Raw genomic sequence first — 144,179 nt, forward strand, 5'->3', positions numbered from 1 at the left:
ATTGGGAGCTATAGTCAGTAACGAATGTCACACCTTTGAGTACCTTCTTGTCCTCTTGTTTTCTGTCAGCAAGAAGGCCTGACCTCTCCATATGTGTGACCTCTCTATATGCTTTCCTGACAACTTTCTTCAGATACCTAATTAACTTCACTACTGGGCATAATACAAGTGTGGTGTGCAGCGGCATTTAGCGGCCTTCTAATTATTAAAAAGCAATGCCAAAGCCATATATGTGGATCCCAGAGAAGTGTTTACAACCATTTGTGGAATAATTGCACAAGCTGTTTGTAAATAATTTCAATGAGAAACCTAAAGTTTTTGAAAAAGTTAATGATTTTGTTTTTATTTGATCGCATTTGGCGGTGAAATGGTGGCATGAAATATACCAAAATGGGCCTAGATCAATACTTTGGGTGGTCTACTAAAAAAAAATATATACATGTGAAGGGTTATTCAGGGATTCCAGACAGATATCATTGTTAAAATGTAACTATCGCTAATTTATCGCTTAAGTACTGGCAGAAAGTCTGCAAGTACTAAAATAAAAGGCATTTATATTTTTATATTTAGACTGCAGCGATGGCTCACCCCTTAGACCTCCCTGATCCCCCCATACAGCTCTCGAACCCTCCCCCTCTACCTATTTGCCGCCATTTTGGGTACTGACAGCTGTCTGCCAGTACCCAGTTTGCTCAAAAACAATGCTTTTTTTAATTAAAAAAAACAAACAAACAAAAAAACATTTTTCTGTAGTGTAGTTGCCACAAATGGTTGTAAATGCTTTTTTGGGATCCACTTTGTTCAGAAGTAGCAGGCATATATGGCTTTGGCATTGCTTTTTAATAATTTGAAGGCCGGTAAATGCCACTGCACACCACACTTGTATTATGCCCAGCAGTGTATTATGCAGACTCCCAAACTCTATATTGTACAGACTCCCAAAAAAACCTCTATATTGTGCAGACTCCCAAACTCTATATTGTGCAGACTCCTATACTTTATATTGTGCAGACTCTCATACTTTATATTATGCAGACTCCCTTACTCTATATTGTGCAGACTCCCAAACTCTATATTATGCAGACTCCTATACTTTATATTGTGCAGACTCCTATACTTTATATTGTGCAGACTCTCATACTTTATATTATGCAGACTCCCTTACTCTATATTGTGCAGACTCCCAAAGTTTATATTGTGCAGACTCTTTACTCTTGTCTTTTTTATTTATATGTGTATTCTTATTTTTTTTTCTCACATACTTTTTGTGATAACATTTTCAACTATTTCATAATCAGAGCACTGAGGAATTCTGAATTTGGGGGGCTGGAGGGTACAATAGTGAGGTGGTACAGTGAGGTACTATAGTGAGGTGGTACAGTGAGATACTATAGTTAATCCCTACTGTACTGGTGGAAGAGACTCAGTCAGTGCTAATGGGTTAGGGGGCACAATACTTGCCTTGCCCTGGGTGCCTACAACCCACGCTACACCACTGGTCTATATTAATATTGAAAATTGCAGAAGTGAAGTCGTTCACAAAACACATAAGGGTGAAGCTACAAGCAGCGGTGACGTCACTTATCACTTTATTTGAATATGTTTTACATTTGTTTTGTTATATTATTATTATAGCCCTAACACTTTACTTCAGGTTTCAAGTTGCGCTAACTTTTCTTACACGGTTATGTGTTTAACTCGAGCACAACATACAACTTTCAACTTCAGCGATATCCATTAAGGTATAGGGAGCGCTAAAGGGATGTCAGCCGAGCTAAACATTATCTGGCTATTCAGTTTTACCATGAACTTGTAATTCCAGATTGCTCACTAATCCTAGCGCAGACCAGAGATTGTGATAACCCACCCTGTGCTATAACTAGCTCTCCACTTGCAATTTAGGCCAACATATTTAATATACATATTTAACAAACCTTGCATTTTCCTTTTATTAGTTATTTAACTCTGACAATTGTAGTGTTTTCACTATTCCTAGAGAAGTTAGGTGCATTGTGTGGAATGAAGAACCTTGACGCTCCTACATTCTTCGCAGTGATTGGTTAGTATATGCAGAAGCTCATTTATATATCTCCATAATTGGATAACGCAAAGAGAGTAAGTTAGACAACTTGCAAGAGGCCTTTTCTAGTAGTTTTCCCCTGGGCCTGCAGAACAATGCATATTTTTCTAATAAAAGTATGAAATGTTTTTAAAACATTTGTTTTGTATGCAGATCTTTTGCTACGCAGTAATTTCTGATGCATAAATAAAAAGTCTTACTCTCACACTAAACACAAAGGATAATAATCAAACACCATTTCACAAGCAGAGGGAACAACAAGAGACTAGAGGCTCATAGGAGATCTTATTAAAATGTTTATTAAGGGGGGATGTTCTTAGTTAAAAAAACAAACACATAACAGTGAAAAGGTAAATTTAACAGGGGAGTTATTCAGAATCTTTATCATCTGATTGGTTCCCTTCACTGTCACATGATTCCTCAGGACTTGATCTCTTGGAACTAGATGATTGTTCCTCATCAGTAGAAGATCCCTCTTCCATGCTTGAGATCTCATCCTTCCCCTTGTTCTTCAGTTTATAGTACTGGCATCTGCAAAGAAAGGTTTCAAATGATGAGCATGTGATCACTGTTAGGCCATTACAAGAATGATTTACTAGCATAATGTGATTATTTTATGGCTATATAGATATACCTTTAAAGGGACATGATGCCCAATTTTTTTTCTTTTATGGTTTAGATAGAGCATGTGATTTTTAACCCAATGAGTTAACTAGCTCCCAGCAATGCATTGCTGCTTCTTCAACAAGCCATAACAAGAGAATGAAGCAAATTAGATAAAAGAAGTAAACTGGAAAGTTGTTTAAAATTGTGTGATCTGTCTGGTTCATGAAAGAAACATTTTGTGTTTCATGTCCCTTTAAATAACTAGTTTAGAATATTTAGGTTATCAAATAAAACTTACCCAAAGTAAATGCCAGCTAGAGATCCTCCGAACATCAGGACAAGAAGCAGCCCTCCTAAGCTCAGTAGCACGTAGAGTATCTTGCTTCTCTCCAGGTACAAGTAAGCTTGTATCAGGGACTTGACAACTGGATTTAAGTCTTTATCATGATGGTCACTTTCGCTTCCATCATTCAGTAAATCTCCTGCAGACAAAACAAACATTAAGGTTAGATTACAAGTGGAGCACAATTTTACGAGCGTTACATCCATTAGATGTAAGTTTTTTGCACTTGGCGGTTCGCGCTCAAAGTCATTTTTCATGTTTTCAACTACTTGACTGCAATGGGCTCCAATGCACACACATTTATATATATATATATGTGTCTATATGTGTGTACATATGTATTTATGTGTTTATATGTGTGTACATATGTATTTATGTGTTTATATGTTTATATATGTCTGTAAATACATATACACATAAATACATATGTACACACATATAGACATATATATATCCAGACACATTGCTTGTGCGCCACAGATAGCACGTCACTCAGGTTAGGTGACATAACCTGGAAATGCACAGTGTCATTGATCTATACACATTAGATATTTAGTATATTGGTATTAAGTAACTTTTTATTACCTGATGCCAGATGCATGCACACAAGGATAAGGACAAGGATCCTCATTGCCAGAACGATGAGAAAACTATCCAAACTCTAAATTAAAAGTCGCTTATAGTTATGGCTTAAACCACACGCAGCACAACCGCTTTCCACAGCCTCTTTCACCCAAATCATCTCAGAGTAGAAAGCAAGTTCGTATATAGTGTTACCGTCATAGTACAAACGCAATCACAATGGAATGTCATCATTATGATGTCATAATAAGGTGGTACAGCTGTGTAAAATCACAACTGAATGTGATCATTATGATGTCATAATAAGGTGGTACAGCTGTGTAAAATCAGCTGAGAGTGAGGGCTCATGTAGAATCTAATCGTGCCTGTAATATCACAATTTTCAAAACTTAATCGACATAAATGTGTTTTTCTAGGAACTAAATAAAACTTTATATATTGCCACTTTGGGAGACCCTTCCCAGTCTATAACCCACTAACCCTAACCCTTAAGGCACATTAAACAAAAATATATCTGTGATGCATAAGTAAAGAGAACAATTTTAACATATGGGGGCCCATTTATCAAGCTCCGTACGGAGCTTGTGGGCCCGTGTTTCTGGCGAGTCCTTAGACTCGCCAGAAACAGCAGTTATGAAGCAGCGGTCTAAAGACCGCTGCTCCATAACCCTGTCTGCCTGCTCTGATGAGGTGGACACTCTTTTCTACTCTCTCTCTCTCCTTTCTCTCTCATTTCTCTCTGTCTATCTATCCCTCACTCTTCTCTTCTCCTCTCTCTCCTCTCTCTCTCTCCTCTCTTTCCTCCCTCTCTCCTCTCTGTCCTCCCTCTCTCTTCTCCTCTCTCTTTTCCTCTCTCTCCCTCTCTCTTCTCCTCTCTCTTCTCCTCTCTCTCTCCCCTCTCTCTCCCCTTTATCTTCTCCTCTCTCTCTCTCTCTCTCTCTCTCTCTCTCTCTCTCTCCTCTCTATCCCTCTCTTTCTCTCTCTCTCTCTCTCACTCTCTCTCTCTCTCCTCTCCATCCCTCTCTTTCTCTCTCTCTCTCTCTTCTCTCTCTCCGCTCTCTGTCTCTCTCACTCCTCTCTCTCTATTCTCTCTCTCCGCTCTCTCTCTCTCTCCTCTCTCTCTCTCTCCGCTCTCTCTGTCTCTCTCCTCTCTCTCTCTCTCTCTCTCTGTCTCTCTCTCTCTCCGCTCTCTCTTCTCTCTCTCTCTTTCTCCTCTCTCTATCCCTCTCTCTTCTCTTTCCTCTCTCTATCCCTCTCTCTCTCCACTCTCTCTTTTCTCTCTGCTCTCTCTCTGTCTCTCTATCCCTCTCTTTCTCCTCTCTCTCTCTTCTCCTCTCTCTCTTCTCTCTCTCTCTCTCTCTCTCTCCTCTCTCTAACCATCTCTCTCTTCTCTCTCCTCTCTGTCTCTCTATCCCTCTCCTCTCTCGTCTCTGTCTCTCTATCCCTCTCTCTCTCTCCTCTCTCTCTGTCTCTCTCTCTCCTCTCCTCTCTCTATCCCTCTCTCCTCTCTTTCTCTCTCCTCTCTTTCTCTCTCCTCTCTCTCTCTCTCCGCTCTCTCTGTCTCTCTCTCTCTCTCTCTCTCTCTGTCTCTTTATCCCTCTCTCCTCTCTCTTCTCCTCTCTCTCTCTCTCTGCTCTCCTCTCTCTCCGCTCTCTATCCCTCTCTCCCTCTCTCTCTCTCCTCTCTCTCTCTCTCTTCTCCTCTCTCTGTCCTCTCTCTTTCTCTCTCTCTCTCTCTCTCTCACCCATCAGCTTATTATTTAATCTATGCACTGGTTCAGCAAAAAAATAAAACCTGGCCTGTTGGGGGTACTTGCAGCCCGCGGTATATGTCTTTCTTCAGCGTATCATATCTAGTGCCTCACCAGCCTCAGACCTCACCGCACATCACTGTGTGGGTGGTGGGTTTTACTGTTGGGGGGGTTGTTTGTATTTTTTTTACAGGTAAAAGAGCTGATTTCTTTGGGGCAATGCCCCACAAAAGGCCCTTTTAAGGGCTATTGATAGTTTAGTTTAGGCTAGGGTTTTTTATATTTGGGGGGGCTTTTTTTAATTTTGATAGGGCTATTAGATTAGGTATAATTATTTTAAATATCTTGTAATTTGTTTTTATTTTCTGTAATTTAGTGTTTGTTTTATTTTTGTGATTTAGCTAATTTAATTTAATTTATTTAATTGTATTTAATTTAGGGAATTTATTTAATTGTAGTGTAGTGTTAGGTGTTAGTGTAACTTAGGTTAGATTTTATTATACAGGTAACTTTGTATTTATTTTAGCTAGGTAGTTATTAAATAGTTAATAACTATTTAGTAACTATTCTACCTAGTTAAAATAAATACAAACTTGCCTGTAAAATAAAAATAAACCCTAAGCTAGATACAATGTAACTATTAGTTATATTATAGCTAACTTAGGGTTTATTTTATAGGTAAGTATTTAGTTTTAAATAGGAATTATTTAGTTAATGATAGTAATTTTATTTAGATTTATTTAAATTATATTTAAGTTAGGGGGTGTTAGGGTTAGGGTTAGACTTAGGTTTAAAGGGTTAATAAGTTTAGAATAGTGGCGGCGACGTTGGGGACGGCAGATTAGGGGTTAATAAATGTAGGTAGGTGGCGGCGATGTTGGGGGCAGCAGATTAGGGGTTAATAAATATAATGTAGGTTGCGGCGATGTTAGGGGCGGCAGATTAGGGCTTAATAAGTATAATGTTGGTGGCGGCGATGTTATGGGTGGGAGATTAGGGGATAATATTATTTAACTAGTGTTTGTGAGGCGGGAGTGCTTTTTAATAATTAGAAGGCTGCTAAATGCCACTGCACACCACACTTGTATTATGCCCAGCAGTGTATTATGCAGACTCCCAAACTCTATATTGCACAGACTCCCAAACTCTATATTGTGCATACTCCCAAACTCTATATTATGCAGACTCCTATACTTTATATTGTGCAGACTCTCATACTTTATATTGTGCAGACTCCCTTACTCTATATTGTGCAGACTCCCAAACCTTATATTGTGCAGACTCTTTACTCTTGTCTTTTTTATTTATATGTGTATTCTTATTTTTTTTTCTCACATACCTTTTGTGATAACATTTTCAACTATTTCATAATCAGAGCACTGAGGAATTCTGAATTTGGGGGGCTGGAGGGTACAATAGTGAGGTGGTACAGTTTGGTACAATACGAGGTGGTACAGTGAGGTTCTATAGTGAGGTGGTACAGTGAGATACTATAGTTAATCCCTACTGTACTAGTGGAAGAGACTCAGTCAGTGCTAATGGGTTAGGGGGCGCAATACTTGCCTTGCCCTGGGCGCTGACAACCCACGCTACACCACTGGTCTGTATTAATATTGAAAACTGCAGAAGTGAAGCTGTTCACAAAACGCATAAGGGTGAAGCTACAAGCAGCGGTGACGTCACTTAACACTTTATTATAATATGTTTTACATTTGTTTTGTTATATTATTATTCTAGCCCTAACACTTTACTTCAGGTTTCAAGATACTCTAACTTTTCTTACACGGTTATGTGTTTAACTCGAGCACAACATACAACTTTCAGCTTCAGCAATATCTATTAAGGTATAGGGAGCGCTAAAGGGATGTCAGCCGAGCTAAACATTTTCTGGCTATTCAGTTTTACCATGAACTTGTAATACCAGATTGCTCGCTAATCCTAGCGCAGACCAGAGATTGTGATAACCCACCCTGTGCTATAACTAGCTCTCCACTTGCAATTTAGGCCAACATATTTAATATACATATTTAACAAACCTTGCATTTTCCTTTTATTAGTTATTTAACTCTGACAATTGTAGTGTTTTCACTATTCCTAGAGAAGTTATGTGCATTGTGTAGAATGAAGAACCTTGACCCTCCTACATTCTTCGCAGTGATTGGTTAGTATATGCAGAAGCTCATTTATATATCTCCATAATTGGATAATGCAAAGAGAGTAAGTTAAACAACTTGCAAGAGGCCTTTTCTAGTAGTTTTCCCCTGGACCTGCAGAACAATGCATATTTTTCTAATAAAAGTATGAAATGTTTTTAAAACATTTGTTTTGTATGCAGATCTTTTGCTACGCAGTAATTTCTGATGCATAAATAAAAAGTCTAACTCTGACACTAAACACAAAGGATAATAATCAAACACGATTTCACAAGCAGAGGGAATAACAAGAGACTAGAAGCTCATATGAGATCTTATTAAAATGTTTATTAAGGGGGGATGTTCTTAGTTAAAAAAAACAAAACATAACAGTGAAAAGGTAAATTTAAGAGGGGAGCTATTCAGAATCTTCATCATCTGATTGGCTCCCTTCACTGTCACATGATTCCTCAGGACTTGATCTCTTGGAACTAGATGATTGTTCCTCATCAGTAGAAGATCCCTCTTCCATGCTTGAGATCTCATCCTTCCCCTTGTTCTTCAGTTTATAGTACTGGCATCTGCAAAGAAAGGTTTCAAATGATGAGCATGTGATCACTGTTAGACCATTACAAGAATGATTTACTAGCATCATGTGATTATTTTATGGCTATATAGATATACCTTTAAAGGGACATGATACCCAATTGTTTTCTTTTAGGGTTTAGATAGAGCATGTGATTTTAAACCCAATGAGTTAACTAGCTCCCAGCAATGCATTGCTGCTTCTTCAACAAACAATTACAAGAGAATGAAGCAAATTAGATAAAAGAAGTAAACTGGAAAGTTGTTTAAAATTGTGTGATCTGTCTGGTTCATGAAAGAAACATTTTGTATTTCATGTCCCTTTAAATAACTAGTTTAGAATATTTAGGTTATCAAATAAAACTTACCCAAAGTAAATGCCAGCTAGAGATCCTCCGAACATCAGGACAAGAAGCAGCCCTCCTAAGCTCAGTAGCACGTAGAGTATCTTGCTTCTCTCCAGGTACAAGTAAGCTTGTATCAGGGACTTGACAACTGGATTTAAGTCTTTATCATGATGGTCACTTTCGCTTCCATCATTCAGTAAATCTCCTGCAGACAAAACAAACATTAGGGTTAGATTACAAGTGGAGCACAATTTTACAAGCGTTACATCCATTAGATGTAAGTTTTTTGCACTTGGCGGTTCGCGCTCAAAGTCATTTTTCATGGTTTCAACTACTTGACTGCAATGGGCTCCAATGCACACACATTTATATATATATATATATATATATATATATATATATATATATATATATATATATATATATATATATATATATATATATATATATATATATCTATCTATCTATATGTGTGTACATATGTATTGTATTTATGTGTTTATATGTTTATATATGTCTGTGAATACATATACACATAAATACATATGTACACACATATAGACATATATATATCCAGACACATTGCTTGTGCGCCACAGATAGCACGTCACTCAGGTTAGGTGACATAACCTGGAAATGCACAGTGTCATTGATCTATACACATTAGATATTTAGTATATTGGTATTAAGTAACTTTTTATTACCTGATGCCAGATGCATGCACACAAGGATAAGGACAAGGATCCTCATTGCCAGAACGATGAGAAAACTATCCAAACTCTAAATTAAAAGTCGCTTATAGTTATGGCTTAAACCACACGCAGCACAACCGCTTTCCACAGCCTCTTTCACCCAAATCATCTCAGAGTAGAAAGCAAGTTTGTATATAGTGTTACCGTCATAGTACAAACGCAATCACAATGGAATGTCATCATTATGATGTCATAATAAGGTGGTACAGCTGTGTAAAATCACAACTGAATGTGATCATTATGATGTCATAATAAGGTGGTACAGCTGTGTAAAATCAGCTGAGAGTGAGGGCTCATGTAGGATCTGATCGTGCCTGTAATATCACAATTTTCAAAACTTAATCTACATAAATGTGTTTTTCTAGGAACTAAATAAAACTTTATATATTGCCACTTTGGGAGACCCTTCCCAGTCTATAACCCACTAACCCTAACCCTTAAGGCACATTAAACAAAAATATATCTGTGATGCATAAGTAAAGAGAACAATTTTAACATATGGGGGTCTATTTATCAAGCTCCGTACGGAGCTTGTGGGCCGTGTTTCTGGCGAGTCTTTAGACTCGCCAGAAACAGCAGTTATGAAGCAGCGGTCTAAAGACCGCTGCTCCATAACCCTGTCTGCCTGCTCTGATGAGGCGGACAGGAATCGCCGGAATTCAACCCGATCGAGTACGATCGGGTTGATTGAAACCCCCCTACTGGCGGGTGATTGGCCGCGAATCTGCAGGGGGCGGCGTTGCACCAGCAGCTTTTGTGAGCTGCTGGTGCAATGCTGAATACGGAGAGCGTATTGCTCTCCGTATTCAACGAGGTCTGGCGGACCTTATCCGCATTGTCGCCAGACCTTGATAAATAGAGGCCATGGTGACTATATTTTGTATTAAAAATGTAAACTGTTTGTGTAATTCTTTAAACTAGCAGGGAGTGGATATGTAAAAGTAAACATTATACTTAAGCATGAATTACTCTCTTGCGCATAAGAAAATCAATGACAGTTACTTTGGTGATTAGGGGTACCGGTTAACTTTCCGTTGTATTAATGTAATTAAATTAAAGGGACAGTCTATACCTTAGTCATTTTAAAGTCTTACCTTAGATTAAGCTGAAAATAGCCTCCTGTGCCTTTTCTATATCATGCAGCAGGAACAGTAAAAAATGTATTTTAAAATGAATATTGTTTCTAGCCACTTTGAAATGGCTGCCAAGCTCCGCCCTCGAATGACATCACGATCTGGGCTGCGTCTAGGCACTCTGCTGAAAGCATTGACAGTCTGTTGAATCCAATAAGTGAGTCTTTTGTTACTAGTGAGCCTATTATGCAGTCCAGGTCGTGATGCAGATGCTAATACAGAGGAGGTTGCTTAGCAGTCTTCATTTGAAGAGTATCTTGGAGCTGAACTAACATGCACCTATGCTGAATTATATTTTTTTCATATTTACACACATGTCCACCCAGGGTTTCTGCACAGTTAAATCAATCCAGCATACAAAAAAATAGATAGATTCGCCAGCAACTTTTATTGTATATGGTATAAAATAAGAATAAGAATCCACAACGAGGATCCTGCAACATGCAATAAGATGCATACAAACAAGTGGTGTAGCACAAGTTGCTTACGCGTTTCAGCCTAGGTGGCCGTAATCGTAGCACATAGTGCAATCTGCTACACCTGTTTAAAAATACCAACAGAAATTCCTATTGGTTACATTCATTACACAGCCAATTGTAAGAACCAGTAGCAGTTATTGTCGCAATTAACACTTCCCCTAGCAATGTCTAACACCAACATGGCACAGCACACGACCAATATTAGGATACAGTATTAGGATAGTTGTTAACACAAAGATGTTAAAAGCTAAACACCCAAATCAAATGTAGTTATAAAATGACTATTACTTTAAATATGTGTTAGCAGAATTACTAGGTAAGTAGCATTATATATCCTAGTAACACTACCTGTCTTTAACAAAATGAATCACCTGTTAGATGATAAATGATGTAACATGTCAGATCAATTACTGATCACATCCCCATATAAACTAAAACTACATATCTTGGACAACAGAGAAGAAAGATCTAGTCTACATAGAGACCCCCCAGCGTTATTGTTATAATATACACAGGGAGAGCCATATAGTTAAGGATCAACAATATCTTAGGACAGGATTATTTAAGTTGATCTACCTATAGAGTTGAAGGGACAGTCTACACCAGAATTTGTATTGTTTTAAAAGATAGATAATCCCTTTATTACCCATTTCCCAGTTTTGCATAAACAACACAGTTATAATAATATACTTTTAACCTCTGTGATTATCTTGTATCTAAGCCTCTGCAAACTGCCCTTTTTTCAGTTCTTTTGACAGACTTGCAGTCTAGCCTATCAGTGCCTGCTCCCAGATAACTTCTCGTGCATGAGCACAGTGTTATCTATATGAAATATGTGAACTAACACCCTCTAGTGGTGAAAAACTGTTAAAATGCAATCTGAAAGAGGTGGGCTTCAAGGTCTAAGAAATTAGCATATGAACCTCCTAGGTTAAGCTTTCAACTAAGAATACCAAGAGAACAAAGCAAAATTGGTGATAAAAGTAAATTGGAAAATTGTTTAAAATTACATGCTCTATCTGAATCATGAAAGTTTATTTTGGCCTAGACTGTCCCTTTAAGTAGTACTAGGGGAGATGATTCAATAGTAAGCAGTTTGAATATTGATCATTTGGTTGACCCTACAGAATTAAGAGAAACAAGTGAAGATTTTACTAACATCTAAGAAACTTTCCTAAAGTGAAATATAAAGGGCTTTTTCAAACTCCTCTAAGTTAACCAGATAATTGTCATAATCAATATCGGGTAATGGTCTGGTACTTAATAACACCCTAGGAGGTAGCTTACTTTTACTCCCAGATATTCATAATGTCATATCTAGAGTTCAGACCCTTGGGTGTCCTAGTACCCAAGGTAAAAATCCAGTAAGCTTCCCTCTTGGCTAGTAGGCAGTCAATATCTCCGCCCCTTTTGGGTCTACATATTTTTTCAATGGCACACCAAGTAAATGAATTAAGGTCACCCTTGTGATAAATACCAAAATGTTGGACCACTGGAGTTTTAGATCTAGTGGTTTTAAATTAAGAGAAATGTTCCCTAATTCTAGTATTTATATCTCTGGAAGTGAGTCCCACGTATTGGATTCTGCATTGGGTACACTCAATGAGGTTTATCACGTATTTTGATGTACAGTTCATGCATGAACCAATATTGCAGACCTTTTGTGTGGCACAACTTGAAAAAGTGGTTTTGATTTTCACATATTCACAAGGTTTACATTTGTGGTGACCACACTTGAACATGCCCAGATGTTTCAGCCAAGAACTGTTCAAATTTGTCTTGTTAGGAAGAAAAGTTGGTGATAGAATTGCTACCAGAGTTGGACTCTTTTTGTAAGAGCATCTTAAACCCTTTTTAACTGTTTCCACAAGTTTATCATCAGCATTAAAGGGACAGTCAACACCAGAATTATTGTTGTTTTAAAAGCTAGATAATCCCTTTATTACCCATTCCCCAGTTTTGCATAACCAACACAGTTATAATAATACACTTTTTACCTCTGTGATTAACTTGTATCTAATCATCTTCTGACAGCCCCCTGATCACATGACATTTTATTTATTATCTATTGACTTTCATTTTAGCCAATTAGTGCAGTGTCTGCCACAATTCACGGGCGTGCTCACAATGTTATCTATAGGGTTTACCTGAACTAGCTCTCCCCTACTGTGAAAAGCAAATACAAAAGCATGTGATTAGAGGCGGCCTTCAAGGGCTTAGAAATTATCATATGAGCCTTCCTAGGTCTAGCTTTCAACTAATAATACCAAAAGAACAAAGCAAAATTGGTGATAAAAGTAAATTGGAAAGTTGTTTAAAATTACATGCCCTATTTGAAACATGAAAGTTTTTTTGTACTTGACTGTCCCTTTAAGTATTGAGAAATGATTGCGTACTACACATTTGTGCATACTGTGCGCTATGTCCTGTAACAAATGTTACCCCATCATATTTCTTTTTATTCCCTGATTTGGGTTCCAGGAGACTCTCACTTGACCTGTGCAAAACAGCCTGTTTAGCTTTTTGTATTGCTGTATGAGGATATTTCCTCTCTTTGAGTCTATGTTCCAGATCCAAAGAGAGCCTCCTGAAATCATAGTGGTCCGAACAGTTTCTTTTCAGCCTGATAAATTCGCCCTTGGCTATAGCTTGTGGTACATGTCTGGGGTTACAACTCGTACCATGCAGAACTGAGTTCCCCGAGATTGGTTTCCTATTCACTGTTGTTTTTATGGACCCATTGTCCGTCCCCTCAAGAGTAAGATCAAGGTAATTGATACAATTGGAATGGTATTCAGACGTAAATCCTGAACCAATCTTGTTTTTGTTCAGGTAGGTTACAAATGAATCAATCTGGTCTTCAGGACCTGTCCATATGAACAACGGATCATCTATATATCGCTTGTACAGGCATATATAGTGTCTGTATGGTTACCATCTTCAAAGATGTGGCCACTGACAAGGCCCAATGAAGGCCAAAACGATTGACTGGGGTTGCTGTGTTCCTTGTTCAAAGAGGAATTGCCTGGTATTTCGGCGCTGGACTGACCGTAATAGGCGGGATCATACTGATATACTACAGGAAAGTTCTACTCTGTGAAAAGCATTACTGGGCTAAAAGAAGTTGCCATAGAACAGGCTAACAATGGTATTGAGCTGGTTGTTCGTTCCTGTGAGTGCACTTCTCTCTGTGTGTATTTAGTCTCCCTATGGGAAAAGGGGACAACCAGACGTGGACTCCTTGCTCAGTGTGCTTAGATGAATACTGCTACACCTCACTGATGAGGCCCAATGAAGGCCGAAACAATCGTCTGGGGTTACTGTGTTCCTTGTTCAGAGAGGAATTGCTTGGTATTTTGGCGTGGACTGACCGCAATAGGCAGGATCAGACTGATATACTACAGGAAAGTTCTACTCTGTGAAAAGCATTACTGGGCTAAAAGAAGTTGCACCCAGGTGGTAAATCGCCATAGAACAGGCTAACAATAGTATTGAGCCAGTTGTTCGTTCCTGTGAGTACACTTCTCTCTGTGTGTATTTATTCTCCCTATGGGAAAAAGGGGCAACCAGACATGGATTCCTTGCTCAGTGTGCTTAGAGGAATACTGCTACACCTCACTGACGAGGCCCAATAAAGGCCGAAACGATCGTCTGGGGTTGCTGTGTTCCTTGTTCAGAGAGGAAAGTTCTACTCTGTGAAAAGCATTACTGGGCTAAAAGAAGTTGCACCCAGGTGGTAAATCGCCATAGAACAGGCTAACAATGGCATTGAGCTGGTTGTTCGTTCCTGTGAGTGCACTTCTCTGTGTGTGTGTGTATGTGTATATATATATATATATATATATATATATATATATATATTTGTAGAAGATGTAGCAGCACTCCAGCTCTAAATAGCTTTGTTAAGCTCACCTTGCCCCGGGTGTACTTCAAAAGTACATACAAGCAATTATAAAGGAAGTCACTCACAGGGTCTTGAATAAAATACACCAAGTATTTATTTTGACGTTTCGGGTGTTACCCCTTTTTCAAAAACAGCTCAATAATCAACAGTATACTCACCCCCCTTAAATACCCCTGCACAGCAAACAATTAGTGCGGCATTCACCCCAGCACCCGGAAGTTAACCACCGTCATGTGACGCAATGTCACGCCCGTCGGCATAGCAACCGGACGCTCAGCTGTGAGTGCCGAGTGTCAGTTAAAAACATAAGTAAACAAAATGACAGGAGCAATGTATTACACGATCAGGATATGGCACAGTCAATAGATGCATACTCAGGAAAATGCAAGGAGCTGTAGTGAATAAGCAGATACTGTAAACATAAGAGGTCAAGATATCAAGATAATCCTAAAAGTGACCGTAACCGGCATGAAACCCAAAACATAACAAGGCAAATAGGGCAATACACATAGTCTACCGGGATATAAACATCCTAAGTGTTAGAACGTCCTATGTGATACATTATTATATTAGAAACTATACATGCGCAAAACAACCACGGTATAAGAGCATAGTTAAAGTCCAAAGGTATAAACCAGGACATAATCACTAACAACCTAGCACGCATTGTAATTACAGAGGGTTCTACCTAATAACTGGAGGTAAAGTGGCAATACATATAACATACAGAGATATACATATCATATGACATATCATATCTTAAGTGGATACCCTTTAACCAACTATCTGCACATGAGCAAGCATCCACAGGTCTAAGCGCATAGTTACAGACAATCAGTACATAGTAGAACAATGTCTCAATAGAACTGGGCAATAGCATGATGTACAGGGTCATCAGAGAGATATAATACCCTACAGACAGCAGTGCCAGTCGAGGTGGACATTCAGACCCTGAGGGGGTCATAGTCCCTAGGTTGAAAATCCATCTAGATTCTCTTTGCAAGAGAATTTTGGCCCTATCACCCCCCCCAGCTAGTGGGGGGATGTGATCAATAATAATGTACTTGAGGTCAGTGACTCTGTGCCCAGCCTCAGCGAAGTGCCGTGCCACCGGATGGTCCAACGTGCCTTTATCCAATGCTGAACGTATAGCAGACCGGTGGATGGTCATTCTGGTCCTCAGGTCGTCCACAGTTTTCCCTACATAAAACATTCAACACACAGTGTAGAAGGTAGACAATGTACTTCGTGGTACAGGTTACTCTATGCCTGATTTTAAATGTCTTAGTGGAGTATGGATGGCTGAAGAAACTGCCAGTTGTCAGTCCCCCACAGGTAGTGCATCCCAAACACAGAAAACATCCTGTTTTCGTTTTAAGTCAGGTATCACTGCTGTAACATCCCCTGGGGTCAGTTTTGATTAGATGATCTCTCAGGGAGGTCGCTCTTAGGTACCCAATTCTGGGTGGAGGCATCGATTTGAATGGTAGGTCGCTATCGGAAGTTAACAGACCCCAATTGTTCTTCAGGGTATCAGCAATACCCACTTTACTCTTGGTGTAAGTGGTGGTAAATGTGAGTTTATCCTCTAGTGTTCTATTCTTGGCGTCATATAGATCTTTTTGTGTTGTGCCTGCCACAGCTTCCTTGCTGGTCAACAGATTTTTCTGGTTATAGCCCCTCTGTCTGAATTTTGTCATCATATCCGTCAGTTGTAGTTCCCTAAGTCCCACTGTAGAGTTGTTCCTGGCCACCCTCGGATGTACCTTATTCAGTTCTCCAAAACCAATCTAGCAGTTGCTCCTCTGTACCTGTCCATAGGAGGAACAGGTCGTCAATATACTGCTTGAAGAGTTGTATCCTGTTGTCTTTAAACAGTTTGGTAACCTCATTCTCGAATTCTGCCATAAACAGGTTGGTGTATGATGGGGCCATATTCGACCCCATCGCCGTACCTGCAACCTGTAGGTAAAAGGATCTTTCAAAGCAGAAGTAATTGAGCTCCATGCATAGTCTCAGCATTTCTCATATGACATCCGCAGGTGGCCCTACCTATGGGTACTTGAGTAATTGTCGTCTTGTGGCCGCTTTTCCCTCCTGATGGGGAATGACTGTATAAAGACTGGTCACATCCAGTGTGACCAGCCACGCGTTCTCAGTTAGATCCAGTACAAGTTTTAGCATGGATGCTGAATCCAAGAGGAAAGAAGGTATATTGCGGACAATTGGTTGGAGTATGTAATCTATATACGTCGCTATTGGTTGTAGTAGGGAGCCAACAGCTGACACAATAGGTCTCCCAGGGGGGGCATCCAAGCTCTTATGCACCTTCGGCAGCATGTAGAGAACCGGTGTCCTAGGGAACTTCACAGTTATGTATTCACTGGTATTTGTATCAATGAAGTTGTTCTTAAATAACAATTGTATCATTTCATCCAACATTGTTTTAAATTGTTTGCTTGGATCTCCCCGCATTAGGCAATAGGTGTCCTTATCCTCTAATTGTCGCTTTACTGCTTTTTTGTAATCGGTGTAGTCCTGCAGGACCACTGCACCACCTTTGTCTGCCTCCCTTAAGACTATGGTGTTGTCCTCTTGTAATGTTTTCAGTGCTCCTCTTTCTTTGATGGTTAAGTTATGTCTGTACTGCTTGCGTTTAATACAGTTTTCTTCACATTCCTGCCATAAGAGTCTGGAGAATGTCCTAATGGAAGCATTTTGGGTCATAGGTGCTTTTTTCCCCTAAACCTTGTGCCCGTGTCATCACCACTAGTAGTTCCAAAATGTTCCTTAAGTCTCAAGGTTCTAGAGAATCTTTGTACATCTATGTAAAGGTCAAAGTTGTCAGGTTGAGAAGTTGGAACAAACGAGAGGCACTTGTTCAGGACACTCCTTTCTTCATCTGTGAGTATGTGGTTGCTAAGGTTAATAATCAGTTCCTCCTGGATCTGCCCCTCCTGGGTGGTCTTGGTGGGCGGCCTGTGCCCCCCCTTCGGGTATGCGTCCTCTGGCTCCTTCGTTTTTGAACGAGTCTGCATTCCCAGTTGATTATCTGTCTCCATTGTTAATGGTCTGGAGGTATTATCTGTGTCAGAGCTGTTGCCTGAGCTGTCCATGGTCCCAAGCGGTCTAGTACGACTGTACCTTTGCCTCCAAGGTCTGTTTAACCGATATTGTGTTCTCTCCTCTGGGCTTAGTTGCCAACGATAGACACTTTTGTTCTTGTAGTCTTGTGTTACATCTTCCAACTTGCGATTCTTAAACACTATCAATTTGTTCTCATACTTGTCCACTTCTTCTTTCATTTTTTTTCAGCCAATCCTGTTCTTTATCTGCCTCTATCCTTTGTAGATACTGATCCTCATAGACCTTGGTCTCTTTTCTGTTAACATCAAGCAGTCTTGTAACTTCTTCAATGACCAATAAGATTTGGTCCAGGGAACATTTATTCATAATATTGCACCATTTTAAGCAAAATGCTGGATTGTTGTGGCCTATGGTGGGAGTATTCCTGATCCTAAAGCCCCGTAGAATATTTTTTTCCTGTGATATTCTGACAGGTATGATGCATGCAATATAAGGTTCTTTTCTTTTTTCTTTAATTTGGCCAGTTTGGCATAAATCTGGGAGTCTTGTTCAATTTTTGCCCTTAATGGCAAGGAGGCATACCTTATTCTTGAGGCATCTTCCTCGGTAAAGAAAAATTCTTCTGCTACTTTAATTTCATCTGTAAAATCCTCTTCAAACTCAATCTGTTGCTCCATGTCCCAATTAACATACAATGTATGTTACTGAAATACTACTAGCTACCATTGTAGTTAGCAGAGGTATGCTTTAATGCAGATGCGGGTGCTCCTAAGTTGAATGGATATTTGTAGAAGATATAGCAGCACTCCAGCTCTAAATAGCTACAGTAAACCAACGGACAAGAACTCCGTCTTGCATGCCACCAGCTGTCACCCACCAAGCCTCAAGAAGGCACTCCCAATGTCCCAATTTAAGAGGGTGGCCAGGAACAACTCTACAGTGGGACTTAGGGAAGTACAACTGACGGATATGATAACAAAATTCAGACAGAGGGGCTATAACCAGCAAAATCTGTTGACCAGCAAGGAAGCTGTGGCGGGCACAACACAAAAAGATCTTCTATAACTGATATTGTGTTCTCTCCTCTGGGCTTAGTTGCCAACGATAGACACTTTTGTTCTTGTAGTCTTGTGTTACATCTTCCAACTTGCGATTCTTAAACACTATCAATTTGTTCTCATACTTGTCCACTTCTTCTTTCATTTTTTTCAGCCAATCCTGTTCTTTATCTGCCTCCATCCTTTGTAGATACTGATCCTCATAGACCTTGGTCTCTTTTCTGTTAACATCAAGCAGTCTTGTAACTTCTTCAATGACCAAAAAGATTTGGTCCAGGGAACATTTATTCATAATATTGCACCATTTTAAGCAAAATGCTGGATTGTTGTGGCCTATGGTGGGAGTATTCCTGATCCTAAAGCCCCGTAGAATATTTTTTTCCTGTGATATTCTGACAGGTATGATGCATGCAATATAAGGTCCTTTTCTTTTTTCTTTAATTTGGCCAGTTTGGCATAAATCTGGGAGTCTTGTTCAATTGTTGCCCTTAATGGCAAGGAGGCATACCTTATTCTTGAGGCATCTTCCTCGGTAAAGAAAAATTCTTCTGCTATTTTAATTTCATCTGTAAAATCCTCTTCAAACTCAATCTGTTACTCCATGTCCCAATTAACATACAATGTATGTTACTGAAATACTACTAGCTACCATTGTAGTTAGCAGAGGTATGCTTTAATGTAGATGCGGGTGCTCCTAAGTTGAATGGATATTTGTAGAAGATATAGCAGCACTCCAGCTCTAAATAGCTACAGTAAACCAACGGACAAGAACTCCGTCTTGCATGCCACCAGCTGTCACCCACCAAGCCTCAAGAAGGCACTCCCAATGTCCCAATTTAAGAGGGTGGCCAGGAACAACTCTACAGTGGGACTTAGGGAAGTACAACTGACGGATATGATAACAAAATTCAGACAGAGGGGCTATAACCAGAAAAATCTGTTGACCAGCAAGGAAGCTGTGGCGGGCACAACACAAAAAGATCTTCTATATGACGCCAAGAATAGAACACTAGAGGATAAACTCACATTTACCACCACTTACACCAAGAGTAAGGAGGGTATTGCTGATACCCTGAAGAACAATTGGGGTCTGTTAACTTCCGATAGCGACCTACCATTCAAATCGATGCCTCCACCCAGAATTGGGTACCTAAGAGGGACCTCCCTGAGAGATCATCTAATCAAAACTGACCCCAGGGGATGTTACAGCAGTGATACCTGGCTTAAAATGAAAACAGGATGTTTTCGGTGTTTGGGATGCACTACCTGTGGGGGACTGACAACTGGCCATTTCTTCAGCCATCCATACTCCACTAAGAAATTTAAAATCAGGCATAGAGTAACCTGTACCACAAAGTACATTGTCTACCTTCTACACTGTGTGTGTGGAATGTTTTATGTAGGGAAAACTGTGGATGACCTGAGGACCAGAATGGCTAACCACCGGTCTGCTATACGTTCAGCATTGGATAAAGGCACATCGGACCAGCCAGTGGCACGGCACTTCGCTGAGGCTGGGCACAGAGTCACTGACCTCAAGTACATTATTATTGATCACATTCCCCCACTAGCTAGGGGGGGGTGATAGGGCCACAATTCTCTTGCAAAGAGAATCTAGATGGATTTTCAACCTAGGGACTATGACCCCTCGGGGTCTGAATGTCCACCTCGACTGGCAATGCTGTCTGTAGGGTATTATCTCTCTCTGATGACCCTGTACATCATGCTATTGCCTAGTTCTATTGAGACATTGTTCTACTATGTACTGATTGTCTGTAACTATGCGCTTAGACCTGTGGATGCTTGCTCATGTGCGGATAGTTGGTTAAAGGGTATCCACTTAAGATGGTCATATGATATGTATATCTCTGTATGTTATATGTATTGCCACATTACCTCCAGTTATTAGGTGGCACCCTCTGTAATTACAATGTGTGCTAGGTTGTTAGTGATTATGTCCTGGTTTATACCTTTGGACTTTAACTATGCTCTTATACCGTGGTTGTTTTGCGCATGTATAGTTTCTAATATAATAATGTATCACATAGGACGTTATAACACTTAGGATGTTTATATCCCAGTAGACTATGTGTATTGCCCTATTTGACTTTAACCACTGTTAAGCTTTTTGTATCTTAATGCTTAGGCTGGCCAGATTGTTATGTTTTGGGTTTCATGCCGGTTCCGGTCACTTTTAGGATTATCTTGATATCTTGACCTCTTATGTTTACAGTATCTGCTTTTTCACTACAGCATCTTGCATTTTCCTGAGTATGCATCTATTGACTGTGCCATATCCTGATAGTGTAATACATTGCTCCTGTCATTTTGTTTACTTATGTTTTTAACTGACACTCGGCACTCACAGCTGAGCGTCCGGTTGATATTCTGACGATATATATATACACAGTATATTCAATAGAAGAAAGTAATTTGGAAATTATGTTTCTCTAATATTCTAGTATTATTAGTTTCACATCTTTCCCAAATTATTTTATTTTAAGTGTAAAATACGTTTTAAGTTTAAATATTTTTTACTCAAGTGTCAGTTTCATAACATACATATAGTACAACAATACCTCAAAATTACAAACATTTATACATCTAAACAGAGACCATTTCGTGAACCAAACATCAGTAACGTCCATGAGTCTTTGAATATTTTGAGATTTACAGTCCAGTTTTATACAAAGTCCTGCAATATGATAAGCTCACAGTTTTCCTCCCCTCCTTGGCAAGAAAGCCACAGATAGGGGAAATAGCGTATTAAAGCTTCGGAATAAAGTTTACTACGGTCTCCACTATAAGAGGTAAAAGAACAAATAGAAGACAATATTGCATAATATAAATACTTGAGACACCTGAGACAATTTTACAGTATTAACATAGTTAATCAAACAAAGAATAACTGGGAAAACCAGGATTGTAGGTTAGACTTTTTTTAAATTTATATAAATGAAATATTCTGGGTTTAAACTCAATGCTACACCTCTTTAAAGATTAGACTACCAAGATTACATGTGCAGAGACCACCTCCAGTTATGTCATTCCCCCTCCTGTATCCGTGCTGCTTAATGTTTGAACCCAGGACCATCTCTGAGCACCCAGTAATACTAAATCTTATCAACATTGTCTTTATTATCTAAGAAAAATGCGGCTGAGGTATACATGGTGTGGATGGTAATAATTTTGTTCCTGACTTCTGACCAGGTCAGCAGACCCGTTTTCCAATGCTTTGCTATACAAGTCCTAGTGACTGTGCAGATAATTTTAATGAGTGTGTTAATAGGTCTACTGAACTGTTTCAAAGGTTTGTGTAAAAGGGCATGTTTTATTGTGAGATGTAGCTCGTCTTCTAGTAAGTAACTAATTAGTGAGGACAAAGTCTTCCAAATATTTTGCACTTTATCGCAATCCCACCACATTTGTCGGTATATGCCTAGGTCTTCACACTCTCTATAACAGCTTCTGGTGTTGGATTGGGACATGTGAGAAGTGTGCAGAGGGGTTAAGTACCACCTAAAAATTGTTTTTTTTTTCAGATTTCTCCTTTAAATCTACACTTAACAAGCCCTTGTCTGCTGAGCTAAAAATCTTTTCCCAGATTTCTATGTCTAAAGTGACCCCCAAGTCTTTTTCCCAATTCAGCATTGTTGGGGTTTTTACACTGTTTGTTGCGTTCTGTATATTGATAAATAATCTTGAGATTGCTTGTTTCAGTCTTGAGGGGAAGGTGGTCAACAACGTGACATTTGTGGATATGTGGGTCATGGTGTTCTTAATGAATCTGTGAATGGAGGAAGTGAGTTGAAGGTACTACTACCAATGAAGTTTTATAGGGGTTAGTTTGGTCTGTAGATTTGAGAACATAAGTATCTTGCCATTTTCCAAAATATCCGCCACTCTGTAAAGACCCTTATTCTCCCATTTACTGATAATGTGTCGATGGTCCCCATCTAATAAGTATTTTAATGGCTTTAGTGTTGAGTGAGCCGGGAGGAGTCCAAGACCACCGACCAGTTTATTCCATATATGCATAGTAGTATCGGACGCCAGGGATTTGTATGTATTAGGTAGCTTGGGTAAAGCTTTTTCGTCCCATAACACTATCTCTGGGGCTTCCCACCCTCCCATCTCTGCCTCTAGAGTGATCCAAATTGCTTCCTTTTTTGTTCTGTTGATCAGGATGTCCTGGGCTAGTCTGGTTGCATGGTAATAGTCTATGAGATTAGGGGCCCTTAGACCACCCAGTTCCCAGTGTCTGGTGAGTATTTTGCTTGAGATTCTTGCCTGTTGTTTCCCCCTGATAAATGCGTCAATTTCAGCTTGCAGAGTTTTTAGTTCTGGTACAATAATTTTAATGGGAAGGGTTCTAAAGAGATATAGTAATCTGGGTAGAAGGGTCATCTTGACTGCAGCCAGGCGACCCAGCCACGGAAAATTATATTTCTTCCACTTATTTAGGTCTTTTCTTATTTCTTTATAGAGTGCATGATAGTTGAATTTATAGAGTTGCTGGAATTCAGGGGTTAAGTGCACGCCTAAATATTTGATGGATTTTTCACCCATCTCAAGTTAAAGTTTATTTGCAGCAATTTTTGAGTGTGAGGGGGAATTGCAATTGGCAGGGCTTCACATTTATCGGAGTTAATTTTGTAACCCGATACATTCGTTTAATAATTTATATAGGTTGGACAAAGTAATGAGTGGTTTGGTGATAGTAAGTAAGATGTCGTCCACGAATAATGTTCATTTGTATTCCGACCTTCCTATCGTGACCCCTGAAATATCAGGGTTGTTCCTAATGCTAGCTGCTAGGGGTTCTATACAGAGTGCAAAAAGTAGGGGAGACAGAGGACACCCCTGTCTCATTCCATTGAGTATGGGGAAGGGCTTGGACTTATAACCCGCCGAAGAGACTTGTGCCAATGGAATCAGTATATGGCTTTAAGGGTCTTAACAAAGGAGCCTTCAAATCCTAAATGGTTCAAGGTTGCCAACATAAAGCGCCAATCTAATCTGTCGAACGCCTTCTCTGCGTCCAACGAGAGGAGCAGAGAAGGCGTGTTTGAGTCTGAAAAATAGTGAATAATGTTGACCATTCTACAAACATTATCAGAGGCTTCCCTATCTTTGATGAACCCCACCTGGTTTTGATGGACCAGGGTAGGTAGAATATGTTTCAGATGGTTAGCCAATAATTTTGTAAGTATTTTTAAGTCTTAGTTAATGAGTTAGTTTGGGCGATAGTTAGCGGGTATTTTATGATTTTCCCCAGGTTTTGGAATGACTACAATTTTAGCTAATAAGAGCTCCTGAGGGATGGAGTGCCCTTCTAAGACATAGTTGCAAAATTTTGTTATATGGTAAAATACATTTTAAATGTAAAATGTTGACCCCCCCTTAAGAAAAAATAGATCTCTATAAACAAGATTGAGCTAATGTTCCTTGCTGATTACTCAGGGGATTCTTTGTGGGATATTAGCAAATGCTTAATGTGCTTATTGCTGATAATGCTGTTAACCAGCACTGCACCATCACTTGTCCTTTGCAATGATGCCAGGCAGGAGGAAAAGACAAGGTTGTGCTAATTTTCATGTGGTCACTGGGTGTTTGGAGACACAGCCACATTAGACCTAAACCAACAGTGAGGGTATTAATTAAGGGGCTATTCTAGATGCAAATAGGATTGTCTGTGCTGACTGCTCCAGTGACAGGGAGAGACTGTAGAGAGAGGGAGGGGACCGAGAGAAGAGATAGAAGGATGGCCCTGCCACCTCTAGCTGTCAATGCAGTCTCTCTCTATCTGCTGCTCACAAATGGTGCTCTGCTGACCAGACACACAGAGGAGACACACTGAGCAAGCACAGCCCGGGAGTGCACGGCACGGGGGTCACAGAGTACTGGTAGCTGCGTAGCATGGTGACGGCAAATGCCTGTGAAGCCAAATGTCACGATCGTCCTGATCGGATGCATATGCAGAGGTTTTAAGGGGGGCAATGTCATCGGTGGGGAGAAACAAGGGGGAGGCAAAATGAAATACCAACCTACCTGACTGTGCTGCAGATGGCGATTGGAGTGTCAATGACTCCTTCAAACAGAGGGAATAAATATATACAATTAGGCTCACAAGTTCAGCAGCAACTGTCTGACTCTGACTGGCACCGGTTCCTCTCCTTCACTCAGCAGCACTGACAGATGACAGTGACAGGACGATCACTCACTAGCTACTACCTACTAAAGTCACTACTACTAACTCTGAGCTGACACAGTAACACACATGGGACTCACTCGGCAGGCACTTGAAGTTGTAGCTGCTCCCTCCTGCTTCTACTGTGTTCCAGCCAATGACGCTGGCACGCCTCCCCGGCAGCACTGATGCTGATTGGCTTGGATTAGAGCTCCATCATAGAGGCAGTTTTGAGAACTGCCTCTATTGGAGCGTGGTGTGGGCCCGGTAAAACACCACTGGGTGGCGCTAGCTCATAGTGAGATAAGAAACAGTATCAGCATCCATGTTGCACAATCAATGGAGGGCAGCGGAACGACTCACTGCCTCTTAATTGAGCAACATGGATGATGAAGGATCGTATCGCATCTGGTGGCGGTGGCGGCAGCAGGGGGGGTTGTACCTAGGAGGGGCGTGGTAAAAAAAAATTTAAACAAAAAACACAACTATTTTTTTTGTCTGCCTCCCCTGCCTCCCTGCGGCATCAAGTTCAGGAGGTTTGCTGTTGGGTTTGCCATCACATAAACAGTGCATTCGTTGGCTGGGAAGGCGTGGAATGATGTGGTCGGACTTGCCGACTCAAGTGGCAGAGGCCAGAAGGAGGTGGGGCATTCCGCATGTGATGGTTTTACATCTAGGAGAAAAGGATGTCGGGACTATGCCCATGGGTGATTTAGCTAGTATCATGTTAGCGAAAATCAGATGGTTGGCAGCGCAGTTTTCCGTGGTTAAGCTTATATGGTCACATATTATTTCCAGAAACATGTGGGGACGCATGAGTTCCCGCAAGGCAGGATTCAGGGTGAAGAGGAAGCTCAATAGGGACGTAGGTAGGGCAGTGTTAGCTGCAGGAGGAGAGGTTATCACCCATGAGAACATCAGGATCGATTGCCCTGGACTTTTCCGCAAGGACGAGGTCCACCTGTCAGATAGGGGTACTGATTTGTTTTTACAGAATATTCATTGTTAACTGGCTTCCCTTTGTGTTTAATGGCAGCAAGAGTCCCTTGTCCTCTTTGGGTGGCGGCAGCGGGGTGCAACAAATCTGCAGTAGGCTCAGCCTGGCGGGGTGAAAGAGGAGGGGGACATGTGAGCACATTCAACGTCAGCCGCAAGAGCTGACACTCGGTGGCTCCCTGCATGATCCCTCCTAAAAAGCCCTCCAGGCTGACAGAATGGGGGCTTCCCCATTCCTTTAGGGCGGTCGCACCCTTTCTTAGGAGTTGTAGGACAGGGAAGATCTTGCCGGCCAACGTTAAGTGATTAAATTATTTAAATTAAGATTAAGTTATTGTTTTAAATAAATACAACCCTTGTCCCCGGATGGGGAAGGGGTTTTTCACCCATAACTGGTCTCTGAGTGTTTATTTGGGTTTATTATGTTGTTAAGGGTATTGTCATCACCTAGTGGGTAAGGTATAGACAGTTTTACCCATAGGAAAGTGGTGAGCTGACTAAGCATGCAGCAACTTAAGGGTTAACTTTTGTCTGAGCTGCTAAGTGTTTTTTGTCTAAGTGTATTAGCTGATCTTGCAGCTAGAGGGGGGTGTTGCAGAGCCTATATTAGTGTATGCAGGCAGGAAGTAGGGTCACTAACCTGTTCTTGTCTTCCCTCCCTTCCCTCCCAAGTTACAGGTGTTCGGTTTCCAGTTATGGTTGGAGTGGATGGAGTGTTCCAGTCAACAGCAGACTGCAGAGATGCCGGCAATAGTCTCACTTTGGCTGGAGGCTGAATATTCATTCGGACCTTTCTTGTAAGACCAAAGTGCTGTAATTATGATCTTAGGGACCCTCCTTCAGAACACATTCACACACACTCACACACACATTCATACACACACACATATTCATACACATTCACACACACTCACACATACATACATTCATACACACACACACACATATTCATACACATTCACACACACTCACACACACATTCATACACACACACATATTCATACACATTCACACACACTCACACATACATTCATACACACACACATATTCATACACATTCACACACACTCACACACACATTCATACACACACACACATATTCATACACATTCACACACACTCACACATATATTCATACACACACACACACATATTCATACACATTCACACACACTCACACATACATTCATACACACACACACATTCATACAGACACACACATTCATACACATTCACACACACTCACACATACATTCATACACACACACACACATATATATTCATACACATTCACACACACTCACACATACATTCATACAGACACACACATTCATACAGACACACACATTCATACACACTCACACATACATTCATACACACACACACACATTCATACAGACACACACATTCATACACATTCACACACACTCACACACACATTCATACACACACATATTCATACACATTCACACACACATTCATACACACACACATATTCATACACCTTCACACACACTCACACATACATACATTCATACAGACACACACATTCACACATACTCACACACACATTCATACAGACACACACATTCATACACATTCACACACACTCACACATACATTCATACAGACACACACATTCATACAGGCACACACATTCATACACATTCACACACACACACACTCACACATACATTCATACACACACACACATTCATACAGACACACACATTCATACACATTCACACACACTCACACACACATTCATACACACACACATATTCATACACATTCATACACACACACACATATTCATACACCTTCACACACACTCACACATACATTCATACAGACACACACATTCATACACATTCACACACACTCACACATACATTCATACACACACACACATTCATACAAATTCACACACACTCACACATACATTCATACACACACACACATTCATACACATTCACACACACTCACACATACATTCATACAGCCACACACATTCATACACATTCTCACACACACATTCACATTCTAGGCCCATTTTGGTATATTTCATGCCACCATTTCACCGCCAAATGCAATCAAATAAAAAAAAAATACTTTTTACAAACTTTGGGTTTCTCACAGAAATGATTTACATACTGCTTGTGCAATCATGGCACAAATGTTTGTAAATGTTTCTCTGGGATCCCCTTTGTTCAGAAATAGCATATGGCTTTGACGTTGCTTTTTGGCAATTAGAAGGCCGCTAATTGCCGCTGCGCACCATACTTCTATTATTCCCGGCAGTGAAAGGATTAATTAGGTAGTTTAAAAGGTTAATTTTAGCATTAGTGTAGGGATTAGCCTCCCACTTGACACTTCCCACCCCCTGATCCCTACCTGATCCCTCCCAAATAGCTCTCTTCCCTCCCCCACAGGTCACCCCATCTTAGGTACTGGCAGACAGTCTGCAAGTATACAAATATGAGACGCTTTTTTTTTTTTTAATACAATATATTTTTTTATATTTTTATATTTTCTGTAGTGTAGGATCCCCCCTTACTCCCCAACCTCCCTGATCCCCCCAAACAGCTCTCTAAACATCTCCCCTCTACCTATAAGACGCCATCTTAGGTACTGGCAGCTGTCTTACAGTACCTATAAACTGCTTTTTTTAATACAATATATTTTTTATATTTTTATATTTTCTGCAGTGTAGGATCCCCCCTTACTCCCCAATCTCCCTGATCCCGCCATTCAGCAGAGTGCCTAGATGCAGCCTAGATCGTGATGTAAGGGTATTGTCATCACTTAGTGGGTAAGGTATAGAAAGTTTTACCCATAGGAAAGTGGTGAGCTGACTAAGCACGCAGCAACTTAAGGGTTAACTTTTGTCTGAACTGCTAAATGTTTTTTGTCTAAGTGTATTAGCTGATCTTGCAGCTAGAGGGGGGTGTTGCAGAGCCTATATTAGTGTATGCAGGCAGGAAGTAGGGTCACTAACCTGTTCTTGTCTTCCCTCCCTTCCCTCCCAAGTTACAGGTGTTCGGTTTCCAGTTATGGATGGAGTGGATGGAGTGTTCCAGTCAACAGCAGACTGCAGAGATGCCGGCAATAGTCTCACTTTGGCTGGAGGCTGAATATTCATTCGGACCTTTGTAAGACTAAAGTGCTGTAATTATGATCTTAGGGACCCTCCTTCAGAACACATTCACACACACTCACACACACACATTCATACACATTCACACACACTCACACACACATTCATACACACACACACACATATTCATACAGATTCACACACACTCACACATACATTCATACACACACACATATTCATACACATTCACACACACTCACACATACATTCATACACATTCACACACACTCACAAATACATTCATACACACACACATATTCATACACATTCACACACACATTCATACACACACACATATTCATACACATTCACTCATACACACACACATATTCATACACATTCACACACACATTCATACACACACACATATTCATATTCATACACACTCACACATACATTCATACACACACACACATATTCATACACATTCCCACACTTTCACACACACATTCATACACAAACACATATTCATACACATTCACACACACTCACACATTCATTCATACACACACACACACACACATTCACACAGACACACACATTCATACACATTCACACACTCACACATACATTCATACACACACACATATTCATACACATTCACACACACTCACACATACATTTATACACACACATTCATACAGACAAACATATTCATACACATTCACACACACTCACACACACATTCATACACACACACATATTCATACACATTCACACACACATTCATACACACACACAGATTCATACACCTTCACACACACTCACACATACATTCATACAGACACACACATTCATACACATTCACACACACTCACACATACATTCATACACACACACATTCATACACATTCACACACACTCACACACACATTCATACACACACACATATTTATACACATTCACACACACATTCATACACACACACATATTCATACACCTTCCCACACACTCACACATACATTTATACAGACACACACATTCATACACATTCACACACACTCACACATACATTCATACACACACACACATTCATACAGACACACACATTCATACACATTCACACACACTCACACATACATTCACATTCTAGGTCCATTTTGGTATATTTCATGCCACCATTTCACCGCCAAATGCAATCAAATAAAAAAGAAATTACTTTTTTTACAAACTTTGGGTTTCTCACAGAAATGATTTATATACTTCTAGTGCAATCATGGCACAAATGTTTGTAAATGTTTCTCTGGGATCCCCTTTGTTCAGAAATAGCATATGGCTTTGCCGTTGCTTTTTGGCAATTAGAAGGCCGCTAATTGCAGCTGTGCACCATACTTCTATTATTCCCGGCAGTGAAAAGGTTAATTAGGTAGTTTAAAAGGTTAATTTTAGCATTAGTGTAGGGATTAGCCTCCCACTTGACACTTCCCACCCCCTGATCCCTACCTGATCCCTCCCAAATAGCTCTCTTCCCTCCCCCACAGGTCACCCCCATCTTAGGTACTGGCAGACAGTCTGCAAGTATACAAATATGAGACGCTTTTTTTTTTTAATACAATATATTTTTTATATTTTCTGTAGTGTAGGATCCCCCCAACCTCCCTGATCCCCCCAAACAGCTCTCTAAACATCCCCCCTCTACCTATAAGACGCCATCTTAGGTACTGGCAGCTGTCTTACAATACCTATAAACTGCTTTTTTTAATACAATATATTTTTTATATTTTTATATTTTCTGCAGTGTAGGATCCCCCCTTACTCCCCAATATCCCTGATCCAGCCATTCAGCAGAGTGCCTAGATGCAGCCTAGATCGTGATGTAATAAGTGGGCGGAGAGTGGCAGCCATTTCAAAGTGGCCAGAAAAAATAGTCAATTTAACTCTTTCACTACCAGGACTTTCAGGCAAAAACCCACAATACCAGAGAATATTTAGCTCTTTTGCTATCACTCCATTTAAACAGAAATAGAGCCTTGGTTTTTTTTTATTTACCTGTCAAAACTATATATATTTTTTAAATAGACAACCAAGGTATTGATCTAGGCCAATTTTAGTATATTCATGCCACCATTTCACCGCCAAATTCAATCAAATAAAAAAAAAAAATGTTTTACTTTTTTCACAAACTTTGGGTTTCCCACAGAAATTATTTACATACTGCTTGTGCAATCATGGCACAAATGTTTGTAAATGTTTCTTTGGGATCCCCTTTGTTCAGAAATAAAATTAGTAATTAGAAGGCCGCTAATTGCAGCTGCGCACCACACTTCTATTATTCCCGGCAGTGAAAGGGTTAATTAGGTAGTTTAAAAGGTTAATTTTAGCTTTAGTGTAGGGATTAGCCTCCCACTTGACACTTCCCACCCCCTGACCCCTCCCATACAGCTCTCTTTCCTCTCCCACTGGTCACCCCCATCTTAGGTACTGGCAGGCAGTCTTCCAGTATAAAAATATGAGGCTTTTTTTTTTAATACAATATTTTTTTTATATTTTCTGCAGTGTAGGATCCCCCTTACTCCCCAAATTACCTGCCCCCTCTACCTATTAGCCGCCATCTTAGGTGCTGGCAGCTGTCTGCCAGTACCTATAATCTGCTTTTTTTTAATACAATATATATTTTTTATATTTGTATATTTTCTGCAGTGTAGGATCCCCCTTACTCCCCAACCTCCCTGATCCCCCCCCAAACAGCTCTCTAAACCTCCCCCCTCTACCTGTTAATAGGGTTGCCAGGTGTCCTCCACAAAAATACTGAACACCCATGAAAAAACTGTGTGGGGGAGTAAGATTAGTGTGCAGTGAAATTTACTGAAAAAGATATATATATTTTTTATATTTTTATATTTTCTGCAGTGTAGGATCCCCCTTACTCCCCAAATTACCTGCCCCCTCTACCTATTAGCCGCCATCTTAGGTGCTGGCAGCTGTCTGCCAGTACCTATAATCTGCTTTTTTTTAATACAATATATATTTTTTATATTTGTATATTTTCTGCAGTGTAGGATCCCCCTTACTCCCCAACCTCCCTGATCCCCCCCCCAAACAGCTCTCTAAACCTCCCCCCTCTACCTGTTAATAGGGTTGCCAGGTGTCCTCCACAAAAATACTGAACACCCATGAAAAAACTGTGTGGGGGAGTAAGATTAGTGTGCAGTGAAATTTACTGAAAAAGATATATATATTTTTTATATTTTTATATTTTCTGCAGTGTACGATCCCCCTTACTCCCCAACCTCCCTGATCCCCCCCAAACAGCTCTCTAAACCTACCCCCCCTCTACCTGTTAATAGGGTTGCCAGGTGTCTCCACAAAAATACCGAACACCCATGAAAAAACTGTGGGGGGGAGTAAGATTAGTGTGCGGTGAAATTTACTGAAAAAGATATATATATATATATATATATATATATATATATATATATATATATATATATATATATATATATATATATATATATATACAGGTGGCCCTTGGTTTACAATGGTTCAATTTGCACCGTTTCAGAATAACAACCTTTTTTTCCAGTCATGTGACTGCTATTGAAAAGCATTGAGAAGCAGTGCATTGATTAAAATAGCCAGTAGGTGGAACTGTACAGCTTGTGTTGCAGCAATGATATGCAAGCAAAGCAAGCTGAAATTAATCAGTTTAACCAGACCTGAGCTATCGAGCAGCTTGCAAAGGAACAAGATATTCCTGTCTATAAATCAGTCCAGATTGGAATGCATAGAAAGAACTGTTTGCAGAAAAATGCAAGTAAAGCCTGTGTTGTGTTTTTATTTTATTCGGTTTATAAAGCTGTTTGCAAATGTTTTTGTTAATTTAACTTAGTTTAATTATATTTTCTGTGTTGTGTGATTATTTTATTATGTTTATAATGCTGTTTAGCATTTAAAGTCTTCATTTCAAAGCTTTAAAAATAATGTATTAGGTGTTACGTATGCAATTTTGAGAGGGGCCTGGAACCTAACTCCCTCACTTACATTATTAACTGGGTTTCAATTTACAACGGTTTCGATTTACAACCATTCCTTCTGGAACCTAACCCCGGCGCAAACTGAGGGCTACCTGTATATACATACACATACAATACACATACAATATATACACACACACACAGTATATACACAGTATATATTTCTAATTATTTATGCACATGTAGCTATATATATATATATATATATATATATATATAATTGTCTGGGTGATGGTGGTGGTGATGTATGTTACATTATTAATGTAACAGCTGTCTCACTGTCTGAGTCTCTCTCAGTCCCTCCCTGGCTGCTGCTTTAATGGATTTATAGATTATTTATGATTATGAACTTGAATGAGAGAGTGACACACACTGTTAAATAACAGTCAGCTACACACAAAGAAAGTATATTCCCAATTTCCCTTGGCTGGGCAGTGGGCACGCACTATTTCATTTCTAGCTGGCTCCCAGGCTCAGTCAGAGAAAGCCTCAGTACTCAGTCACTCTGACTCTGCTGCAGGCAATACACTAACACAGACTGAGAGCGGGTCTACCCTAACGTGATGTCAGGCTCACGTGAACCGCGTGATCACGTGACGACGTTGGTCCGGCCCACAGCAAGTGCAAGACTGCAGTTACACTTACAGGCAGAGGGTCCGACTGCAACTCCGGCTCCCCACACTGTCAGGATCAGAAAGATGATGATCCGATCAGCTGAGCAGAGCCTGAGTTGATTGACAGTGACACACGGGCTAACCTATGGGGCTGGGCTTGTTGGGTAAAGCAGCTAGCAGGTCATAGAAAAAAAATGTAAAGAAAACTACCAAAGGCTATGTCCGTTTTTTTTAAAATAAAATTACCGGGCAGTAGCCTGAAATACCGGACAGTCCGGTCTAATAACGGACACCTGGCAACCCTACCTGTTAACCGCCATCTTAGGTACTGGTCGCTGTCTGCCAGTACCTAAAAACTGCTTCTTATTAAAAATATTCTGTAGCGTAGTGTCCCCCGCTTCCTCCCTTCATTGATCTTTAGTAAGGGACCCCCCACACAATGCCCAATGGAAAGTGAACATGAACCTCTAATCACCAAAGTAACTGTCAGAGAATTTCTTATGAGCAAGAGAGTAATTCATACTAAAGTATATTGTTCACTTTTACATATCCACCCCCTGCTAGTTTAAAGAATTACACAAACAGTTTACATCTTTTAATACAAAATATAGTTACAATATGTTAAAATTGTTCTCTTTACATATGGATCACAGGGATCACAGATATAATTTTGTTTAATGTGTCTTTAAGAGTTAGGGTTAGTGGGTTATAGACTGGGAAGGGTCTCCCAAAGTGTCAATATATAAAGTTTTATTTAGTTTCTAGAAAAACACATTTATGTAGATTACGTTTTGAAAATTGTGATATTACAGGCACGATCAGATCCTACATGAGCCCTCACTCTCAGCTGATTTTACACAGCTGTACCACCTTATTATGACATCATAATGACGACATTCAGTTGTGATTTTACACAGCTGTACCACCTTATTATGACATCATAATGATGACATGCCATTGTGATTGCATTTGTTCTATGACGGTAACACTATATACCAACTCGCTTTCTACTCTGAAATGATTTGGGTGAAAGAGGCTGTGGAAAGCGGTTGTGCTGCGTGTGATTTAAGCCATAACTATAAGCGACTTTTAATTTAGAGTTTGGATAGTTTTCTCATCGTTCTGGCAATGAGGATCCTTGTCCTTATCCTTGTGTGCATGCATCTGGCATCAGGTAATAAAACGTTTCTTAATACCAATATACTAAATATATAATGGGAGACTTGTTGAGTGTTAGTTTTTTGTTTTTTTAAATCACAGCGCCATTAATCCCTTATGACCAAGGACAGAATTATTCCGTCATGGAACAATTGAGCAAAACTGAAGCTGTGTTCTTAAGGGGTTAAAGACTATGGGGGAATGCGATTATGGGTTTGCAATCTTGCGAAGTCTATCTTTTATCGCAAGTATGTGTGCAAACTTTTTACTTTTAACTCGTAATGTGAGCACAAACCGCCAAGCACAAAAAACTTACATCTAGCGGATGTAACGCTCGAAAATATGTGCTCCACTTGTAATCTAACCCTAATGTTTGTTTTATCTGCAGGAGATTTACTGAATGATGGAAGCGAAAGTGACCATCATGATAAAGACTTAAATCCAGTTGTCAAGTCCCTGATACAAGCTTACTTGTACCTGGAGAGAAGCAAGATACTCTACGTGCTACTGAGCTTAGGAGGGCTGCTTCTCTTCCTGATGTTCGGAGGATCTCTAGCTGGCATTTACTTTGGGTAAGTTTTATTTGATAACCTAAATATTCTAAACTAGTTATTTAAAGGGACATGAAACACAAAATGTTTCTTTCATGAACCAGACAGATCATACAATTTTAAACAACTTTCCAGTTTACTTCTTTTATCTAATTTGTTTCATTCTCTTGTTATGGTTTGTTGAAGAAGCAGCAATGCATTGCTAAGAGCTAATTAACACATTGGGTTTAAAATCACATGCTCTATCTAAACCGTAAAAGAAAACAATTGGGTATCATGTCCCTTTAAAGGTATATCTATATAGCCATAAAATAATCACATGATGCTGGTAAATCATTCTAGTAATGGCCTAACAGTGATCACATGCTCATCATTTGAAACCTTTCTTTGCAGATGCCAGTACTATAAACTGAAGAACAAGGGGAAGGATGAGATCTCAAGAATGGAAGAGGGATCTTCTACTGATGAGGAACAATCATCTAGTTCCAAGAGATCAAGTCCTGAGGAATCATGTGACAGTGAAGGGAGCCAATCAGATGATGAAGATTCTGAATAACTCTCCTGTTAAATTTACCTTTTCACTGTTATGTGTTTGTTTTTTTAACTAAGAACATCCCCCCTTAATAAACATTTTAATAAGATCTCCTATGAGCCTCTAGTCTCGTGTTGTTCCCTCTGCTTGTGAAATGGTGTTTGATTATTATCCTTTGTGTTTAGTGTCAGAGTTAGACTTTTTTATTTTATGCATCAGAAATTACTGTGTAGCAAAAGATCTGCATACAAAACAAATGTATTAAAACGTTTCATACTTTTATTAGAAAAATATGCATTGTTCTGCAGGTCCAGGTGAAAACTACTACAAAAGGCCTCTATCGTACTCTTTTTTGGGCCGATTTAGTAATGTCTGGCGGACATCGGCATTTAACATTGCACAAGCAGTTCTGGTGAACTGCTTGTGCAATGCCGCACCCTGCAAATTCGCAGCCAATTGGCCGCTAGCAGCAGGGGTGTCAATAAACCTGATCGTACATGATTGGGCGGATTAATGTCCGCAGCCTCAGAGGCAGCGGGCAAATTGAGGATCAGCGGTCTTAAGACTGCTGGTCCTTAACTTCTGTTTCCGGCAAGCCTGGAGGTTCGTGCGGAAACGGGTATTTGGCCCCATTCGGGCATGATAAATTGGCCCCTTTGAGTTATCCAATTATAGAGATATATAAATAAGCTTCTACATATACTAACCAAGCACTGTGTAGAATGTAGGAGGGTCAAGGTTCTTCATTCTACACAATGCACATAACTTCTCTAGGGGTAGTGGAAACATTACAATTTTCAGAGTTAAATAATTAATAAAAAGGAAAATGCAAGGTTTGTTAAATATGTATATTAAATATTTTGGCATAAATTGCAAGTGGAGAGTTATTTATAGCACAGGGTGGGCTATCACAATCTCTGGTCTGTGCTAGGATTAGCGAGCAATCTGGTATTACAAGTTCATGGTAAAACTGAATAGCCAGATAATGTTTAGCTTGTCTGACATCCCTTTAGAGCTCCCTATACCTTAATGGATATTGCTGTAGTTGAAAGTTGTATGTTGTGCTCGGGTAAAATACATAATAGTGTAAGAAAAGTTAGCGCAACTTGAAACCTGAAGCAAAGTGTTAGGGCTATAATAATAATATAACAAAACAAATGTTAAACATATTAAAATAAAGTGTTACACTCTGAGAGGGTCTGCTGCACTGATTATCTGTTAAAGTAAGATTGTCTGTTTAAGTAAAGCATTTAGCTAAACACAGGAACTTTTAAATTGTTTGCTGTGTAAGGGGTGCATTTAAAAAAATAACTGTTTTTATTTGTTTCTAACCTTTGTTTTGTTTCCCTTGTGTGTGTAATTAGGAAAGGGGTTATTTTAACATGTGTGGGCCTATCTAGACTATACATTTAAAGCAGTAACTCTTGGAGCCTGCTGTGAGAGGGCCTGCTGCATTGATTATCTGTTAAAGTAAGATTTTCTGTTTAAGTAAAGCAGTTAGCTAAACAATGAAGTTGTGTATGTGAGAATCTCATTCAGTGTACAGCTTGTCATATGTTTGCATCACTGGAGCAGCCACTTCAGGGATTATATGTCTGTGGCAAATGTGAGCATATTGTCTCTTTAGAAACTTGTATTGGAGTTCTGGAGGAACGAATTGCAACACTACATGAAATTCAGACACTTGAAAGGGAAATGGATAGGACTGAGCTGGTTGTTTATGGTTCTAGCAGTGGGAATGGGGAGGATTCAGATGAGGAGACTCCAGAATCTAGATGGGTCACAGTTAGAGGGCGAAGTAAAGGTAAGCGGAAGAGACAGGCCAGTTCTGAGCTGGTACACCCCAACATATTTGTCAGATTAAGAGAAGATGTTGGGGATATCAGTTCAGGGGTGTCAGTGTCAGAGAGGGCTGTTTTGCCTAGTATATTGAACAGTCCTTTACTCATGGAAGAGGAGCTTACTATGGTGGGCAGTCCTTCAGACATGGTAGAGGGGCATACAAGTCAGGGCCTGAGGCAGATGTTGGTGGTAGGAGACTTTATTATTAGGAAGGTTAATAGGGTAATTTGTCATCCAGACCCTTTAAATAGAACAGTTTACTGTCTTCCAGGGGCTCATGGGAACCACAAATAGGTTGGAGTAGAACCCTAGACCCTGTTCCTGCACTGGAACTGGAACTATCACTTCCAGGGAGGAAAGATGTTGTATACATTTCAAGAATGCCTCTCTCTTTATCTGGTCTGCAGATAATCTTGAGAGAATGAATCTGCCTCTGGGAGGAAAGTCTTGAATTCCAACTTGTAACCCTGGCGTATTGTGGAGCGTATCAATAGATTGTTAGAGGCATGTGGGTCTGATCCTGCAGTCATGGTACGTATTGGTACTAATGAAGGAATCAGCAGGAGATGGAGAGTCCTAAAAAATGACTTCAGGGAGTTAGGTAGCAAGTTTAAAGCAAGGACCTCCAAAATAATATTTTCAGAGATATTACTAGTGCAGTGTGCTAACTCAGTAAGGCAGAAGGAGCTACGGTCTGTTAATTCATGGTTAAAAACATGGTGTAAAAATGAGGGGTTTGACTTTTTAGAGCACTGGGCGGACTTTTCACTTGGGTACAATTTGTACAGTAAAGATGGATTGCACCTGAATGACATGGGTGCAGGTGTGTTGGGGAAAGGATGGTAGCACGTTTAGAGAATCTTTTAAACTAGGCAAAGTTGAGAGGGTCAGTTAGAACACAATAGAACAGAGAGATCAGTCTGTTAATATGTCACTCCTATAATATCTCAAGGAATGGATGACTTAAGAGATGTCTCATATAACGAGCAAGCCTGTACCCCACATAGGATTTGACTACCATTTAAAGTTATAGCATCTTTCGCTGAGAATTACAGGGGGTACCTGGCCGCAGTACGATTATTAACTCTATTGAACTTCCTTGCCATTTTGTGGTCCCCTTCAATGCATTCAGCCTAATTTGGTTTATTTAATTACCCCATTTGTGGTTTTGGTCATTGAATAATCAATTCTGAGGATATCCAAATTTATTTTCAAGAGGTAGAATCCTCTGGTACTTTACCCTGATTGGTGATTCACTCATTTTATCACACTGCAGTTTTAATTCATATTATGTTTTATTTTTACCTTATTAAAAGTTAAGTTTTATCCCTTCACCCCTTCTATTGGACGATCCCCGTTTGGGTCCTCCTTGAACCTTAAAGGGACACTATACCCAAACATTTTCTTTCATGATTAAGGTAGAGAATATAATTTTAAACAACATTCCAATTTACTTCTATTACCTAATAGCGATGCACACGGTGAACTAATCAGAGGAAGCATCTATGTGCAGCTACCAATCAGCAGCTACTAAGCATATCTAGATATGCTTTTCAGCAAAGAATATCAAGAGAATGAAGCAAAATAGATAATAGAAGTAAATTAGAAAGTTGTTTATAATTGTATGCTCTGTCTAAATCATGAAAGAAAAAAATTGGGTTTCATGTTCCTTTAAGGCTCCTATTCCTTAGTGGTGTTGAGTGCTATTTATGTGCATACTTTTCAAATGCCAACATTTGAATCCTCCGCCAGAAGAAAGGTTACAGTCTTTCACACGAGAACCCCCAATATTTTCCTATAGAAAAGGGAGGAGTCTTAAAGATTATTCCAGTTTAATTTTGGTGGACACATTTACCCATAGTGGTAGTGGTTAGAAATATAAAATCAAACATGCCCTTAATCGTGAAACAAAGTATGTGGTATACTTGATTAAATGCCCTTGTGGGCGGTCCTATGTTGGCAAGACGGAATGTGCCTTTAAGGAAAAGATGGCTGTCCATAGATCCTCAATCAGACAGGCCATAGACTCAGGCAAATCAGATCAACCTATAGCCTTACAATTTTTACAATTTAAAAACCAATTATCCACATTAAGATGCTGCTCAATAGATCACATTCCCTTTAAAAAGAGGGGGTGATCGCAAAAAAATGCTCTTACAAAAATAAACAGTTTGCTATAGTATGATGTATATGATACAAATATGTTTAGTTGTTTGAGAAGTGTGGGTAACACAGTATATTATTTATTTTGTTCTTTTATTATTTCATGTTTTTTAACTTCTTTGTTGCATCTTATTTTTCTGGTTAAATTTAATAGCAAGATCACCCAATATGAAAGCAAAGAATGCACTTATGAGGGTGGCCAATAGATGGCAGTGGTGTAATATGTACTTGCTTATGATCAGGGCTGGGATGCATCAAGGTTATATATATATATATATATATATATATATATATATATATATATATATATATATATATATATATATATATATATATATATATATATATATATATATACAGGCAGTCCTCGGGTTACAGACATCCGACTTAAGTACAACTCGTACTTACATACAGAGAAAATAGAGCTTTTTCGACAATCCTTCTTTCCAGGATAATCCAAAATACTGAAAATCCAATTGTCACAAGGACAGAAAGTGATGTGAAATTTTCTGAACAGGTGCACAGATAGCAAAACAAACTTTATCCTATGCTATCCAAAAAAAAAAAAAAAAATGTTTGGCTAGAGTTTCACCTAAAAAAAGTGCCTGTTCCAACTTACATACAAATTCAACTTAAGAACAAACCTAAAGTCCCTATCTTGTACGTAACCCGGGGACTGCCTGTATATATATATATATATATATATATATATATATATATATATATATATATATATACAGTATATATATATATATATATATATATATATATATATATATATATATATATATATATATATATATATATCCAAAAGGAAAAAAGTAGATGGCTCCAGCACTGTTTTATAAAAGTGAAATAACATTTATTAAGGTGACATAAAAAACAGACAGCTGTCTGTTCATTATGTCACCTTAATAAAGGTTATTTCACTTTTATAAAACAGTGCTGGAGCCATCTACTTTTTTCCTTTTGGATTTATACATTGGAGGTGAGCAGGACCCTCTGGCTACCGTGCACTCTGCTACCTATTCATGAACTGTTGACTGGTGCTGGACCTATTGCCTTTCTTATATATATATATATATATATATATATATATATATCGAGAAATAGATACGGGAGAGAAGCAAATGCTTTAAAATTTATATATAAGCTAGTGAACAAGGGTAACCTCCAATCGGTCCTTGTTGGTATTATAAGTACATATGGTGCAGGCCCTTAAATAGTATTATAATGTGTAATATAACAGAAGAACTCATCCTGGAAAATAGCCAGGTTGAAAAAAGACAGGGAAACAGCACTCTTTTGAAAAAACAATATTTTTACTAGCACGATTTATATACATAAGTGGTAAAGGGGATGGCAATCGGGAGTCCTGCCTCCACCCTTGAACCGCAAGGATAGGCAAAGTACACTGTGTGTAAGGTACAAAATAGTTTGCAACAACAATATTTATCAAAAAAAACAAATATTTATAATGGGACCTTCCGAGTCCAATATACAAAACCTGACCGGTCAGGGGATGTGCGGAACAAGTTGCGCAATATGTAAATGCAGCACAATACAAAGCTGACTTAAGTAAAGCCTGTCACACTTCCTACACCCAGCTGCACACAGCACCTCTGTGAAGAGGTAATTGCTGGGCAGGTAAAACGTAGTAAGGGATCTAAGAAAGTGATGACAGCTTTATAACAAGCGGGATAAGCTAGTCAGATATACCTTGCAAACTGTACATAGAAGAATTTATATTCAGAGGGGAAGTGTATTCCTGGGATCAACTACACCCTGCTGCAGCCGACGCCTCACTCAGGAGGTATAGCGGTCGGGCAGGTAGAAAAATGGGATCTAAGTGATCTTAATGGAAACACGCCCTCAGGATATGTACATAAGTAGATAGACCAGACATTTAAATCTTCATGTATGGATGACATGTATTGCAGACAAGGTATAAGTAAGTACATTCAAGAAAACAGCGTTATTGCATGCCATGCAGAAAAGCAATTAGGTGTGTTAGTATTCAGCATATGTCTGTCCATTTTAAGTTCCTAGAAAAAGCTGTGCCCCCTCTCGACAGAGTGGCGTTTGCCAGGTGCGAAATTCATGCACATAAGCCAAAGCTGATTCATGCAGTTAGCGGCAAGGAATGTAATGGAACCATACGACCTGATAGCTGAAATGACAAGTCGGCCGTGCCGAGTAGCTGTGAGTCCATGACATGTATGCCAAAATATGCCGAGTTTTGATTCTGACTTTGCTTTAAGAGTGCCTGGTAGTAAACCGCAGGGCTTGTTTGCAGATTCTTTGCTTAATGATCTTCACACGCACATCACGTGATCCGGTCGGCTGGACCTATGCCGACGCGCGTTTCACCCGTGCGTCCAAGTTGCTTAACGGGCTTCGTCAGGGCGTGACGCCACTCTGTCGAGAGGGGGCACAGCTTTTTCTAGGAACTTAAAATGGACAGACATATGCTGAATACTAACACACCTAATTGCTTTTCTGCATGGCATGCAATAACGCTGTTTTCTTGAATGTACTTACTTATACCTTGTCTGCAATACATGTCATCCATACATGAAGATTTAAATGTCTGGTCTATCTACTTATGTACATATCCTGAGGGCGTGTTTCCATTAAGATCACTTAGATCCCATTTTTCTACCTGCCCGACCGCTATACCTCCTGAGTGAGGCGTCGGCTGCAGCAGGGTGTAGTTGATCCCAGGAATACACTTCCCCTCTGAATATAAATTCTTCTATGTACAGTTTGCAAGGTATATCTGACTAGCTTATCCCGCTTGTTATAAAGCTGTCATCACTTTCTTAGATCCCTTACTACGTTTTACCTGCCCAGCAATTACCTCTTCACAGAGGTGCTGTGTGCAGCTGGGTGTAGGAAGTGTGACAGGCTTTACTTAAGTCAGCTTTGTATTGTGCTGCATTTACATATTGCGCAACTTGTTCCGCACATCCCCTGACCGGTCAGGTTTTGTATATTGGACTCGGAAGGTCCCATTATAAATATTTGTTTTTTTTGATAAATATTGTTGTTGCAAACTATTTTGTACCTTACACACAGTGTACTTTGCCTATCCTTGCGGTTCAAGGGTGGAGGCAGGACTCCCGATTGCCATCCCCTTTACCACTTATGTATATAAATCGTGCTAGTAAAAATATTGTTTTTTCAAAAGAGTGCTGTTTCCCTGTCTTTTTTCAACCTGGCTATTTTCCAGGATGAGTTCTTCTGTTATATTACACATTATAATATATATATATATATAGACCTGTGATGAAGAAGTACCTTTTAAACTTTGAAACGTGTAAGGGTATTGATCAATAGGTGGTTTTTAGTATCCTTGTTACTACCTTTTTATCTGCTTTTATTTTACATTTGTCGCTGAGCTGATTTTCATTGTACTGGATTGTATTGATATTTATGGCTACTGGTCCACATATTGCCGAGGCTTGGTTAAAGCTGGAATTACAGGCAACACGTCTGTATTTTCATTGTTCTATGCTGTAAATCTTGCCTCATATCAGATTGAGGTCGCACTGCGTAAGTAGCTAGAAACTATTAAACTATATATAATAAACGCCAAGTTTTTTTTACAGTATCACGCTATGTGAATAATTTTTACCTTCTTCATATATGTCTTGCTTTCGTATAACGGGTACATTGTATTAATTGCAGCAGCACAAAGTTGTCTTTTTTATATTGTATTTAAGAATAATTTCTTCCTATTAGATCCTAGGATTAAACCTTTTGAAATTTAGAAATACAGGACTGATAGCGCTTGTGTTATCCTTTTTATATGTCTATATATGTGTACATATATATTTATGTGTTTATATGTGTATATTTGTCTGTAAATACATATATACACATATAAATACATATATACACATATACACATATAATACATATACACACATATAAATACATATATACACATATAAATACATATATACACATATAATACATATATACACATATAAATACATATATACACATATAAATACATATATACACATATAATACATATATACACATATAATACATATATACACATATAAATACATATATACACATATAAATACATATATACACATATAAATACATATGCACACATATAAATACATATATACACATATAAATACATATATACACATATAAATACATATATACACATATAATACATATACACACATATAAATACATATATACACATATAAATACATATATACACATATAATACATATATACACATATAAATACATATATACACATATAAATACATATATACACATATAATACATATATACACATATAATACATATATACACATATAAATACATATATACACATATAAATACATATATACACATATAAATACATATGCACACATATAAATACATATATACACATATAAATACATATATACACATATAAATACATATATACACATATAATACATATATACACATATAATACATATATACACATATAAATACATATATACACATATAAATACATATATACACATATAATACATATATACACATATAAATACATATATACACATATAATACATATATACACATATAAATACATATATACACATATAATACATATATACACATATAATACATATATACACATATAATACATATATACACATATAAATACATATATACACATATAAATACATATATACACATATAATACATATATACACATATAATACATATATACACATATAAATACATATATACACATATAATACATATATACACATATAATACATATATACACATATAAATACATATATACACATATAAATACATATATACACATATAAATACATATGCACACATATAAATACATATATACACATATAAATACATATATACATATAAATAAATATATACACATATAAATACATATATACACATATAAATACATATATACACATATAAATATACACATATAAATACATATATACACATATAAATACATATATACACATATAAATACATATAAATACATATATGCACATATAAATACATATGCACACACATACAAATATAAATATACATCTTTAGACTTGTATATGTACCTCAATGTTAAAGCCCTTTGCCTGCCTTTTTTCCCCTAACACCTAAGAGCTCATATCTTTGAGGCTTATAACATTTTTGCTCAATATTTTCTTTATATTACAAAACCCCGCAATAAACCCCTTATCGCTCACGTGCAAACGTTTGCGCCCCACTCATGGGGTCTATTTATCAAGCTCTGAATGGAGCTTGATGCCCTGTGTTTCCGGCGAGCCTTCAGGCTCGGCAGAAACACACGTTATGAAGCAGCGGTCTAAAGATCGCTGCTCCATAACCTGTCCGTCTGCTCTGAGGCGGCGGACAGACATCGCCAAAAATCAACCCGATCCAATACGATCGGGTTGATTGACACCCCCCCCTGCTGGCGGCTGATTGGCCGCAAATCTGCAGGGGGCGGCGTTGCGTTGCATATGCTGGCGGCATTTATCAATGTGCGGCGGACATGGTTCACTATAGCGGATCATGTCCGCCTGCACAATGATAAATGGACCCCATAGTCTCATGATTCAGATGGAACATAAAATTCTAAACAACTTAAAAAATGTACTTCTATTATCAAATTGTCTTCATTTTCTTGTTATCCTTTGTTGAAAAGTAGTAATGTCAGCTCAGGAGTGTGCATGTGTCTGTAGCACTATTTGGCAGCAGTTTGGCAACAAGGTTATACATTAGCAAGAGCACTAGATGGCAGCACTATTTCCTGTCATGTAGTGCTCTAGACACGTGCATGCTACCTACGTAGGTATCTCTTCAACAAAGAGTAACATGAGAACGAAGCAAATTTGATAATAGAATTAAATGGGATCTTTTTTTTCAAGCATGAATTTCAACCACCCCATAATGTATTATATAAAATATTAGGTGATATCACATCAGAGTCAGTTGTATCTGCCCTGTCTTTTAAGCTTTTTTTTACCTTTTACCTTTTTTAAATTCAGCATCTCTTTTGACGAACCCAAAGAACCCAAAGAAGACGAGAAATTTTATCTATTGGCTGCGAGACAATGATTCTAGTTATCTGGTTAAATGTTCAGTATGCAGGTGAAAAAGTCCTGTATGGTATCTGGGTATCTCTGTTATGTATTTGAAGCACATGTCCCTCTGCACCTTAAAGGGACATGAAACCCAACATTTTTTTTTTTATGATTTAGATACAATTTTGAAAAATTTTCCAATTTACTTCTATTATTTAATTTGCTTCCTTCTCTTGTTATCCTTTGCTGAAAGGTTTATCCAGGCAAGCTCAGCAGCAGCAAAGAACCTAGGTGCTAGCTGCAGATATATACCGATTGTCATTGGCTCGCCCATGTGTTCAGTTAGAAATCCGTAGTGCATTGCTGCTCCTTCAACAAATGATATCAAGAGAATGAAACAAATTAGATAATAGAAGTAAATTAGAAAGTTGTTTAAAATTGTATTCTCTATGTGAGTCATGAAAGAAAATGTTGGGGTTTTATGTCCCTTTAAAGGGACACTCAAGTCAAAATAAACTTTTATGATTCAGATAGAGCAGCAGTTTTAAGACACTTTCCAATTTACTTCCATTATCTAATTTTGAACAGTCTTTTTATATTCACACTTTCTGGGGAACAAGATCCTACTGAGCGTGTGCACAAGCTCACAGGGTATACATATAATAGTCTGTGATTGGCTGATGTCTGTCACATGGTACTGGGGGCTGGAAAATGGGAGAAAAAATAAATTTGTCAGAAAAAAAATCTGTTTTATGGAAAGTGGTGATATAAACTGCGTTGAGTTACTTACCAAAGCTATGATCTGACTCTAGAAGATAGTTTAGATCCCTCCATAAAGTAACTAGGTGTTAATTGAGTCTTATATCAGATTAAACTTGAATTGAATCTTGACTTTAGTTAAGAATCAAAGACTACAACTTACTATAAATATAGTTTTTCAGATAAAAACAGGACTGAACTGACACTAACTAGAAAGAACTGGTTCTAGTAGCTATAAATAGGCCCTGTAATACATTACTCATATAAAGCAGTATTTTGCAAGGAGTTTCCTTGCTAGCAGAGTTAGATAGAAATAATTGTGTTAGTTCTACACTAACAGCTCAAGGTTTTCACGGTGGGCTTTAATTGACATAAAGATAATCCTCCGTCTGCTGGGACTGAGAATCTCTGGTGGTCTTTAACACTTTCTTATCACTGATTCTGATTAGGTACTTCCTCACTTGATTTTCATCACTCCTTCACTTTTTCCCCCACCCCTTCCCCCTTAATCCCCCCCCCCTTTTTTTTTCTCTCAATCACAAATTAAACACTTAGATAAACTCATTCACGTTTTTTCCTTTTTTTGCGTCGCACCCTTTTTTTTCTTCTCTTTTTTCTTATGCTAAGTCACTTATGGATACATTTTTAAATTCATCGAATCACCTTAAAACCACTTCACCAACCATGGCTTCCAGACCCAGGGACAAGAGGAATAAAGCAGCAGCCGAAACTACGGCTGAATTACATTCTGAACCTGGCTCTGCTGCAAGGTCCAAGGATGCCACCAATTCACAGACATTAGTGAATGACATTATAGAAACTTTGAACCTGAAATTTGACTCTCTTAGATTAGAGATAAAACAAGATTTACAGACACTTTCTATGGAGGTTAAGCAGTTTTCGACTAGGATTCAAGAGGTTGAACAAAGAGTGTCTGACCTTGAGGACATCTCAGTTACACAGGACACCAAGTTACAGGCACACTCTCTCACTGTGAGAGAATTACAGAATAAGACCGAGGACCTAGAAAATCGATCTAGAAGAAATAATGTCAGAATAATCGGGGTCCCTGAAACTCTGCAGCACACAGATCTACTGAAATTTGCAGCTGAAACTCTCCCTCAACTTTTAAACATCCCCCAAGAATATTTACCCTTAGCTGTAGAGAGGGCGCCTAGGCTGGGGAGATCCCCCATATCAGCTGGGGATAAAGTAAGATCTAGACCCATAATAGTGAGATATTTGAATTATCAGGACAAGGTCAGGGTCATTCAATCATCTCGCAAAAAGGTACCCATCTCACTAGACGGAACCAGGATTTTGCCTATGAAACTTCTATGAAAAGAAGGGAGCTTTTCCCAATTTGTGGCAGGCTGATTAAAGAAGGTTTTTTTCCACGGTTATCTACCCAGCTAGGCTTAAGGTAGAAGCACAGGGTCATATATATTTCTTCGATACAGCCTCTGAGGCAGAAAAGTTTTATTCTGAAAAATGTGCTAAGTAACCTGAATTAAGCTGCTAAATCTTCTGATAATATGCTTCTATTCTGGATGATGTTGCCTCTAGTGTACGGAAGTTCTATGCATTTGTTGTTTTTTTTTTATGTTGTTTTTCTCTGCAGGCCATATTGCTGATAAGAGACCATGGGACAGGGACAGATCATGGGTGTCCCCCCCCCCTTTTTTTTCTCTCTTCCCCCTTTTTTTTCCCTCTTTTTTATTTTTTACTCCTTTTTTAACAGGGTAAATGACGGCTAAAATAAAAAAATTGATTTTATCTTCCTGGAACGTTGGAGGTATCTCAACCCCAATAAAGCGCAAAATGATAATTTCTCAACTGAGGAAACTTAACTCAGATATTGCATTTATCCAGGAGACACATTTGAATGCAGAAGAATCTCTAAAGTTGAGATCCTCCTGGGTCAAGGAAGTGTTTTTTTACATCAAGTATAGGTAGGAAAAGAGGGGTAGCCATTTTACTAGGAAAGAATATTTCGTATGAAGTTCTATTAGAATATTCTGACCCAGAAAGCAGAATTCTGATCTTAAAAATTAGATTGGCTAACTATGTTTATACGCTTTGTAACCTTTACGCTCCTAATAAATTTGAGATAAGTTTTTGGGAATTTCTTCAATCTAAAATTCTACAACTAGGTGAAGGAAACATAATTGTAGCAGGGGACTTTAATATGGTCCCACAGACTCCTCTCGATAGGCTCAGACAGGTACCTCGCACTGGTATGGCCAAGAGAGATAAATTGGAAGGTGAAATGTTCAAAACTTTGTTTAGGAACCTGGCTCTTAAAGATATCTGGAGGATTCAGAATCCATCCCAAAGAGAGTTTACATGTAAGGCCAAAAGTGTAAAATCTTTATCCAGAATTGACTTTTTCCTAGTTAGCGAGAACGTGTTAAAGATGGGTGCCATAACTAAAATAACACAAGTCACCATCTCAGACCATGCCCCAATTATACTAGATATTCCAATAAATGTTAAAGTATATACCTCACACCGATTTTTTTTCCCTAAAATTTTAGCGAAAAATTTTAAATTTAAGAATTGGCTAACTGCTAGAATGACTCAATTTTTCTCTTTAAATATTGGCACAGTTAATGATCCAAGTACATTGTGGGAAGCAGGTAAGGCGGTAATAAGAGGAGACATTATAGCATATATGGCTGACTTTAAGCAGAAGGCTACCCGGAGAGAGAATGAAACACTGAGATCTCTCACTAATACTTACAACAAATATCTAGCCCAACCAACATCTGTAAACTGGAGGAGATATGTCTCTGCTAAAAGAGAGAGAGATACCTTTCTAATGCATACCTCAGTACAAGCCGATTTTAAAACCAGAGCCAAATTTTACAGACACAGGGACACTCCTCGCAAATCTAGTTAAGAATGTACAAGGAAGTTCTTCTATTGACTCGCTCTTGGAACAAGGTAGCTTACTCCAAAATCCAAGAGATATTCTTGATGCTTTTTCTGTTTATTATAGGTATCTTTATTCCTTTAAGAATTCAGATGTAGAAGCATCAGAACTTTTTTGGAGAGGCCTTGATCATCCACTCCTGAATGAAGAAGCAGTAATTAAAATTAATGCCCCCATTTCTGACCAGGAGGTCACTTATGCAATTAAAGAGCTGCGCCTGGACAAAGCCCCTGGCCCGGACTCTCTTCCCAATGAGTTTTATAAGATCCTAGCTCCGGTTATTACTCCTCATTTAAAAAATATGTTTAATTATTTTTACATAAAAAGCATACCTATTCCTTCGACTTTTGCTGCTTCTACCACATCATTAATCTTAAAGCCGGCGAAGGATCCTCAGAAAAAAGAGTCTTATCGTCCCATCGCATTACTTAACTCCGACTATAAATACTATCGTCAATTTTAGCTAAAATTCTTCAAAGGGAGATAGGGGATCTCATCAATAAAGACCAGGTGGGCTTTTTGTCTAGACGTAACTTAGCAGCTAAAGTCAGAGAACTTTTTTTAGTTCTCGACTACTTTTATAACTATTGTGAAGGTTCCTCTCAAGATCAGGTAGATATAGCAATTGTTGCGCTAGACGCAGAAAAAGAGTTTGATTCAATATTTCATCAGCATATTCTGAACTCTTTAACTCATTTTGGGTTTAAGGATAATTTCATCTCCTTCATTAATAACCTCTGTAGAAATTATTCAACCAAATTGACCATTAATAAACTTGAATCTAACCTAATCAACCTTCAGAGAGGTACAAGACAAGGATGCCCATTGTCACCTCTTCTATTTGACATAGCAATGGAGCCTCTAGCTCTTAATATTAGGCAGGTACTACAGGGAATAAAAATCGGCACTTTGGAACAAAAAATTGCTCTATACGCAGATGACGTATTAATCTATATGTCTAATACGTCAATTAATATCCCAAGACTACTCTCGATCACTGATTCTTTTGGAACCTTTACAGGTTATAAGATCAATATCGATAAGTCAGAGTTAATGTGGATAAGAAAAAATTAGGCTTCTCTTTCTGTGACACCTTTCAAGGAAGTTTTGACTCATTTCAGGTACTTAGGAATCAACATTTCAATTAACCCACAAGAATAGTATAGTCTCAACATCTCTCCTATTTTAGCTAGAATAAAAGAGTATATGAGTAGCTGGCAAAACCTTCCACTTTCTCTTTCAGGACGCATTGCTTTATTTAAAATGGTTCTTCTACCAAAAATGTTATATCCTCTACAAAATATTCCGGTTATTTTGAAAGTTAAAGATTGGAAAAGTTTAAATAGGGCCCTTCGATATTTTATTTGGAAATGCAAAAGACCTCGAATTTCCTTAAATAAACTCTTTCTCCCCAAAAGATACGGGGGAATGGCTCTTCCTGACCTTAGCAAATATAGTTTAGTTTTCCTCTCACGGATTGCGATGGACTGGATTGTGAGTAGAGACTATTTTACTAATAATTAATTGGAAAGAAATATTATATTCCCTTATAACCCTATAGCCTTGGTTCATTGTCCGGTTCATCTAATTCCGAAGAAAGTGAAGTGTCTCAACTCAATATACATGATAATACAGGCGTGGAAAAAGCTTGGGCATAAGCTAGGTATTGATCTCACTATTCCAAAATTCCAAGGGTTATGTGGTAATCCAGAATTTCAAAGAGGCACCCAATCTAAAATATTTCAGGCCTGGCATGAGAAGGGTTTAACTTTCATGACTCAATTTATAGATCAAGACACTTTATCGGTTAAAACTTTTGATAGGTTGAAACAAGAATTCGATCTAAGTAATAAAGATTTTTTTGCTTACCTCCAGGCCAGACACTACCTTTTCTCACTTGCTGAGAAATACGGATGGTCTTGGTCCTGGGGGCAGCTGGACAATTGGCCCTCTCTTGTTAAAAATGGCTTATCCTCTATCTCAATTTGGTATGACTTGGTGACTAGTCAGGATGGAGATTCCAATCTTCAACAGATATCACAAAAGTGGAATCTCTTATCACCAGAATTAGACATTGAGGTAGCTCAGGTGGAAAAATCTATAACCATAATAGCACAGACTACACTATCTGCAAGCTGGAGAGAATCACATATTAAATTAATTTATAGAACTTATTATACCCCGTTAAAGGGGTTTAAATGGCATAACCATAAATTTAATATATGCCCTAAATGTGCATACCCAGCAGCTGATATAGTACACAAGATCTGGACATGCCCTCGGATAAGACAATTGTGGCAGAAAATAGAATTTTGGTTAACCAAAGTACTGAAGTTACCCGCTATTTCTCTCTCTTTAGCAGAGGTTGTCTTCCTCATAGAACCCCCTATAATATCTGAACATAAGAAAACTAGGAACATGGCAATTCTGGCAGTGAGAAATTTGATTTTTGGAAAGTGGAGAGACCCCTCGATCCCTAGTATCCAAGAAATTAAAAACTATATGAAAAAACAGTGTATTATTGAACAGATGGATACAACCTTAACTTCTGAAAGCGAGGTGAATCTTTTTTTTAAAAAATGGTCTGCATTTATTAAAATCTTTTCCCCAGAGGAAATAGATCAACTAATCTACCCTTTCAGACACTCAGAAATAGTTCTACTAGATCATTGGTAGTAATCAATTTTTTCCTGTTTCCCGCCCCTCTCCCTCTTTTTCCTTTTTTTTTTTTCTTCCCTCTTTTCCTCTTTTTTCTTCTTCTCTTCCCTCCCACCTCTCTCCCTGTCTCATGGCCGTTATAGTTATGCTGTTTGGCAGTAATCAGCCTAGAGGAATAATTTGTATAAGAATCCAAGCATATAATAGAAAATAGGAGACTTAATTTTTTTTTTTTTTTCTGTTTTCTTTTGAATATGACAAGTTGTTCATTGTTTGCTTGAAGGTCTTCTCTTCTCCCTTGTTTCTCCAGACTTTGAGGGTTATAAACCTGATTTCATATAGTTTAAAAGGAGTTAAACAAAAACAGTTTTTGTGCGTTAAGAAGCGATTTAATATAAGGAGAATGATGCATTTTAAGTTATCTTATTCTATTGTTACTTGATGTTAAAAGGAAAAAAAAAGTGTAAAAACCCAACACTGTTATCTGCAAGGGGCAGAGAAAAAAGAAGGATATATATTTATTCTGTTATTCCTTTGTTTCCTTTTGCAGCCCTGCATGGTGTGCAAATGTATATTGTTTATATTGTTGGATTTAAAATAAAGATTTTTTTAAAAAAATTGTATTCTCTATGTGAGTCATGAAAGAAAATTTTGGGGTTTTATGTCCCTTTAAAGGGACACTCAAGTCAAAATAAACTTTTATGATTCAGATAGAGCAGCAGTTTTAAGACACTTTCCAATTTACTTCCATTATCTAATTTTGAACAGTCTTTTTATATTCACACTTTCTGGGGAACAAGATCCTACTGAGCATGTGCACAAGCTCACAGGGTATACGTATACTAGTCTGTGATTGGCTTATGTCTGTCACATGGTACAGGGGGCTGGAAAATGGGAGAAAAAATAAATTTGTCAGAAAAAAAATCTACTGCTTATATGAAATTCAGAGTAGGTGTTAAATTGCCTCTTTATTATGCACATTTTAATTATGTAATTCTACTGCATTGACTGGTCCTTTAAGAGATATTAAGCACACAAAAATGTTACAGATAATGATGTATTCAAAACAAATGTTAGCTTGAAAATAATACACAGGTTTTTAAAAAATTATATTGAAGAAATATGTGTAATGTTTAAAGGGATAGTAAAGTCCAAACTAAACTTTCATGATTCAGATAGGGCATGTAATTTTAAAGAACTTTCTAATTTACTTTAATCATCAGATTTGCTTTGTTATCTTGGTATTCTTTGTTGAAAGCTAAATCTAGGTAGGCTCATATGCTAATTTTTAATCCCTTGAAAGCCACCTCTTATCTGAATTGATTTGATAGTTTTTCACAGCTAGAGGGCTGTTTTCCACAAATCTTTATTACTTCAGTACAAGTTGCTGATTGGCTGTAACCTGCACCTTTAAGAGTAGAGTAGTGTCAAATTTCTACAGTGTTATCAGCGGTTTGTTTATATATGTTTGTGTCAGTACCTTTTAGAATCAATGAGAGTTATTTCATATATCTGGAAGTTCTTTTCTCATTCTGTTCCTTATTTGTTTGTAGTTAGTGTAACCGGTGGAATTTTGCAAATCTCCATGCTCAGCATAGAACATGAGCACTGTCCTGACTTCAGCGACGAAGATTTGTCTATCACCATCCAGCTACCTCCATTGCAATCTTAAAATTACCTTGATACCCAGAACATGGGAGAAAAAAACAGCTCTAGTTACTCGTCTGTCTGTAGCAAAGGAAGACCTACCTCATCCCCCACTAGTTCTTACTTAAACCTAACCTCAAAACAAACTGAAAGATGCAGAAGCGGAAAAATCAAGCTCCGCATAGCGATGACAATCACAGACATCCCTTATAAAGAATCAAATTTGTAAATAAATCATCTATACATGTATTTATACACTGCATGTTAGGATGTGTTGCTTAAAATGTTGTGCTCTATCTGAGTCATGAAAGACAAAATATGGGTTTCATGTCCCTTTAAGGGACAGTATATTGAGATGATTGCATCTTAGAACTAAATGTCATAATTGTGACTACACAGGGAACATAACACAGTTAACACCTTGAAAATAAAGCATTGTCCTGAAGTTTTCCAATAGATTTACATATCAGCATTATACACGAAAACGGTCTATTCAAACTGCAAAGAGAACGCCAACAGCTGAATGTTGCAGATCCTGCGGTTGCATCATACAAAGGGAAACTGTGGTAAGAAACCTTAATGGCCCCTAAAGGACATCACCCACTACGAGGTAAACGCATCATAAATAGTTGTTTTTGAACCAGGGGAATTAGAGGCCCCACATATCCCTAACTTAGAACACTGTCATTACACTACAAGATTGCAATATACACGCTGCTTATACGCTGCTTACAATTTAGAGGATACTTTCTATGGAGATTGTTTTTTTACTTTTCTGGACTGAGTCAATCTTTTAAAAATATTTAGTATTTTTTAGTATTTTTATACCACCGGTGGTTTACATTTTTTTTTATATATGACTTTTTTCTTTGGATGAATGGATTAGTGTGATTGGATTTGCTACTCTACACAGCATAGAGGAATTAGTTGCTACGACTGTACTACACAGCATAGAGGAATTAGTTGCTACGACTGTACTATACAGCATAGAGGAATTAGTTGCTACGACTGTACTATACAGCATAGAGTAATTAGTTGCTACGACTGTACTACACAGCATAGAGGAATTAGTTGCTACGACTGTACTACACAGCATAGAGGAATTAGTTGCTACGACTGTACTATACAGCATAGAGGAATTAGTTGCTACGACTGTACTACACAGCATAGAGGAATTAGTTGCTACGACTGTACTACACAGCATAGAGGAATTAGTTGCTACGACTGTACTACACAGCATAGAGGAATTAGTTGCTACAACTGTACTATACAGCATAGAGGAATTAGTTGCTACGACTGTACTATACAGCATAGAGTAATTAGTTGCTACGACTGTACTACACAGCATAGAGGAATTAGTTGCTACGACTGTACTACACAGCATAGAGGAATTAGTTGCTACGACTGTACTACACAGCATAGAGGAATTAGTTGCTACGACTGTACTACACAGCATAGAGGAATTAGTTGCTACGACTGTACTATACAGCATAGAGGAATTAGTTGCTACGACTGTACTACACAGCATAGAGGAATTAGTTGCTACGACTGTACTACACAGCATAGAGGAATTAGTTGCTACGACTGTACTACACAGCATAGAGGAATTAGTTGCTACGACTGTACTATACAGCATAGAGGAATTAGTTGCTACGACTGTACTATACAGCATAGAGGAATTAGTTGCTACGACTATACTATACAGAATAGAGGAATTAGTTGCTACAACTGTACTATACAGCATAGAGGAATAATTACTATATTATCCTTAATAAATTAATCATTTTGACCTTCCATTCTGGTTGATGTTGTTGCTTTTTAGCGCACTTTTTATATATTATATATATATTTTTCCTTTGGAGAGTTGTAGAGGCTTTCCTTTTTAAAGTTGCTCACACATCAGGGGGTTGACAGGTTATATATTGTGTTTTTCTTTATAAAGTCACCAAAAAGCAATGTGAAAGACTGGTGGAGAGCATGCCAAAACATATGAAAGCTATGATTGAAAATCAGGATTATTCAACCCATGGGCGTCCGCAGACATTTTTCTAGAGGGGGGCAAAAATAATAAACTGCCCTAAGCATAATAATATTTGTGGCAACACGTGAAGCAGAGTTGCTTGTTGTACACATGAACTGTACATAATTTTAAACATGGTAGCTCATTGGTGTCAAAAGAGTTATATACTGTACGTGAGTGCTTATACTTATATTTAAGACAGGGCTTGAGAAATTCAATTTGAAAACTAGGGCTGCAATATGATGAGAAAACATTTTATTTACATATTTATATGAAAAAGATAGAAAGTCTATCACTCTGCAAGCAAAACAGGTAGATTAAAAGAAAAATGGAAGAGTTAGTTACAGAGTTTGGCCAAATGGTGAAAGGCCCAGGGCCCAGTCAAGGTCACTTCCTCCCTGGGTTTCTAGCCTACAACCTCATAATACATGCTTGTAATCAGACATACTAAGATATATACAGTAGATATATATATTCAATTAAATAATTTGCTTACCAAAATAGTAGCAATGATTTGCCAGCTTTATGTGCAAGTAATAGTTTAGATCACTTACATGCTATTCCATCCCTTTTTATGTCCCTGTAGCCCCATTTGTGCAAAATATACATCCAAATGAGACATCAGCTCAGGAGTATGCTCTAATGAGAGATCAGAGGCTAGATACATGGCCGCACAGCCTAAATTAGATATCTGAACAGATGTATGGTCTAAGCAGCACCCTTTATTGCTGCTATATGCCCAGATAAAAGCTAATATTAATTGTGTGACTTTTGCAGGCTGCCACTTTATACCAACTCTGTGCCCAATGAGATCTGAGATCAGATACATAGGGGCAGATGCTGCTTATTCCACGCGAGCCTTCCTGCTCACCGGAAACAGGAGTTAAGAAGCAGTGGTCTTAAGACCGCTGCTCCTTATCTCGTCCGCCACCTCTGAGTTGGCGGACTGCAATCATCCGGATCAGATACGATCGGGATGATTGACACCCCCTGCTAGTGGGCAATTGGCCGCGAATGTGCAGGGGGCGGCATGGCACAAGTATTTCACCAGAAATGCTTGTGCAATGATAAGTGCCATTAGCGTATGCTGTCGGCATTTAGCAATGTCGGGCAGACATGATTCGCTACAGTGAATCATGTCCACCCGACATTTGATAAATCGGCCCCATTGTCTCTGTGGACCCATCATGCCATCTATATACCAAAATTTTAGTTTAGATCAGAGGTATAACCCCTGAATATTTTTCATACACAATATATGCCCACATTACATTTTAGATCATGTACACCGCCCCTGTAGCCCCCCAGCATCCTCTGACTCTACTCTGTCAGGCCCAAGAGTCTTAGGCACACAGGTAGATGTACTGGCTTCTTTTAAAAAATTCCAATCTAAACACTGCAACCCATTTCTGCAATATATACTTCTTACAACACCCACAATGCACATGTTTGCTCACACAGACACAGGAACAAATATAAACTCTTTCTCTCACACACAAACACACACTTTTTCTGACACACACACAAACAAACTCACACTCTTTCTGACACACGCAAACAAACTCACATTCTTTCTGACACACACATACACACTCTTTTCTGACACACAAATGAACAAACTCACACTCTTTCTGACACACACATGCAAACAAACTCACATTCTTTCTGACACACACACGCAAACTCACACTCTTTCTGACACACACACAAACTCACAATATTGCTCACACACATATACACACTCAGTAACAAACAAACACTCTTGCTCACACACATGAAAAACACACACACTCTTGCTCATAATCACACACACAGGAACAAACACACACTCTTGCTCACACACATGAAAAGACATGCACTTTTGCTCACACTCACACACATAGGAACAAACACACACTCTTGTTCATACACAAACAGGAACAAACACACACACTTGCTCACTCTCACACACACACACATACACATACAGAAACAAACACACACACTTGCTTACAGTGACATACATATAAAACCCACTTTAACATAAATATAGAAACATTGATACTTACATGCCAATTGCTGACATTCTACCTCCTACAGCACAACTCCAGGGGCTGGACTTCATTCTGAGCATTAGCTGACTCCCACAACCGTTCTGCACCTCCATTCCCTCAGCAGCATTTAGAAGCAAAAGCCACTCCCATTTTTGTGAGTCACTGCACAGGAACGTCAGAATAAGGGAACAAGCAAAAATGACAGTAAAGCAGCTGTGCCACAATTGGTACAGCTGCAATGTGAGGTAAAAAAAATATATAAACAGTTTGGCAGTCACTGGGACCTCTGTAACTTCACCACCACTGGCCGTAATAATATCATCTACAGTGACATGGAGCAAATGCTGTGTGCTTGCAAATTTCAGGGGGGGCAAGTGTCCCCTCCTGGCCCCCGCCTCCGGACACCCATGATTCCACCAAATATTGATTACTGAACCCTTGCTAAGTTAAAACATTAGTATCATGTTGTTTAAAAACTAATATTAACTTGTTTTCTTTCCATTATTCGAGCACTGAAAACACTGCATCTTTTTTGCTATGTTGACCAGCCGTCATTTACTGCAAATAAATGATCTAAATAACAATATTTTTATTTGGAATTTGGGAGAAATGTTGTCGGTAGTTTATAGAATAAAACAAAAATGTTCATTTTAGTCAAACATATACCTATAAATATTAAAACCAGAGACTTCCAGTGGGTGGGCAACAAGAGAGCAGCGCATCTGTTTAGCTCCATGCTGCCTCCCTATTTAGAAATAATCAAAACCTTACTTTTATGGCTAAGATAATGCCCAAGTGAAGTTGTCCTTGAGAAGGAAAGTATCCAGACAAAGAGAACGCTGGAGAACTTCATCTCTCCCCCACCAAAGTACCACACGCACATAAAAGTGCAGCAGAAACGTCCTCCTCAAATCGAATCCACTGCTTCTTTGATCAACTCTAGAGGGAAAGGAAGAAGTGGATCTTCTCCCCTTACCATACACAAGGGAGCTGCCGGTCTTAAGTCTTCCTGCCTTCCAACAGATGCCACAGTGACCTACCTTCAACACCACTATAGAAAAATGGACAAGATAAAGGTTGTCCTCAGGCCGCTTGTGTTGAGTGACTGCAGCGGTCTCTCTCAGCACCGGAGTCCTGCACTGCATTTTGGAGGCTTAGTGATCTCATCAACAGAGGAGACAACCTAAGGAGCCAGCTCTACAAAAACGTATGGAGCATCTGTGCCATCTTGCAGAGCCAGCTCTACAAAAACGTATGGAGCACCTGTGCCATCTTGCAGAGGTTTGGCAGGATCTGAAGCTGTGACAGATTCCATCCACTGGCATTGATCAGAAGCTTATTGACAAGTTGCAGTGATCCTATTCTAGCTACATATATTACCTTTCTCAAGATGGCAATGATGGATATTTGAATTTATAAGGTGACAAATGCTGTGTTATTCTCACCACAAACAAATCTCAGCTAGATTTACAGAAATGGAAGAAATGTTCTCTGACTTGGAGGAAGCTTCCACTGCACACTCCAATAAATTAAAAGGTCTCATTACACAAAGCCAGATTCTACATCAGCAAGGATTTGGAGAATAGGTTGAGGTGCAATAACATTCATATTCCCAGAATCCCGGAGTCCCAGAAACCATTAAATCTACAGAAATTTAGAATTTGTTGAAATCATTCTCCCTAATTTATCAAATCTATTGCCCATTCCGTTCAATCGTAGTGTGAAGCGTGTCCATAGGATAGGCCCTGAGAGGCGTAAGGTAAAGATTCGGCACATCCCAGACAAATAATGGTTAAAGTGATTCTAAACTTTAACAAATTAAAACCCAGTATCAAATAATAGTATTAAAAACAGGGGCACTTTAATTCATTTAAGTTTACAAAGATGCTTATTTTTTAAAATACTTACCTTTGCGTTTTGGCAAACATAACACCGATTTTCGCCCGCATCTGCTGCTTATGTTAGCATAATGACGACGAATCCGGCTTCCTCCAATCGTTGCGTTACCCTACGAGCTGGACGCCAAAGGGGGCACACAACGTTTGGAGAAAGCCAGAGCACACAATGTTTGGAGGAAGCCAGATTTGTCATCGATCTGCTAAAGAAAGCAGCAGATTCAGGCGGAGGATCAGCGTTATGTTTACCATAATGCAAAGGTAAGTATTTTAAAAATAAGCATCTTTGTAAACTTAAAAGAATTGTTTTTAAGATTATTATTTGATACTGATCTTTAATTCTTTAAATTTTACAATCACTTTAAATTTTTACATTTCCAAATAAATGTCACTGTGCTATGTGCATCTCCTGCTTGAAGGCTCCAAATTGCTTATCTTCCAAGATTACTCGGCTGAACATACAAAAAACATAAGAAATGTGCCCCCTTGTGCTCAGCCTCAAATAAGGAGGGCAAAAAAGTTTTTCTACTCTACCCAGCCAAACCAAAGGAGGCGAAACGTTATCTAGAATCTAACTCAGGCAAGACCCACAACACATCATCTCGCTCCCCCCAGATCTGAACCAGGTTGAGACTCTGGGGCATATTTATCAAGTTCTGTACGGAGCTTGATGCGCTGTGTTTCTGGCGAGCCCCTCTGTAACTAAAAATGATAATAACAATTAATATACACATAATGGTGTAACACTGTTAACGTTTTAAGATATCAATTTACAAGGTTTTTGTTGCCCCAAACGTGCTCTTTTCTATTCCATAGATGGCAATTGCACATTTATTTGTGTTCTGTTATTATACCTGAAGTTTTTACTTGTTATAGCTGGATTTTTTTTTCATGTTTAGATTTAATCTTACTGAAAGTTAGATGTGATTACTTAAAGGGACATGAAACCCAAAATGCTTCTTTCATGTTTCAGATAGAGAATACAATTTTAAACAACATTCTAATTTACTTCTATTATCTAATTTGCTTCATTCTTTAGATATCCTTTGTTGAAGAAATAGCAATGCAAATGGGTGAGCCAGTCACACGAGGCATCTATGTGCAGCCACCAATCAGCAGTTACTGAGCCTTTCTAGATATGCTTTTCAACCAAGGATATCAAAAGTATGAAGCAAATTAGATAACAGAAGTAAATTGGAAAGTTGTTTATAATTTTTTTCTCTATTTAAATCATGAAAGAAAAAATTTGGGTTTCATGTCCATTTAACAGGTTTTTTGCTCTTGTCTCTTTACTGGAATCTTGGCCCTGTTTATTGCATATAACTATGAGTTTTAAATCATGCAAGTGGATTAAACACATAGTTAAAGTCATCTCCAGAGCAGCAGTGCACTACTGGGAGCTATCTGAACACATCTGGTGAGCCAATGACAAAAGACACAATATGTGTAGCCACCAATCAACAGCTAGCTCCAAGTAGTGCACTACTGCTGCTGAGGGTGTGTACTATTCTTTTCAACAAAGGTACCCAAGAGAACAAATAATATTTGATAATAATAGTGAATTTAAAAATGGCATCCTCTGTCTGAATCATGAAAGTATTATTATTATTATTTATTATTATTCTTTATTTATAAAGCGCCAACAATATCCACAGCGTTGTCCATGGGTACAAAAGATAAAAGTACAATGATGATACAATATGTTTAAGACACAGGACAAAATGTATCAAACAAATACAGGACAAATTGAGGGCCCTATTCCCATGGGAATTTACAATCTAGAAGTACATTTTTTCCTATCCCTTTAAGCAATCAGAATGGCTAAATTATACTACTAGTATTTCACATGCTTGTTTTGAGGTGGATTGGAGTGGGCGGGGCTATGCAATCCATAAATGGGCGTGGTTATGCTCAAAAAGTGTCCCTGGAATTTCTTTTTAAATGTTGGCAACTATGCAACTACCATTGCTGCACTTGAACCTATATAGGCATGCTTTTCAAAAAAGGATATCAAGAGAAAAAAATTATTTAGATAATGGAAGTAAATTAGAAAGCCTCTTTAAAACTGCATGTTTTATCTGAATCATGAAAGTTTGTTTTTATTAACTTTTATTTTGATTTGATTAACACTATAAACAAAATATAACTTATTTTTACTCGTATGACCCGCAAAGCTTGAATTATTATTATTATCGGTTATTTGCATAGCGCCAACAGATTCCGTAGCGCTTGAATTACAGTTTGTGAAACCTTTCATCTAACTAAGGTATGAACTAATACAAAAATACTGCACAAATTGTCCGAATACATGCAAGGAAGACATAGTGAATTTGCGTAGCTGCTGATATAGAACACTTTTTAAAAGGATAGTAAACACCAAAAATGTTATTGTTTAAAAATACAGATAATCCCTTTATTTACCATTCCCCAGTTTTGCATAACCAACACTGTTATATTAATACACTTTTTACCTCTGTAATTCCCTTGTATCTAAGCCTCTGCTGACTGCCTCCTTATCTCAGATCTTTTGATAGACTTTTCAGGCAGTTAGTGCTGACTCTTAAAGGGACATTCCAGTCAAAATTTAAATGCATATAGGTGAATTACATCTTTGAATAGAAACATATTTGCAATACACATGTATATTACAAAAATGCTTCTATACAAAACTGAAATGCATTCATGTGGGTTCCAATTTTGGCTGGAATGTCTCTGTAAATAACTCCACGTGCGTGAGCACAATGTTAATTTTTATATGAAACACATAAACTAATGCCATCTAGCTTTGAAAAACTGTCAAATGCATTCAGGTAAGAGGCGGCCTTCAAGGTCTTAGAAATTAGCATACAAGCCTACCTAGGTTTAGCTTTTAACTAAGAATACCAAGAGAACAAAGCAAATTTGGTGATAAAAGTAAATTAGAAAGTTGTTTAAAATGAAATGCCCTATCTAAATCAAGAAAGTTTAATTTAGACTTTACTATCCCTTTAAGATCAATACATTTTATACTTTCATGGTCACATCAGTTAGTGGCTAACTGGTTCCTCTCCTCGTAAAGACAGAAGTATTATAAACCCATTGTTTTGGAATTTAAGAATAAACTCACTATGAACTTTTTTTTTTGAGGCCCTCCCACTACATTCCCAAAGTCATTCATAAAATCTTATTTTCTTGGAATTTTGTTTGCTAGAAGCAGGTTGTTGTCTTTTGATTATTGAGAACATAATAGCTGTGTTATACATTTTACTAAATTGTGAAACCAGCAGTGTCCATCACAGGGAAAAAAAGTTTGTTTTCAATTATACTAAAATATTTTAGTAGAAATATTTGTACAAACCTGGAATGTCACTTGGCTTTAGTGTTTGAAGTAGTGTAGATTTTCATTACCTGGTTTTGAGGACATAGTTTAGCTGTGAATCATTGCCTATGTCCATGTTGATATGGGTGCTACTTCACATGTAGGTTAAAGTTGCTTCATGGTGTCTGTGCCCTGGCACAGATGACGAGGATAAGGATTTAACCCCTTGGTTGCATCATACTGAGTTATAAAACACAAAAGCATGTCTAGGAAACTCGCCAACTACTTCAGCATGTGAAAATTTGGATGGAGTAACTGCAAATTCTCCCAAAGTATCCAAATAAACAAATTCCAACAGCACTATGCATGTTTGTTTGTCTTTATTGGAACATAGCGATTGTGATGAGAGTGGGAAGGGACGTCACCGGATGGGGGCATGGTTTGGGGCCGTTATTGTCTATGGTGCAGTTACCAAGTTAGATGTGTTGTACAAGCTGTATACTTCTATGCTTTGCAATAAAATAGCATTGTACCTTCTATGCTGTGTCCTGCATCTCATGACATGGTGTCAGAAGTTCTTGCCTGCGCTTCTGTTTCCTGATTAATGACGATGTCGAAGTTTACCCCACCTGAGCCTTTTGATTTCTCTCAGCCTGCAGCTTGGCCCACATGGCGTCACCGGTTTCAACGCTTCAGGGTTGCTTCCAATAACAAGGAGAGTGGTGAAGTACAAGTTAATTCTCTTTTATACTCTATGGGGAAAGATGTGGAGCCAGTGTTCAATGCCTTTACTTTTCAAGAAGGGGAAGAATTTGACTTTGAAATAGTTATGAACAAACTCAGTGCTCACTTTGTGCCCAAAAGAAATGTGATTCATGAGAGGGCTTGTTTTCACAAATGTGCTCAGCGTGTGGGAGAATCTGTGGAGTCATTTGTGCGCAGCCTGTATGAACTAGCTGAATTCTGTGAGTTTAGTGTTGCTAAAGAGGAGCAAATCAGAGACAGAATAGTCATAGGAATTGCAGATGCTGAAGTCTCACTGAAGCTACAGTTGGAGGCTGAATTAACATTGGATGGGGCTATTAGGATGGCCCGCCACAGTGAACTGGTGAAAAAGCAAAGTGCTGATCTGAGGTCCGAGAGTATTGTGGATGAAGTGCAGCAGTTCAGGAGAGCTGCTAGTGAAAGGCACAGTGTGAGCGGTAGACCAAGGGCAACAGATAGGCCCAGAAGTGGATGGGCGCAGCATGCTCGCTGCACGCGGTGTAACCGCACCCATGATCAGAGTGTCATATGCCCTGCTAAAGACAAAAGATGTAGAAAATGTAACCGAATGGGCCATTTTTAAGTGGAGTGTAAAACTGAATACATTAAGGAGATGCAGGTGGATAGTGACCAGGAGGGTCAAGAAGTGTCCTTTGTAGGGTCTGTTGTTGAACGGTCTGGTTCAGATGAAGATTGGTGGGTTACTCTTACATCAATGGGAGCCAAAGTTGCCTTTAAGATTGACACAGGAGCAGGCATTACTGTTATGTCCCTTGCAGCATTCATAAAACTGCCTCGACGGCCTCAGCTGGCGAAAGTTACAACAAAAGTTCATAGTCCTGGTGGCCGCATCGATTGTGCAGGGAAATTTTTTGCCAGCTGCGAGTACAAGCAAAGGAAATTCACCATGTGGGTACATGTGATTAGAGGTCAGTGTGTTAACAACTTATTAAGCAGAAAAGCAGCCTGTGGTTTGGGCCTGGTCGCCAGAGTGAATGAGATTTCAGAAGACATGTTTTGTGAATTGGGCCTACTGAATTGCAACCCAGTCCGAATATCACTTAAAGGTGACGCAGTCCCATACAGCATTACCACTCCTCGTAGAATTCTGTTCCCGCTCATGCCTCAAGTGGAAAAGGAACTTCTGCGTATGAAGAATATGGGAGTTATTGAAGAGGTTGTTGAAGCAACTGACTGGTGTGCCCCCATTATGCCTGTTGCAAAGAAAAATGGGAAGGTACGCATCTGCGTAGACTTGAAAAGGCTGAATGAGGCGGTAAAGAGAGAGAGAGATATGTGCTGCCGACACTTGAAGACATAGCTCCGAAATTGGCTGGGGAGAAGTTCTTCTCTACACTGGATGCTTCCAGCGGCTTCTGGCAGATACCTCTAGATCCAAAGTGCCGCAAACTGACTACCTTCATTACACCGGTAGGTCGGTTTTGCTTCTGCAAACTCCCCTTCGGGATATCCTCTGCTCCTGAAATCTTTCAAAGAGAGATGAGTTCTCTCCTAAGGGACCACAAGGGCACAGCAGTCGCCATGGACGTCATTTTGGTGTATGGGTCTACATTGGAAGAACATGATCGGCGATTGAGCTGTGTGCTGCGGACCATTAGAGAGTCCGGGCTGAAATTAAATAAGGAGAAATGCCATTTTAGGAAGGCTGAGTTATGTTACTTTGGACATATTATCAATAGGGATGGCATCAAGCCGTACCCTGATAAAATCCTTGCTATTGAATGAAAAGTCCTTCTGATGTACATTAGCTGAGACAAATATTGGGCCTTGTGAATTATGTGGGCAGGTTCCTTCCAGATTTATCCACAATACTACACCCTTTCACAGAGTTGTTAAAGAATGATGTTGCCTGGGGACCTTCACAGGAAGAATCTTTTGTGCAGGTCAAGTTCCTGCTGGGGTCTGCCTCAGTGTTGGGGACCCTTCTAAAAAGACTGTGGATAGTGCTGATGCGAGCAGTTATGGGTTAGGCCGCCCTCCTGCAGTTAAATGAGAACAAACTACAGCCCATCGCCTACTGTTCCCGTACACTGATGGCTGCTGAGTCGAAATACGCCCAAATTGAGAAAGAGTGCCTGGCTGCAGTTTGGGCCTGTGAGCCCTTCCAGCGTTACCTAGTGGGTTTAGAGAAATTTAGTCTGGAGACTGACCATAAACCGCTAGTCCCTCTAATCAACTCCTATGATATTGACAAAACACCCCTAAGATGCCAGAGACTTCTGATGAGGCTGCTCAGGTTCAACGTTCAGGCAGTGCATGTGCCGGGGAAACAACTGGTAGTGGCAAATACACTTTCCAGGCTCCCGCTGGATGCTGCTGAAGAAACTTCAAATCCATTTTGTCAGGGAAGCTAGAGCAAATAAGAAAGGAGGCATATTTAGATACTGACTTCCAAGAAGTTATTAAGTACATAAAAGAAGCTTGGCCCAAGAGCCGGGCAGCCTGGATGTCTTTAAGTTCTTACCAGTCAGAAAGGTTGCAGCTCACGGAGCTGGATGGGTTGGTGCTGTTCCAGGACCGCATTGTTATTCCTGTTAGCATGCGGCAGGAGATGTTAAGCAGGATTCATGATGGCCACTTGGGCATTACAAAGTGCAGAGAAAGGGCAGCTACGGCAGTATGGTGGCCTGGGATCAATTCTGACATTGCAAGCCATGTGTCTAAATGTGCCTTTTGCCGGGAACGCCGGCCTACTCAGAGAATGGAGCCCTTGATTTTTACTCCGCTGCCTGCAGGCCCGTGGCAGAAAATAGCTGCTGATTTGTGCGAACTGCACAGTAAAAAGTACCTAGTTGTGATTGACTACTAGTCCAGGTATTTGGAGATTGTACCCTTGAATGAGATCACAAGTCAAGCCGTTATCAGTCGTCTCAAGAGCTTGTTCGCCCGATGGGGCATACCAATGGAGTTAGTGAGTGATAACGGAATGCAGTTTGCTTCCACGGAGTTCAGTTCTTTCAGCAGGGAATACAATTTCGGACATTCTACGTCGAGTCCACATTACCCGCAGTCCAATGGAATGGCTGAAAGGGCAGTTCAAACAACAAAGTTCATTTTGAAGCAATCTGAGCCATACCTAGCCCTCTTGGCCTATAGGGCGACTCCCATTCAAGCCACGGGTTTTAGCCTGGCACAGCTGATGCTAGGACATCAGATTTGCACCACTTTACCCTCTGTGGGTGTCTTCCAGCCAACTAGCTCTGTTCCTCGGGAGGCGGTCCTCAGGAGGGATGAAGAGGCTAAAAAGGGCTATCGATTCTTCTACGACAGGAAACACTCTGTGAGGCCCCTGCAGGAGCTGAATGTGGGGCAAAGTGTCAGAGTTAAACTGGATGATAAGAAGAAATGGAAGACGCCTGATACGGTAATTGGATGCTCTCCAGAACCAAGGTCTTATGTAGTGCTTACTGATGGAGGGACAGTCACATGTTGAAATCGAAACATCTTCCGCCAGTACCTGAGAGTTTGGGACTGGATGCCTCAGTACCACTGCTGGTGTTATCCCCTGTTTTAAGAGGGGTGCCTTCACTTCAGCAAGATCACAGCGGGGATACTTCTTTGCTTCCAGCAGACTCTCAATCACCTTCTTCTGTATCAGAGGACAGTTCATGTAAAATGACATCAAGTGGAAGGGTGGTGAAACTTCCAGCCCGATATCGGGATTAGCACAAGTTAGAGCAGTGACCGGAAAGTATGGGCAGAATAATCCCATGGTCACTGTGGACTAGGGTAGTCTACCTTGATGTTCAAGTCAGGATTGTTTTTCATGTTGTTTATATATATTCTCTTTAATTTGTTATTTGTTGTATACTAAACAAAACTATTTATGTATGTTTCTTGTATACCTTGTTATTTGATGTATTCAAAAAGGAAAAAAAAAATGTATGCTTTGTCCTTTGAAAAGGGGAAAGATGTGATGAGAGTGGGAAGTGACGTCACCGGATGGGGCCATTATTGTCTATGGCACAGTTACCAAGTTAGATGTGTTGTACAAGCTGTATACTTCTATGCTCTGCAATAAAATAGCATTGTACCTTCTATGCTGTGTCCTGCATCTCATGACAGCGATCAAAGCCAACATGGATACCTTTTGGGCCACCAGCCCTTAATCATGCATATATGCTCTATCTGATCATGAAAAAAATAAGAAAAAAATGGGTTTCATATCCCTTTAATAAAAATAGATTTCAAAACGCTGGCTACATGAGGTGAGGCTTTAGGGAAGGGACAAAAGTGCATGATCCATCCACGTGGGCTCTGACCCCCTCCTCTTTACACTTTGCATGGAGACACACCAATGCAGTAATCCAGACACTAACTAGGAACTCATCTGAGCGGCTGAATTCCAAAGGATACATTCCGGACATTGGGGAGTACCCTTTGTGGTGATGTACCTGTTTACTTTTAGTATCTGGTACATAGATTCATTTTATATTTTTAACTTGGTATTTAATAAATGACTGCGTTGAGTCTAGGGTGCGCTGTTTCTGCTCCTTTTTACTTGTAAATACATGTATAGATTATCTATTTACAAATTTGATAGTGAGTCTTTATAAGGGATGACTGTGATTGACATCACTATGTGGAGCTTGATTTTTCTGTTTCCCTTCTTTGCGTGTTTCAGTTTGTTTTGAGGTTAGTTTTAAGTAAGAACAAGTGGGAGATGAGGTAGGTCTTCCTTTGCTACTGACAGACGAGTAACCAGAGCTGTTTTCTTCTCCCATGTTCTGGGTATCAGGATTTCAATAATGGGGCCATAAAAAGGGGAAACCACAGTATTGTCTTTGTGGTCACTAAGGCACAATCCCATTTGATATCTAAGTCACAAAGATGCAATACTGTTTATTAGCCTGGTCACGAAGGCACAATCCAGTTTGAAAGCCTGGTCACAAAGGCGTAATCCCATTTGAAAGCCTGGTCACAAAAGCGCAATCCCCTTTGAATGCACGGTCACAAAGGCGCAATCCCATTTGAAAGCCTGGTCAAAAAAGAAGCAATCCCGTATGAAAGCCTGGTCACAAGGGCGCAATCCTGTTTGAATGCTTGGACACAAAGGCACAATCCTGTTTGAAAGCCCAGTCACAAAGGTGCAATCCCGTTTAAAAGCCTGATCACAAAGGCGCAATCCCGTTTAAATGGTCGATGACAAAGTCACTATCCCTTTTGAAAGCCCGGTCAAAAAAGAAGCAATCCCGTATGAAAGCCTGGTCACAAGGGTGCAATCCTGTTTGAATGCTTGGACACAAAGGCACAATCCTGTTTAAAAAAGCCCAGTCACAAAGGTGCAATCCCGTTTAAAAGTCTGATCACAAAAAGGGCGCAATCCCGTTTAAATGGTCGATGACAAAGTCAACATCCCTTTTGAAAGCCCAGTCATAAAGCCGCAATCCCATTTTGAAAGCCCGGTCACAAAGGTACAGAACCTTTGAAAGCCAAGTCACAAAGGCGCAATCCTGTTTGAAAGCAGAAGTATGTAAACTTCTTTTGTAAAATGACTACTACACACATGTTGTGCAGCACTTCCTTCACTATGTATGAGCCAATATAATACTATAATACATACCTTTTTTGTCACAAAGGCGCAATCCCGTTTGAAAGCCTGATCACAAAGGCACAGTCCCCTTTTAAAACCCAGTCACGAAGGCGCAATTCTGTTTGAATGGTTGAATGGTTGGTGACAAAGTTGCAATCCCATTTAAAAGCCTGGTCACAAAGCCCAGCCACAAAGTATATGTATGTATATCAATGTTAAAGCCCTTTGCCTGCCTTTTTTTTTCTATGTGTATTCTAATATGCGCAAAGTTCCAAGATGAAAATATGAATATTACATAAATATACTTTTTCATGTTTTCATCTACTTAAATGCAAAGGGGCTCCAATGCACTTATATATATATATATATTTATATATATATATATATATAATCCAATTAGCACGTGTTCCAGCACTCCAGCTTCAACTAATAATGAAGCACCTGGGTGCAATCCTCAATGGATTTTAGATAAGAGCTAGGAAAGGGAGGGCACTCTCAGGATTTATATACATCAAAGTTAGTTTATTGTTTATAACAACAACGTTAGAAAGTCATAAGGAAGCCTTCATCAAGCCTTTCCTAGCTCATATATATATATATATATATATATATATATATATATATATATATATATATGTCTATATGTGTATACATATGTATTTATGTGTTTATATGTGTATATGTCTGTAAATACATATACAGTATACACATACAAATACATAAGTACACATATATAGACATATAAATATAGATACATATATATATTTACATTCTGTAAACATGTATATGTAGGCATCCCTATGCTAAAGCCCTTTGCCTGACTGATTTTTTTTCTAACACCTGAGAACTCATATCTTTGAGCACTTATAACTTTCTTGTGCAATTTTGTTTTTAATAATTTGTATTAAATGGTGTTGTTCTGTGTGTCACTGTACTTTGTAATGTATTTTTGATGTGTTCTGTGACACCTTTTAGTTTTGTGAAACAGTTAACCAGGGCCCTGAGGATGCGGTAATGATTCTAGTGCAATTCAAAATGCGTGCAAACGATCACAAAAACCTGATATTGCTTGCATGCAAACGTTTGCCTTTGACTTGTAACCGTTACCTGGCCCTATATTTGCATAATCAAGAAAGGCATAATAAAAAGTTATTGGAATTGCAGTGGATTTTTTTTCTCCTAACCTCATGTATCATGTGACAGTGATCAGCCAGTCACAGATTCATATACATATACACTGTGAACTCTTGCACATGCTCAGTAGTAGCTGGTGTCTCAGAAATTGCGCATATATAGAGATTATGCACAATTTGATTTGAACTTTACAAGTAAATTAAAATGTTTTGACTTTAGTGTATTATAATAACAATAGTAATTATAGTATCTGCATAGCAGAAAGTGATTTGATTTACTTCTCTACAAACCTCATCTTCTTTGGGCAGTAACCTAGTGAGCAGCAGAGAACTAGCTGCTATCTGAGCCGGTTAATACATAGGGGCCGAATTATCAAGCTCTGAATGGAGCTTGATGCCCCTGTTTCGCGCGAGCCTTCAGGCTCGCCGGAAACAGTAATTATGAAGCAACTGGTCTGCCTGCGCTGAGGCTGCGGACATCAATCCGCCTGATCCTATACGATTGGGGTGATTGACACCCCCTGCAGGGGGCGGCATTGGACAAGCAATTCACAAGAACTGCTTGTGTAATGATAAATGCAGAGAGCGTATCATGTCCGTTCGCACTTTGATAAATTGACCCCATAGAGTTAGACAGGTCTATACGCAGCAGCGACAGCTCTGAGATGTAACTGCACAGACTCAAGGGTTCCGCTCTCTAGAGGAGGGGTCATCAACTTTGGGCCGCAAGATGTTTTGGAACTACATTTCACATGATGCTGAGACACTCTTTAGGCTGGGGGCCAAAGGTTGATGACCCCTGCTCTAGAGGGAAGATGTGAGACAGTTGATCCTTGTAATCATATGCATGTTATAATACAAGACAGGAGCACATGTGAATTTCTATGTTACTTGTTTAGAGGGCATGATGTATTAAAGGGACATTAAAATCATCTTGTAACATCTAAGACAGCATTTTAAAATGTTACCTTTGCTGGTGTTAAACATATAGGAAGATAGGGGCAGTAATTACAAATTGTTCAGCTCTAATGCATTAGTGCACCTCATTTCTGCATTGGGGTCTCTTTAAAGGGACGGTAAAGATAAAAAAAAGTTACATAATTCTGCACATTGTGCAGCATTATGCAACATTATCTTAGCGACAGTTTAAAAAAAAAACAAAAAAAACTATTTGAGAGTTTTTAGCCCCCAAAGTTATACTTACCTTGTTTCCTATTTAGGCTCTTTTGATCAGATCTTGTTTTCAAAAGCAATTCATGAACATGCTGTCTAATCACCAGAGCGAGAGCGCACTACATTTAGTTTAATAGCGCAATAAGAAAATCTGATCAGAAGAACCCGGAGAGTAAAGAAGGTATGTATAACTTTGGGGGCTAAAACTCTCAAATCTTTCGTTTCTTCAAGCTGTTGCTAAGATAATGTAACATTATTTTTTACATTTACTGTCCCTTTATAGAAATCTGTTTGAATTTAAGGATTGTGGGGTACAACTTTTACAAACAAGTTAACATAAAAAAAAATAATCAGATAAGTAGACAATATATAAAACTAAATAACTTTCGCCTAGATTACGAGTTGTGCGTTAGGGTAAAAAAGCAGCGTTAAGAGGTCCTAACGCTGCTTTTTTAATACCGCTGGTATTACGAGTCTTGAAGGTTTAGGGTCACCGCACACTTCTTTGGCCTTACCGCAAAACGACTTATGTAAACTTTGTAAAGTCTTTTTTCTATGGGACTTCCATAGCGCCGGTATTACGAGTCTGTCTTGGGAGGCCAAAAAGTGAGCGGTACACCCTACCCTGTCAAGAGTCCTAAGGCATTTAAAAGTCAGTAGTTTTTTGGTACAACGCATAACATAAAACTCATTACTAAAGTGCTAAAAACTACACTAACACCCATAAACTACCTATTAACCCCTAAACCGAGGCCCTCCCGCATCGCAAACACTATAATAAAAATTTTAACCCCTAATCTGCTGCTCCGGACACCGCCGCCACCTACATTATATGTATTAACCCCTAATCTGCTGCCCCCAACATTGCTGACATCTACATATTATTTATTAACCCCTAATCTGCTGCCCCAATGTCGCCGCAAACTACCTACATTTATTAACCCCTAATCTGCCGCCCCCAACAAATTACAGATATTTAAACTAATTACACCTAATCTAATAGCCCTATTAAAATAAATAACAAAAACCCTAGCCTAAACTAAACTACCAATAGCCCTTAAAAGGGCCTTTTGCGGGGCATTGCCCCAAAGTAATCAGCTCTTTTACCTGTAAAAAAAATACAAACAACCCCCCCAACAGTAAAACCCACCACCCACACTACCAACACCCCAAATAAAATACTATCTAAAAAAAACTAAGCTCCCCATTGCCCTGAAAAGGGCATTTGGATGGGCATTGCCTTTAAAAGGGCAGTTTGCTCTTTTGCAGGCACAAAGTCCCTAACCTAAAAATAAAACCCACCCAATACACCCTTAAAAAAACTAACACTAACCCCCTGAAGATCGACTTACCGGGAGAAGTCTTCATCCAAGCCGGGCCGAAAGTCCTCAACGAAGCCAGGAGAAGTCTTCATTCAAGCCGGCGAAGTGGTCCTCCAGACAGGCAGAAGTCTTCATCCAGATGGCATCTTCTATCTTCATCCATCCGGCGCGGAGTGGGCCATCTTCAAGACATCCGACGCGGAGCATCCTCTTCATCCGACGACTAAAGCTGAATGAAGGTACCTTTAAGTGACGTCATCCAAGATGGCGTCCCTTAGATTCCTATTGGCTGATAGAATTCTATCAGCCAATCGGAATTAAGGTCGAAAAAATCCTATTGGCTGATTGCATTGCATTGAAGTTCAATCCTATTGGCTGATCCAATCAGCCAATAGAAATGAACTCGCATTCTATTGCATCAGCCAATAGGATTTTTTCTACCTTAATTCCGATTGGCTGATAGAGTTCTGTTAGCCAATCGGAATCTAAGGGACGCCATCTTGGATGACGTCACTTAAAGGTACCTTCATTCAGCTTTAGTTATCGGGTGAAGAGGATGCTCTGCGTCGGATGTCTTAAAGATGGACCCGCTCCGCGCCGGATGGATGAAGATAGAAGATGCCGTCTGGATGAAGACTTCTGCCCGTCTGGAGGATCACTTCGCCTGGCTTGGATGAAGACTTCTCCCTGCTTCGTTGAGGACTTCGGCCTGGCTTGGATGAAGACTTCTCCTGGTAAGTCAATCTTCAGGGGGTTAGTGTTAGGTTTTTTTAAGGGTGTATTGGGTGGGTTTTATTTTTAGGTTAGGGACTTTGGGCCTGCAAAAGAGCTAACTGCCCTTTTAAGGGCAATGCCCATTCAAATGCCCTTTTCAGGGCAATGGGGAGCTTAGGTTTTTTTAGATAGTATTTTATTTGGGTGTTGGTTGTGTGGGTGGTGGGTTTTACTGTTGGGGGGGTTGGGGGCCCTTTGAAGGGCTATTGGTAGTTTAGTTTAGGCTAGGTTTTTTTTTTTTTTGGGGGGGGAAGGGGCTTTTTTATTTTAATAGGGCTATTAGATTAGGTGTAATTAGTTTAAATATCTGTAATTTATTTATTATTTTCTGTAATTTAGTGGGGGGGGGGTTGTACTTTAGATAATTTAATTTAGGTAATTGTATTTAATTTAGTTAAATTATTTAATTATAGTGTAGTGTTAGGTGTTATTGTAACTTAGGTTAGGTTTTATTTTACAGGTAAATTTGTATTTATTTTAGCTAGGTAGTTATTAAATAGTTAATAACTATTTAATAACTATTCTACCTAGTTAAACTTGCCTGTAAAATAAAAATAAACCCTAAGCTAGCTACAATATATTTATTAGTTATATTGTAGCTAGCTTAGGGTTTATTTTATAGGTAAGTATTTAGTTTTAAATAAGAATAATTTAGTTAATGATAGTAATTTTATTTAGATTTATTGTAATTATATTTAAGTTAGGGGGTGTTAGGGTTAGGGTTAGACTTAGGTTTAGGGGTTAATAACTTTAATATAGTGGTGGCGACGTTGGGGGCGGCAGATTAGGGGTTAATAAGTGTAGGTAGGTTGCAGCGACATTGGGGGCGGCAGATTAGGGGTTAATAAATAGTATGTAGGTGTCGCCGATGTTGGGGGCAGCAGATTAGGGGTTCATAAGTATAATGTAGGTGGCGGCGGTGTCCGAAGCGGCAGATTAGGGGTTAATAATTATAATGTAGGTGTCGGCGATGTCGGGGATGGCATATTAGGGGTTAATAAGTGTAAGATTAGGGGTGTTTAGACTCAGGGTTCATGTTAGGGTGTTAGGTGTAGACATAACTTTTATTTCCCCATAGGAATCAATGGGGCTGCGTTAAGGAGTTTTACGCTGCTTTTTTGCAGGTGTTAGACTTTTTTTTAAGCCGGCTCTCCCCGTTGACTCCTATGGGGAAATCGTGCACGAGCAAGTATGACCAGCTCACCACTGACTTAAGCAGCGCTGGTTTTGTAGTGCGGTAATGAGCAAAATTTTGCTCAACGCTTACTTCTTGTCTTTTAACGACGGGTTTCTGAAAACTCGTAATACCAGCGCTGTATGTAAGTGAGCAGTAAGGGAAAACTGCTCGTTAGCACCACATAGCCTCTAACGCAAAACTCATAATCTAGGCCTTTGTGTCTCTAAGAAAACAGATTAAAGTGAATGTAAAGTTTAACGAATAAGTGCCCGGTTTTTGAAAATACTCTTAAAAACAGAGTCATTTTCATTCATTAAACTTTACATTGAGGCGTTTTTTTTAAACCCTTACCTTTTTCTTTATGGAAACCAGACCGGCGATCCTCCGCCCGCAGCTCCTGCTGTAGTTAGCACAGCGATGACGAATCCGACATTCTCCAATGGTTGTGTGGCCTCATGAGCTGGACACCTTGGGGGAACGCAACAAATGGAGGAAGCCGTATTCGTTATTGCTGTGCTATCTACAGCAGGAGATGCGGGCGGAGGATCGCCGGTCTGTTTTCCATAAAGAAAAAGGTAAGTATTTTTAAAAAAACGCTTTAATGTAATGTTTAATGAATGAAAATGCCCCAGTTTTTAATAGTATTTTTAAAAACCGGGCACTTATTCATTAAACTTTACATTCACTTTAAGTGTAACTGAAGTCAGACAACTTCAATAAAGCCCATCAACAGCTAAGGCCAAAACAAACACAAAACGCGAGAAGCTAGAGAGGAAAAAACAACATGGGAGGTTAGCGCAGATGATGCATTCCTTAGAGCTGGCCTTCACCTCTAATTCTAGATAGATAAAGAGAAAGAAAAACTATAGTGCAAAGAGCACAGTTTAACGATGTCAAGCAGAACAGTCCTGCTAATCCCTCATTGTACAGAGAGGGGCTGTGCAGGGTGAGCCTGAAGGAAGGAAGCTTAGATTGGACTTTGCTTGAGAAGCTTAGTCTGTGAGTGGGGAGGGAGGGTGGGGCAGAGAACAGATGTAAAATCAAGCAAACAGTGTTTAGGAGATATAAACTTTAACCTCTTAAGTGCAGAGAATAACGCAGTCATCATCCGTAGAATGCCTAGAGTGCGGATATCATCCTTCTGGGATTTGTCATCCTCTAGCTGGTTACAAAGTGGCTGAATGTTTTTGGCATCACCATGGGAATCCATTGACGCCAGTGATGTTTGCTGACGTCACCAAGCCCGGGGAACCCATAATCGCATGGCTACTGCAAGCTAGAGAAGGGTAACTATATATAAAAACCTCAAACTCAGCTCACTTATAGCATAGGAACCCCAAAGACTTGATATGAATATGAAAGGTAGTCACATGCTTTTTTAAAATGATGTATGTTTTGGGGGATGCTGATGAAAGTTACTAATAATACCTAAATGCACTTATTTAAAGCAAAACATATAAGGTCAGATTACAAGTGGAGCGGTACTTAATGTTCCGGCTCAAGCGCTAACTCCACTAGAAGTAAGCATTTTGGGCATGTTGAGTAGTGCTTGTATTGCAAGTTGAAAGTAAACAGTTTGCGCATAAAACGCCGACCTTACAATATTGTGCACGCAATAACGTAATCCCCCATAGAAATCAATGGAGCAAAAAAGTGTGAAGGGGAAATCTACTCACGTGCAAACCAATTTTTTTCTTTCATTATTTAGTTAAAGCACAAGATTTTAAGCAACTTTCCAATTTATTTCTAGGATCAAATTTGCCTCCTGAAGGTGCAGCAATGCACCACAGGGATCAAGCTAAACACATATTATATACATATATTAAAGGGACATGAAACACATATTATATACATATATTAAAGGGACATGAAACCCAAAAATGTTCTTTCATGATTCAGACAGAGCATACAATTTTAAACAACTTTCCAATTTACTTCTATTATTTAATTTGCTTTCTCCTCTTGTTATCCTTTGCTGAAAGGTTTATCTAGGTAAACTCAGGAGCAGCAAAGAACCTAGGTTCTAGCTGCTGATTGGTGGCTGCAGATATATAACGATTGTTATTGGCTCACCCATGTGTTTAGTTAGAAACCAGTAGTGCATTGCTGCTCCTTCAACAAATGATACCAAGAGAATGAAACAAATTAGATAATAGAACTAAATTAGAAAGTTGTTATTCTCTATCTGAATCATGAAAGAATTTTTTTTGGTTTCATGTCCCTTTAACACATAAATATATATGTATATAAGCATTAGACATGTGCGTTTCGTTTTGTTCCGAATCGAGAATTCGGACAAATTTGTCAAATTCGGAGCTTCGGATCGATTTGAATTTCGATTTGAATTTCCAAATTACCCTAGCAATGAAACTAAACTAATCCGAATGCATTTGTAACGAATAAATCCGAATTAGTTCGGATTTATTCGTTACATTCGAATGGCCATGGACTAATCACAATTACACTAGTATTGTACAGTATATTAGGTTATATTACTCTGCTAGCTCTGTGCAGGGCACATTATGTAGCTGGCACCTGTGAGGTCGGTACTTAGGTGGGATGTGCTGTGTATTACACTAGTATTATGTACTGTATATTAGGTCATATACCTCTGCTAGCTTTGTGCATATTGTGTAGCTGGTACCTGTGAGGTTGGTACTTATGTTGATTCAGATGGGTTACACCTAATATACAGTACAAAATAACAGTACATAATACTAGTCTAATACACAGCACATCCCATCTAACACATACCGAACGTCCAAATTTACTAATCGAATCCGAACCGAATACATGCGAATTTATTCGAATCCGAATGAATCCGAAACTAATATATTCTAATGTATCCAAATTTGAATCGATCCGAAAAAACAAAATTCAAAACAATCCGAATCTGTCCGAAACAAATTTTTCCACCGCGCACAAGTCTAATAAGTATTTATATTTACAGGGAGCACACAAGTCCCATAGACCTCAATGTAAAGGCACTTTTCAGTGCCGTTTTATTTTTCAAACACCCCACCACTTTTAACCCTAGAAACTGCTTCATGCAGTATTTTTTTAAGAAAAAAAAGCTATTCTTTTTCCCCATAAAAAAATAAAGACTCTTCCTTTTGGAGGCATTTGGGACACTTTTAGAAAATTAACCAGAGATCTGATCTCTGGTTAATTTTCTGAGTACTAATTGCTACTGCAAGTTTGCGGTAGCAATAACCAGCCACTTATAATGGCTGGTTATTTATCGCGCGCCCGTAAACGGGCAAACTTGCAGGCGTGCAATATATTAGTGCTCCACTTGTAATATAGCCCATATTTGTTAATTAAAGGGACATGAAAGTCATAATTATATGTACCTCTATTATAAAATGTTATCTCCTTTATTGAAACTTAGCTACTTTCCATGACAGCATACCTGGTGGGCTCAAGATCACAAAGGGGTCTAGAGCACTACCGAGGAGATCAGCAATGTTTGTGACCATGGCCCATAGTTATCAAGGTCTGGCGGACCTGATACGACACTGGGGATTAGGTCCTCCAGACCTCGCTGAATACGGCGAGCAAGACGCTCGCCGTATTCAGCATTGCACCAGCAGCTCACAAGAGCTGCTGGTGAAACGCCGCCCCCTGCAGACTCGCGGCCGCCAGCGGGGGGGGGTGTCAATCAACCCGATCGTACTTGATCGGGTTGATTTCCAGTGATGTCTGTCCGCCTGCTCAGAGCAGGCGGACAGGTTATGAAGCAGCGGTCTTTGATACATATGCCCCAATGTCTTGCTATGCTGTCACGTAAATAAGACAGAACGTAGAATTTAAAAATAAAAAATATTTCTATCGGAATCATGACAGTTTCATTCGCCCCCTTTTATAAAATAATAATCATCATCAATGTCAAACACATTCACTTGCAAATACAAAAAAAAATCAGAAAGATCCTTAAAGGGACAGTCTAGTCAAAATTAAACTTTCATGATTTAGATAGGGCATGCAATTTTAAACAACTTTCCAATTCACTTTTATCATTAAATTTGCTTTGTTCTCTTGGTATTCTTATTTGAAAGCTAAACCTAGGTAGGTTCATATGCTAATTTCTAAGCCCTTGAAGGTCACCGCTTATCTCAAAGCATTTCACATTTTTTTCACAGCTTGAGGGTGTTAGTTAATGTGTGCCATATAGATAACATTGTGCTCAAGCCCATGGAGTTACTTATGAGAGGGCACTGATTGGCTAAAATGCAAGTCTGTCAAAAATCTGAAATAAGGAGCAGTCTGCAGATGCTTAGATACAAGAAAATCACAGAGGTAAAAAAAGTGTATTAATATAATCGTGATAGATATGTAAAACTGGGGAACGGGTAATAAAGGGATTATCTATCTTTTTAAACAATAACAATTCTGATATAGACTTTCCCTTTAATTAAAGACAGTGATTACCTGTGTAATCCAGCTTCCTCTTGCTGCATAATCACGTAGCATTCTGAGGCTCTCTAAGGATATGCCAGGATCAAATAACTATATATAAAAGATTTAAAAAAAAAAATCAATGAGATGCTTGCAAAACTGCAGTGCCTTAAAAGCATGGCTTGACAAAATCCAGGAGCCAGGGCTTTTATTTTTTAGTTTATTCAACAAATATCTACAAAAACCCTGGCTTCGCTTTTTCTATAGAAAATTGTGTCTGCCTACTCCATACATTTCTCATGCCATGTCTTTTTTTTTTTTTTTTTATCAAATTAAAGCTTAAGAGAATTTACAAGATTCTTCAAAGTTAAAAATAGAAATAAAATATTGAAATAAAAATAATAGTAGTTATTTTTTAGATATGCATCCTTTTAAATACTTGCCATTATAGCTGAGAGTTTAAAGAGCCCCTTCACTGCAATTTCCTAATAACTTTTATACCAACTCCAAAATATTAAGGGCTAGATTATAAGTGTATCGCTATTTTAACGTGTGCCCGTAAAAAGGGCAAATTTGCCCATTTATGGCCGCACGTTAAATAACCAGCCATTACTCGCAGTTTCACTTTGCGCTTGGCGCAAATTCAATTAACCAGAGGTCAGACCTCTGGTTGATTAAAAAAAAGTGCCCTAATTGCCTCCCAAATAAAGAGTACAGTAGATCAATATAAAATAAAAATATTATTAGCATCTTTATTTTTAAAATAAAAAAACTGCACAATGCAGTTATAAAGGGTTAAAGTGAGGCAATGTGGGGTGTTTGGAAAAAAAACTGCACTGAAAGTGCATTTACATTGCAGTCTATGGGTGACTGTGTGTTCCCAGTAAATATATATGTATATGCTTATATAAATCAATTGAAAGAAATGTATCACAGTGTTGCACAGTCACTTAGAAACCCAGACATAGGGGCCGAATTATCAAGCTCCCTTGTTTCCGGTGAGCGTTTGGGCTCGCCGGAAACAGAAGTTATGAAGCAGCGATCTACAGGCCGCTGCTCCATAACTTGTCCGCCTGCTCTGAGGTGGCGGACAGAAATCAACCCGATCGAATACGATTGGGTTGATTGACACCCCATGCTAGCCGAGCATCTGCAGGGGGCGGCATTGCACCAGCAGTTCAAAAGAACTGCTGGTGCAATGATAAATGCTGACAGCGTATAAATGCTACATCGCATCATGTCCGCTCGTACTTAAAGTGCCAGTAAACCTACAAAATACCTACAAAATAATGTTTTATAATTTGTAAACCTACAAATACCTACAAAATAATGTTATATAATTCTGCACATAGTGCAGAATTATATAACATTATATTAGTGCTAGTTTTTTATTACATAATATATCCAGTGATTTTTTATAAAAAGAAGAGGGTTTTCCAGACCCGCCCTCTGTGCTCTTCTTAGCGGGTCTGGTTTTCCCTCAGAGCGCATCGGGCTAGCGGTCTAGTCACAGCCCGGCCCGACCGCGCCATTACATTCAATGCAGCTCGCTCCTGCTCTGTCTGACATCACCGGAATATATTATGTAATAAAAAACTAGCACTATAGAAGAGAGAACAATCTGTAGATACAGAAAGGGGGATGGAGCGCAGCCAGGGGGGAAACACCAATCTAAGTGCAGATTTTTTAAAAACACTTAGCACTTTATTCACATAAACAACACATCAAAATGCGCACTTACAGACTGAACCCTCAAACATATGAGGTATGTGATTACAGATTCATATAGATGTCCACCATAGAAACAATACTCCACATCCACAAGTGTAGTATAACTTCAAAGACCTCTTGTCAAACAATGTGTTAAACAGCCTGCTGTGTAGTGACAATAACCGGGGTTCTTTTCTTTATGCTATATATTAGTTGAGAAAGTCTATGGCATAAAATACCCACAGTCACACAGTAAGCGTTCACCGGGCTGTGTAAAGTTCAGGGGACACAATAAGTAGTGTATAAAACACACAGGAGGAGGTAAGAAATACCGTGGCAGCGTGTATCCTATATAAGCCGGCTTGGATCCGCTGCTGCTCACAGCTTACCAGATTCCTCCGTGTTTACGATGGGCGTGGCCTTACGCGTTTCGCTGGGCTCCTCCCAGCTTCGTCAGAGGCAAAATGTGCAGAATTATATAACATTATTTTTTAGGTTTACTGGCCCTTTAAATAAATATGCCCCGAGGGTGGAGCCTGGAGGAGCTGAGGAATGGCTGCTTAGGTGCAGAGCTCCGTGTGGATTAGCAGCGTCTTAAGCAATTGCCAGGGGTTAAAGAGTGGAGAGATGACAATCAAGGAGCCATAAGTTAATGGGAGCATCTAACTCGCCATACGAGTGTAAGCATAGCCCAGTCTGTTACAACTAAAGACCCACACACCGCAGATAGACTGGGAGACGGACCAGCCGCCATTTGCGCTACCCACGTGGAGCTGATAGCGCAACATTTGCAACAGCCTGTACACTCTGGGAGTGGGGTCCGGAGTAAGTCGGAAGCCAGAGCAGAGAAAGCAATAACATACAGGACAACTCTGTGAGCTCCGGAGCACAACGGGAGGTGAGAGAGGCATTTAAAGGGGGCTAGTGTGTGACATCAGCAGCTCCTAAGCTACGGAGCAAGAAAGGTGTCCTAAGCTACGGAGCAAGAAAGGTAGTAATGAATGTATATCAGCTGACCAGAAGGTTATGAAACCACTGTTGGGGGTCAAGCAGAAACTCTGCAGTAGGGAAGGATAAAAACTTACAGGGGCACAGACTCAATGAGGAGTCATATTGTAGTAAAACACAATGGGAAATAAACAAAGAACCTAAAGGAGCAACTTATGGTGGTGGGCCCACAGGCATATCACAAATGCAGCACACAAGGAGAGAGTATCTATGTAACTAGCTGCAGGAAGAGGGAGGCAAGAAGAAACTTGCACTGCAACAGGGAATAAAATAGATATAGAAGCTGCAGATGCTTTACGAATCGAGGTGGCAGTGTAAAGTTAATAAAGCAGACCCACAGGGGCCCCTGGAATCTTATGTTTTTCAAGTAGTACCCTCAGAAATCTACATTCAGCATAAGCTTTGAACTGCTCTATCGCTATTTAACCTATATCATTGATTTGAGGCTCCCTTTTATATATGTTTCTTAGACTTGGCAGGAGGTGCTGACATATTTATATACACACTCAATTAAAGTACAAACTGTGGAGTACAGTTCAACTGAGAGCTAAGGTTCGCCTACTCTGTTATATATACACCTACCCTGAACCCATTATAATTATAATTATCAGTAGCCAAATAAAATGGCCGCCAGGAAAAATACCAAACTAACCTCCACAACTAAGCAAAATACACCTAGCCTCTTCTTTAAATCTATGAAGGGAGACAAACTCCCTGAAACACAGCCGCATCACTCAGAGGAGGAGATGGATGAGACTACTAAAGATAAAATGGTGGACACTAGGCCTTTAACCAGGGCGGATCTAGATCTTCTGGTCTCTAAGCAGGATATAGCGGTAAATTTGGAAAAACTCCTAGAAAAAATGGAGAGCATGCAAAACTCTGTGACTAACAGTATAGCAGAATTAAAACAGGAAGTTGTTGATCTGGGATCCAGAGTAAATTCCCTAGAAGAAAATGGAGATTCTATGGTAGAAGATTTGAATGCAGTAACAGAAAAGGTCACCTCCCAGCAAAAGGAACTGGAAGATGTATACGACAAGTTAGAGGACTTAGAAAACCGCAGTCGCAGATCCAACCTGCGCTTAAAAGGAATACCAGAATCAATAGGTCCTAAGGAATTAAATACATATTTATCTAGTCTCTTTCACGGTATCACTGGGTCAGGGGGAGAAGACAAATTCCAGATGGAGAGGGCTCATAGAGCACTTCGACCTAAACCCAAGGGGGAAGATCCTCCTAGAGACGTTATTGTACAGATGCTTTACTTCCAAGAAAAGGAAGAGATACTTGCAGCAGCGAGGAAAAATCCTACATTTAAACATCAAGGGAACATCATTCAGTTTTTTCAAGATCTCTGTTTGCGGACCTTGCAAAGAAGAAGCTCACTACGACCTCTCACTTTCCAACTACGGAAAAATCAAGTCCCCTACAGGTGGGGCTTCCCCTTTGCCCTTCACATAACGTGGGAAACAGAGCATTCTCTATCAGGGAGCCCCAGGAGATCCCGGAAGCCTGCCGCAGAATGAGGATGGATCCTCCGGCCCTTGTGCATCAGGAGACCACTTCAGATCAAAATCAGCAGGGAGGACAACCACGTCAGAAACAATGGTCCAAAATTCCAGAGAAGAAACGTAAAACCTGATTCTATATGACATCACAGGGACCTACTACAGATAAAAGAGTCAAGTTTTTTCCCGGGTGTAACCTATATGGAGCTGGGGGACTTTGTGCTGAATCTGGGAGCCCAGAGGGCCGCTAAGCGAAAGACAGATAAGTAAAAGGATGTTGTTTTGACTTTACAGTTTACATTGTTCTGTTTTTTTCATAACCATTTTCTCACAGGTGGGGGGGTATGAGCCTCATGGTGGACTGGACATCATGAGCTTGGAAGCAGCATTTGTGAAGAGGGACTTTTTTCTCTTTTTTAGCCCCCACAGGATGCATCCAAAGACTTTTCAAAGCAAAAGAAGTTTATGTTTGAGATGTTTTGCATTTTATATTGTTCTGTTTTTTTACATAACCACTGTGTCACAGGTTGAGGGGGTTAAGCCTCATGGTGGACTAGGCATCATGAGTCAGGAAGCAGCATTTGTGAAGAGGGACTTTTTTCTCTTTTATAGCCCCCACAGGATGCATCCAAAGACTTATCAAAGCAAAAGAAGTTTGTGTTTGAGAGGTCCACAGAAGTTGCAGGTTATGATTATAGAGATGGGCCAAAAGAGGCCTTTAATACTGATGATAGTGTTAATTTTCCCATTTCTTTTTTGTTTTCTCTCTTGTTCTTGTTCTTCTTCTTTTTTTCTGGATATAGCTTTGATGATTGTGTGTTTCTCTATTCTCTTATTCAATAGATTTCTACATACAACAGGTATTGCTATAATTCTCTATTCACGTAGCTAATCGCACTTAGGCATAGCAGAGTGCGGAATCCGATGGAGAGTAATTATGTTTTTTTTTGTGTGTTTATAGTTCATTGTTTTGAATGTTTTGTATTTTTTTTTCTTTCATACCAGGTGTTTCCCCCCGAGCACGTAGATAGGATAATGGGGTGGAGACAAGGGGTCTGGGTGACGCAGACAGCGAAGGCTTTGAAGGTAGGAGAAGGTGGTCAGGGTACTCGAGAGATTACTAAGGGGCGATACAAAGGAGAGTGGGGGGATGGGCTAGGGATCCATACTGATGCCACATAATTTAAGACTTATATCCCACAATGTAAGGGGTTTGAATTCAGACATTAAAAGACGAACTGCAATGACGCACTACCTGACGGAAAAAGCAAATATCATATACCTCCAAGAGACACATTTCGTTTCCCAGACAATCCCAAAATTTTGGTCACATCAGTTCCCTCACCACTTTCACTCTACAACAGACTCAAAAAAAAGGGGGGTCTCAATTTTATTACATAAATCTTTAGATTTTGTCCTCGATAGTGAGATTAGGGATAAAGAGGGCAGGTTTGTGATAGTGAGAGGCACAATTCAGAATACTAGAGTCACCTTCTGTAATGTGTATGCGCCAAATGAAACACAGAACGCTTTTTTCAGTAAAATCTCACAACATCTGACCCAATGGTCACATGATAGAATTATTCTAGCGGGGGATTTTAATGTTGCTATGACTCCTTTCTCCAGGGGAGGCCCAGGCGGACTAACAAGTAAACAACATCGTCACAACACCATTGTTAAGTCGATTAGGGAGTCATTGGGAGCACATAGTCTGGTAGATTCCTGGGAGGCGGTAGGCAACTCTAAACATGATTACACTTATTACTCCCCGGCACATAATACATACTCCACACTAGACTATCTTTTTGTCAGTCAGATTTTAGTCCCTAATTTAGTTTCATCAGGCACACATACATGTGCCTGGTCAGATCATTCAATGGTAAACTTAGCACTGTCAGGTATTCTGAATTATTCACGACCCAGGTCTTGGACATTTAATCCAACACTACTTAAGAGGCCAGAAACACATGAGAGGATAACAGTGGCATTAAGGGAATACTGGCAATTAAACGTAGGGTCCACAGACAGTCCACTAATGACGTGGGCAGCACATAAAGCGGTCTTGAGGGGCCTATTTATTAAAGAGAAGGCGGTAGTGGTGAGACAGTCAAAGCAGGTAGCAAAAACACTTCAGAAAGAGATAGAAACCCTGGAGAAGGAACACAGACGCACCCTCTCCTCGGGAGTTTATAAGTCCCTTCAGTCCAAAAGACAGGAGTTGGCCAAAATACTAAATGAGTCCTCTATTCGAGCGGCTTTAAGGTTGAGAGCACATTACTACGTGTACGCCAACAAGTCAGATAAATATCTGGCATATAAATTAAGGGAGAGAACAAGGTCCTTTGCAATTCCCTCTATTCACACTCAGAATGGGATCCCCACTTCCAATCCTCAGGAAATAACTGAAACCTTTGCTAGGTATTATGAGAATCTATACGATGGGAAAAAAGTGTCACCGGGGGATCTCGGTCGGCAAACAAATGACTTTTTTAGACAGGCTAATTTGCCGGTTATTCAAGAAGCAGATATAGCAAAACTTAATGAAGACATCTCAGCTATGGAAATTTTGACTGTAATTAAAGATCTTAAGGCGGGTAAAGCGCCAGGCCCAGATGGCCTTACGGGGGAATATTATAAGGCATTCAAGAAAGAATTATTACCCCATCTTCTAACCCTATGTAACGGGATACTCGTGGGAGAGGAAATACCCAAAGAAATGTTACTGGCCAAAATCATAGGCCTAGATTTGGAGTTTGGCGGTAGCCGTCAAAACCAGCGTTAGAGGCTCCTAACGCTGGTTTTGGCCGCCCGCTGGTATTTGGAGTCAGTGATTAAAGGGTCTAACGCTCACTTTTCAGCCGCGACTTTTCCATACCGCAGATCCCCCTACGCCATTTGCGTAGCCTATATTTTCAATGGGATCTTTCTAACGCCGGTATTTAGAGTCGTTTCTGCAGTGAGCGTTAGAGCTCTAACGACAAAACTTCAGCCGCCTGAAAATAGCAGGAGTTAAGAGCTTTCTGGCTAACGCCGGTTTATAAAGCTCTTAACTACTGTACTCTAAAGTACACTAACACCCATAAACTACCTATGTACCCCTAAACCGAGCTCCCCCCACATCGCCGCCACTCGATTAAAATTTTTAACCCCTAATCTGCCGACCGCCACCTACATTATACTTATGTACCCCTAATCTGCTGCCCCTAACCCCGCCGACCCCTGTATTACATTTATTAACCCCTAATCTGCCCCCCACAACATCGCCGCCAGCTACTTAAAATAATTAACCCCTAATCTTCCGACCGCAAAGCGCCGCCACCTACGTTATCCCTATGTACCCCTAATCTGCTGCCCCTAACACCGCCGACCCCTATATTATATTTATTAACCCCTAATCTGCCCCCCTCAACGTCGCCGACACCTGCCTACACTTATTAACCCCTAATCTGCCGAGCGGACCGTACCGCTACTATAATAAAGTTATGAACCCCTAACCCGCCTCACTAACCCTATAATAAATAGTATTAACCCCTAATCTGCCCTCCCTAACATCGCCGACACCTACCTTCAATTATTAACCCCTAATCTTCCGATCGGAGCTCACCGCTATTCTAATAAATGGATTAACCCCTAAAGCTAAGTCTAACCCTAACACTAACACCCCCCTAACTTAAATATAATTTTTATCTAACGAAATAAATTAACTCTTATTAAATAAATGATTCCTATTTAAAGCTAAATACTTACCTGTAAAATAAACCCTAATATAGCTACAATATAAATTATAATTATATTATAGCTATTTTAGGATTAATATTTATTTTACAGGCAACTTGGTAATTATTTTAACTAGGTACAATAGCTATTAAATAGTTAAGAACTATTTAATAGTTACCTAGTTAAAATAATTACAAATTTACCTGTAAAAAAAATCCTAACCTAAGATATAATTAAACCTAACACTACCCTATCAATAAAATAATTAAATAAACTACCTACAATTACCTACAATTAACCTAACACTACACTATCAATAAATTAATTAAACACAATTCCTACAAATAAATACAATTAAATAAACTAGCTAAAGTACAAAAAATAAAAAAGAACTAAGTTACAGAAAATAAAAAAGTATTTACAAACATAAGAAAAATATTACAACAATTTTAAACTAATTACACCTACTCTAAGCCCCCTAATAAAATAACAAAGCCCCCCAAAATAAAAAATTCCCTACCCTATTCTAAATTAAAAAAGTTACAAGCTCTTTTACCTTACCAGCCCTGAACAGGGCCCTTTGCGGGGCATGCCCCAAGAAGTTCAGCTCTTTTGCCTGTAAAAAAAAACATACAATACCCCCCCCCAACATTACAACCCACCACCCACATACCCCTAATCTAACCCAAACCCCCCTTAAATAAACCTAACACTAAGCCCCTGAAGATCTTCCTACCTTGTCTTCACCTCACCGGGTATCACCGATCGGTCCTGGCTCCGATATCTTCATCCAACCCAAGCGGGGGCTAGACATCCACTGAAGAAGTCCAGAAGAGGGTCCAAAGTCTTCCTCCTATCCGGCAAGAAGAGGACATCCGGACCGGCAAACATCTTCTCCAAGCGGCATCTTCGATCTTCTTCCATCCGGAGCGAAGCGGCAGGATCCTGAAGACCTCCAGCGCGGAACATCCATCCGGCCCGACGACTGATCGACGAATGACTGTTCCTTTAAGAGACGTCATCCAAGATGGCGTCCCTCGAATTCCGATTGGCTGATAGGATTCTATCAGCCAATCAGAATTAAGGTATGAATTTTCTGATTGGCTGATGGAATCAGCCAATCAGAATCTAGTTCAATCCGATTGGCTGATCCAATCAGCCAATCAGATTGAGCTCGCATTCTATTGGCTGTTCCGATCAGCCAATAGAATGCGAGCTCAATCTGATTGGCTGATTGGATCAGCCAATCGGATTGAACTAGATTCTGATTGGCTGATTCCATCAGCCAATCAGAAAATTCATACCTTAATTCCGATTGGCTGATAGAATCCTATCAGCCAATCGGAATTCGAGGGACGCCATCTTGGATGACGTCTCTTAAAGGAACAGTCATTCGTCGATCAGTCGTCGGGCCGGATGGATGTTCCGCGCTGGAGGTCTTCAGGATCCTGCCGCTTCGCTCCGGATGGAAGAAGATCGAAGATGCCGCTTGGAGAAGATGTTTGCCGGTCCGGATGTCCTCTTCTTGCCGGATAGGAGGAAGACTTTGGACCCTCTTCTGGACTTCTTCAGTGGATGTCTAGCCCCCGCTTGGGTTGGATGAAGATATCGGAGCCAGGACCGATCGGTGATACCCGGTGAGGTGAAGACAAGGTAGGAAGATCTTCAGGGGCTTAGTGTTAGGTTTATTTAAGGGGGGTTTGGGTTAGATTAGGGGTATGTGGGTGGTGGGTTGTAATGTTGGGGGGGGGGGTATTGTATGTTTTTTTTTACAGGCAAAAGAGCTGAACTTCTTGGGGCATGCCCCGCAAAGGGCCCTGTTCAGGGCTGGTAAGGTAAAAGAGCTTGTAACTTTTTAAATTTAGAATAGGGTAGGGAATTTTTTATTTTGGGGGACTTTGTTATTTTATTAGGGGGCTTAGAGTAGGTGTAATTAGTTTAAAATTGTTGTAATATTTTTCTTATGTTTGTAAATACTTTTTTATTTTCTGTAACTTAGTTCTTTTTTATTTTTTGTACTTTAGCTAGTTTATTTAATTGTATTTATTTGTAGGAATTGTGTTTAATTAATTTATTGATAGTGTAGTGTTAGGTTAATTGTAGGTAATTGTAGGTAGTTTATTTAATTATTTTATTGATAGGGTAGTGTTAGGTTTAATTATATCTTAGGTTAGGATTTTTTTTACAGGTAAATTTGTAATTATTTTAACTAGGTAACTATTAAATAGTTCTTAACTATTTAATAGCTATTGTACCTAGTTAAAATAATTACCAAGTTGCCTGTAAAATAAATATTAATCCTAAAATAGCTATAATATAATTATAATTTATATTGTAGCTATATTAGGGTTTATTTTACAGGTAAGTATTTAGCTTTAAATAGGAATCATTTATTTAATAAGAGTTAATTTATTTCGTTAGATAAAAATTATATTTAAGTTAGGGGGGTGTTAGTGTTAGGGTTAGACTTAGCTTTAGGGGTTAATCCATTTATTAGAATAGCGGTGAGCTCCGATCGGAAGATTAGGGGTTAATAATTGAAGGTAGGTGTCGGCGATGTTAGGGAGGGCAGATTAGGGGTTAATACTATTTATTATAGGGTTAGTGAAGCGGATTAGGGGTTAATAACTTTATTATAGTAGCGCTCAGGTCCGCTCGGCAGATTAGGGGTTAATAAGTGTAGGTAGGTGTCGGCGACGTTGTGGGGGGCAGATTAGGGGTTAATAAATATAACATAGGGGTCGGCGATGTTAGGGCAGCAGATTAGGGGTACATAGGGATAACGTAGGTTGCGGCGGTTTACGGAGCGGCAGATTAGGGGTTAAAAGTGTAATGCAGGGGTCAGCGATAGCGGTGGCGGCAGATTAGGGGTTAATAAGTGTAAGGTTAGGGGTGTTTAGACTCGGGGTACATGTTAGAGTGTTAGGTGCAGACGTAGGAAGTGTTTCCCCATAGGAAACAATGGGGCTGCGTTAGGAGCTGAACGCTGCTTTTTTGCAGGTGTTAGGTTTTTTTTCAGCTCAAACAGCCCCATTGTTTCCTATGGGAGAATCGTGCACGAGCACGTTTTTGAGGCCGGCCGCGTCCGTAAGCAACTCTGGTATCGAGAGTTGCATTTGCGGTAAAAATGCTCTACGCTCCTTTTTTGGAGCCTAACGCAGCATTTGTTTGAACTCTCGATACCAGAGTTAAATTTATGGTGCGGCCAGAAAAAAGCCCGCGGAGCGTTAACAGCCCTTTTACCGCCGAACTCCAAATCTAGGCCATAGTAATCCCCAAAGCAGGGAAAAATCCGAAATATTGCCAGAACTATAGGCCAATTTCCCTGATTAACACAGACCTTAAAATTTTCACAAAGATCATGGCGAACAGACTTAAAATGTTCTTACCTTCTTTGATACATAAAGACCAAGTGGGTTTTATTAGGGAAAGGGAGGCCCCGGATAATGTTAGGAGGATTGTGACACTGGTAGACTTTTTATCTCAGACTAAAACGCCGTCCCTTCTTCTTTCACTCGACGCGGAAAAGGCGTTTGATAGGGTGGATTGGAATTTTATGTTCAGAGTTTTAGATAAAATGGGTTTTAAAGGCGCTTTTATAAGAGCACTTACAAGAATATATTCAAGACCTACGGCAGTTGTGGGGGCGGCTGGGTACATTTCTAGGTCCATAGATATTTTAAACGGGACTCGCCAGGGGTGTCCTCTATCACCGCTTTTATTTGCCATCAGCATTGAGCCACTTGCAGCGTACATTAGACACTCGACAGATGTGAGGGGAGTGGAGATAGCAAATGAAGAATATAAATTGACTTTATTCGCTGATGATGTCTTGCTGACTTTGACCAGGCCTTTAATCTCCTTGCCTAGTTTATACAGTATCCTGGGAAGGTTCTCAGAAATATCGGGTTATAAGATTAACCTGGATAAGTGCAAGGCTTTTCCGATAGGTCTCCCACCTCATACAAAAAAAATTGTAGAACTAAATTTCAATCTGATATGGGCAAAAAATCATATCACATATTTAGGGGTTAGGATCAACTGCTCTTTCTCAGACTTATATACCTTAAATTATGTACCTATTTTTAAAACCATCAGGAAGGATCTAAACAATTGGAAGAAAGGCAGATTCTCGTGGTTTGGTAGATTGTCGGCTATCAAAATGAATGTACTTCCCAGGGTGCTGTATCTTTTCAGAGCTTTGCCGATTGGGATTTCCCTGGCAGATCTAAATGCCCTACAGTCCGATCTAATTCGCTTCCTGAGGGGAGGAGGGGGGCTAGGATAGCCTCACAGTTATTGAAGCAACATAGGCAGATGGGGGGAGTGGGGGTTCCGAACCTGCTAGATTACTATCAGGCCTCTAGATTAGCACAAACTACCATTTTAGAGAAAAATGTTAAGGAGGTCATTTGGCCAAAAATTGAAGCAGATCTGGCAGGTTGTGAGACTCCGTCTGATATTTTGTGGGAGCCAGCGCTGAAAACAAAGACAAAAGCTTTTAGTTCATCAGTGACAATGGAGACATTACATATCTGGCATAAGGTCACCAAACAAAGGGGACCGATAGCTCCTAAGTCCTTGTCTCTCCCGTTGAAATTTTTGCTGCCCTCGGAACTTAGAAAGGTGGTAGGGAAATGGGAAAACAAGGGGTTATATAGGGTGGCGGACTTTCTTGACAAAAATATAGTCCTAACTTTTAATCAGATTAGAGACAAGATCCAGCCACACACTTTACAGTGGTACCTCTACCTACAGATATCTACAGTGATATCTAAATATACTTTTAAAAGAACAACTCAACCTTTATCCACCTTAGAGCGCATATGCAAAACACAATCAAGAGGGAAACAAGTGATCTCTCAGCTGTACCTAATGCTACAAGGTAAGAAAACTAATCTCAAATCTCCCCTTATGGAGAGATGGGAGAAAGATACAGGTGAGACAAGGGAAAAAGAAGCTTGGGAGATAATATTATTTGAATCTAGTAAGGGAATGATCAGTGCAGACATGAGGGAAAACTGTATGAAGGTGGCCTTTAGGTGGTACCTTACACCGGAGCGGACTACACACATTCCTTCCCAGAACACGGCAGCGTGTTATAGAGGCTGCGGGTTGAGGGGGTCATATAGACATATGTGGTGGGATTGCCCAAAAATTCGTCCATTATGGACTAGACTCTCGAAACTACTTCATGACACCCTGGAGGAAGACATTGAACTGACTATAACCCAGGGACTCCTGAATGAAAGGGTGCGACCGCTGAACGCGGCGATCAACACTTTCATTAAAACTCTGTGTACTTGTTTACGCATTTGTATAGCTAGACACTGGAAGGTGGGGGCACCGAGTTGGACAGAGGTATTGGAGAAAATAAAAGATACATATACTATGACAGAATTGGTAGCATGGTCGCAGGGGAAAGTGGATCATTTTCAGAAGGTGTGGTTCTACTGGACGATGAATAGCAACTCAATCTCTATCACCGCCCCAGAGGGTAGTGAGGGAGGTGGAACTGAACAATAGGACAGAGACAGTTATTAGGGCACAGGCACCTTGACACTGGTCACCAACACACCTAGATAGGAACGATATATCTAGAGGTATTATGATGGTCGACAGTTTATTCTTCGGGAAGAGACAGCAAGCTGGGGGAAACACCTGGTAGGGGGGGAAGGGGGGGAGATTAAATGGGTTTTTTTTTGGTTTTTTTTGTTCTGTTACGGTTGTAAGAAGACCATGTGCTGTATAATCTAGCAACTGTTAAAACCACCACCAAGGTTAACCGGAATTCTCATGGACAAGGTAACATATATAGCGAATTCTGGTGGTTAATTTCAAAAATTGTCTTCTGTAACTGCATATGTGACATGTGAAAGTTCTTTATTCTGTTTTCACTTGTTTTATTTATATTGTATTTGAGTTGTAAGAAATTCAATAAAAAGTATTTCAACTAAATAAATATGCCCCATAGTCTGTAATCCTTCCTCTAAAGTCCCTTAATGAGCATCACGGACAAAAACAATTGTATTGAAAGTATTGCAAATCCCAGCAAGTGTAGAAATTGCTAAACAACAGAGAGTTTCTCCCACTGACTGAACCCACGCTACCCAGCTCACTTGGCTGTGCGTATATCAAACGCACACCTTCTCCGGCGGGAGTGGAAACCTTAGATCAGCCTGTACCAAAAACAGCCTATGGCTGTGCCCAATCATCGCTCTTCTAGTGCCTTCTCGGTAGCTGTCCTTTAGGGGGTCTTTCCTGCTTCAGCAAGCAAACAACGCTGCTGCTAGTAGAGGCATTCAATTCTTTTAGGGGGGTGTCCAAACACCTGATCGGTCTGGGGCAATCTCTGTAGTCCTGCTCCGGAGCTAATCTTTAAATGTATAGAGAGAAGGAATAGCGAGCTCCCTTTGCCTCAAGACCCTGGTCCAAATGTAAGCAATTCAAGGAAAAAGTTCATCCCAAGTCAAAGTTAAAAAAAAACAGGGATCACTGATAGTAAAGTGGAATCAGGAGAAGAGACAGGGGCATCAGGCGGTGAGGATACACCAAAGGTACCTAAGGGTATACTTAAAAGTACCAAAAATACTGACAAACAGGTCTAAACAGACATTAGATACAAAAGATCAGGTAGTAAGACCTAAAGATAATACGACACATAAGACCTCTAACACCGCAGGGTCTAAATATGTAAGTAGCACCCCATGAGAATCAGGGACAGCTATGGGTTCAGGTGAAGATCGCCAGGTTTTTGAGCAGGTTTTTTACAAGCTCCGAGAGAAAGAAGGCATAGGGCAGGTGAGACAAGACAGATACCCCCTGAGGGGGAACAAAACCACAAAGTATCAATAAATAATGAGATCAATTTTGTCTGCAACACAATTTAAAGTTCTGAGTTATGGTTTAAATTTTACCCCACCTGTAATTTCAATCTCTTTCAAACTATGTTAGATATCAACAGACTGATAAGAAACATCACTTTGAAAAAACACTTTAGTGGTAATGCAGAACTTAGGGACACAGAACAGATACCCTTTGAGATAGGAAGAGAGAAAGCTGTGTCCACAGTTAAAGGGACACTGAACCCAATTTTTTTATTTTGTGATTCAGATAGAGCATGCAATTTTAAGCAACTTTCTAATTTACTCCTATTATCATTTTTTTTCATTCTCTTGCTATCTTTTATTGAAAAAGAAGGCATCTAAGCTAAGGAGCCAGTCAAATTTTGGTTCAGACCCTGCTCAGCACTTGTTGATTGGTGGGTGAGTTTATCCACCAATCAGCAAGAACAACCCAGATTGTTCACCAAAAAATGGGCCAGCATCTAAACTTACATTATTGCTTTTTAAATAAAGGTTCCAAGAGAATGAAGAAAATGTGATAATAGGAGTAAATTAGAAAGTTGCTTAAAATGTCATGCTCTATCTGAATCACGAAAGAAAGAATTTGGGTTCAGTGTCCCTTTAATTCTGTACCTCTAGATTTTAAAGAAGCATGTGATGTTGCTACATTAGATTTACTGATGAGACAAGGGAATACTGATGAGGGGTCTGAAAAAGTAAAGAGTTTCAGTGGGTACAAAAGAGCCTCAGAATATTACCCCATACAGAGTCGGGGGTCTATCATAGAGACTTTATATAAGAGAGTGGAGGGATATCTAACAAAACTCACCACTAACGGTGGAGTAGGAAACAGTGCCAAACGAAGCAGGCAGAATCTGTCTAGGAAAGAGAAAAAAGCATTATTAGAACTACAGGACAACACGGATATAGTCATTCGCTCAGCGGATAAGGGAGGCTCAGTGGTTATTATAGACAAAGTAGATTATGTAGGAGAAGCACTTTGGCAGTTACAGGATGAGAATAACTATAAGTGCTTGGAAAGAGATCCAACCACTTTATTCCAGAAGGAGATGGTTTGGAAGATGGACATTTTGATCGAGCCACATATGAATTTTTGTTCATAGAACATCCAGGGGTGCCCATCTTACAAACATGCACAAAACACTAACAGATATACAAGGCAGACCCATAGTTAGTGGGATAGGCTCTCTGTTTGAGCACCTGTCACAGTGGCTTGATGCCATACTGCATCCCTTTGTTGTTTCCCTACAGAGTTATCTAAAAGATACGAAGGATGTTATCAATATAATGGAGTCCGTTTCATAGGATTTGAACGAACATGTGTGGTTGACAGTGGACGTAGTGGCGCTTTACTCGTCAATCCCACATGAAGAAGGCCTAAAAGCTTTGACCTTTTTTCTGCATAATTTTTCCAATTTTTCAACAGATTTTGAGAAGTATGTACTGAGAGTCACTAGGTTCATCCTCACACACAACTATTTCAGGTTCAAAGGCAGGTTCTATCTCCAGAGATGTGGGACAGCTATGGAGGCAAACTTTGCCCCCTCCTATGCCAACCTGTTTATGGGCTGGTGGGAGCTGTCCCACATCTATGGAGATAGAAATGCCCATAAAGGGAATATTGTCCTTTAAAGGGGATATATAGATGACCGTCTTATAATCTGGCAAGGAAATACCGAGCAATACAGTGGGTTTACGGTTTACCTTTGAGAAACAGGACAGATCTATAAACTACTTAGATCTTACACTCACAGTCTTGGATAATGGACAGGTAATCAGTGATATATATAGAAAACCTATCACTAAAAACACATTTCTTCATGCCAAGAGCTGCCACCCCAAGCATGTACCATTTGCGATTGCAAAGAGACAACTCATTAGAGTAAAAATAAATTGTACAGAGGAGACTACTTACATGAAACAAAGTAGCGATATGAGAAATAGATTGCAACAGAGAGGGTATTCGAAGCATGAGTTGGATAGGGCACAATCAAAAGTAGACAAATTGGATAGATGCATGTTACTTAAAGACTCCAAACATGATAGGAATAGCGAGAATAGAAAAACCCAATATCAAGTCACTTTTGTCACAGAATAAAGTGAAGAATACAATGACATTTGTAGAGATGTGAAGAAACATTTCCGAATGTTATCAGCAGATGACAAACTCATTGATTGTGTAGAGAGGGGTTTACGTTGTTTATATAGGAAGAGCAGAACGCTAGGGAACTTACTGTCTCCTTCAGAATTGCCCACTGAAACACCTACAACACAAGGTTCTTGGCTCAGACATAGGGGGACGTACAAATGTGGGAGAACAAGGTGCAGACCTTGTGAGTTCCGTTTATTCTCTGAAAATTTTCATTCAGAAGTCACGGAAGAAACATTTAAAGTTACATCTTGCCTCAATTGTACATCCTCCTATGTCATATACCTTATAACATTCATCCAATGTCAACTGCAATATGTAGGTCTTACGACCAATGATGTAAATACCAGGATCAGAAACCATCTGTCCACAATCAAGATAGGCGAGGCTACTACCCCCCCTGGCCAAACATTTCAAAAACACACATAATAAGAGCAATGCTACCTTGAGGTGGAAAGCCATTGAATGGATTAAAAATCCAACAAGGGGTGGAGACAGAGACCAGATACTAGGCAAAAGAGAAATGTTTGGGGTTTATAGACTCCCAGACACAGGTGCCGAGGGGGCTCAACTCAGAGTATGATTTGATTAATTACTGGAAATAACTACCACAGAAGCAGACTGCTTCTGAAGTTTGGATCATGCTCTGTGTTGGGCCAGGGCACCTATTGTCATCTTACGTCATCTTATTTCATTTATATATTTTTTGACAAAAGATGACTATCACCTTTGATTACAACTTTTTGACCTGACAATTTGAATTATCTATGCTTTCAACAAAACCATTTTTTGTACTTGCTATAGAAAGGGGTAATTGGATATACTATACGTGTTATACACTTCAATGCACAATACGCACTAATGTATCAATGTATGAAAAAGTATGTAAATATGTATGTGTGTGCATTTGGAGAGGAGTATGTATTTACTACTGTATATCATGACTTTATGCCTGCAATAGGAAGATGGTTAAGCCTATTTCTATAAGTATATTTACAATACCCCTACACCCCATATTTATTTATTTGACATACAAGATAAATTGTCATTTTTGAGTACTATTATTGCCTAGATTATGAAATATGACCTTACAGCAAGGTCTAATTCTGTAGTTTTTGTAGGAAGGGGTAATTAGATAACGATGTGTGCTATATATATTTCGCTGCACAAGATGCACTAATGTATTGATGTATAAATATATGTGCAGATATGTATGTGTGTGCATGTGGAGGTATTTAATATTGTATATTGTGACCCCATACCACTCTAATGATGACGGTTATGTCCATTTCCCTCTGTCTATTTACAATACCCCCGTTTATACCATCCCTATATCTCACCTAGTGAATTACAATTAAGTCATAGGAGTCAGGGAATGAGTAAGGTTACAACGTATAGATGTCTTAAGACTTTGGAGAAATATATATTGTCTATTTTGTTACAAAACATTAGACATGCAATAATGATGTATAGTAATACATGTGCCTATAGTCCCACTGCGGTGACAGAGATAGCAGCTATGATACTCCCCAAAAGACTACTATACTATGAATCAGTTGTTAAATCCACTTCCAAGTTACCTATTCAATAAAAATAATATTTTAATTATGTCACACCCATAGCCCCTTTTCCTATGATGTCATTATATGTACCCCTAAGAGAAGGACAGATCAATATACAAATATATTTAACATATAAAATGTAAGATACTCTCCTTCATTTTGAATAAGATGTATAACTTTATGAGAGGGTCTATTGGAATTTTGGTAATTGGGTTTACATATGTCAAGTTGTTTCACAGGCAGAGACAGAGTATTAAAGGGACACTGAACCCAATTTTTTTCTATTGTGATTCAGATAGAGCATGCAATTTTAAGCAACTTTCTAATTTACTCCTATTATCAAATTCTTCTCATTCTCTTGGTATCTTTATTTGAAATGCAAGAATGTAAGATTAGATGCCGACCCATTTTTGGTGAACACTACTGTGTTGTTCTTGCTGATTGGTGGGTAAATTCACCTACCAATAAACAAGTGCTTCCCATGGTCTGAACCAAAAAAATAGCTTAGATGCCTTCTTTTTCAAATAAAGAAAGCAAGAGAACGAAGAAAAATTGATAATAGGAGTAAATTAGAAAGTTGTTTAAAATTGCATGCTCTATATGAATCACAAAAGAAAAAATTTAGGTTCAGTGTCCCTTTAAAACCCCTTAATGACCGGACCATTTTTCAGTTTTCTTACCCTTAATGACAATGGCTATTTTTACATTTCTGCAGTGTTTGTGTTTAGCTGTAATTTTCCTCTTACTCATTTACTGTACCCACACATATTATATACCGTTTTTCTCGCCATTAAATGGACTTTCTAAAGATACCATTTTTTTCATCACATCTTATAATTTACTAAAAAAAAAATAATAAAATATGAGGAAAAAATGGAAAAAAACACACTTTTTCTAACTTTGACCTCCAAAATATGTTACACATCTTCAACCACCAAAAAACACCCATGCTAAATAGTTTCTAAATTTTGTCCTGAGTTTAGAAATACCCAATGGTTACATGTTGTTTGCTTTTTTTGCAAGTTATAGGGCAATAAGTACAAGTAGAACTTTGCTATTTCTAAACCACTTTTTTTCAAAATTAGCGCTAGTTACATTGGAACACTGATATCTGTCCGGAATCCCTGAATATCCCTTGACATGTATATATTTTTTTTTAGAAGACAACCCAAAGTATTGATTTATGCCCATTTTGGTATATTTCATGCCACCATTTCACTGCCAAATGCGAGCAAATAAAAAAAATTGTTCACTTTTTCACAAATTTTGTCACAAACTTTAGGTTTCTCACTGAAATTATTTACAAACAGTTTGTGCAATTATGGCACAAATGGTTGTAAATGCTTCTCTGGGATCCCCTTTGTTCAGAAATAGCAGACATATATGGCTTTGGCGTTGCTTTTTGGTAATTAGAAGGCCGCTAAATGCAGCTGCGCACCACACGTGTATTATGCCCAGCAGTGAAGGGGTTAATTAGGGATCTTGTAGGGACCTTGAAGGGTTAATTTTAGCTTTAGTGTAGTGTAGTAGACAACCCAAAGTATTGATCTAGGCCCATTTTGGTATATTTCATGCCACCATTTCACAGCCAAATGCGAGCAAATAAAAAAAAAAGTGACATTTTTCACAATTTTAGGTTTCTCACTTAAATTATTTACAAACAGCTTGTGCAATTATGGCACAAATGGTTGTAAATGCTTCTCTGGGATCTCCTTTGTTCATAAATAGCAGACATATATGGCTTTGGCGTTGCTTTTTGGCAATTAGGAGGCCGCTAAATGCTGCTGCGCACCACACTTGTATTAAGCCCAGCAGTGAAGGGGTTAATTAGGTAGCTTGTAGAGAGCTTGCAGGGTTAATTTTAGCTTTAGTGTAGAGATCAACCTCCCACCTGACACATCCCACCCCCTGATCCCTCCCAGACAGCTCTCTTCCCTCCCCCACCCCACAATTGTCCCCGCCATCTTAAGTACTGGCAGAAAGTCTGCCACTACTAAAATAAAAGGTGTTTTTTTTTTGTTTTTGTTTTTTTTAAATTATTCAGCTGTGATGGACCCCTGCCTTAACCCCCAACCTCCCTGATCCCCCCCAAACACCTCTCTAACCCTCCCCACCTACCTAATTGCCACCATCTTGGGTACTGGCAGCTGTCTGCCAGTACCCAGTTTTCCCCCCCAAAAAAAGTGTTTTGTTTTGTGACATGTTTTATTTTTTCTGTAGTGTAGCTGCCCCAACCCCCCCCCCCCCCCAGATCCAGATCCTGATCAAAATTCTGCCCCCCTCCCTCTTACCTAAATTCATTGGTGGCAGTGCCAATGATTGCTGCGCGCGCGCGCACGCGCACACACACGCGCGCGCGCGCGTGCACGCAGCCCCCGCACGCTCCCGGCATCCGGCGTGCACAATACACTTGAAGGAACCGGATGCCGGGTAGCGATGGGCCGCCCACCCTCCTCCCTGTAAGCTCCCACCCACCAACGAACGGCCGCATCGCTACCGGTGCAGAGAGGGCCACAGAGTGGCTCTCTCTGCATCGGATGCTTTCTAAAGGGTATTGCAGGATGCCTCAATATCGAGGCATCACTGCAATACCCTGAGAGCTGCTGGAAGCGATTGCGATCGCTTCCAGCACTCTCTTAGACAAGTGACGTACCAGGTACGTCCATTGTCACTAACTGCAAGTTTTTGCAGGACGTACCTGGTACGTCACTTGTCATTAAGGGGTTAAGGGTTAAAAAGATACACAGTAATTGAACTCAGGCATTGGTTTCCTTTACAACTAATGAAAGTTAAAGGACCAGTCAACACAGTAGATTTGCATAATCAACAAATGCAAGATAACAAGACAATGTAATAGCACTTAGTCTGAGCTTCAAATGAGTAGTAGATTTTTTTTCTGACAATTTTAAAAGTTATGTCTTTTTCCACTCCCCTGTACCATGTGACAGCCATCAGCCAATCACAAATGCATACACGTACCATGTGACAGCCATCAGCCAATCACAAATGCATACACGTACCATGTGACAGCCACCAGCCATTCAAAAATGCATACACACTTATCTTTGCACATGCTCAGTAGGAGCTGGTGACTCAAAAAGATTAAATATAAAAAGACTGTGCACATTTAGTTAATGGAAGTAAATTGGAAAGTTGTTTAAAATGGCATGCTCTATCTGAATAATGAAAGGTTAATTTTGATTGAGTGTCCCTTTAAGGTGTGCTTTTAAATAAGTGTCACAGATGTATTGTATCAGCTATGATTACGGCAGTTTGCCGAAACATGTCAGCCTAATGCATCTGTGCTTTTATGTGTAATTTGGACCCCCATGGGTTACTTTTATGATCCTACCTGGATTAAAATAAAACATTTGATTTTTTAACTTTGCCTTGGGATGAACTTTTTCCTTGAATTGCTTATATACATTTATATTTATGTGTTAATATGTATATTCACATATAAAGATATAAATATATATGTATATATTCATATACATATATATTTCTTTTTTGCTGCGCAACGCTGCACGAATTGCCTGCTGTGCTAGGTGTTTTGCGGTGTCTTGGAGCATGAAAATGAGGCTCCCATTGGAGTCTATGGAAGTGCGCTCTTGTGAGCGCAAGGCTTCCAGGCAATGCGAACTTGTAATAACAGCACACATTTACGTGCGCTGGTATTACTCAGTGGAGCTCAAATATTGCGCTAGCGAAAGCGCAACTTTGCGCTCCACTTAACCTAATCTAGGCCTAAATGTATTGGAAACTTCTCCTTTAGATTTATTCCTGCAATAAAAATATCTGATTTTGTTTATTTAAACCACACAGCATAAGGAACATTTCAGTGCCTAAGTACTGTCCTTTGTTTATAGAGAGAGAGATTCCTTCAGGCTCAGTTTATTTGAATCGGCACTGCTTATTGTTTCAAGAACATGCTGATTGAATCAGTTTATTTGAATCAGCATTTTCTTAAAGACAATAAGCAGTGGTTTCAATAAAAGAACAGCTATATCAAATACATAAATAAGTCTAAACAATCAATTTCCAATACATTTAGGGGCAGATTACAAGTAGAGAGCTAAATATCGATTTCATGGAAGCGATAGTTGCGCTCAACTGTGTAATACCAGCGCACGCTAATGTGCGCAAGTATTACAAATTCACGAGAGAGCACTTCCATAGGCTCCTATGAGAGCCCCGTTCCGATACACAACCAGCACTGTTATATTAATACACTTTAAACCTTGATTAACTTGTATATAAGCCTCTGCAGACTGCTCCCTTATCTCAATTCTTTTCACTGACTTGCATTTCAGCCAATTAGTGCTGACTCCACGGGAGTGAGCACAATGTTATTAATATGACACACATGAATTAGCACTGTCTTACTGTGAAAACTGTAAAGAAGCACTGAGATAAGAGGAGGCCTTCAACGGCTTATAAATTAGCATATGAGCCTACCTAAGTTTAGCTTTCAACAAAGAATACCAAGAGAACAAAGCAAATTGGATGATAAAAGTAAATTGGAAATTTGTTTAAAATTGCATGCCCTATCTGATTCATGAAAGTTAAAATTTTGACTTGACTGTCCCTTTAAAATGTCTCTATTTTATTAAAGTATTTTAAAATAAATTCCCTTTTTTTATTTAACCTTCTTTGAAGGGTCAAAAGTTGCACTCCTAGAACATCCCATTCTGCTCCTTGTGAGGATACAACCAGTGATTGGAGCATACATATCTATGCCTTCTCATTTGCTAACCAGCTGTATCCTTATCTGGAGTGACAAAGAAGCAACATATTATTATTATTATTGTTATCATTTATTTGTATAACGACGCCAAATTCTGTAGCGCTGGGTACAATGAGAGGGGTATACAATGACAAGGATTTGTGATAAAATACAAAACATAACAAAACTAAACAAATCTAGCACAGGAGGAAGAGGACCTGGGGTGAGGTGTTGAGAATACAGTCTCCAACCGTCAGAAAATGTCAGGTGTTGGATGTCTCTAAGAGGGGGGAAATAAGAAGCAGCTCAGTTTTGGGCAGATTGAGTTGGAGGTAGTTTGAAGACATCCAAGAGGAAATTGCAGAGAGGCAGTTGGAAATCTGGTTGAGTAAAGAGGGACAGATATCAGGAGAGGAAAGATAGATTTGGGTATCAAATCTAGTACAGGAGGAAGAGGGCCCTGCTCAGTAGAGCTCACAGTCTACGGGTTTAGAGCGCAGAGACCTAAGGTTGGGGTAGCTTGTCACATCGGTTGTAGTTGCAGCAGTGAGTCAGGCAGTTTATGTATTAGTTTGGTTAGGATGAGAGATGGAGGAGAGAGGGTAAGCCTCTCTGAATAGGTGGGTTTTCAAGGTGCGTCTGAAGCTATACAAGGTTGGAGATAGTCTTATGGAGCGGGGTAGAGAGTTCCAGAGGACAGGAGCAGCACATGCAAAGTCTTGGAGGCGGGAGTGGGACGTAGATATAACAGGAGTGGAGAGACGTAGGCCAGAGGTTGATCAAGGAGGACGGGATGGGGAATATTTCACGATGATAGATGAAATATAGTTGGGAGTTAGACTGTTGAGTGCTTTGTAAGTTAGGGTTAATACTTTAAATTGTATTCTGGAGTGTATGGGGAGCCAGTGTAGAGACTGGCAGAGCGGAACAGCTGATGTAGATCGGCGACTTAGGTGGATGAGTCTAGCAGAAGCATTCATAATAGATTGGAGGGAGGAGAGGCAGTGTTTTGGAAGACAATTTAGGAGTAGATTGCAATAATCAATGCATGACAAAATGACGGAATGAATAAGTATTTTTGTAGTGTTTTGAGTAAGGAAGGGACGAATTCTGGAAATGTAGCGTAGGTGTGAATGGCAGGATTTGTTAAGTGTTTGTATATGTGGGTTGAATGTGAGCTCTGAGTCTAGTGTGACCCCAAGACAGCGGACCTGGGGTGAGGTGTTGAGAATACAGTCTCCAACCGTCAGAAAATGTCAGGTGTTGGATGTCTCGAAGAAGGGGGAAATAAGAAGCAGCTCAGTTTTGGACAGATTGAGTTGGAGGTAGTGTGAAGACATCCAAGAGGAAATTGCAGAGAGGCAGTTGGAAATCTGGTTGAGTAAAGAGGGACAGATATCAGGAGAGGAAAGACAGATTTGGGTATCATCAGCATATAAGTGGTACTGGAATCCAAAGGAGGCTATACGTTTTCCAAGGGAGGATGTATAGAGAGAGAAAAGCAAGGGGCCCAAGACAGAACCTTGCAGTACTCCAACTGAGAGAGGCATAGGATCGCAAGATATGTTGTTAAAAGAAATTGAAAATGGGCAGTTTGAGAGATATGAGGCAAACCAGGAGAGGGCTGTGTCTTGGATGCCAAATGAATCTAGTTTTTTTGGGAGGAGAGGATGGTCGACTGTGTCAAAAGCAGCGGACAGGACAGGTCATTTGTTACTTTAGCAAGAGCAGTTTCTGATGAGTGTTTAGGGCGGAAACCAGATTGTAGTGAATCAAGTAAGGAGTTAGTTGTGAGAAATTGAGTTAGCCGATTACAGAACAGTGGTTCCAATAATTTTGAAGCAAAGGGAAGTAAGGAGACAGGTCGATAGTTAGAAGGTGTGGAGGGGTATATTGACTACGTATATAATCTTTTCCTAATCCCCTTTTTTGTATGTAGAACTATGTGCAGAGTGCGTGTGGCCGGTAGCCAGGCCTCTTTCCTCCTTTAATTTTTTGTGGGTCTTGCAAATTACCCGACTTATTGTTTCTTTGTCTAATCATCTAGCACTATGGACTTCACTAGCTCTGTGGGCCCTCCTTTGCTAGGTTAAACATACTTGGTTTACTATATTTTAGAAGGAATTACATGGCTTAGTGGTATGAGAGGTTTAATATCTGGAGGATCTATGTTTGTTTCCCCATATGGGGGATGAATTACCTGGATGATTAGAGTTTAAACATCTTTTTCCTTTTCGCATCTTCTAGTTCAGCTATAGACATAGCTGAGTGAGCTTAAAAAGCATTTAACCCCTTAACGACCAACGACGTATGGGGTACGTCCTGCAAAAAAATGCAGTTAATGACCAAGGACGTACCCCATACGTCGTTGGTCTTTGAAAGCAGTGGAAGCGATCCTGATAGCTTCCAGCTGCTTTCATGTTATTGCAGTGATGCCTCAATATTGAGGCATCCTGCAATAACTGTTTTTAGCCATCCGATGCAGAGAGAGCCACTCTGTGGCCCTCTCTGCATCGGCTACCGATGGCCGTTATCGTTGGTGGGTGGGAGCTCATCCAGGGAGGCGGGTGGGCAGTTATTGGTGGAGGAGGGGGGAGGGATCTAGTGCGGGTACGTGCGCGTGCACGGGCGCGCGCGTGCACGTGATGTCTATCAAAACAGCATCAATATGCTGTAGATCTGGAGGGTGGGAGAGAGGACTGGGGAGGGTGGGATTTTGAAATCAAGGCATCAGGGAGAGGGTGGGGGGTTGGATGTTGAGGGGGGGGGGCAGCTACACTACAGAAATAAATAAAATATTTAAAAAAAAATAAAAAAAAAATACATTACTATTTTTCCTGCCAGTACCCAATATGGTGCCCAATAAAGGCAGAGGGGGGGGGGGGGGTTAAAGAGCTGTTTGAGGGGGGATGAGGGAGGTTGGGGGCTAAGGGGGGTCCTACACAGCAGAATAATTATTTTTTATTTTTTTTTAAAAACCTAAAACTTTTATTTTAGTACTGGCAGATTTTCTGCCAGTACTTAAGATGGCGGGGACAATTGTGGGGTGGGGGAGGGAAGTGAGCTGTTTGGGAGGGATCAGGGGGTGGGATGTGTCAGGTGGGAGGCTGATCTCTACACTAAAGCTAAAATTAACCCTGCAAGCTCCCTACAAGCTACCTAATTAACTCCTTCACTGCTAGACATAATATACGTGTGATGCGCAGCGGCATTTAGCGACCTTCTAACTACCAAAAAGCAACGCCAAAGCCATATATGTCTGCTATTTCTGAACAAAGGGGATCCCAGAGAAGCATTTACAACAATTTGTGCCATAATTGCACAAGCTGTTTGTAAATAATTTCAGTGAGAAACCTAAAGTTTGTGAAAAAATTTGTGAAAAAGTGAACATTTTATTTTATTTGATCGCATTTGGCGGTGAAATGGTGGCATGAAATATACCAAAATGGGCCTAGATCAATACTTTGGGATGTCTTCTAAAAATATATATATACATGTTAAAGGATATTCAGGGATTCCTGACAGATATCAGTGTCCCAATGTAACTAGCGCTAATTTTGAAAAAAAGTGGTTTGGAAATAGCAAAGTGCTACTTTTATTTAGTGCCCTATAACTTGCAAAAAAAGCAAAGAACATGTAAACATTGGGTATTTCTAAACTCAGGACAAAATTTAGAAACTATTTAGCATGGGTGTTTTTTGGTGGTTGTAGATGTGCAACAGATTTTGGGGGTCAAAGTTTGAAAAAATTGTTTTTTTTCCATTTTTTCCTCATATTTTATAATTTTTTTAATAGTAAATTATAAGATATGATGAAAATAATGGTATCTTTAGAAAGTCCATTTAATGGCGAGAAAAACGGTATATAATATGTGTGGGTACAGTAAATGAGTAAGAGGAAAATTACAGCTAAACACAAACACAGCAGAAATGTAAAAATAGCCTTGGTCCCAAACGGTCAACAAATGGAAAAGTGCTCTGGTCACTAAGGGGTTAAAGGGACACTGAACCCAAATTTTTTTTCTTTCATGATTCAGATAGAGCATGCAATTTTAAGTAACTTTCTAATTTACTCCTATTATCAATTTTTCTTTGTTCTCTTGCTATCTTTATTTGAAAAAGAAGGCATCTAAGCTAAGGAGCCAAATTATTTTGGTTCAGGACCATGGACAGCATTTGTTTATTGGTGCTGTCCAATCAGCAAGTACAACCCAGGTTGTTCACCAAAAATGGGCCAGCATCTAAGCTTACATTCTTGTTTTCTAAATAAAGATACCAAGAGAACGAAGAAAATTTGATAATAGGAGTAAATTAGAAAGTTGCTTAAAATTGCATGCTCTATCTGAATCACAAAATAAAAAAATTGGGTTTAGTGTCTCGTTAATGTTTTCACCTTATTAAAGTTTTCTTGTTATCTTCTTTAGACTTTCGAATTTATAGGGCTTTTGTCTTCAGTATGATTTTATTTCTATGTATGTGTGTATATATGTATGTATATCAATATTCCACTCTCCTGCATGTAATACAGTCAGTTTGTATCTTCTGTTTATAAATCGCTCCATTTCCACTCCATTTCCACTCTCCTGCATGTAATACAGTCAGTTTGTATCTTCTGTTTATAAATCGCTCCATCACTAAGCTATCTGTATGGCACTCATGTTCTTACGCCCTTTGGCGGTGTATAATGCCAAATGCACTGAAATAAGGGGCGGCCTTCAACGTTTTACAAATTAGCATTTGAGCCTTCCTATGTTTAGCTTTAAACTAAGAATACCAAGAGAACAAAGCAATTTTGATGATAAAAATAATTTGGAAAATTGTTTAAAGTGCTTTAATTTTTTTTTTTTATAAAAATAGAGTGTGTAGCCTGTCTTTAGGTCTGTTTATTTATTTTTTTCCATCTGTATGTGGGTCTTTTCCCGCCCGGCCTGTGTTTGGCCAGTAGTCACGCCTTTCTCCTTTTTCTATTTTTTTTATTATTTATTTATTTTTATCTCTGTACTTTGGGACTGTGTAAAATATCTATTCTATATTTTCATCTTTATTGTAATAAAACCTTTCATTTTATTTTATTTCAGTTATTTCTTTTGTTTGTAGACCCAGGTTTGATGCCCCTCTGAACCTGACAGTATTAAACGTATTTTTTAATTTTTGACGCTTCTATAAGAGTAATAGGCTTTGATGCTGATCTAAGGATCCAGTTTTCCCCTTTTTAGCCTGCAGGAGTCTGTAAGTAGGTGAATCTTCGTGCAGGCGTGTGTAGGGGCATATATGCATGTGCCGTGTGTGTGTATAGTTACATGTCTGGGTGTTTTCAGGTTCATGTGTTCGTATGTTTATGTAGGTGTACATATGTGTGTGCATAGGCGTATTTTGGACTTTGTGGAGCTAAACTATCAATTTTAAATTCTTCCGGATGGACTTTATTAATACATCATCTACAAAACATTTATGCATAGAAAAATCTAGTGTACTTTGTCCCAGATTTTTCTAAATGCCGTCTGTAGAGGAATCCCTCTATATTGCTAGATCTCTCAGACTGTTACAATTCCCCGTCCTTCTAAAGAGGATTTCTTGCTTATATTAATTGGACCTTTGCTGTTGCACTAAAGTAAATATTTTTTCCCCCCTTTTCTGAGGCGGATCATAGCCCTCTCGACACAATCCAGAACTGTCTCCGGGGCTGTGCTCAGAGTCCTTGGGGACGCATGCCTGACCAGTGACTAGCTCCAGTCGGTCATGCGAGCCGCTGCTCAGCTCGACACTGGTTTCTCATTGTGGTTTTATTTCCTTATACTTCCTTTGAAAATGTATTTTCCTGGTATATCTCACTTTTCTATCTTCTTCCTTCTTCTAAGTAGTTTGGTTTTTTTGCCTTCAAAAGTTTGTATCATCCATGGCCAACGTATTAAATCGTCCTTGAGCCCTTTTCAGAGGTATCCCGTAATTCCTATGAGACTCGCTCTAAACTCTATAGCTAAAGATCAGAGTATCGTTTATCATCGCAATTGGTTTGAGAAGACCCTATATCTCCCAGTCTCCCATAGAGGCATTACTCCAGCTCTATGGTTGTTAGCCCCTCCCCCAGGCTTTTCACATATGGGTGATAGAACCTCCTCCCAAGAAGTATAATGGGGTTTAAAGAACCCTCCTTCCCCAGGGTTTTCAAGAGGGACATCAGAACTTTTGAAATTGTTTATTTTGTTTTGAAATTTTTTATGTAAGTGCTTTAAAAATGCAAAATATGAAGCCTCCTGTTATGCCATGAAATTCAGATTATTATAGCCTATGGTAAATAAATAATCTCGATTTTATTAAAGACAGGAGGCGAATATTTTCTCTGGATTTAGAGTCAGGGAACATTTCTGACAATTGGTCAAAATGGAGGGAGCTGATTGAACTTGTGTTTGCAGGCCCAGATGAAGACAGATGGACTGATGAACAGAAGGCAGCACATTTTCTGATATGTGTGGGACAAAAGCGATGTGATGTATGCAGAGCCTGGCAGGCAAGCTGGGATATCACTGCAGATGACAAAAAAAACAAAAAAACAGAGGTATTGTTTGCAAAGTTTGAAGCATACTGCAATCCAAGGAAAAACTCCTCAGTGCAAAGGAAATTGTTTTTTGAGAGGAATCAGTGTGGAGGTGAATCTGTGGATGAATGGGTGACACAGCTGCGATTGCTTGCCAAAGACTGTGCTTTTTATGATGCAGGTGATAAGATAAAAGACTGTATTCTGATGGGCAGTAAGTTTAAAGAAGTTCAGGAAAAGATGCTGCAGGAAGAAGATTTAAATCTTGAGAAAGCCATCAGGATTGCTAGAGCATAGGAAATGTCAAGAAAGGACATGCAGGTACTGGAAGGAACACAACACCAGATCAGTGCTATAGAAAATCAAAGCAGCAGATACTGGCAAGAAAGAGGACACAAGGGGATAAATGGCAAGTGGGACACTGGGACAAGTAACACACAAGCAACCTGTGGCTACTGTGGAAACATGCACAACAAAAATGCTGCCTGTCCTGCAAGGTGGCAGATATGTAATAAATGCAAGAAAAGAGGACATTTTGCCAGGGTGGGTAAACTGTTTTCCCATATTGCAAGGACACAAACACAGGCTGTACACGCCATAGAGGACAATGATGACAACGCAGGGTCAGACACAGATTGCACTCCAATATATCTTGCAGCAGTACAGAAATCACATAAGTCTGCAGATGAAGCAAATGTAATCCTACAGATAGGGGCTCACAAAACTCCAGTCACATTCAAAATAGATACAGGGGCACAGGTAAAATGTGTGCCAAGCCACACATACCTGGAACTCCTTAGAAATGAATTCCCCTTAGAGACTCAAGACCTACCAAAACTGTTGGGATATAGTGGTGAAAAGCTGAAAGTGATGGGTCGCTGTCATGCAAAATGTTTTTGAAAGGGATCTGAAAAGGTCTTACAATTGTTTGTGATAGAAACAAAAGCCCCAGCAGTATTAGGTCTCAAAACAAGTAAAGAGATTGAACTTGTAAAGATCATTATGGCTGTGGATGGTGGGTGCAGCGAACTGTCAAAGGACAACATTAAGCGTGAGTACAGTGATCTATTTAAGGGCCTAGGGTGCCTCACGGGGATTAGCCGCATACGTATAAAAGAGGGTGCACAGCCTGTCATTCATGCCCCAAGGAAAATACCTCTATCTCTTGAGGCTAAAGTCAAACAAGAACTAACAAGGATGGAGAAGTTGGGGGTAGTAAAAAAGGTCACAGAACCATCAGAATGGGTCAGTTCTATGGTGGTGGTAGAGAAGAAAAACACAGGCGCAATTCGTATTTGCATTGACCCACGTGATTTAAGCAAAGTAATAATGAGAGAACACTACAAACTCCCCACCATAGATGATATAGCTTACAAGCTAGTAGGAGCAACAGTGTTTAGTGTACTAGATGCACAATCTGGTTACTGGCAATTGCATCTTGATGAACCCAACAGTTACCTGACCACTTTCAACTCCCCCTTTGGACGATGGTGCTTCACAAGAGTACCTTTCGGCATTGCTTCTGTTCAGGAGATATTTCAAAAGAAATCACATGAATTGATTGCTGGTCTACATGGTGTTGAAGTAATAATTGATGATTTGCTGTTTTATGGAAAGGATCGTACAGAACATGACAAAAACCTTATTGCCTTACTCAAGCGGTGTCTGGAGAAAAATCTTAAACTCAATCCAAACAAAATGCAAATTGGGGTAGAAGAAGTTACATATTTTGGACACCTTCTAACCAAAGAGGGCTTAAAGCCTGATCCAAAGAAGGTAACAGCAGTTATTAGCATGAAGGCCCCATCCTCCAGGAAGGAACTAGAGACATCATTAGGCATTTTCAATTATCTATCCAAGTTTTCTCAGGGCCTCGCTCAGCTGACAGCCCCACTATGTGAATTGCTACAAAAGGATGCTATTTGGTCTTAGGATGCTAATATGGAAAAGACATTTGAGAAAGTAAAAAAATTGATCACTAAACATCCGGGGCCAATACTGAAATATTTTGACGTAAACTGTGACACTGTGCTTCAAGTGGATGCATCCCAGTTTGGGTTAGGTGCTGTGCTGATTCAACAAGGACATCCTGTTGCATATGCTTCACGAGCTCTGACAACAACACAAGCCAATTATGCTCAAATTGAGAAGGAGATGTTGGCCATTGTGAATGGATGTGAGAAATTTCACCACTATATCTATGGTCGCCCAGTGGTTGTGGAAACTGATCACAAACCATTGGAGTACATCATGCAAAAACCACTATCTGCTGTACCTCCATGCCTGCAGAGGATGGTTATGAAACTACAACAGTATGACCTCACAGTGAAATATAAACCAGGAAAGGAAATTCCGATGGCAGATACGCTGTTTAAGGTGTTTCCAGAAGGACATGAAGCACGGGATGAACCTGAATTGGAAGAACAGGTACATACAGTACTAGTAAATATTCCAATAGCTGATGTACGGCTAGAAAAAATTAGACAAAATACCAAACAAGATAAAGTACTAGAAAAACTAATTTGTGTCATGTGCAATGGCTGGCCAGGGATTCTGGCCTGTGAGAAATGAACTATCCTTTCATACGGATATCATATTCATGGGTGACCGTATTCTTATTCCTAAATCACAGCAGGCAGAAGTACTGGAGCAAATTCTCCAGGGACATTTGGGCATTACTCTTTGTAAGCACAGAGCACGGGATGTGGTTTACTGGCCTAATTTGGACCTTGATATTGAGACACTTGTGAAGAAATGGGAAACCTGCCAGACATTTCAAAAAAACAATGCAAAAGAACCTCTTACACCATGGAACACTCCTTCACAGGCATAGCAGAGACTGGCCACAGATATTTTTCATTTTGAGGACAACCTCTACCTGATAGTAGTAGATTACTACTGCAAATTCTTTGAGCTAGTACAGCTGAGAAATCTAAAAGCATCAGCAATCATATGGGCTTTCAAAACAATACTCTCGAGACATGGAGTGTGTGAAGAACTTGTGTCTGATAATGGCCCGCAATTCTCAAGTGCTGAATTCCAGTGCTTTCTGCGTGAATGGGGAGTCAGGCACAAACCAATAAGTCTGTATCACTCACAGGCCAATGGTTTAGGTGAGAAGTATGTTGGCATAGCCAAATCCATTATCCGAAAAGCACAATCATCAGGGCAGGATGTGTACCTAGGCCTGTTAAACTATCGTGCAACACCCATGGAGGGTTTATGTTCATCTGCACAGCTGCTCATGTGTAGAGCACTGAGGACCACAGTGCCTATTGCACCAAAGAAATTGCAACCTCAGACTATCCCACAGGATCAGGTAACAGGTCAGAGGAACATAAACATGTAAAAGCAAAAACTGTATTTTGACAAATCTACCAAGTTACTTCGTCCACTCAGGGCTGGGCAAGCTGTGAGACACAGAGTAACTGGGGATACATGGGAACCTGCTCGAATTGTCAGTGAAGCTGATTCACCAAGGTCATATGTAATCGAAACCAATTGTGGACAGAAACTGAAACGCAACAGGCGTCATCTTTGACCAGACACTGCAGCGGATACTTTACTGGGAGAACCAAGCAGCAATGACAATAAAGAGCAAAGCTTAAGCAACGAATGCACAGAATCGCTTAACATGGATGTAAAGTCTAATGAGGACTTTGAGGACAACATAAGTGTATCAGCTTGCCATAATGCTGGGAATGACTCTCAACTTGACACCGATTGTACTGCTAGTGAGCCAGCAGTTACTTTCTCTCGTTATGGTCGAGCTATTAAACCAAAAATATGGGAAGACTTTGTCTCATATTGAGTGTTTCATATTTGAAGGGGAAGATGTAATGATGTGTATGCTTTATGTTATATTTTAAGTTCAATAGTTATGCTTAGTTCACTCTGTGTATTATAAACAGTTAACATTTTAGTCATGTGATCGGAGGGGACGGGCAGTTGTTGTTAAGATGGTTGCTGCTGAATACAGTCTGTATTCTTGTTCTAGCTCCTTGCTGTTTGCCAATACATTGTAAAAATCATCACATCTGGGATAGGGATGGGCGAATGTTTCGCAACATTCAAAAAATGAAACAAATTTTAACACATTCGTTCGTTCGAATCGAATTTCGAATGTTTACATAACATTCTAACATTCGATTTTTGAATGTTCGGTTTCGAATTTTATGATTACATTCGAAAATATTTGTTTCGAAAAATTTGAATTTATATTTGTAATAGTATTTCTAATGTTTTCTTTAAATGTAATATTCGAATTATGCAATATTCGAATTCGGAAAATTCGAATTTATATGTCTGTAATAGTATTTCTAATGCTTTCTTTAAATGTAATATTCGAATTATGCAATATTCTATATAGAAACATTCGAAATGATATATTTGTATCTATTATGTATCAATTTACTAGATTCTCTCCCTACCACATGAACTATTGAACTTCTGAATAGTATTTGTTAAATAGAATGTTAAATTCGAAATTTCAAATGTGGACATTCGATATAATTATAAACATTCAAATTCGAAAGTGACATTCGAAAACTGTAAATAGCATTCGATTATAGAATTTTTAAGAATATTCGTTCTTATCAACATTCGGATTTATAATTCGAATTTCGGTAATAACATTTGTTCTAACATTCGAATTCGGAAATTTACACATTCGCCTATCCCTAATCTGGGATTGTTGTTACTTTGCGTTTTTTCTCTTTTCAGTGACTCTGTGGATTTTTGTTCTCCCTTATCTACGGACCATGTCATCTGTTGTTTCTCCGTTCCTGGGTATCGCTGTTCCATTTTGGTCTAGGATGGATATTCACTGGAGTTTGTTTTCTTTATGCCTGGTTTCACTGTCTTATGGTCAAAGAAAAGACGAAGTGATGGACTTGTTCATTACCGTTTATTAGACTGCTGTGTCCTGATTGGTGCAGTCTTGTTACTATTTTATTTTTTTCTCTGTATGTATTCTTTGCTGCTGTTTGGATTCAGTAAAGATTTGATGCAAAATATCCGCCTCCTGTCTTTAATAAAATCAAGATGATTTATTCACCATAGGCTATAATAATCTGAATTTTCTACAGTATGTATAATCATTTTTATTAATTATTATTATTTTTAAATATTTTATATTTCATATTTCAATGCGTCTTACCATTAGTAAATTTTCATGTGCACTAATCTGACCGCGTTAGACCTAAATTGTGAAATACGAATCGTGTTACCCATATTTTACATTTCTGTGTTCTTTACATATATTTTTTTATTATTATTATTAGATATATATTTCTATATATATATCTAATAATGCTAATGTAAAATATATATGTATACCTATATATCTAAAGGAATAGATATACAGGTATAGGCATATATAGATATATATAGAAATATGTATTTACACTAAAAATGACAGTATCCTGTATGTGAAGAAAATTGAATGTCAACTATTCATAACTCCTGTCAGGTTGGCGCGTGAGCGATAGGTGTTAGGTTTTTCCTTCTGCGCTCTCCATTGATTTCTATGGGGAGAATACATTAACGAGGTTGCGATATTTGGTTAGTGCACATCGGGTTTCACTCACGTGCAAACTTTTTACTTTCAACTTGTAATATGCACACTAACCGACACACATTCCACTTGTAATCTAGCCCTAAGACAGAACGTTTAAGAATGTGAATAGTTCCTCTGTGTACAATTTTGGTTGAGAAACACACCTGAAAACTACAACTACAACTTCATACTAAAATTAAAATAAACATTTAAACAGGTTTCCCCCCAGTTACCTTTCAAATATATTTTTTTAAATAAAAATAAATAAACTTACAGCCCTTGTTGTACAAATAAGCCATTTCAAGCTTCACACAGACTTCAAAGTTGCCATAGTCTGCTGCCCTATGAGAATAGAGATACGGCAAGTTGGTAAAATTGTACTATTGTAATACTAGATGGTTTTACCCAATAATTCCTGTATCGTTTAAAATCAGAAGTTTTATTTAATTATGAATACACCACAAATTCCTGTCAACAACCATACAGCTACATATTTTTATTTATTTATGTAGTGGTTCTCTTAACCCCTTCCTGCTGGTACTTATTTGTTACATCGGAAAAAAAATTCTGATGTAAACAAATAATTAAAAAATTTAAATCACACGATCGAAAATGTGATTGCGTAATTTTAATGATTTCTCAAATGAAAAAAAAAAATCTAAGAAAATAGACGGGCAGAGGAACAGCGGCACTAACACAATTCTAGCAGTTTGTGATATATTAATTTTTTAATCCACCCATATTACAATAAAGTTATGAATAAAAGTGCCATTTCATTTGGAAAGATGGTTTACACAGAGCGTAGCGTTTGAACCAAGTTTACCATCTTTTTAATGCCTCAACTGTATATAGTGTGTGTGCTGTGCAATGTCTGTTAATGCAAGAGCTTAGGTGAGCGGTCGCAACTAGACTGTACGACTAGAAACCCCCCAAGGGGGTGGGAGTTCCAAGGCGATGATAACTCGTCACCTTAGGCCTCAGCTATCTGGTCCACAGTGCCTGGGTCATACAGACAGCAAGCTGTCAAATAAAGAAAAAAATCTGTTCTTTATGCTGTAGTTTATCACATTATGTTAATTGTGATTGTTGATATCCCGAGATGTATATAGTAACTGGCGGATTACTTTTGTCCCCAATGCAGCTTATAGAATTGCGGCCATCTTGGGTCGCCACCAGACATACCTCTATATGCTCTATTGCTTGCATATTCCTATGTATTTTAACCCCAGTAAAGGCATTAAACACACAGCTTAAGGCATCTCTAGAACAGCAATGCACTACTGGGACCTAGCTGAACACATACGGTGAGCCAATGACAAGAGGCATTTGTGTAACCAACAATGACCAGCTAGATCCCAGTAGTGCAGCACACTGCTGCTGATATGCTTTTAAACAAAGGATACAAATAGAACAAAGTGCATTTTTATGATAGAATTTAATGTTCTTCCTTAATTATTTAATTTTAATTTTGACTTTCATGTCCCTTTTAAATAACCTTCATATCAAGAACTACACATAAAAAAAGTTTTAACTCATCCACTGCTGGCAGCTGTTTACATGGCAGCACTGTCAGATGATTTGCTTTGTGTATACTAAATAAACAGGCCTCATATAAATATATGCAATATAAACATGCAAAGAGACGCCTGACAACTATTACTGCCACTCTACCCTAACCTCTCAGTGAGTGACAACAGGGTATAGTCACCTGACAGCAAAGCAGCTTTATGTCATGTGACCTAACCCGGAAGCGGCTGTGTCGGAGGCTGGAGTCTGTTTTTGTTCTTCTAGCTGGTGACGTCATCGGCTGTCTGAATCCCAGAGAGACAGGCTGGCAGACTGCAGCACCTGCATAGGGAGAGACACCGAGAGGCTGCAGTACCTGAATACGGAGAGATACCCGGTGTCAACCTGGAAATAAGGAGCCAGACTGCATCACCCTCCCACACACACAGCCAGAAAGGGACTTACATTGCTTCCAGAAAAACAGACGGGCATAGTGCAGCGCCTGCATAGACAGAGGCAACGGGACAGTCTGCAGCAAAGAGACTGCATCACCTGCACAAAGAGAGACAACCACAGGCATAACGAGACATATTGCCTCACCTGGAGAGAGACTGGAGCAGATGTGAAGAGGAACAAGCAGCCAGGGAGACTGCAGCTCGTTTAGAGAGAGAGGAATAGACTGCAGCATTTTAAGAGAGAGAAAGAAAGGGACTACAGCACCTGCAATAAGAGACAAGCACTGACACATAGAGACTGCTACATTACTGAGTTATTGGGAATGAAACTGAAGAACCTTATTTTTGTGTCTGAACCCAGAAAGTAATTGTGGAACATCTGACTGTATCAGCAGCAATGAGACAACCACTCAGGGAGATCTACAGATAATTTAGGCTGAATAATCTGCACCTCTTCTGTAGTGTCTTTTAGACAAAAGACTGGTTACACCATCTGCTCCTAGGCAGTCAATGATCACCTTTCTTTATAGATTGTACACAAAGGAAAGGGCAGCAGTGTTTATATTATGAGGCCTTGTACAGATGAGAAATATAAATATAATCTAATCTGTAGGGAGATAACACATAGAATTCTGTGCCTGCAGAGAGATACACTGAGATATTTTATTACAGTGTAGATACTATTTGTAGGAGGAAAAAAAAATAATGACTATAGATTTACAAATATATATGGTAATATAGACTGTTGTAATGGGAAGTATATTAGTGTAGCTAACAAAAAATAAATACTTATAAAGGAATATTCAAAGATTGATACAGAAGGGAAGTTATCTAAAGGCTCACTAGGAACCCGCAATGAGGGACACAGCTAAAAGGAATTCTACAGGAGATCCCAGACAGTTGATTCTTCTCAACAGCCAGAAATCCTTTTTTATTGCTAGGATCTGAAAGACATTTAAAGGTATGGGATATGGTAAACAGCATCCTACAAATGAAAGATCCTGTCAAGTTTACAAGGGAATACATAGCAGAATTATACAACAATATTTTGCAGTTAAAATATAACATTTAGGAAAGTTTGAAAGACCCAATCCAGTATAAAATTCGTACAGGGTAAAATCATTTTGAAGGTAACTAAATCCAGTTAATCCTGGTGAAAATAAGGATTGCTACCTAACTACTGATCTGAAATATAGATCTGGGATTCACAAAGAAAAAACATTACATGATGTGAATTTACAAAATAAAAGTAAGTCTTAAAGGGATATGAAATCAGATTTTTATTTTCTTTTATGATTCAGGTAGAGCATGCAATGTTTAGCATTTTTCTAATTTACTCCTATTATAATTTTTTCTTCGTTCTCTTGGTTTCATTATGTAAAAAAAGCAGGAATGTAAGCTTAGGAACTGGCCTATTTTTGGATCAGGACCTGGGTACATTCAGCCACCAATCAGCAAGCGCTACCCAGGTGGTGAACAAAAAATAGGCTGGCTCCTAAGCTTTACATCCCTGCCTTTTCTAATAAAGATTCCAAGAGAACGAAGATAAATTGATAATAGGAGTAAATTAGAAAGTTGCTTAAAGGGACACTGAACCCAAATTTTTTCTTATGTGATTCAGATAGAGCATGCAATTTTAAGCAACTTTCTAATGTACTCCTATTATCAATTTTTCTTCTTTCTCTTGCTATCTTTATTTGAAAAAGAAAGTCCAGAACCTTGGACAGCACTTGTTTATTGGTGGATGAATGTATCCACCAATCAGCAAGAACAACCCAGGTTGTTCACCCAAATGGGCGGCATCTAAACTTACATTCTTGCTTTTCAAATAAAGATACCAAGAGAATGAAGAACATTTGCTAATAGGAGTAAATTAGAAAGTTGCTTAAAATTGCATGCGCTATCTGAATCACAAAAGAAAAAATGTGGGTTCAGTGTCCCTTTAAAATTGCATTCTGGAAAAAAGAAATACATTTGAGTTTCATATCCCTTTAATTATTGTTTCTCTTAAAGAAAGGTGTGTTTTTTTTGTTTTTTTTACTACCCAACCGGGAAAGTCAGGAACAGTACAGAAATTAGCAAAAGCTTCTTCCTTTATCTCATAACTCTGATTATAATAATTTATGGTATTGTAGCAAGCTAGCTTCTGTGTTATCTTCAGAGCTGCTAAATCAGAGACAATTTATTGGGGTGTGATGTAATGTGTGTTACTGGCACTAGCTATGAAATGTACATGCTATAAATGTATGATGAGTAAGGAGTGACATAGTGGGAGAAGGGACAGCGTTACGTAATGCAAGATGGGAACTAGGTTGATGGGGTGTGAAGCTCATTGGAAGTGAATGATTGCATTTCTAGAATAGCAGGTGTTGTAAAGGATTGTGGGTAATAGAAGATGGGAATTTTAATTGGCTAGCACAGAGGGTACCAGTAGCAGTCTATTTCCTCTGCTTGGTCACAATACAGGGGCAGTCATTGAATGCAATATTATTTTTGTAATTTTTTTTTTTTCCTGGAGATTTTTCCCTGATGTCAGCAAAGGCTAAAATATTTGAAACTGTATTAATCACCTGCCTTATTTAATAGTAAGCCATTTACGTAACAAAATATTTAGAACGTAACATAAGGTTTTACCTTTCTATCGTCTGGTGTGTAATTATGTTTCCTAATATTCTCTAATTCCTGTTTTATTTTGCGCTCACACCATTTTTTTTAATCATATCTGCGACTATTCTTCACCCTTTTCTGTCTAGTGTGCAGTGTTGCTCCTGGTATCTTTTCATTCTTTTCGTTACAGTATGATTTGTATTACAGTGTAGGTTGGCCTCCAAGAGGATGATAGTTTTGAGCATTAGCCAATCATATTTGGGCGCCATAAATGGGCATTGCTTATTGGCTCAGTTTTGGAGTTATTAGGCAGGTAAACAGGGTGTGAGTGTGAGATCCTCTCAACGCTCTGCAGAGTAGGGGTGAGTACTGTATACATATTGGTGATTGCTTCATGAATCTCTTATGGCTCTTGAAATCGCTTTGACAAGGTAACCTAAGACTGAGAGAGAGTGAGAGGCAGACACACACACACACACAAAAGTTTCTAGTCCACTCAATGATAAATGATAATCCACTGCAATGTCGTATTATTTGTTTGCAATGGTCCTAATATTTGTTTCCAATTTTAAAGGGCATTAAAGGGGTATAAACCCCAATTTTTTATTTCACGATTCATATAGAGCATAATATTTTAAAGGGATAGGAAAGTCACAATTAAACTTGCATGATTCAGATAGAGCATGTCATTTTAAGACAATTTTAAATGCAATTCTATTTTCAGATGTGCTTTGTTCTCTTAGTATCCCATGTTTAAAAATAATTTGTACATATTCTACACTAGTGGGAGCTAGCTGCTGATTGGTGCCTGCACACATTTGTCTCCTGTGATTGGCCAACTAGATGTGTTCAGCTAGCTGCCAGTAGTGAAGTGCTGTTCCTTCAGCAAAGGATTGACAACAGACATATATACGTGCAACCACCAATCAGCAGCTAGCTCCCAGTAGTGCTCTTCTGCTCCTGAGCATACCTAGGTATGCTTTTCAGCAAAGGATAGCAAGAGAACAAACCAAATTGATTATAGAAGTAAATTAAAAAGTTGTCTAAAATTGTATGATCTATCTGAATCATGAAAACAATGTGGGGTTTCATTCCCCTTAGTTCCTCATAAAATGTTAATGTTTAGTAAAAGAAAAAAACTTCTTAATGTAGATTCATTATTTCATCTTTTTCATTTTCTCCCCCTGCAATTTGACTTTTAAATTTGTGGTTTTCTCTTGCCCACTTGCTTCTAAAGGCACTGGAGTGCATGCTGCACGATCCAGAACCCTGACCATGCAGCATTCTACACAGTGACTGCTTAATCAGTGCATGAGCTCATTCACAATTGGCCGCTGCAATGGGTATATGTTAAACCCTATTGAAGATGCTTTTCAAGGGATATGTTTCTGGACTACAAAACGGTTCATATTTTGCTTACAAAAGGACAGATTTAAATGTTTTTAAAACCTTTCATTTGCATACAGACCTATTGCATTACAGTATGTAATTGCTTTGCATTTATGTAAATGACTGCAATTCATCAATATATGTGCAATCCTTAAAGGGATAGAGCATGCAATTTTAAGCAACTTTTTAATTTACTCCTATTAATTTGTCTTTGTTCTCTTGGTATCTTTATTTGAATGTAATATTAGGAGCCGGACCATTTTTGGTTCAGCACCTGGGTAGCGCTTGCTGATTGGTGTCTAAATGTAGCCACCAATCAGCAAGCGCAACCCAGGTGCTGAACAAAAAAAGGGCCGGCTCCTAATATTACATTCTTGCTTTTTGAAATAAAGATACTAAGAGAATGAAGAAAAATTGATAATAGGAGCAAATTAGTAAGTTGCTTAAAATTGCCTGCTCTATCTGAATCATGAAAGTTTAATTTTGACTATTCCTTTAATATTATCTTAGCCTTACTTATTAATATTTGCACTTAATTGCTTATTCTATACTTTAATTATCTTTTTCATTTCTATGGCTCTTTAAAGGGATTTTATAGTGTAAAAATGGCATGCTCCAATGTGATTTTAACACTAGCGGCCTTGCAATACTATGTGTTTAATCCCTGCAAAGGTGTTAAATACATAATTAAAGTACATCTCGGAAACAGCAGAACACTGATGGACCTGAGAGGACACGGCTTTGGACCAGCAGCGTTAGTCTCTATGCTCTGCTGCCACTGAACAATACTTTAGCTATGTGTTTAACTCATTTGCAGGGTCGCTAGTGTTAAAATGACATAATCCAATACATTAGAGTGTGTAATTTTTCCAATATATGACTAGATTACAAGTGGAGCGCTAATTTATCATGTGCACAATAAATAACCAGCTATTTTAGTGGCTGTCATAGTGCTACTGCAAGCTCGCGGTAGAAATTATCGCTCCGAAAATTAACCAGAGATCAGATCTAAGGTTTATTTTAAAAATGTCCCCCACTTGCCCCCCCCCCCAAAAAAAAACTGTATAATGTCTTTATTAAAATAAAAAAAATGTAGCATCTTTAGTTTTTTAAATAATAACAGCACAACTCAGTTTTTAGGGGTTAAAGTGTGCAGATGTGGGGTGTTAGAAAAAAAACGGCACTGAAAAGTGCCTTTACATTGCGGTTTATGGGAACTGTAAATATATATGTATGTGCTTATATACATTTATATTTATGTGTTAATATGTGTATATACTGTACATATAAAACACATAAATATATATATATGTATATATTCCTATACATATATATTTAAACTTTGCTGCCCATCGCTGCACGACTTACCCCCTTCGTTGCACTAGGTTCTCTGGCGTTTCTCACTGCATGAGAACAAGGCTCCCATTGGAGACTATGGACGCACGCCCTCATGAGTGCAAGGCTTCCCTGCGATGCGAACTCGCAACATGTAATACCGTGCACATTTGCGTGCGTCGGTATTACTGATGCACCGCTCATAATGTCCCTATAAATTATAACCCATGCTCCTATGATCCCTGATACTTCAATAAAATTAATTTACATTTGACTCAGGAATATTTTTATATGCAATTTTATAAATAATTTATTAAACATGTTCTTAGTTATATGGTAATGCCTTGGCAGTCATATTTTTTTTCACTGGACCTAGGAGGTCTGCCCACCTTGTTCCATTCATGGGAATCTGCAGAAAGATCTCCTGTGATGTCTTTGTTACCTACCAGATCTGCTGACCATTGCTTTACAACATACACAGAGTGGTTTGTTGGCATATGTCAATAAACTGAGTACCCTGCAGAGCATTGCATCACAGCAAGCATTGCAACAGTGAATATACTGCGTCATTGTGCTCCCCACCCTCTTGCATAAGTATCCATTTCTCCCATAAAGGTAAATCTTGAGGACACTCGAGAGCCACAAGTGTGTGCACAAGGTTGGCATCCTAGAAAGTATTACACAACGGAGAAGGGGTCATCATAGTTAGAAAAGTATGCAACTATGTTGTGCATTAGTGATCCACACAGATACCCCAATACCATCTTTTACCTTTGTTCTGATGGTCGGAGCATAAAAGTGATTTTCAACCTTTTTTTGCCATGGCACAATTTTTTACATTAAAAAATCCTGGGGCACACCACCATCCCAAAATTTTACAAAATCACACATTGTAACCTAATACAGCATATATATGCGCACTGGCTTGACGGGTCTTCTCTTGCTCAGATCTCCTTGATAGGAACTTTTGTAATGCAGCTGAGGCGAGTGAAATCTCCGAAGCGGAGCCCCGACCCTCCGGAGAACTGTGTGGGAGTTGAGAGAGTCCCTGCGTGTCCGGATGAGTGCGCAGGGTAGCGGCAGCTACCGGCTTCTGTTCTGCTTCAGTAGGGACCAATTCACGGCGGCACACCTGACGATCTCTTACGGCACACTAGTGTGCCACTGCACAGTGGTTGAAAATCACTGCTATATTCCATGGCACCTGTAGAATTTTAGCCTCTATATCAGCGGTCTCATTTTCAGCTAAAGCAGCAATGAACAAATAACAGAACTTATATTAGTTGAATACAAATAGAAATGTATATTGTTTAGTGGACAAGCATAACAAAATCAGTGTAAGGGCCATTACTTTTAATAGCTAAGAGGCAAAGCTTTCAAAACATTGAAGTTTTGTTCTTCAGGCATTATTATTATTTGTACTATGTTATTTCCATTCACAAAATAATTTGTGCTTTCATGTAATTCTCTGGCTAATATGGTTCCACCCTTTCTGTTGAGTCAGAACATATACTTCTCTGTACTTCAAAGGAGCAGTTATTTTAGCAGTACAAATACCCTAAAGCTATATATAAGCACATACACAGAGACATGCATCAGCAGCTAGGAGTAAGCCAGTTGCAGAGGAGGAGCTCTTTGTATGTGGCAAACAGGAAGAGATGAGTATCATGGGAAGGAGCCGTGGCTTAGCACTAGTCTGTCACTTTGATTGGATCAGCTCAACTTGACAAATTAAAGGCAAATATACTCAAGTGAGTTGGGTTTCCTATAGCTGTCAAGCTACCGGCAAAGATGGTGAGAAGATATAGCGCGGTCAGAGGTGGACAAAAATAAATAAATATTAATTTAAAGGGACACTAAGCCCAATTTTTTTTTTCCTGATTCAGATAGAACATACAATTTAAAACAGTTTTACAATGTTATTCTATGATCAAATTTTCTTCTTTTTTTGTTATACATTCGCAAGAGCACTAGATGGAAGCACTATTTCCTGTCATGTAGTGCTCAGACGTGTGCATGCTACCCATCTAGAAGATATCTCTTCAACAAAGAAGAACAAGAAAACAAAGCAAATTTGATAAGTCAATTGTATTAAAATTTGTATTCTCTATCTGAATCATCAAAGAGAAATTTGGGGTTTTATGTCCCTTTAAGTGGCGAAGCAGAATTATTTTTTTAAAGATAAGGCGCACTTAAAGGAATAGTCTAGTCAAAATGAAACTTTCATGATTCAGATAGAGCATGCAATTTTAAACAACTTTCTAATTTACTCCTATTATCAATTTCTCTTTGTTCTCTTGCTAATCTTTATTTGAAAAAGAAGACATCTAAGCTAAGGAGCCAGGCAATTTTTGGCTTAGATCCCTGGACAGCAGTGGTTTATTGGTGCTGTCCAATCAGCAAGGACACCCAGGTTGTGAACCAAAAATGGGCCGGCTTCTAAACTTGTATTCTTGCTTTTCAAATAAAGATAGCAAGAGAATGGAAAAAAAATTGATAATAGGAGTAAATTAGAAAGTTGCTTAAAATTGCATGCTCTATCTGAATAATGAAAGAAACAATTTGGGTTCAGTGTCACTTTAATTTTGACTATACTATCCCTTTAAAAGGGTAATAGGAATGCCATATTGTGACCCATGATTCTTATGCTTCTATGATTTCTATACCTATATTTGTTTATACTATAAATCAGTGCTTGATAAATCTGTTTAAAAATTAGAAGCCAGTAAGAATATTTAGGAGCCAGACATATTTTTAGGAGCCAGATAGTGGGAGTTGTATACAGATATATGGAGAATAACCCAAAAAGTTAGGAGCCAGGGGTAAAATTCTAGTAGCCAGTGGCTCCCAGGCTCCTGGGTTTGTCGAGCCCTGCTATAAATTATTTCTTGCTATTTGTTGGAAGATGTAATGTCCTTTGGTGTTGAGGCTTTATTTGCAGTATATAGTCTGCTTTTGTCTGCTGGATATCTTGTCATGTTTGTTCTTCTTGTTTTCTGCAGCTCCTTCATTGTGTGAAACTCAGATTTGCAAGATGGTTTTGTTCAGACAACTGGGTCTTCTGCTGTGGAAGAATTATATCCTTCAGGTACGTTATCTCATTGATTGTGGTTTATGGTGATCATTTTCAGGAGAGAGATCTATACATATATACTTAAAGGGACATTAAACACTTTGAGATGGTAACATAAAATGATAAATTATATATATATATATATATACAGTGAGGCCTCGGTTTACGAATTTAATTCGTTCTCCGGGTCGTTTCGTATTGCGAAAAATTCGTAAACCGAAACACGGTTTCCCATAGGAATGCATTGAAAATCAATTAATGCGTTCCGGAGGTCCGAAAAAATTCAAGTAAAGTGTCCAAAAAAGGCTCCAAAAGGCTCCAAAAGGCTTAACAACTTGCTGCAAATGGCTCCAATGTCTCCAAAAGGCTCCACAACTTGCTGCAAATGGCTCCAAAAGGCTTAACAACTTGCTGCAAATGGCTCAAAAGGCTCAACAACTTGCTGCAAAATGGCTCCAAAACCTCTCCAACACCTCTACACTGGTACCCAAACTTCATTAATTCAATCATACTTGAGTATGCAGGGGGCACAGGGGCCACTGGTTTCGTATTGCGAAAAATATTCGTAAACCGAGGGGGGCAAACCGGCATTTTGACCGGCATTTTGTTTCGTATTGCGAAAAAAATTCGTAAACCGAGTCAAATTTTCTTCAAATTTCGATTTCGTAAACCGAAATTTCGTATACCGAGTCGTGCGTAAACCGGGGCCTCACTGTATATATATATATATATAAAAACTCTACAGTATGCTTTCATCATTTATTTTGTCCGCTTTTCCTGTAATTCCATTCTGAAATTGTGAGCATTTCAGTTCCTGTTAGAAATGGAGGTGCAGAACACTGTTCTATAACACACAGCCATTGGCTGCACACTCTAGTGACCTATCTGTAAATGTCCCTAATTGGCCACAGCAGAGAAGGTAACCTAAGTTACAACATGGCAGCTCCCATCGTTTTATAGATATTAAAACTTATTTAAAACACTTATTTTGTAAATATTTAAACAGCTAATAAAACTTTAAAAATACATCTACATGTTATTCTCAGACTCTTTTCTTTGAATGCGTCATTCTATCTAGCATTTGTCTGGTGTTTAATGTCCCTTTTAACCCCTTAATGACCGACGCCGTAACTCTAAAAAAAATACAGTTAAGGACCAAGGACGTACGGCGTACGTCGTCGGTCTGGGAAAGCAGTGGAAGCGATCCTGATCGCTTCCAGCTGCTTTCCGGTTTTTGCAGTGATGCCTCGATATCGAGGCATCCTGCAATAACATTTCTTACCCCTCCGATGCAGAGAGAGACACTCTGTGGCCCTCTCTGCACCGGACATCGATGGCCGGTATCGTTGGTGGGTGGGAGCCGGTGTGGGAGGCGGGTGGGCGGCCATCAATGGCTTGGTTGAGTAAGAGGGGGGCGGGATCGAGGCGGGGGCGCGCATAGATGCGCGCGTTTGCACGGGGGGCAGCGGGCGGGTGGGAACCGCTACACTACAGAAAATTTAAGTTGCAGTAAGTGGGAGAGAGGGGGGAGGGAATGCATACATATGTCATCAAAGTGATCTGGGAGGGGGTGGGGGGTTGGTCTTGGGGGGGGGAAGCTACACTACGGAAAAAGCTAATAAAAATAAAAAATAAATCTATTTTTTGGTAAACTGGGTACTGGCAGACAGCTGCCAGTACCCAAGATGGCTCCCAATAAGTTAGAGGGGGAGGGTAAGAGAGCTGTTTGGGGGGTATCAGGGAGGTTGGGGACTAAGGGGGGGATCCTACACAGCAGCATATGTAAATATGCTTAAAGCAATAAGAAAAAAAACAACCTTTTATTTTAGTACTGGCAGACTTTCTGCCAGTACTTAAGATGGCGGGGGCAATTGTGGGGTGGGGGAGGGAAGAGAGCTGTTCGAGGGGGGTCAGGGAGGAATCAGGGGGTCTGATGTGTCAGGTGGGAGGCTGATCTCTACACTAAAGCTAAAATTAACCCTGCAAGCTTCCTACAAGCTACCTAATTAACTCCTTCACTGCTAGCCATAATACACGTGTTATGTGCAGCGGCATTTAGCGGCCTTCTAAATACCAAAAAGCAACGCCAAAGCCATCTACGTCTGCTATTTCTGAACAAAGGGGATCCCAGAGAAGCATTGACAACCATTTGTGCCATAATGGCACAAGCTGTTTGTAAATAATTTCAGTGAGAAACCTAAAGTTAGTGAAAAAGTGAATTTTTATTTTTATTTTATCGCATTTGGAGGTGAAATGGTGGCATGAAATATACCAAAATGGGCCTAGATCAATACTTTGGGTTGTCTACTACACTAAAGCTAAAATTAACCCTACAAGCTCCCCAATTAACCCCTTCACTGCTGGGCATAATACACGTGTGGTGCGCAGTGGCATTTAGCGGCCTTCTAATTACCAAAAAGCAACGCCAAAGCCATATATGTCTGCTATCTCTGAACAAAGGGGATCCCAGTGAAGCATTTACAACCATTTGTGCCATAATTGCACAAGCTGTTTGTAAATAATTTCAGTGAGAAACCTAAAATTGTGAAAAATTTAACTTTTTTTTTTATTTGATCGCATTTGGCAGTGAAATGGTTGCATGAAATATACCAAGATGGGCCTAGATCAATACTTGGGGTTGTTTACTACACTAAAGCTAAAATTAACCCTAGAATCTCCCTACATGCTCCCTAATTAACCCCTTCACTGCTGGGCATAATACATGTGTGGTGCGCAGTGGCATTTAGCGGCTTTCTAATTACCAAAAAGCAACGCCAAAGCCATATATGTCTTGCTATTTCTGAACAAAGGGGATCCTAGAGAAGCATTTACAACCATGTATGCCATAATTGCACAAGTTGTTTGTAAATAATTTCAGTGAGAAACCTAAAGTTTGTGAAAAAGTGAACAATTTTTTTTATTTGATCGCATTTGGCAGTGAAATGGTGGCATGAAATATACCAAGATGGACCTAGATCAATACTTGGGGTTGTTTACTACACTAAAGCTAAAATTAACCCTAGAATCTCCCTACATGCTCCCTAATTAACCCCTTCACTGCTGGGCATAATACACGTGTGGTGCACAGTGGCATTTAGCGGCCCTCTAATTACCAAAAAGCAACGCCAAAGCCATATATGTCTGCTATTTCTGAACAAAGGGGATCCTAGAGAAGCATTTACAACCATGTATGCCATAATTGCACAAGTTGTTTGTAAATCATTTCAGTGAGAAACCTAAAGTTTGTGAAAAAGTGAACGATTTTTTTTATTTGATCGCATTTGGCAGTGAAATGGTGGCATGAAATATACCAAAATGGGCCTAGATCAATACTTTGTATATACATGTCAAGGGATATTCAGGGATTCCTAAAATATATCAGTGTTCCAATATAACTAGCGCTAATTTTGAAGTGGTTTGGAAATAGCAAAGTGCTACTTGTATTTATTGCCCTATAACTTGCAAAGAACATGTAAACATTGGGTATTTCTAAACTCATGACAAAATTTAGAAACTATTTAGCATGGGTATTTTTTGTTGGTTGTAGATGTGTAACAGATTTTGGGGGTCAAAGTTAGAAAAAGTGTGTGTTTTTCCATTTTTCCCTCATATTTTATATTGTTTTTATAGTAAATTATAAGATATGATGAAAATAATGGTATCTTTTGAAAGTCCATTTAATGGCGAGAAAAACGGTATATAATATGTGTGGGTGCAGTAAATAAGTAAGAGGAAAATTACAGCTAAACACAAACATCGCAGAAATGTAAAAATAGCCTTTGTCCCAAACGGACAGAAAATGGAAAGGTGCTCTGGTCACTAAGAGGTTAAAGCTTGAGAATTGTAGTGGGGATACCAAAAAATATATTTTGACCTTAATAAAAATCTGTGATTTTCTTCCAGAAAAGACAGGTACTGGTGACCATAATAGAGTTGGCTCTGCCTCTCGTTTTTTCTGCCATTCTCATTGCACTGAGGCAACGGGTCCAGTCTGTGACGTATCCAAATGCCACCTTTTACCGGAATGTGCCCTTCCCCTCTCTGCCAAATATCTTCTACGTTATGGGGCCCATGCAGCTTGCATTTATACCGTCTTACAGTGATGCCGTCCAAGAAATCGCTGAGAATGTAGAGCGAGCTCTTGGTATCAGTATTAAAGGTAAGACTTTCCCTCTACGCATTTTGCTGCACTTCACATCTTTTCTTACCACCTAGATCTAATTTTCCTTTCTATTCTTTTTTTACATACTTTACCTAACTCTTTTCTTCCCAGCCACAGGATTTCCTACAGAAAATGAATTTGAGACTTACATTCGACATGACAACCATTCAGGAAATGTTCTTGCTGCATTGGTATTTCAACACAGTTTTAACCAAAGTGATGACCCATTGCCGCTAAAGGTAAAAATGGAAAAACAAAGTGACAAAATATGACAAGTTAAAAGCAGGTGCTGTTTTTTTTTTTTTAAAGCAGATAAGCCATCCCTTTAATTGCTGTGATTGTCTGGGTGAGATTAAATGAAATTTTCCCTTTATATACAGGTTGAATATAAGCTGCGATTTAAGTACAGCCCACGAAATGCCCCTCTCAATGAACAGACTGGTATCAATCCAAACATGGACAGAGACTGGCACACAAGATACCTCTTTCCACTCTTCCAATTGCCTGGACCGCGTGAGCCAAATGATGCCACTGGGGGCACACCAGGTAAGTCTGCCATAGGTTGCAGTATGTGCTTGTACCACTGTGTGGGCGTATGATGTAATTTGTGTGCAGCATTAAAGGCATAGTAAACACAAAAAATGTTATTGTTAATAAGATAGATTATACGTTTATTTACCATTCCCCAGTTTTGCATAACCAACACTATTATAGAAATATACTTTTTTATCTCTGTACCTTGTATCTAAGATTCTGCTGACTGCCTCCTTATCTCAGTTCTTTTGACAGAATTGCATTTCAGGCAGTTAGTGCTGACTCTTAAATAACTTCACGTGCATGAGCACAATGTTATCTATTATTAAACACACGAACTAACGCCCTCTAGCTGTGAAAATTAGTCAAATGCATTCAGATAAGAGGCGGCCTTCAAGGGCTTAGAAATTAGCATATGAGCCTACCTAGGTTTAGCTTCCAACTAAGAATAACAAGAGAACAAAGCAAATTTGATGATAAAAGTAAATTAGAAAGTTGTTTAAAACGACATGCCCTATCTGAATCATTAAAGTATAATTTGGACTTTACTATCCCTTTAAGAGTTGTCCTGTATACCTGGAGAACCTTATAATGCTGCGTTTTAGGTCCAAAAATATCAGTTATGCTACTTAATTATCCATTTGTTCTAACATTCAAATTCCCTGTTTATTTGGCATGAGAACGGCATGAGAACTAGCGCAGCGAAGGGGGTAAGTTACGCAGCGACGGCAGCAAATTGTAAATATATTATTTATATGAATATATACATACGGTATATATTTGTGTTAATATGTGTATATACACATATTAACACATAAATATATATAAAGACGAGAAAAAACAGAAGCGCCACATGGCCCAATATTGTCTGGTCCAGAAATAAAGTAGATGTATGTGCACAGAGTAAACTCACATTTGTAGAAGCACCTCAATTAGTGCTATAGTAGCAGTCTGGGATCTCTTACAGTCACCCAGGGGACCAATCTTCGGTATAGGTATGATGTCTAAATTAACGACATAAAAGAACACAGGTGCCTATATGGCCTAGTATTGTCTTAACAGAGGTGAGTTGGAGTATTGATAGAAAGGTACTCACATTTGTTGTAGCATCTCCCTTGATGCTATAGAGACAGGATGGGATCAATATAGTCACCCACCAGACTTAAGCAAAGGCCTGCTGGACACAGAGGAAATCCAGGAACCACCAGTGTTAAGAAGTAGGCCCAAAAATTGGGACCCCTCTCACCATAGGATTAGGTAGCAAACAGAAAGGTGATAGCAAGTGTTCAAATATATAAAAAGGTTTATTAAAAAGTAAAATCAAAGCAACGCGTTTCTCAGCTCAAGGCTGTTTCATCAGGCTTCATAAAAACATTTGAGAACACTTGCTATATATACACAAAGTATCCCAAAGTATATATAGCAAGTGTTCTCAAATGTTTTTATGAAGCCTGATGAAACAGCCTTGAGCTGAGAAACGCGTTGCTTTGATTTTACTTTTTAATAAACCTTTTTATATATTTGAACACTTGCTATCACCTTTCTGTTTGCTACCTAATCCTATGGTGAGAGGGGTCCCAATTTTTGGGCCTACTTCTTAACACTGGTGGTTCCTGGATTTCCTCTGTGTCCAGCAGGCCTTTGCTTAAGTCTGGTGGGTGACTATATTGATCCCATCCTGCCTCTATAGCATCAAGGGAGATGCTACAACAAATGTGAGTACCTTTCTATCAATACTCCAACTCACCTCTGTTAAGACAATACTAGGCCATATAGGCACCTGTGTTCTTTTATGTCGTTAATTTAGACATCATACCTATACCGAAGATTGGTCCCCTGGGTGACTGTAAGAGATCCCAGACTGCTACTATAGCACTAATTGAGGTGCTTCTACAAATGTGAGTTTACTCTGTGCACATACATCTACTTTATTTCTGGACCAGACAATATTGGGCCATGTGGCGCTTCTGTTTTTTCTTGTCTTTGTAGATTGCTGCTTTGGATCCCGGCCTGGATCTCCACAGATAGCTGCCTACTTTCTAACAGTGACTTTGCACCAACATTATCAGAGACTATATCACCTCTAGTATTTGCTATCCTTCATATGTTTGCTACAAAGTGCATTGGATCCTACCATTCACCCATTATTGTGAATTAAGTATATTTAAGATTGAGCTACCTATTTACCATTGTGTATATATATTTTCTTATTTTTGTCTTTCTCTTAGGAGGTATTTATAGCAGAGTATATTTGAAATTGAGCCACTTATTCACCACTGTGTATATATATTTTTTATTGTCTTTCTCTTAGGAGGTAATTAATATATCCCACATGCTGTAATTATTTAGACTGTTAGTCTTATAATCAATTTATCAACATAATCTTTCTCTCATGAGGTGTATGGATTTGACATATTATATCTAACCCTTTGCTATTTAGCATCACCCTTGTAAGATATTAGATTTATCCCCTTTTAGGGCGCCCCCTCATTTTTTCTCACATAAATATATATGTATATAAGCAGAACACAGAGAAAGTCCAGCACTCACTTACAAGCTCTCAGCTAAGATTTAAAAGCAAAAATGGAAAGGTTAGTTACCGCGTCTGGCCAAATGGGACAAGCCCAGGTACCATGTCAAGGTCCTTTCCAATACCTGGGACCCTAAAACAGCCACACAATGCAAGCTCTCAGATCCAAACAAACTGAGAACAAGGTAAGGGTGCACAGGCTTATGTAATCACCCTAGACATATACAAAACACGGAAGGGGACTGCACTCTCATACCTGACCGGGTACACATCCCATGACCCTGCAACATGCTCAGCCCTGGGTGCTCACCGGCACTCACAGGAAGCTGTGCTGTCCCCAGAGTCACAGGCAGTTAACCCCAGACACATATAAGCACATACATATATATTTACTGGGAACACACAGTTCTTATAGACCGCTATGTAAAGGCACTTTCAAGTGCCGTTTTTTTTTTAACACTCTACACCTGCCAAATTTAAACCCTCATAACTGCTTCTTGCAGTTATTTTATTAAAAAAATAAAGACGCTACTATCTTTATTTTTTAATAAAGTATATTACTCTTGATTTTTGGGGCATTTATAAAATTAAACAGAGATCTGATCAATGTTTATGCGCCTAACACAAATCATATCCATTTTTTTCAAATCCCTCTTCCGTAAGGTCCTGGATATATCTAAGGGACCTGTCTTTATTAGAGTAGACTTTAATTTTCCATTTCAACCATGGCTTGATAACTCAAACCCAACATCTAGGGTCTCAAAACGCGCACAGCATCTTATTTATGGAAAGGACTTAGAGATCATAACCTATATTATATATAGAGATTTGTTAACCCTACCACTAGGGATTATTCATTTTTCACTCCTCCCAATCATGCATATAGTAGAATTGACTACATTTTAACTAACCAAGTAGGCCTTTCAATGATAATCAAATCTACAATAACTCCCACATCATGGTCAGATCACTTTGCAGTTTTTATATCGGTTAATTGGCCCAATACTCCTACTGGTCCATATCAATGGCGTCTTGATGAATCTTTTTTAATAAATTAATCTTTTGTTGATCATCTTAATGCATGTTTAACAGAATACTTTAATATTAATTCGGTCAAGGACCCCTTTACACTATGGGAGGCGCACAAGTGTACGCTTAGAGGAGAATTTATTAAATACAAGGCCCAATTACAAAAGACTTCTAGACAGACTTATACTAAATTATACAAAAGATATTAACAGCGCAACTAATAGCTACTGTTGTTAGTTACAGGGCCTGAAAATAGAGGTGGGAATTGAAAACAAAAATGACAAATGATGATACTCCCCCCCCTACACAAAATTATACAATAAGAACAAAACAATGATGATCACACAGTGATAATAATGTAAAAATAACTCAACTGTTCAGATGGTAATGATAAACAAACTATTTGATTAGAGTGCATTAAATACACACAAAGAAGATATGTTACCAGTTCCCTTTGAGGACCAATAGTCAAATATAACTCAGTTCCAGAAATTAGTCTATAGATGTATATCAAGTAATCCAAGTAGTCCTCCAATTCCACTTGTCTGCCAGGTGCTGCCAAACTCAGAGGTGTGTCACATACACTCTCTATTTAGGGAATCTGCAGCAAAAACAAGAGAAAAATGCGCAACCCCACATCAAGGTAGAATTACACTTTATTGGAACAAACATACGGTTAAAAGCACTCACAAGAGGTTAGATGAAATTCCGCAGTAACCTAAACAGGGAAACTCGATCTGTGTCTGTAATAGCTACATCCGCTGGCTTCACCACAGCCAAGGATTATCCTTATGTGTCCACTTTGCTGCAGTCTGCCAAAGCTCTGCCCTCAACGCGTTTTGTTCGCTCTTTTGGCAAACTTTCTCAAGAGGAATTTAGCACGTGAATTTCTTTTGAGAAAGTTTGCCAAGGAGCGAATGAAACGCATTGAGGGCGGAGCTTTGGCAGACTGCTGCAAAGAGAACACATACGGATAATCTTCGGCTGTGGTGAACACTGGAAGTCCTGTTGTTGGAGCCATCTGATGTAGCAATTACAGACACAGATCGAGTTTCCCTGTTTATGTTACTGCAGAATTTCATCTAACCTCTTGCAAGTGTTTTCAACCGTTTGTTTGTTCTAATAAAGTGTAATTCTACCTTGATGTGGGGTTGTGCCTTTTTCTCTTGTTTTTGCTACAGACTTAAAGGGACAGTATACTGTAAAATAGTTTTTCCCTTAATGTGTTTACAATTGCTTTTTTTAACAACTGCAGAGTAAAAAATGTATGAAAATTCGCTTTTTAAGGTTTATTTCTGTATATTAAAGCTCTGATTTTGTGTTTTGAAGCCACAGCCTAATAAAATGGGTTGAGCTTGTAGGTATAATCAGATCTCATTACAGTATCACATTGTGCACATATGCCTGCTTCTTTAGCTTATATCTGTCCTTAAAACAATCACCAATACTTTGAGAGAACAATGGAAAATCAACATTTTATTACCTTATCTCTTCTTTATCACACTGGGAGTGTAATTTCTTCTGCTGGCTGTATTTACAAAGCTTATCTATAGCTGGTACGCGCGGCCACAAACTTTCAGAATAGGTGGGGATACCACATGCTAAATTAACCATTTCAAATGCCAATATAAGGGTAAAGGAACTACTTGTAAACAATTTAATACACTCCAGCAGGTAAAGTGGATCATTGGGAACAAATTAAAGGGGAGAAAATATTTGAGTAAACTGTCCCTTTAACTAATCTAACTTCTAAACTAACCCAATTAGAATAATTAGAATACGCTCATAAACACGATCCTACTAATAATACTATTCTATCTGAGATCCGTGCGACACGCAACCAATTAAATACTAACCTTGCATTAGAAGACCTCCATAAAAATTAAACCAATTTTTTTTTTGTACGAGGGAAATAAAGCAGGCAAGATGTTAACCAGAACCTTAAAGCGGACTAAATTCAAGTAATTTATTCATGAACTTTAAGACAACACAAAATACTGTTGTTAAGACCACTCTGGAAATACTTGACCAATTTCACCAATATTACTTGGCCCTATATAATCTCCCATAAATCACCAACAAACACGGCAACAACAACACCCTTTCTGAACCCATTCCTTCCCTACACAAACTGAATAAAGAATAAATACAGCAAACACTCCAATTTTAAAATAAATGCTTCTAAATCCGAATTCATGACCGTAGGGGTCAATGATGAAATTACTGAACAAATAGCAAAAGACTTCTCCTATTCACATCGCAAAATCTCAATAAAATACTTGGGGATTGAGATCCATAAAGATCCACAAAACCTATTCTCAACAAATTATCACCCACTACTGAAAAATATCCAACAATAGCTATATTCCTGGCAAAACTCTGTCCTGGCTTGCTAGGCTGCATGCTATAAATATATGGAAAGAAAACAGAGGCGCCACAATGGGCTAGTACCACTAAACCGAGTAATAATATATATGAGACACAATTGGCCATTGTGGCGCCTCTGTTTTCTTTCCATAGATTACCACTCATCAGGATTTAACTGCCCTTTGACAGAGAGCTGCCTTTGTTTTGGATTATATGAACTTTTTGTATGTTTTATATCTGTTTGTTATTTATATGTTTTAGTACCAATTAGGAAGTGCCCCCTATGGGATTTTGTGCATTTATCTCATTTTGTATGCTATAAAGATGACAATTCTGCCCAAAATATTATACCTTTTTCAAATCATCTACTGACATTTAATAAACTTCAAGGCGCACTAAATGCTTACCTGTGGCAAAACGTACATCCCCGGATTGCTAAGTCCACTATATATTGACCCAAAGATAGTGGAGGCCTAGGTATGCCAAACCTCCATTATTATCAAATAGCAGCAACGTTGGTACGCATTATTGATTGGTGTAAACATGCCACACATAAAGAATGGGTGCATATTGAGCATAACCTGGCAAGAAATAAACAATTGGATCCCTCACACAAGTAGAACACTAGGACCTCTAACAGCCTCAATAACTAAATTGACATTTGAAATTTTGGACAAGTATGTTATTAAATCACGAAACATCTCCACAATTCCCCACCACTAACTCCGTTAAGAGAGAACCCGGAATTCCAGATTGCTCCCATTGGAACCTACACACAATTAGTGCCCTTACAAGAGATGATCCAATGCCACTCTATTCTAAGAGATGAGATGAGCAAGGGTTTCCCTTTAGACATGGTAGAAATATGCATAACTTTAACTGGGGAAAGTTTTTAACTGTTACCTGTTGGCAATGTTAAAACATCTGATTGGGTTTTGTATGTTTTGAATAAATTCCATGGTACCCATATAAATTAAATTTGAAAATTTAGATTTTATTGCTTTTAAAGGGACAGTCAACACTTCCGTTAACATTATTTGAGATAGAAATATAAGAACCGAAGATCCGCCTGCACTATAGCCCTTCTGCCATGCCGCCTTGCTTCTGTAGTAATCACTTTCGCTAACTTGTCTAATACCGGGTAAATATGGCAGCCGGACTCCCCCCACCGTTACGTAGCTGCCTTCTTCTTCAAATGATCATCAAATCAGAATCCAGTCCTCGGACAGAAATTGCAAGCGCGTGCAATTTCTGTCCGAGGACTGGATTCTGATTTGATGATCATTTGAAGAAGAAGGCAGCTACGTAATGGTGGGGGGAGTCCGGCTGCCATATTTACCCAGTATTAGACAAGTTGGCGAAAGTGATTACTACAGAAGCAAGGCGGCATGGCAGAAGGGCTATAGTGCAGGCGGATCTTCAGTTCTTATATTTCTATCTCAAATAATGTTAACGGAAGTGTTGACTGTCCCTTTAAATAATTTGAGTCAATATTATTGTGATTTGTACACGGAAAACATTTAGATTAAAGGGATATGAAACCCAAAAATGTTCTTTTGAGATTCAGACAGAACATACCATTTAAAAAAAAGGTTTCCAATTTACTTCTATTAACAAATTTGCTTCTTATGATATTCTTTGTTGAATAGATACCTACATTTGGAGCACTTCATGCTCTTGCAAATGGATTATTATTATCGGTTATTTGTAGAGCGCCAACAGATTCTGCAGCGCTTGGATAACATTCTTGCAAAACCGCTGCCATAATTTGGTCCAGGAATGGGCCAACTCCTAAGCATATGTCCCTGTTTTTCAACAAAAGATACCAAAAGAACCAAGAATAATTGATAATAGAAGTAAATTAGAATGTTCTTTAAAACTGTATGCTCTATCTGATTCATGAAAGAAAGATGTTGGTTTCCATAGTGCTTGAAAGTTGCTTTCTACTCTTAGCTAGTGAAGTGTGCACCTGTTCTTTTTAGCCATGGAATAGAATCCTCATAACTAATTAAAGAACACATTCTTTAAAGGGACAGTCAACAACAGAATTTTTGTTCTTTAAAAAGAAAGATAATCCCTTTAATACCCATTCCCCTGTTTTGCATAACCAACACAGTTATAATAATACACGTTTTACCTCTGTTATTACCTTGTATCTAAGCTTCTGCTGACTGGCCCCTTATTGCAGTTCTTTTGACAGACTTGTATTTTAGCCAATCAGTGCTCACTCCTAAGTCACTTCACGTGCATGAGCTCAATGTTATCTATAGGAAACACATGAACTAATGCTCTCTAGTGGTCAAAATGCATTCAGATTAGAGACGGTCTTCAAAGTCTAAGAATTTAGCATATGAACCTCCTAGTTTTAGCTTTCAACTAAGAATATCAAGAGAACAAAGCAAAATTGGTGATAAAAATAAATTGGAAAGTTGTTTAAAATTACATTCCCTACTTAAATCAAGTTTTTTTTTTTGGGTCTTGACTGTCTCTTTAATGTGTAGTAGTAGCCTGATATACACAGTGATGCAGTTGTTTATTTTTGTACTGACAATATTATCTTAATATCTCACAAGTCAATATGAAACTAAACTTAGCTAATATTATTTGTTTTGTTTCAATGTTTATTGCACAAATTATCATTAAACCAATTTAAGCATTACTTAATAGCATAGTCGTTTTCATGGTCTTCCTTTTCTGTAGTGTAGTGAAGTATAGAGCGGTCCTACGCGATATACTTTGCAGGTAAGCGTTGCGCTCGCTGACAGCTATCCAATTAAACAGTGAATCAGAACATGAGTTCCTATTCACTGTTTACATCAGCCATTAGATGTTTCCTGTAGCACCAGTTAATTCATTTAAAGGAGCCATGCGGCAATGCTTGGGATTTGGATTACCGGTCTAGACGTCACTCTTTGGAGGGGGGCAGACAGGGGAATAAAGACTGTGCAAGTCTCATAAAATAAACATATTAAAGGGACATTAAACCCAGACATTTTCTTTCATTAGTCACAGAATACAATTTTTAAAAAGATTTCAATTTACTTCTATTAAAGGACCAGTCAACACAGTAGATTTGCATAATCAACAAATGCAGGATAACAAGACAATACATTTAGCACTTAGTCTGAACTTCAAATGAGTAGTAGATTTTTTTTCTGAGAATTTTAAAAGTTATGTCTTTTTCCACTCCCCCTGTACCATGTGACAGCCATCAGCCAATCAAAAATGCATACATGTACCATGTGACAGCCATCAGCCATTCACAAATGCATACACACTTATTCTTGCACATGCTCAGTAGGAGTTGGTGACTCAAAAAGTTTAAATATAAAAAGACTGTGCACATTTAGTTAATGGAAGTAAATTGGAAAGTTGTTTAAAATGACTGCTCTATCTGAATCATGAAACTTTAATTTTGATTGAGTGTCCCTTTAAATTTATTTCATTCTCATGTTATTCTTTGTTGAAGAGATATTTAGATAGGTAGCGTGCACATGCCTTAAAGGGACATTAAACCCAAAAATGTCTTTCATTATTCAGATAGAGAATACAATTTTTAAAAAGTTTCCAATTTACTTAGATTATCAAATTTACTTTTTTCTCATGTTATTCTTTGTTGAAGGGATACCTAGGTAGGTAGCGTGCACATGTCTGAAGCTCTACATGACAGGAAATAGCGCTGCCATCTAGTGCGCTTGCTAATGTATAACATTGTTGCAAAACTGCTGCCATATAGAGCTGCAGACACGTGCACACTCCTAAGTTTACTTCACTGCTTTTCAACAAAGGATAATAAGAAAACGAAGACAATTTGATAACAGAAGTAAATTGGAAAGTTGTTTAAAATTGTATGTTCTATCTGAATCATGAAAGAAAAAAATTGGGGTTTTATGTCCATTTAAGCTAATGCTATGTAAAAAGTTATTTAAACTTTATCTTATTAAAGGGCCACTAAACCCAAAATCTTTCTTTCATGATTCAGATAGAGAATAGAAATTTTAACAGCATTACAATTTACTTCCATTATTTATTTTGCTTCATTTTTTAAATATCATTCGTTGAAGAAAAAGCAATGCACATGGTGAGCCAATCACACAATGCTTCTCTGTGCAGCAACCAATCAGCAGCTAGTGAGCATATCTAGATATGCTTTTCATCAAAGAATATCAAGAGAAAAAAACAAATTTAGATAATATAAGTAAATTAGAAAGATGTTTAAAATGGCATTCTTTTTCTAAATCATAAAAGAAAAAATGTGAGTGGCATGTCCCTTTAAGTAACATTTATAAATAACAGAAAATGTTATGATATTGCTAAGTATTATGCAGCCCCCAACCGGCTACTCCATAATGCTACCTAGCTGGTAACATTTTTGGCGGAGAACACTGCAGTGATAACTCACTATTGCCTGGCAACCAGAGATGGAAACCCTGATGTTGTCCTAGTGACTTACGTGGTATAAGTGTTGTAGTTGGTACTGTATATAACAGGCTAACTACCTGATACTTAGGTCTGCCCACTATAGTTATAGCACTCTCTATGTGAATTAATTTGTTCAGTGGTCACCTGCTCTAGCTGAACTGCACAACACTACTCAGGGTGTTCAGGATATACATAGTGAGATCACAGATATGTATTAGCAATGACCTTAAAGGCATAGTAAAGTCCAAATTAAACTTTCATGATTCAGATAGGGTATGTCATTTTAAACAACTTTCTAATTTACTTGTATCATCAATTTTGCTTTGTTCTCTAGGTATTCTTAGTTGAAAGCTAAACCTAGGTAGGCTCATATGCTAATTTCTAAGCCATTGAAGGCCGCCTCTTATCTGAATGCAGTTGACAGTTTTTCACAGCTAGAGGGCGTTAGTTTATGTTTTGTTATATAAATAACATTGTGCTCACGCCCGTGGAGTTATTTAAGAGGCAGCACTAATTGCCTGAAATGCAAGTCTGTCAAAAGAGATAAGGGGCAGTCAGCAGAAGCTTAGATACAAGGTAATTACAGAGGTAAAAAGTATATTTCAATAACAGTGTTGGTCATGCAAAACTGGGGAATCGTAAATAAAGGGATTATCTGTATTTTTAAACAATAACTTTTTTGGTGTTTTCTATCCCTTTTAATTGATACGTAATCCTTTTAGTTATGGTATCTTAAATTGTTTATTTAGCCAGCTGTTGTCAGCTGTATATGTTTCTTAAAGTTGTCCACCTCTCTAGTTCTCTTGCCAGTCCTAGACTTGTTCTTGTAGTAAATTTGCTGTATTTGGTTGCTGTGTTGGCATATTATCCCATACTGTGCAGTCGGTAGACCATATTTACTGTAGGTATATTAGATTGTGTGAAAACTGAATTGCAGATGTAATTTCAGATGAGTCCTGTTACATTTACTTAGATGTCAATCAAGTACCCTAAATTGAGGCTGTTAATTTATTTATTTGTGACGTTTTAGATATTCTAGATTTGACTGCAACATCTACTTTGCAACATAAACTTTTGTAGGTCCTCATGACACTGCCTGGTTGTTCTGAGTTTAATAGTTGCCACTTTTTTTTTACAATAAATAGTTTAACATGAGACTGTTGCAGATATGTTTCTTAGGCATTTGAGCTGCAATTCCCTAGAGTTGTCTCACAAAGTTCATCTTTATCCAGGTTAGCCAAGGTGAAGGTCTTTTTGCTGCCCAATTGGACTGCTTTTTTGTTGAGTTACCGTTTAGAATGTGTTTGATGGAGATGGTCTCCTCAGGATTCTTTCTTTTTCATAAATGGTCTGTGTTTTCCCAAGACCTTTTTAGCGGGCGCACCAATCAGCTAAAATTTTAGCTAATATTAAAAATATTCAGTTTTTATTGCACAAATTATCTTTGCCTAATTAAACATAAATGTAGTAATTTTATTTGTTCTTTGGATAGCAGAAAGTGATATCATATTAGAAAATATAACACTGCCCCTACCCGGCTACTTCATAATGCCACCTGGCTGACAAAATTTTCTGTGGAGAACACTGTGCTCTGATGTTTAGCAATTTTCCTAGCTCTGAGGACCTGGAATGTCCTCCTGTAACCCCCAAAGCAGAACATGTTGTGATCTGAGGGGTCATTGCAATAAAGATTGGGACACATGCAAGAACTGTTAGCACTTTCACTTTGCTGCTCTGCGCCTCCTCAGACTGTTTTCCTTAATAGTGCAGCCAGTGCGAAGTGCTGTTTGATGAAAACAGTCAAATACGGAGCGGTGCTGCAAGGCTCTATGGGTTTTTTTTCAACTCGCCCCCCCTCCCCCAGCCTTTCCCGATCAGCAAATCTGTGGCTCTTTATTGACATTCTTGTGATTGATGCACCTTGTTTATTACTAATTTTTTACTGTATAATTATGTCATTTTAGACCAAGAGCAAAGGAAACCAATTTATTCAAAAGACATTTTAAAAACGAAACAGCGTATTTTTTTCTCTGCAGCCAGTTTGCAGTTGGGATTTTCAACTGCTTAAGTCCTTTTCCTTCAAATATTTTGCTTCCACAAGTGATAAAAAAGATTGAGATGGATCAACCAGAAAGCAATGTGTCTGTAGTTGGGGGTCAGGCATATTGGGGAGGGGCCAATGTTTATTGGGGGCTTGTAAGTGCAGTATTTGTTTTCATATTAAAAAACTAGGAGTGGTAACCTGGACTCCCCTGTCTGTGACATTCCATAATGTTTGGAAGATTGTATATAATGCATATTTTAAAGTGAAGGTCAATTTTGACGAATTAGTGCCTGATTTTTAATAATCCTATTAAAAATAAGTGCACTTTAATTCATCAAAATTGACATTTCAAGCGTTTTCTTCAAAAACTTACCTTTTAATCCTGAGAGCCGCTGCAGCCCTTCCTCCGCCCATTGCAAGTCCTCTTCGCGGGTCCAGAATGACGAATCCGGCTTCATCCAATCACGGCGTTCCCTCAGGCCATGATCCCCCCTGGGGGGAACGCCGTTATTGGAGGAAGCCGGATTCGTCATTTCTGACGTAATCAGAGGCTTCCTACGGCTTGGGGAATCGATGGAGCAGCTTTCAGGATTAAAAGGTAAGTTTTTGAAGAAAACAAGTGAAATGTCAATTTTGATGAATTAAAGTGCCCTTGTTTTTAATAGGATTATTAAAAACCGGGCACTAATTTGTCAAAACTGACCTTCACTTTAAAGGACTTTTAGTGTCGCTTTAGTTATTATTATACCTGGTAAAAAGAGGTCAGGAAATATGTTGATTTTTGTTCAGCTATATTGTAATTAAAAGGGACAAGTCAAAATAAACTTTTATGATTCTGAAAGAGCAGCTGTTTTAAGACACTTCCCAATTTACTTCAATTATCAAATGTTGCACAGTCTTTTTATATTCACACTTTCTGGGGAACAAGATCCTACTGAGCATGTGCAGAAGCTCACAGGGTATACGTATACTAGTCTGTGATTGGCTGATGTCTGTCACATGATCCAGGGGGCTGGAAAATGGGAGAAAAAATAATACATTTGTCAGAAAAATATCTACTGCTTATTTGAAATTCAGAGTAGGTGTTAAATCCTTGTCTTTTTATTATGCACTTGTTAATTATGCAATTCTACTGCATCAAGTGGTCCTTTTAATGTCCTTTAAAAAAGTCTCAGACTTTGTTGAGAGCGTTTCACCCTGGGTGGTTGAAGCCCTAACCAGAAGTTATCTGCTGGGATTATCCCCATATATGATGATTCTGGGTGTTTTTCATTCTTGCTTGGGCCTTTATTCCATTTGAGTATTTTTCTAAATTAAAAATAGTTAATTGGTAATGCATACTGTCTTCTGGGGATCAGTCACAACAAATCTTTGTCTATGCACAGATGCCAGCTGGTATGCTTCCTGTCTGCAAGATGATCCACACATGTACTGTTTGTTCCCCATTTTCAAGTGTATATGCAGTGCTCTTGTGTTTTCTGTCTGCAAGCAAGAGTATGGATATGAAAGAGCTCTATTTTAAAGTATTTTTTGTTAAAGTTGTTTATTTGGTTTCTGAACAAATAACCATAGGATAGAAGTGTATTTACTGATGGACAGTGACATTACCCACAAACATAAAAACAAGCTTTTGTAACCACAGGAACATTTCTTAAAGCTGTTATGCATTTTCAAATATATTCTTTTAGATGTAACCTTGATGATTACTCTAAGAAAAAGTGAGGAACCTGGAAGACTCAGAG

At 38.9% G+C, this 144,179-nt stretch overlaps 1 protein-coding gene and 1 long non-coding RNA gene across 2 annotated transcripts in view; one reads left to right on the forward strand and one right to left on the reverse strand.

The window, feature by feature from the left end:
* Positions 1 to 7,821: 7,821 nt before the first annotated feature.
* LOC128642363 (uncharacterized) lies at positions 7,822 to 63,473 on the reverse strand. The gene is made up of 3 exons (XR_008399647.1): positions 63,388 to 63,473; positions 8,447 to 8,630; positions 7,822 to 8,074 (listed from the first exon to the last, which is right to left on the reverse strand). It is a non-coding gene; the product is annotated as an uncharacterized LOC128642363 (long non-coding RNA).
* Positions 63,474 to 116,742: 53,269 nt separating this feature from the next.
* The window catches only part of ABCA3 (ATP binding cassette subfamily A member 3), a 153,075-nt gene continuing 125,638 nt past the window's right edge, over positions 116,743 to 144,179 (forward strand). Inside the window, exons 1-5 of the mRNA XM_053694692.1 lie at positions 116,743 to 117,906; positions 125,279 to 125,364; positions 129,253 to 129,508; positions 129,623 to 129,750; positions 129,892 to 130,057. Coding sequence (XP_053550667.1) covers positions 125,311 to 125,364; positions 129,253 to 129,508; positions 129,623 to 129,750; positions 129,892 to 130,057 — 604 coding nt within the window. The 5' untranslated portion in view covers positions 116,743 to 117,906; positions 125,279 to 125,310. The remainder of the gene's footprint in view (positions 117,907 to 125,278; positions 125,365 to 129,252; positions 129,509 to 129,622; positions 129,751 to 129,891; positions 130,058 to 144,179) is intronic.

The sequence above is a fragment of the Bombina bombina genome, chromosome 11 (genome assembly GCF_027579735.1).
Source record: "Bombina bombina isolate aBomBom1 chromosome 11, aBomBom1.pri, whole genome shotgun sequence".
Taxonomy (NCBI): Eukaryota; Metazoa; Chordata; class Amphibia; order Anura; family Bombinatoridae; genus Bombina; species Bombina bombina.